Source organism: Lissotriton helveticus, chromosome 6 (genome assembly GCF_964261635.1).
Source record: "Lissotriton helveticus chromosome 6, aLisHel1.1, whole genome shotgun sequence".
NCBI classification, from domain to species: domain Eukaryota; kingdom Metazoa; phylum Chordata; class Amphibia; order Caudata; family Salamandridae; genus Lissotriton; species Lissotriton helveticus.
This window is the reverse complement of record NC_136067.1, coordinates 935,804,357-935,948,535: the sequence shown is the minus strand read 5'-3', so window position 1 is coordinate 935,948,535 and position 144,179 is coordinate 935,804,357.

The window sequence follows — 144,179 nt, the reverse complement described above, 5'->3', positions numbered from 1 at the left end:
AAAAAGCAGAACAGCATGACCTCTGCATACTCACCTCTATTAAAGGAATAAAGTATATCTTATGCTATTGTCTAGAAGAGTATTCTGAATCACATAGTTCAGTGCTATCTCTTCAAAAAGATTGCAACAGTCAGGCGAACAACATATACATAATACATACAACCAAACCATAGTCTTAAATGTTGTCAACTCTTGTCAGATAGGGCTCCATCCATTGCAACAGCTGTTTGCAGAATGAAAGGAGATCTTGCTGGTCTTCTCTTTAGTTGGTGTCATTTGTTTCTATAAACCTCTTAAAAACTGGAGCATCTAATAAACACGTTTTACCTTCCCTCATACTCCCAACTGGATTAGTAAAGAGATGCCGGCGACCAATTTCCTTTCAACAATGTTAGAGCAAATTGTTCATCATTAAATAATGACTGTTTAGTAGTATGCATAAGAGGTATTTGAAACTAAACTGCTGCACACTATAGAAATGTTTTCCTTAGATAGGCCGAACTAGGTCCGACTCTCTTTTGGAAATCAAAACGTGACCATGTTTTTATTGTTACTGTTTCCACACACAGACAAATGTATACTGAAATAGTTTTAAATACAGCATGTTCTCTGATTCTGTTATTTCCTTTGAATGAAATGTTTTTGTTGGTGAGCTCTAGTGGAAGCTTTTCTCTCAAATGTTACTGTTCAAGGTTCTTTCTGCTAGTTGAACAATGAGGCCATTAATGTCTTAAGTCTGTCATTGTTATATGTGTAACTAGATTTGTACAGTCACATCCAATGCCATTAGGGCAAACAAGGACTATTTATTATACATTTAGAGGATGGTGTTAGGTACTGTTGTATTTCATTCTGTATTGTGATTTACTGAACCTATGCATTATTTTGCTCACTTCATGGTGACTGCATGATTTTTGCTGTGTATTTAGCTATAGAAGAGAGCTTATTCTGGAGGTGAGCCAGACTTGCTTTGCCTGTCTCTTGGGACCAGACCAGACTTGATGCTGGAAAATTAATAAACAGATTTCCAAGAAAATGTTTTTATACATTAGCAATATCTCTTCATAACCAACCCTATGTACTACAATAGGAAACTAAAAAGAATTCCTAAAAACTGAACCAATGCATACATATGTATCTCAAAATACATTCTTACTTGCACCTTTCTCTGTGTTTTGAATAACTACCTCAAGTTTTGCCATTATACACACTTTTATGGAAGAGGAGTATAGTTTCTACTTGTATTTCTTTAGAACAGCAAAATAATCAATACCATTCATTTAGTGATGTTCCCTTCTGTTAGGAATGTATGCACAGACTGGAAATGTAATACCTTGTAGACAACATTCATAAATATACATACATGTGAAATTATCCTCTTACAAATCCTTCCTGGTCCTTCACGGTGAGTTTCAGTGGAACGAAGAACTCCAGTCCTAGGAGTTCTGATAATTGTAACCAAGTCTTAGGAGTTCATATAAATATTCAATAAATAGTTACAAATTTTGTTTTCAACTGCATAAGATTTCAAAATACTTCTATGTAGTCCAAAATGTCCTTAGAACAATCCTTTGTAGCATGGCTGCTTAGACACCATGGTCCATGAGCAGTTATCACTGAACTTCCAAAATATCTGCCATCTCGCTAGACAAGCAAAAGATTTTGCCCTGCTGAGTCTCGTAGTTCACTGCCACTGCACCGCCATGCATCATGCGCTTCATACGCAACGTATGTGCAAACAGTGGCCTACAATAGAGGTTAAAGGGCACAGAGGAAGAGCTCATAAAGACAAGGAGACAGCAAGTCTCACATTAGAGTTCCAAAGCATGCAGCACTCAATAGTTCAGAAGGACCAATACCGTGCTCTAGTAGAAAATTATGCTACTGTTACTTTGAGTATGTAGCACTGCCTTTATGATTTTGGAAATAAACTGAGTATGCTATTGGTGTGGTATTGGTTAGGAAAGAAGATAACAGACTTAGACCCAGATATCTTAAACTTCTTAGCCATCTCAAACCGTGCAAATCTCAATATGTATGGGTTTGTGACTACTTAATATCTTTCCCTATGTACTAAACACATTTTAGGAGTTTGGTAAAGTTTACCGACTCCTAAAATGAGCGTAGAAATGGATTTGGAATCACAACTTGGAATGGGTATATTGTAGACATCCCTTACAAATTGTGATTCCTATCCATATGCATCAGTGGTTTTCGACTGCAACAGAGGTTGCACACCATTGAAAAGCTTCTGATCCCCCAATTGGGGTGGTAACTGTTTCACAAAATGGAAGGGATCCTCTTTGGATCCCTTCCCTTGTGAAATGCGGTAAACATTTTCAGGGGAGTAGGCAATGGTGCCCCAGACCACTGCCAATAATCAGTAAAACTTAAAAAATATATAAATATATTTTTTAAAGCAGCCCTTAATGAAATCAGGCTACTTTTATACAAAGTTTCCTTTATTTAAAAGCAATCACAGACATCGTGGTCTGCTGATGCTTGCAGGCCACCATTCTTGTGATTGTTACCAATCGTGGTGAGTCTACAATTTGTGACCTACCTAATGAATACCAATTAGACCGGTTAGACTGTGACACACTCCATTTTCTTACTAATTGTTTTGAAAACTGACCTACTAGTACATGAGTCGGTTCACAAAATAAGTTTCTGGTTGTATATTGCCGCTGTGTTTTGCAGACAGATAATGTGTTCATCAGTTCCTAACTGGGTAGAATAGATTAGAGATGGACCCATGAGTGAGAAAGAAATTCCATTGCATATAGTTTTGCTGAAGGTTTCCAATCTATTAACACAACTAGATTGACAGCTAAGGGTGATTTGAAATGCTTTATAGAGAAACTCTGTTAACTCAATTAATCTCAATGGTGGAGTCTCATTGAAACTAGAACTGACAGAGGAGGAAGTGACAACTGCTGAGGGGTGCTCCAATAGAGGAATGTTTAAGGACAAATCTATGTATGGGCAGGATAGTCCTACTCCATAAAGCAGGGCAACTTCAGGATGACTGCGCTTCAAACAGGTCCGTGTCTGTACTAAATATTGAAAATAAATATTCACTGAGACTCTGGTTAATCTGTTGTATTCGATAATTAATCAACTGGTTCAACAGGACCGGTCTGGGTGTATGCACACCAGACCATCAAACCTGAATCTTAGACACTTGCATTCCTGCAGGAATTATACAAGAAATATAAGAGTACCTTCAGCAATATTAATTTGATACTTTTGATGGTCATTTATGCTGCCAAGTTAAAGTGGAGCGGAAGAGGGGATATGATTTATCCAGCACACTTCCTCCATAATGTAGTAATGTAAGTATACTTTGTGTGCAGTTCCCAAGCAGTAGTTCAAACTTTCAATTAAGATGAGTGGAATATATGCAGGGTAACCACGGCATTAATGTTGTTGAGCACAAGCCCTCACCAACCAATTGGTGACATGCTTCATTACTGGACTGTGCTCCTCATTGGACTGGGACTGGACTGCCCAACAGACCCCTCAAGAGGGCTCTTTGCCAGAGATCTCTTTCAAAATCAGGCTTTGAGTCTGAAATTTAAGACATGATGTGTATGCAGAGTAGATTGGCCAAAGAGGTAAGTGAAGGGGAATATAAAGCTAATTAGAACATTAGAATGTTGAGAGCTCAGTTGAAGACAATGGAGTAGCTCCAGGCTTATATTGGTTGGTATAAGCCCGAGCTCCAACATTCCAATCTTTTTCTTCATATTTCTCCCTTTTTAAATAAGAACATTCTACCCTTGGTGGGTGGAATACTCTAGTAGCCTTATAGCCTTTCTGCCTCTGGCTATACGGTTGTTAATGGTCCTCTCCCTTGTTGTAGGCCCTCTCGCGCTCGGGGTCTTTAACAACCGGTAGAGCCCTTGGCAGTGGGCTAAAAGGCTATATTACAGGATCCCTTGAATACTTTTTTAATCATGGAAGGTCTTTATTAAGGATAACAACACTGGAGACCTTGAGGAAATAATGCTCCATGAGATCTAATCTGGGCCGATATGTTTTTTGCGCCTAGTATTGTCCGTAATTGGATCAGTGGCAATTTGTCAGGACCAACATACTAATGCCTAATCTACATGTTTGGCTTTACCTATGTCAGGAAATATTGGAAGGCCGTGTTGTGTGTGTTTAAAAGTCTCAATTTAAGCCAATTTGAGTGAACTTGTGTAGCCCTGTATAGGACCTAAAATAGAAAGATAGGCATGACATACATAAATCATAAATATAATGTTTTGATGTTTTGTTAAAACACTGAGCTTCTTGCTGGTGTTGTCATGCAAGCACTCCATTATTCTGTTTATTTGTTTGATCATAAAGAGTATTGGCCTTATCCCCACACATGGAAATTGTGTACACACAAGAACATGCCATATGCAAAGTTGTACCTCGTCCATTGCTGTGTCTATCTCCTTCAAATGGTAATAGTAATGGAAGTCTTTCCCCTAAGCTTTAAGTTGATCTTGTTCCTTGGGTACTCACGGAGAGAAGACTTCAAGTGGAATATTTGTGCGAAAGAGCATTGGCCTTCAGAAGGCTCACTGAACGTGAAATGCAGCCCAAATCAGAGACAAAGTGTAAAGCACATACCTGTTTCTATGGAAGCCCCTGCATTGTGCCTACCCATCTCCGTTGTCCTGGAAATAATACCCTCGGAGCTCGTAGGAACTCTTAAATCGCTGATGCTCATGTTGGGGAGGCCGTACCTTGAAGCACAGTGCTGAAGTCACAGCGTCCAAGCGTGCTGATGTCACTATGTTTGTAAAGCATATAAGATCGTCCAAACTTTGGCGGGCACCATCTTAGAGAGGCAACTTAAATGTTGTTGAAGGGAACACTTTGCTTAATAAGATGAAATCGCTCCCTAAACCATGGAAAAGAATACCGTTATAACAACAATAGGTAATAATTTCTGTTTGTTGCTATCTCTCCTCACAGTTGTGTTATAATGAGGAGTGCTATATCTAATTGTGTATTAAAATATTTCTAAGAACTATATTGAAAAAAGTGGGGAAAGGTAAAGTAAGGAGGAGCTCCTTAGAACAAGTGCTTTCATTTCTGAAAGAGAGATCTGTCCCATGAAGGATAACAAAGATGATATTCTTAAAGGATCCTTAGAAAAAGTGCTCTTAACTTAGAAAGTGAGATCAGGATATTTAGAGATCTACTAATGAGGGCTCCTTGATTGGACCACAGGGTGGGCGACCGAATATCTTTATAACCGTATAAGCTAACAGCCTGCTTCTCTGCACAGAAAACCTGGAAATGTCTATTGCCAGGCCATACATCTTTAAGGCGTGTGAACAATACTTAGAAAAACTTGTTCAAATCAACCCAATTACCTCACTGACTCGTCCTCCACCTCTAGCTTTGACTGCCCTCTCCAAACTTCCAGGCAATACTTCCCATACCTAGGTATATATGAAAGCAGAGACAAGGATGGTTTCCTTAGACATAAACTATTGGCAGCCCTGGGTCATTTTAGTGAGAACTGGACATATTGCAGATGCTCACTCTGTCTTTGATGTGAAGGGCTGCAATGTATAAGAAAGTAACTGTTGTAATCTCACTCATTTCCATTTTCCCTGTTTCCCCCTCCCCTTGCTGCCCACTTGGTATGGTCCGCCCTCCCTTCGGGAGTGCGGGTTAGAATGTTGGGAGAGAGACTTTGCCGCCAAGCCGGGAGCACCTGTTGGTATTAAACTGAATAAAAGTACTTTCGTGGAACCCTCATTTGAGTAGTGATTTATTACTACATTTTGGCGACGAGGACCGGGAGCTGAGCCGGGGTCAGTGAGGTGCCTTCCCCCCCCCGGGATGAACTTGATGCTTGTGCGGAGATAACAGTTCATGAGAACAGCGGATATTCCGGCTCCAGACTGTACCTATCGAGGAGCTTCCCCGCGGTACGAGAGGCATCCGCTTCCGGAACGTAGAAGGAAGTCGTAGCCTTGGAGACGGTGAGCTGGTGCCGGGTGGAGGAGAGGAATCTTGTCTCCTCGTTTGAAGTCACAGACGTTGGTGGAGCTGGTGATTACTGTCCCGTTGGTGTGACCTTTGGTGAGGAACACGACATATGAGGAAGCAGCTGCATGCTGAGCTGGGACAGTCAGGCACAACGCGTGATTTTGTGAGTGGTCCTGAAGCGGTGCACGGATCTGTCATGAAGTGAGCGAAGTCGCTGAGGTGCAGCGCGTGTGGAGGAAAGATTGCTGCTGGTGTTAAGGTGGAATTTAGTTCTACTGTCGGGGCAGTGCTGCTCGGCACCGTCTTTCTTCGGCGCCCGTTAAGTAGAAGACAGGACCTGCTAGCAACAGCGTTCTACAAATCTACCGTTTGGTGACAAATTTTGGCCAGTTTTCCACCAGACTGGGTGCTGATAAGCAGCAGGAGCTGTTGTAAGGAGCTGTCAAAGCTATCCTAGTAGTAAATCTAACCGCTGGATAATTTATCTCGGAAGTATTTGATGTATTACCTCGTGAAGTCTGTATAGGGGAAATCTGAGTGAGTTATTTATAAACCCCTTTGAACTGAAATATTACATGATCATTCCTATATTATACTGCATAACGTTGAAGGAACTCGATTTTGAAATCCTATATTATACTGCATAAAGTTGATGGAACTTGAATTTGAAAACAAGGGATAAAAGTGTCACCCAAGTGGAAGTATAGTGATACTGTAGTGAATTCTGAGGTGCGCACTTAAAATGAATGTGAGGAGGAGCTGATTGAGGCAAAGGATATTTTCTCACAAAACGTCATTCTCAGTCTATATATTTTTTTGTAGAATCATCCACTTCCTCAGCACATGATGTAAGCAGGCGACCTAATTTACTGTCTTCTGTTGAGCTATTTTCTAATTCACCCTCTTTTCCAGTAATGTTCGGAGAATAAGGGATTAGATAATTTTGACTAGTTAAAGGCGAGGAGTGGTACTTAAAGTGATAGGACCATTTTTCAGCGCACTAGTTCATTTTTGAGAGCATGCTTCGTTCCGTAATTTCAGATGACGGAAAGTGTCAATATCGTTAGTTAAGGGAGACAGTTTTCATATAACTGCGCCATTTGGAACGTTCCCTCGAGACGAAAGTTTGATGGTTAAAGCCTACCCAGCATAACCAACGCAGCAAAAATCATACTTCAGAGAGGTAGCGGGATGAGGTTTAGAGCAGGATTCTTTTAAAGCGTACTCCATAAGTATTTTTCATCCTCTCTTCCTCCGTGGTCTTTATCCAGACTCTCTCACACCAGCAAACCTGTTTTGGCTAGTTTTTTTTTTTGTTTAGCCTATGCACAAAACAAGTTCCAGTCAGAGCGGAACAGCCTGAAAAAAGGATACGGAGAGTCCAGGTTGCCGGTAGTGCTTCTAAACACTGTTCAATTACAGTTCATTTACGCCCTGCTACCAGAACGAGCGAACACCATGTCAGAGAATCTTCGACCATCCTGTGTGGAGACCTGACGGTAAGCGCGCTGCTACGCGCCAAAGTTCACTCAGCTTGCTGAGGGTTACCCTAGTATTTATTCTAGAAGTTTCGTCTATATTTTTTTTTCTATCTACAATAAGTAGTAACTATCCTTGAGGCGTACAGTTAGCGCTAGAATTTTTTTTTTAGGTGGGTGCGCTGTCTTTCAGGGGGAGGTTTCATCTTCGTGTGTAATTCTTGAATACTATAGCACACTTAACATGGAGTGGGGCCGAATGTATAATGTCCCGCCACCTGTGCCGTTCATGGAGGAGGATGAAATAAACATTGCAGAATGGAGAGAGTGGAAAATGTATTTTGAAAACTATCTGTCCGTTTTTGAAGAAGAGGAAGTACCTTTTGTACCTGAAGTAAAGGCGGAAATATTACTTCACAGTTTAGGAACTGGGGTGAAGGACTGAGCTATTTAAGACCCAGCGGTGCCAGGGAACAACACCTATAACCTTCGTGGGATACCTGTTCCGGCGCACAAGTGACAGAGACACGGGAGGCTTCCTTCGGCGTCAAAGATCAGAGTTTATTACTGCAGGGAGGCAAAAGTCACTAGAAGTACAACAGCGTGTAGGTTCTACGAGTCTGCTTCAACTTGCATATGTGAGTCGCTCTCTTTTATACAGGATATTGCCATTGCACAACATGTGAACAAAAGGTTACAACCCAGTTCCCACAATAAACTTCAATAAGGGTCGCTTTCATGCTTTCAGAACTCCGGAACATGATCACAGTACATTACCAGTCCCCAACTGTAAAAGCACATCTTCCCATCGTTAGGCACATTCCACTTGAGTTGTAAATGAGCAGAAGAAAAGGGACAAGAACAGCTGCTAGGAAGTCAGGCACACCTAAAGAAAAGAGTGTGGGGGTAATAGTGAAAACATGATCATAGGATCAAAGAGCTTGATCCCAGCGCATGCACGGCTGAAACAATAGGCCGGTACGAAGTGATTACCCTCAAGCTGAGCCATTTGCCTTTGCAGTGTCATTCCTCCGGTCATAAAGAAGCATGAAAGGAATATGCGTCTTCCGTATGTCTTGGGAACTAAAAGTTCATGGTGCGGACACTTGCCTGTTCGCTGACTACGTGAGGGCAAGGGACAAAATGGATGCCGTATCTAAAATGGAACCCACGGGTTCAGATGTAGAGACACGTAAATAAGGCGAACCAAGCCAGGTAGTGTAGTGAAAACGCGTACACTTACCGAGCTTGCCATTTACGGTTCATAGACACCACATTCGTCCATATTCGGCAATGCCCAAAACACCGTAACGATTTTCACGGAACCTCAGACGCTCCTTTTGCCCTCATGTAGGCAAGCACTAGTCGAAATCAGGATCGATCTCGATATTCATCAGATCGTTCAGGTGTTGCTGGAACATTATTCTATCCATCAATGCCTCTCTGGAAACAGTCGGCCTTCTTATACACGTTGTAGCACAAAGGCCACATAAGGCAGGACCACACTGTACACAAAGACAACACGTGAACAGGAACGTCACAACAACCCCTATAATCATCAGAATCTTCCAACCCCAGGTCGACATCAGGCCCCAAAACCATCCTAGAAGCGTCCAATCTCCCTCGTCCACGTGTATGGACTCCGAGATTTTGTGCAACTTGGAGATGGCTTGATAAACCGTTGGAGCGTTATCAGGTATGAATATGCAGCAGCTCGAATGGATGACCCTACACACACCTCCTCTATCTGCTAGAACAATGTCGAGAACCATACGGTTCTGTAACGTCATAAGCCTATCCGCTTGAAGCTCTGCTGTCAAATTACCAAGGGCACTTGCGGTTATGTTAGCAGTTGACTCTACTACACGGGTTAACTGTCTCAGATTTCTGCTATTAACCATAGGGCCCCAGAACGGTAGGAAACCCTTAAAGAAGTCTCCTGTTTCTTGACCGGCAGTATCTTCTTTGCTAATAACACCTCTCTCAACTCTGGCTCTGTGATAATCTGAGGCAACAGTGAAGGTCGGAGGCAAGAGATTTGCAATATAGCAGATACCCGAGAAATCAAGAGGTAACCACGTATATGCTCGATCATAACATACAAAATAGGTACCCTTGGCAGTTAAGAAGACAGGGGAAGAGAGCATCGGTAGAACGTAAGTATCCACACAAGCGCTCTTCCCAAGCTGGGCTCTTGGATTTCGGCCACGACCTTGCAGACACAAGTGGCCTAGGTGAGGTACAATCCAGATTGGAGATGAGCTTTTAAGCTGCCTATCACCCACGGATATACTATACTCAGCCTCACTAAGGTACTTATAGGCCTGCACTTCCTCCTCTGGGATAAGTGAGGTATCGAAAATGTCTCTATCTAGATCAGCAATCGCCGTCGCCAGGGACTTATGGTATGGACCAGGACCAGAGCTTGCTGAGCGTGGCTCTCGGTGGGGGTAGGAATCTAGTGCACTATGGAACATGATTTGGAATGCCCGAGCTGACCCTTGGGGACTGTACGGAAGCACAAAATACGGGATACCCCTGTCCATGGTGTGTGGCATTAGTCCACACACCCAACAATTTGTAGTATTTACCACCATCTGATGCTGGTGCAGAAGTTGTACAAAAGAATTGTTTCGAAATTCCGCACGTCTGACTTGCTCATGTTGGGGCAGTATGTGGAAAGAATGTGGAGAAACAGTAGAGACGAACTTTAGATCATTAGAAGGAGAGGTAGGCAAAGCAGAAGGCAGTAATGTTTGAAAACCATAATATACTCCACTCACCAGCAGCATAGAAACAGTTAGGAACAACATAAAAACCTGTAGCAAGAAACATTTTGTACGCAATACCCTATCTAATGCAGATCTTTGCGCCAGCATTTTCTCTCTTTCCGACAGCTTAGAAAATTCCATCCTCTAACGACCGTCCGCGACGTTCTTGACGCACTTCGTTCTGTGTAGCGATCATCAATTCCCAGGAGTTCCCAGGAATTGACAAAAGAAACCGACCTAGTGTCGATAACTGCTAACCAGAAGAAAGTACCCGCACGGCCCTACGGCCAACCCGGATGATAGGTTCTAGATAAATTGAACATTCAATTTATTATAAGGTCCTTGGCTGCACGAAAAAGGAAAAAGGTACACCATATAAAATGTCCACAATGTTCAGAGTTACTGCGTGATCCAAAAACAAAAAATTATTTTATTAGTCTTTTGTGCGTGGGCGAAAAAAGTATCGGCTGCTCCCAGGGCGTGTCTGATCTTCAAACAGTGAGTTGGATGGCAAATGAGTGTTCGATTGTTCAGACAATTGTTCAGCACTTGAAGTTTTCAAGGTAGAGGGAAAGGAAATTGTTTGAGGGGAATCAACAAGGGTGTCAGATATGGGCTGAGCTTCGCTGAACGGGACAAAGCGTTGTGGGGCATCGGTCTCGGACGAGGAAAAACCCTTTATTATCCAAGTATCCGCCGGCAAAGGAAGCGGGACTTTCTTGGTGTGGGTGGCATGCACCCAATGCTTCCGTCCCTCCAGCCGAACCGCCGTCCTCGTTGCCAGTAGCACCTGGAAGGGTCCCACAAACCTCGGGTCAAGGTTTCGTTTTCGTCCGAAGTTACGGGTGAGGACCCAGTCCCCTGGTTGCAGCCGATGACCAGGACCCTCTGTCTGTGACGGCAGAGCCTCAAAGACCTGTTGATGAATCAAACTCAATTTAGCAGTCAGATCATGAAGATAATCAATCAACATTGGATATTCGATTCTATCAAACTCTTTAGGCCTTGGGACTCCCCATATATTTAGCAGGACGACCGAACACAATCTCATATGGGCTAAGCCCTACTCGAGAGTGTACAGTTGCCCTGGTCGATAGGAGGGCTAGAGGCAAAGCATCTGGCCATGATAAACCAGTTGTTGCCTGAATTTTTGCAAGTTTCAGTTTCAGGGTGCCATTGTATCCTTCCACCAAACCCGCTGATTGAGGATGATTAGCACTATGAAATTTCTGCACTATACCTAAGCCACGACACACACTCTTCCTCACACTTCCCACAAACTCACTTCCGTTGTCCGACCATACAATCCGAGGCATGCCGTATCTGGGGAAATACTCTTTGAGCAGAATTTTTGCTGTGGATAGGGCAGTATTATCCTTAAGGGGGTAAGCCTCAATCCATCTGGAGAAGGCACATACTACAACCAAAACATATTTCAAATTGTTGCATCTCTCCATATGGATGACGTCCAACTGGATAACTTCGAAAGGGCATGTAGGAGGGGCAAAATGACCAGGTGGAGTGGGAGTGCCCTTACCGGGATTATACATCAAACACACCATACAATTCTTAACCACTCTCTCTGCACATTTAGTGATACCATCATTCTTCCATACAGGAGACAACAACTTGCATATGCCCTTTGTGCTTATGTGTGCTGGACCATGAGCCATTGTAACAACAGCGAGCACATATGCATCCGGTAACATCCATCTCTGCTTTTCTGACAAATCAACCCAACATCCATTTTCATCTAACTTCCCCGTGCTCTCTTTCCATTTAGTCTTTTCCGTCTCAGTGGCCTCATTCTGTATTCCCTTCACACTTTCAACTGTGTCTTCACACATACTAGTCTCCGTTGGCCATCTCACTGAACTCGTAACATACATTCGATTTGTCAGATCTTTAGCTGTCTCCTTAGCAATCTCGTCTGCAGACGCATTACCACGACCAACATCATCCGTCACTTTCCGATGCGCACTACATTTGATTATTGCCACCTGTTTAGGCAATGTAAGTGCATCTAGAAGGTCGTTCACAAGCTGACCATGCTGAATCTTCGTGCCATGCGATGTTAAGAATCCTCTTTCTCTCCACAATCGCCCAAAACTGTGCGCCACACCAAAAGCATACTGGCTGTCGGTAAACACATTCACCCGTTTTCCTCTGGACAACACACACGCTCTTGTCAAGGCGATCAGCTCAGCAGCCTGAGCCGAATTCTGACTCAATCTTGCAGTTTCTACAACCGTACTCAATGTCACTACAGCATACGCAGTCGTCACATCACCATTCGGCAACTTAAAACAGGAACCATCCACATACAAAGTGCCATCGGGATCTACCAATGGAGTATCTTTCAGGTCAATACGACCCTTTGTTTCCTCCTCAGTTCTCAGATAACAGTCATGTGGTGCTTCACCACTTGACTCCATGTTGATCGGCAACAATGTTGCTGGGTTCAACACATTACATCGTTTGATGCGTATGTGACTAGCCAGTAACGTCAACTCATACCCAGACAACCTTGCGCTCGTCAAATGTTGAGTTTTCGTTCGATTCAAGAGAGTGTCGACTGCATGCGGGACCATCACCGTGAGCATATTATCCATGACCAGACCTGCGGACTGTCGAATGGACGCCGCGGCTGCCGCTGTTGCTCTTAAGCAACTCGGCAAAGCTCTAGCTACTGGGTCTAAGGTCGAAGAAAAATATGCGCATGGGCGCTGTTTGTCACCAAATTGTTGCGCCAGAACACTCAACGCACAACCATCCCTCTCGTGAACGTACAGTGTAAACGGCTTACTGTAATCAGGAGTACCTAACACAGGAGCCGAACACAACGCATCACGTAATTCAGAGAAACTTTTCTGACACTCTTCAGTCCATGGCAAAGGAGTCGGAACATCCTTGCACGTGAGGGCTAACAATGGTTTCGCCAATAGTGAAAAATTTGGGATCCATTGTCTGCAGTATGACGTAATACCTAGAAAGGCACGTACATCTCTCTGAGTTTTAGGCACAGTCATTCGAGAAATCGCTGCAATTCTCTCTGGGGTCAACCTTCTCCCTTCTTTTGATAATAAGTGACCTAAGTAGGTTACCTCTTGGCAACAATATTGCAGCTTGGAAGGTGACACCTTGTGATGTAAGTCATGTAGGTAGCGCAATAGTGATACTGTAGCCGTTTTGCAAATAGCCTCCGTATCAGCTGCCACTAATAGGTCGTCAACGTATTGAATCAAAGCCGCACCCATCGGTAACACAAATGCATCCAGTTGGCTTTTGAGTGCCTGGCTATAGATCGACGGACTTTCACAATAGCCTTGTGGTGCGCGTTTTAGTCTGAAACTGCGACCACCTAATGAGAATCCGAATAGGTCTCTGCTTTCCTCAGCGATCGGGATACTAAAAAAAGCATTCTTTAGGTCGATCACCGTGAACCAGGAGGCAGAAGCTGGAATCAGGGTCAACAAAGCCGTGATATCAGGGACCACGGGGAATTGTGGAATCACGATTTTATTCACCTCTCTCAAATCGATTATGAAACGATACACAGGAGGTTTAGATGGATCAGTGCGTTTTAAAATTGGTAGTACAGGACTATTACACAGATTTCCTCGAGTTTCTTCAATGACATCCTTTTTGATCAGATCGTGTACAATCGCTAATAGCGCTCGTTCTCCCTCAATGGAGATACGATACTGTGGTATACGTGGCAGTCGCACATTTGGTTTCAGCTTGATCATATAAGGTGGGATGTCCAAGAGACCCACGTCATTGGGACCTGTGGCCCATAGAGACGCAGGAAGGGAGCTCAATTCCGGTGGGAGTTTATCGATCGACAAGTACATAGGAGAGATTACTTTCCGACCTAATGTAAGCTCCACTCCTTCAGGGGAGCAATACAAAGTCGCATATAACCGTTTTAACAAATCCAAGCCCAAAAGATTCTCACCACAACCAGTAGATAGAATCAATGGAGCCTCCAGCTCACGAGGGCCAATCGTAAGTGGCAAAGGGCTGGAAACAGGATTGCTAACAGGGGCGCCAGAGAATCCAACGGAAATATTTGTTAAGCCAGACAAAGGTGCGCCAGGGAGTTTCGAATGCATGATGGAACTTTTCGTCGCACCAGTGTCTAACAGAAAAGGCTCAACTACGCCAGAAGTAGCTACTGCGACGTAAGGCCCACTCTGATCAACTGGAACTGATACTACTCCCTCTCTTCGTCGGTGGCTGTCCTAGTAATGATCGTTTGCAACAGTCTCATGTTCAACGTAGTAATCGTCCACATGATATTGTGTAGATCTAACTGACCCCGCATTTCGCTGGTCAAAACAATTATTCGTATCTGGTGAATTCTGGAGTCGCTCAATTTGATTTTGGGGGGCACCGCGACCTCTACCTCGTGATGCCTGTTGAGGACCACCACCACGGTTTCCTCGTGTTGACACACCATTTAGACGGTCACGTAAAGCAGGACAATCATATTTTATGTGTCCCTCTCTTCTACAATATGCGCACTGATTATACCCAAGTGAAGACCTATAGTCAGAGTTGTCAGAACGCGGCTGCATCCTATCGGGCTGTGCTCGCGGTCGATACTGCTGTTGTGAATCATTTTGGTTTGATCGTGGAGGATACGCTTGTTGCAACAAAACCTTCGTTTTGAGCTCCTTCGTTTTCTTATCTACACGATCACTTTCTTCCTTTTCCCTATTCTCATAGTATTGAGCCGTTGCTAATATCTGTGCAGTGGTTGAAACAGCCCATGCACTTTCTGAATTTTTCAATTTGTTGCATAGTTCTGGCAACAAATTTTATACGAATTTATCGACAAATAAACGTTGGCCTCCTTCAGTGCCCATATCCTGACCGCTATGATCGACAAATGCCTCTTCAAACCTTGTGAAGAAATCCGAGACACTCTCGTCTTTCTTTTGCTTACAAGCTGATAACTTATCCCAGTTCACCTTCATCGCTGGCATGAGAGTTTTCATGAGCGTAATGATTTTCTGAGGTAAATCCAAGATCAACTGCTCAGGCTTAGCCCCACCGACTTGCAATGCATCAGCCGCTATCAGTGCAGCCCAATCACCACCTAACTCATTTGCGTGGTTTGCTTGACGAATTTTCGCCCAAACTGGTTGTGGTACAACATTACCAAACAACATGTCGATGTCGGCAAGGTTCATAACAGAAGCTTCCACCAATTGGGATAGCTCCTTATAATAACCAGCCGGATTCTTACGCGGATCAGGCAAGGATTGCTTCACTTGCAAAACTTCCGATCGTTTATATGGGAGGTGTATCCACACTCTTCGAAAATGCGGTAAAACCGGAGGGTTAGCTTGCGGATCACCAGGCACCCAAAGTGGCGGAACCTCTCTCATAGGATACTGACCAGGAGCCGCTTTCCAATTCTCAGTGGCATCATCAAATGACACTCGAGAATGCACTGTGGATCTGAACGCTAACAAACGTTCCAAGGCACGTCGTACATCACCCCCTACAATCATACCGTTCGAAAAGTGACTCTGGAGTTCAGTTATATCGGGCGGTACGTTATCTAGATCATCGTTATACCATTCTTCCCTCAAAAAGTTACACATTTCTTCGAACACGAATCTCTGCGTAGGCTCATTAAACTGAGAAAACGTGTCGAAGACCACACGTGGAGTGTAGTTAGCAGGGTGTCTTATCCATCTATGTGCCATAGTCACTAATGTCTCTTTTTCCCTTCCACTAGGGATCTGGCTCCGTCTCTGGGGAGTTTTGAAAAGATCAGACGGGAATAACTGACCAGAAAGCGGTGAATAAAGGGTAGCAACAGTGTTAGGGATACGATTACGAACAGAAGGAGAAGAAGAAAGAAGAGCAGGAGCAACAACATTAGAAGCGAAGGAAGGCATAGTAGAAACAGACAAGGTAGTCGGGGTAACAGGAATAACAGATTGAGGAGGTACAGGTACAGGGGCAGTAGGGACAGGGACAAGTGGTGGGACAACCGTAGAATTAACGACGGGCGGACCCGCAGCCACTGGAACAACGGGAGGAACAACAGGAGGAACTACAGGAGGAGCTACAGGAGGAGCTACAGGAGCCGTAGCACCCTGTGCATAAGGAGGTGGCGATTTCATCAAATACGCTAACAAGGAATCCTCCTTCGAATCTTCTTCTTTTTTATCTAGACCAGTTGGTAAAACCGGATAACATTTATCTACACTCATATGATGTAGTCTAGTGGAAACTTCCATTTCTTTTTCTTCTTTTTCTCGCTTACATTGTTGTACAACTTGCATTATCGGAACAAACCCTTCTCTTCGATCCTTTTTAAGCTGTTTGATTTCTTTCTGCTTGGCCTCTTTACGCCATAACCGAAAAGAATCAAACATAGCTGGCCTAGCTTTCTTTTTAAATAATTTAGCTTCAAGATTATCTAAAATCGCAAGTTCAAAACTTCCATGCGGTGGCCAACTAAGGACACCATCTTTTTTCGTGTAACGGACCCAGTACTCATTATATATAATAGGGCCCACACCATGTCGACTGTAGAGCTCATATATCGGAGTTCCAACTGGAGGTATCGGACACGAGTCCTCCAACCGGGAATCCATTGCGCAACATTTGAAGATACCAAACAAACCACTATGGCTAGGCATCGTGCACACTAACCTAGTATCAAACTTCAAGGGTTACCGAAGTGCTAAATCTTCGTGTAAGACAAAACCCTCGGTTTTTGGCAATTGCAACTGTCAAATAAATACTAAGAACCACGACTAAGAACCACAAATGCAATCGAACCATGCAATACAACAAAGCCTAAAAAGGCTACCACAAAGCTTCAATGAGCTACAACAACAAAGCTTCAATAAGCTACAACAAAGCTTCAAGAAGCTAGAACAACCACTAAGGACTGGGAGCGACCCACAAATACTTAACTCAGAACTTCAATGGCGTCACCAGGAAGGCCCGTCTATCGTCTCACTTGTACGGAAGGTCTACGCCGGGCGTCGAAAACAGGACGACAGTCAGGGCATCGGTCCGTCGCAGCCGTCAGGAGGCGGGAATCTTCGCGGGAAAAATCTTCGGACCACTTATTTCGACAACAGGATCGATGAAGCGGGGTGCACCTTTTCCTCAGAGATTTCACACGAAGTTCCTCACAATCGTCAGGCTTTGGACCGGTACCGCCGATGTCGCCCCATGTTGGGCGCCAACTGAAGGACTGAGCTATTTAAGACCCAGCGGTGCCAGGGAACAACACCTATAACCTTCGTGGGATACCTGTTCCGGCGCACAAGTGACAGAGACACGGGAGGCTTCCTTCGGCGTCAAAGATCAGAGTTTATTACTGCAGGGAGGCAAAAGTCACTAGAAGTACAACAGCGTGTAGGTTCTACGAGTCTGCTTCAACTTGCATATGTGAGTCGCTCTCTTTTATACAGGATATTGCCATTGCACAACATGTGAACAAAAGGTTACAACCCAGTTCCCACAATAAACTTCAATAAGGGTCGCTTTCATGCTTTCAGAACTCCGGAACATGATCACAGTACATTACCAGTCCCCAACTGTAAAAGCACATCTTCCCATCGTTAGGCACATTCCACTTGAGTTGTAAATGAGCAGAAGAAAAGGGACAAGAACAGCTGCTAGGAAGTCAGGCACACCTAAAGAAAAGAGTGTGGGGGTAATAGTGAAAACATGATCATAGGATCAAAGAGCTTGATCCCAGCGCATGCACGGCTGAAACAATAGGCCGGTACGAAGTGATTACCCTCAAGCTGAGCCATTTGCCTTTGCAGTGTCATTCCTCCGGTCATAAAGGAGCATGAAAGGAATATGCGTCTTCCGTATGTCTTGGGAACTAAAAGTTCATGGTGCGGACACTTGCCTGTTCGCTGACTACGTGAGGGCAAGGGACAAAATGGATGCCGTATCTAAAATGGAACCCACGGGTTCAGATGTAGAGACACGTAAATAAGGCGAACCAAGCCAGGTAGTGTAGTGAAAACGCGTACACTTACCGAGCTTGCCATTTACGGTTCATAGACACCACATTCGTCCATATTCGGCAATGCCCAAAACACCGTAACGATTTTCACGGAACCTCAGGGGGAAGGAGAATGTATCACAAAATGGATAAGGTATTCATGAAAGGAACTGACAGAAATATTTATGAGAACATCTTGAATGTGTTGGATGAACATTATATACAAGCCGCATGTGGAAAGGTGCAAAGGGATGAAGTGCTCAAGGAAAGAATGGATGGTAAAGAGGTAGTTAAAGCTAGTAAAATAAACCAGAGGTGTACCATCTTTATAGGCGGAATAGAGACAGAAATAATCACAGACTCTGGATCACGCTATAGTGTGGTAAGCAAGAATGATTGGAACAGAAAATTTGTAAAAAAATATGGTAATGAATTGAAAGAGGCCAACATATCCCTAAAAACGTATGCAGGGGAGGACATAAAGGCCATTGGTTACAAAGTTATGAATCTAGTTTATAAGGAAAGCAATACAAGGAGTACTATATATATAACGGAAGGTGGTCTCACCATGCTTGGGTGGAAGGATCAAAAGAAGTTGAGAATTTCACTGTGTGGAAAAAGAGAAGAACACAGGAATGAGTGGGCACGGGTTCAAAACATACAAGTTACTAGGTGTGAAACATTGAATGTTCGAACGCCGCCATCTAAGGGTTTGACAGAATTTGAAAGAGCTGCAAGTAATAAAGAATGGGGAAAAGAAGCTATTAGGGACAAACATAACAGGAAACAAAACACTTATCAAAGTCAGGTGGAGGAAAGAGAAATACGTAAGAAACAAGAGAGAAAAGACAGTAGGAAACAAAAAATTGCTATAAATGGAGAATTTGAAAGGGAGTTTGAGTGTTTAAATGCCACAGCCAAAGAGCGGGAAGGGGAAATGTGTGAGAGTGACCAGTCCAATTGCAATGAGAAGCGGCAAAGAAATACGTTGGCCGAGTTCACGACCAAGATGCTAGAGGAGTATGTGGACAATTATGAACTGGAAAGAGAGAGGGGTTTAAGTTATATTGAGTCGAAGGGAGAGAATAAAGGAATATACTTTCAAAGGTTCGATTGTGGTAAGATGGAGAGTGAGAGTAAGAAAACGAAGAAATTACTCAAAGATTCTCCATTTAAAGTCATGTCAGGGAAGAAGGGTCCATTCTATGATCATAGGAGGAAGCAGAAGTGTAGTGGTCCAGAAAACACAACTAAGATCCTTTATGGCAAGCTCAAGATGGAACAGGAGGACATACTTATGGCTGATGAGGCTTGTGCAAATGATCTGGGGCTGTTGGAAATGAAATTCGATAAAGGTTGTGATACTGGTTATGGCCAAGGAAATGAGGGCAGAAGAAGGCCTGGTCCAGTCACTGATAAGGACACGGAAAGAGAGGCTTATTGTGTCAGAGGAAGTCTTCGGGGAGTGCCTGGCCCAAGTTACTGCCTAAGGAAAAGAACGTTACTGCCAGTATCAATCTTCCGGAGGGGGATGGTAATACTAGCATGAGGAGTTCGGAATTCAAAGGAGAAATAGACTGTGTGGCATGTTCAGACAAAGGGGAGCCAAGGGTGAAAAGGATGTGAAACACAAACCGGTTTTTCAACCCATGTCAGGAAGCCTTAAACACATACTAGTGCATCCATTGAATTTTACTGCCCATAACTCAACTGGGTCCGTCCATGTTGCACTAGACCGCTACTGTTTGTTTTGCGTTGGTAGATTTAATCTTACAACTTTACATGTTTCATTCTGCATTTTCAAGAGCATTATCCGGTTCCTTGCAGATAAATATTTGGACATTGGCAACTCATGAAATCCTATCAGGAAATGCTAAGGGATCAAAGAAATATATCACTAGACACTTCAATTAAAACCTAACTGTTCATACCTTTAGTACTACAGTTAACCTTGAATTCTTACCTGTTCTTCTATTTAGACTTTGGTATGGGGTCCCCTGTCCCCAACATCATTGCCATGTTGCTGTTTTACTCTCTCTCTCTCTCTCTCTCTCTCTCTCTCTCTCTCTCTCTCTCTCTCTCTCTCTCTCTCTTTCTCCTGCACCCTCTTGCTGGGAGCCCCTTTGCCTCTCCTTCCCCTATCTTCCTTAGGGGGGAAGGTGTGTTGTAATCTCACTCATTTCCATTTTCCCTGTTTCCCCCTCCCCTTGCTGCCCACTTGGTATGGTCCGCGGGTTAGAATGTTGGGAGAGAGACTTTGCCGCCAAGCCGGGAGCACCTGTTGGTATTAAACTGAATAAAAGTACTTTCGTGGAACCCTCATTTGAGTAGTGATTTATTACTACAGTAACCCTACTGTATTTCCTACACATTTTGCCAAAAACAATGTACAAGGCCTTGGAGCCTTCTTCTGTTAACTAGAAGAAGTGCTTCACACTTTACTATTGGTCTGAACACCTAGAATTTCTTTATCAATGCTATGCAAGTGTTAGAGCTTTTTCTAAAAGTGCAATTTGGAGTGACAATACATTTTTGACTACTGATCATTTTGTTTCGTTTCAAAAGCTTTATTCAGTTTGTCGATAACAACCATATAGCATCTTGTTAAAATACAAAAACTATTATTATTAACAGCCCACTTTAAACTCACAAATATTTGCTAAACAGCATGGTAGTTTATATTTGTGCAAAATTGCAAAGAAAAAAAAAGTGCCAAGTGCTATCAATTTTACATTATGTGCAAATTTCGCAGTAGAATACCATATACAATCAATTTACATTTCGTGCAAATTTTGCGAAAAGTGCAATGTGCCACTGATACTGGAGTAAATATACAACTAGTACATGACGACCAAAGTTAATCACATAAATTGTTGTATATGAGACACATGTTCAGAACCTGTCTCCAGAAATTTCATAAAGTGCTTACTTGCTATCTTAATTGTTTAAATCATATAAGTATACATGCTCAAAAATTAATAGATTTCCTAGCAGCTATACATTTTAAAATATAGGATGCAACATAAAAGCATATGTCTGGGCCTTCCAAAGAAAACATTAACTTCATAGCATTTTTTGTGGATCTTACATTATATTTTAAAAAGATAGGTTTCAGATAAAACTTCCTTAAAAAAGAATAACATTTACAAAACATTAAAAAGTGACAACACCAAGTCGGCAGGGAGAAGTTTGACAGGACCCACTAGTGTGGCAGTCAGGATATGGCACGACGCCACTAATTCTTTGGGATGGAGAGGCCGCCTTACGCTGGCCACTCCGCTGTTTGACTCGGAAAAACTTGCCAAGCTTTAGAACACGAAAGGTTTTGATAAGTGGGATTTGATAGGGATTGCTAGGATTGGTGATATCTGGGTCAAGGACAGGATCAAAACATTTGCTGAATTACAGGCCGAGTTTGAGTTAAATGGTACGGAGTATTTCCGCTATGCGCAGGTCAGACATGCATTGTGCTCGGCGGTACCTGTGGAGGAGGACATACCTGAGGCCTCGCCATTGGAGGACAGAATATTGGGCGGGCATTTGCCTGAGAAAACTATTTCCCTCATTTATAAGAAGTTGAGCAATCATAGAGCAGATCTCCTGTCTGGCTTAAGAGATAAATGGATGAGGGACGGTATTGAACTAGATGACGAGGACTGGCAGTCGGCTGTGTCCTCCACGAAGGAGGTTGCGATCCCAGCTCGATTGCGGCTAGTCCAGTTGAAAATATTACATAGGGTATATGTCACAGGTCCATGCTTGGTCCGGATGGGGCTATCTGACAAGGGTTTGTGTAGGCGAGGGTGTGGGCAGGTGGGCACATTTCTTCATATCCTCTGGGAGTGTCACTATATGGTGGATTATTGGAGTTCAATACATGATGTTATACAAGATGTACTGGGGGTCATGGTGTCGCCGGAGGCGAGGAGATGCCTCCTTAATATTTGGGAACCTACAGACCTGAACACAGCGCAGACTAGGTGGGCCACTCTGGGGGCAATGATAGCAAAACGAAATATAGCACAACAGTGGGGAGCCAAACAACCGCCCACGCTTGAGGACTGGAAGGAAAGTATGGACTGGTGTATGTTCCGGGAGAAGACCGTTTATCTTGCCAGGGGCCGACCCCGGAAATGGATGACTGTTTGGGGTTCGTGGAATCGAGATAGGGGGAGATCTGTGTGCCTCCAGTTGACTCACTGCCAGATATACTTGTGTCTCTGTGACCCTTGAATGTAAAATATTGTGACCCCCCCTCCTCTCTTCTCATATTTTCCGGAACATTATTGATATGTTGTAGTGATATGTGGGAAAGTTTAATCTCTGAACTGTACACTTATTGAAATGCCTTGTGTTAATAAAAAGAAATAATAAAATGTTTTAAAAAAGTGACAACTTTGGTTAGATATATTATCACATGAACATGCAGAAGTAGAGCTTTTTTTCATAGTCGGAAAAGCCACAAGATGGTGAACAATCTCTAACCTTAGGCATGTCAGTAGAAAACAGTGGGAGGTTCTAGTCACTTCGGTCAAATATGCCTGAAAACCAATTCCAAGGTTTAGTTGCTGATAAAATACAAGAGTGAGTTGTTCCCCAATTGTTCTCCCGCGGACTTCCCTTTTATAAGCTAGGAAGGTTGTTTTTAACTCTGCAACTGATCATTTTTATGATGAATGTAGTTGTAACCGATAAACTTGTTATATTTATATGTTATCTGGTTCATCTATTTGTCCGATTTGCAAGTTTGGTGCTGTATTTGAACCAAGACTAGGAAAGTACAAGAATTATCAACATGTGATTAAGTTAAAGGAAAATTCTATCCCGGTAAAGCACATTGCCAGAAGAGTTCCCATTGCAGCTAGAGCTAAGGTAAAAGATATAATACAACAAATGTTGGATGACAAGGTGATTGAGCCTGTGGAAGCGGTGGAATGGCTAAGTCCGGTTGTGATAACGAGCAAACAGGACGGCTCTCTCAGATTCTGTGTGGATTTGAGGAGTTTGAATGAGTGTGTGATACCGGATGGGTGTCCGTTACCAAACATTAATGAGTTAATATTAATGCTAGATGGTGCTAAAGTTTTTAGTAAATTAGATATGCGGAGTGCTTATCATCAGGTGGAACTCAGTCCTAGCTCTAAAACACTCACTCCGTTCATCACAGGGGAGGGTACATTCCAGTTTTGTAGACTGCACTTTGGGTTGTGTTCCGCTGCGAGTGTGTTTCAGCGCTTGATGAACTCAGTGTTATCCGGCATTAATAAGGCTGTTGTTTTTCAAGACGATATTTTAGTGTTTGGTAAGGATGAGAGGGAACATAATCTTGCACTCTCAGAAGTGCTGGAAAGGTTTGCAAAGGCTGGTTTGACGTTGAAGCGTGAAAAATGTAGGTTCAAGACACAAGAGGTGGAGTATTTGGGTCATTTGGTCACTAAAGATGGTATAAGGCCGAAGGAAAATTTGGTTAGTGCCATTGCTAATGCAAGGGTGCCACATGATAGGGATTCATTGAGGTCCTCCATGGGCTTAGTGGAATACTACTCAAAATTTGTGATTAATTTTTCGCAGAAAACGGAGTGTTTGAGGGAACTTTTAAGGAAAGGGAAGAAGTTTTCGTGGGATAAGATGCCACAATCTGCTTTTGATTTGATCAGGAAGGAGATTGTTCATGCGGGTGTTTTGACTCCCTTTCAGAGTGGTATGGAGAATATACTTACTGTGGATGCTAGTGGGGTAGGTATTGGAGCAGTCCTGGCACAAGTGCGTGGTGGAGTGGAAAGGACTGTTGCGTTTGCATCATGCTAGTTGTCAGAGTCTGAGCGTAACTACTCAGTCATAGAGAGGGAGGCTTTGGCTGCAGCGTGGGCAACGTGTCATTTTAGAGTGTTTTTGTGGGGAAGTCGATTTAGGTTACGAACTGATCACAAACCATTGTTGAAGGTGTTAGGGCCAGGAGGGATTAGCAATTGTTCGGGTAGGTTGGCTAGGCTGGCTGTTAAATTGCAAGATTGTGATTGTAGAGTAGAGTATGTTCCAGGTTAGCAGAACAAGGTTGCTGATTGCTTGTCAAGACTGCCGGACAAAGAAGCCATTGTTTCTGATTTTTCAACAGAGGAGGTGGTGGCGAGTGTTGACGATGCCTTAGAGAATTTGGGTGGTGCTATTCAAAGGAAAGAATGGATTAGAGAAATGGAGGGGGATGCAACACTCATGGGTGTTTGTAGAATGGTGATGGGTGACATTAGAAGGGAAAGCTCAGTCCCACTTGGTGTGCGTCCATTTCTAAAGATCGTGGATCAGTTGTCTGTGACCGAGGATGGTGTCGTCATGCGTGAAGATAAATTTGTGCCGCCACAAGGTTTGAGGGATAAGCTGGTGAGACTTGCGAATGAGGGTCATATGGGACAAACGATGACTATAAGGAGGTTGAGAGAGTTTTATTGGTAGCCCTCCATGGATCAGCAGGTGAAGGTTTGGGTGGAAAGGTGTACGACTTGTAAGGAATCAGAAAAAAGGTTAAGGGTAGGTATTGGGTCGTCTGGTGAGCAACAGCATGTTTCGTTGGCTGATAGGGTTTGGGAAAAGGTTTGCTTGGATTTTATTGGCCCATTTTCATTTTTGAAGGACAATGAGAGGTATGCAGTTGTCTTGGTTGATGCTAAATCTAAATGGGTAGAGGTTGCTTTCATGAATAGCATCACGACAAAAGCCACCATTGCTGTTTTGAGTGAGATTTTCAAGAGGGAAGGTTTTCCAGATATCTTGCTAACTGATAATGGCACACAACTCACATCATTGGAGATGAAGGAATTTTTAGATTCAGTTGGTGTTAAACATACGTGTTGTGCGTTGTGCAACCCGCAAAGAAATGGACTTGTGGAACGCATCCACCGTATGGTTAAGGGCACAATGCAGTTAGCTCATGGATCTGGTTTGTCTGTTATTGAGTCTGTGAGTGACATGCTTTGGGCCTATCACACAACTGTCAACAATGATCTAGGGAAAAGTCCTTTTGTTATGATGCGTGGGAGAAAGGCTGGCACACAATTGCTTCCATCGTGGATGCGTGGGCAAACAATAAGGGGTGAGTCACAGCGTGAGAAACAGTCTGTGAAGGAAAACCTTTTTTACCAAGTTGGAGATTGGGTGAAAGTAAAACCTGGAGGATTTTCAAATTTGGTAAACAAGTTTAGAGGACCGTTTAAAATAAAGGCTGTTGGAGGAAATTGGGTTAGATTGACCAATAGGCAAGTGTGGAATTTAAGGAGGGTGACATTGTACCAGAGGGGTGGAAACAAGCAGATTGAGGAATTGGAGGGTGGACATGATAATGGACAATGTTCGCCATGGATGCTGATGAGTGATGGGTAATTTAAGAATCATCAAGGTGGTGAGTCTTTATCCTATGGTGAGGCATCTGCAACTGATGGAGTTCCCATGCCTGTGAGGGAGGGAGATGGGTCTGGTGCTTCACGTACTTTGAGAGAAGCCAGTGAGAGAAGGTTACCTGCTTATTTGAACGATTATGTTTCGTAGTTTTTTTTGTTTTGTTTTAGTCTAATTTTATAGTTGTTTTTTTTTGTGTATTGATAAAGGGAGTAGATGTGTTATATTTATATGTTATCTGGTTCATCTATTTGTCTGATTTGCATGTCTCTCTGATTAGAATGTTGCATCCCTATGATGCTTGACATGGTTCCATGATGATGTCAGGTCTGAGCTTCAGTGAGCAGTTGGTCCAGCTGTGCCTGGCATGAAGAGTTCAGGTCTTTCTTTGAGGAATAAATCTACATGAATAATACCATTGGATTGCATCTTCTCTTTATATCACAACAGAACTGTTACTGTTACACTTGAAACAATTTTATTTAGAGGTTTAGAAGTGTGTTATTAAATGTAGTTTAGTTATGGCACATATGCATAGAGACACCATTTTTTTTTAAAAAAAAGATGTTGCTTTATTATTCAGTTTATTGTGCTCTTCCTCATTGCCCCTCCCAATCAAAGTCCCCTTGCGGGTTTTCTTACCTCACAAGTTTTGCAGAGCACAAAACACTGTGATGCAACTGGCTATTTTCCTTAGAGAGCATGTATTGTGAATTAACTTTCTTCACATTGCTAATGTAACTTTCTGAAGGACACTTCTGCGGAAAGTTTGATGCAGGCTTGCTCGAACAGTGATGTATGAGTCTTTGGGCCAGGTGTACGACCATTTTTTGCGGCTGCAAACGGGAGATCCTCCTGTTTGCGACCGCAAAAAGGGGTAATGGCATGCACAAATGCTATTTTGCGAGTCACTGACCATGAAAATAGCATTTGCGACTCTTGCTGTTAGTCACCATGCCATGTACTATTGTTTTGTGACAGCATTTGCGTCCACAAAACACTTGCAGTTTACCACCTGCTTCAGGTAGGTGGTAAACCACTTGCAAACCAGAAGGGGTCCTCAGGGGACCTCTTCCCCTTTGTGAGTATGTGAGAAAATATTTTTTAAGAGCAGGAAGTGGTCCCAGGGACCACTGCCTGCCCTTAAAAAATGAAACAAAAGTTTTATTTTAATTTTTTATTTCAAAATGTTTTTATTGGTTTTAGTTTTTAAAACGAATACAAGACAAACAATGGTGGGAGGCACCAGCATAGCTTACAGATCAAGATATACAGGAAACTCAAATTACATATTAATTTTGTGTACTAGGTCTCCAGCTGAGTTTTCAGCATCCTTTATGTTCCCAGCTGGTTGATTTTAGGGTTGACAAATATTTATTTGATATTTATTAATTTATATAGCGCTGAATCACCCATGAGGGTATCTCGGCGCTGGGGACGGAGGAACATCAGCACAGGAGGGAAGACATTTAGAAAAGGTGGGTTTTTAGCATCTTTATAAATTGTGTCAAATTTTGTCCTGAGCGTAACTGAGGAGGCAGGCTATTCCAGAATCGGGGGGCAAGAGAAGAAAATGCCTTGCCACCGCTACGAGCCTTTTTGATTTTGGGAAGGGTGAGCAAGTGTTCGGTGCTAGACCTGAGAGTTCTTGACGGGATATAGGAGGAGAGCTTGTTGGTGAGATACATGGGGCCCTTGCCATTACGGGCTTTGTAAATAATACAGCCTATTTTAAATTTTACCATTTTCCTTATAGGGAGCCAGAGAAGTTAGTTGAGTATGGGTCCAGAAGGTGTTCTAGATGGAGCATTGTTGGTGAGTGGGGCCGCTGTATTCTGCACTACCTGGAGTTTATTAATGGCACTTTCGACAGCCGAAAACAGGAGGGCATTACAATAGTCAAGCCTACTCAATATTAGGGCATGCATGAGGGTTTTTTTAGTGGTGGAGGGTAGGAGAGGAAAAATCCTACGCAGGAGGCCAAGAAAATAGTAGCAGGAACTTGCGATGGTGTTGGCATGTGTGTTATGTGTGAGTTTATGATCAATCCTGACACCTAGGTTCTTAACCACTTCTTTGGGAGTGGGGGCGGTTCCCAGCTCTTCAGGCCACCAAGTAGGTGGCCAGAGAGTGGTAGCTCCTCCAAACAACATGATCTCTGATTTGCCCCCATTGAGTTGTAAAAGGTTGTTACGCATCCAGGCAGCGATGGATTTCATGCCTTCGCAAAACAACAGATCAATGTTGGGTGTATTTTTATCAAAAGTTAGAAGGAGCTGGGTGTCATCTGCGTATGAGATTGGGGTGAACCCCAAAGATTTAATGAGTCTGGCCAGGGGGGGGGTGACATATATATTAAAAAGGATAGGGCTTAGGCAGGATCCCTGTGGGACCCCCTTGCTCACTTTGGTAGTGGCAGATGTAAAAGATCCCATGATAACTGTTTGAGTTCTGTCTGTAAGAAAGTTGGTGATCCATCTCAGTGCTTGCCCCTGAATGCCTATGTCTTGAAGCCTTTCCAGAAGGATGTGGTGTGAAATGGTATCAAATGCTGCTGACAGGTCAAGCAGCACCAAAAGCGCTGCTTGACCGTTGTCAGCAGCCATACGTATATTATCGGTAACCTCAATAAGGGCAGACTCGGTACTATGTTTAGCCAGAAACCCTGATTGAGAAATATCCAGTAGTTGGTGAGTTTCCAGATAATTAGACAGGTGTCTATTAATATGATTTTCAATGAGTTTAGACTGTAAGGGTAGAAGAGATATGGGTCAATAATTATTGACTTCGGTGGTTGGGACCTTGAGGTCTTTACGTATGGGTTTGATTTGCGCATCTTTCCAGGCCGATGGAAGGCGGCCCTCCTTAAGGGAACAATTCAGAATAGAGCATATCGGGAGAGCTAGTTGTTCTGCAAATTAAGCAGAAATCCTGGCCTGAATGATGTCCAAGGGTGAGCCAGATTTCATAGTTTCTATAAGGGATATAACTGTGAGGTGAGAAATACCACATCATTATTTACTCCCATTGTGGGTCATCATGTTATTTGACACTTGCGTCTCCCACCCACACCCACTCTTCCCACGTAACTCAAAAACAAAACTAAACAAACAATAGCATCACAGGAGCAGAAATTCACGGTTGATCATAAGTGAAGACGGACTAATGTGAGCAGGGCCCGAGGCGATCCCCTCAAGCCTCTCAGCCCATGAGTCAGAGTCATCCAGAAGGTCATTTAGCACCTTAAAGGCCGAGATTACAGGCTTCAACGGGGTACCGGCAGGCATATTAACCTGCTTCTATCGTGCAGAGCGACGTGTGCTAGCTCTTCCTAATATGCCCGCCGGTACCCCGTACCGCCAGTACCCCGTTGAAGCCCGTAATCTTGGTCATTAGGGTACTAAATGACCTTCTTTGAAACAAGTGAACTATAGTATGGTTCTCTAGGGCTGTTGTCATTATACACAGCCACCACTACTTTTCTGAGGTCCTGAGGAAAGCACCACCGACCCGATAGGGCGATCCCATAGGGCTGCAACATGTCGACCTATTTTTGGACATTTTTAGTGCATTAGACTAATAACCCGTCTTTCTACGCACAACACTGTTTTTCCTCACCTCGATTCCAGACTCATTAAAAGTATAGTCCAGGACATACGAGGATCTTAAAATTTCCAAATTTTAATTCACTTCACTAGATCACTTGACACTCACTTCTCCTTAATCACTACTGTAATAACCAGTGGTTCTCCTCCTGGCGGAGGAATGCATACGAAAATTAAGCCCAATGATGATGCTGTCACGTTTTTAACTTGGTGGAGAACCAAGATATACCGCCACATGGCTTGTTTACGTGAATGAGGGTTTTTAAAGTACGATAACCAACATGTTGCAAACCCTGGTTATTCAGATCAAGTGATCCATTCCCTCTTGATATTTATTATCACTAGTCATGCCATGCTGAATCGGCAGATTTTGCTTTTTAACTATACGGTAAATGTGTATAAAAACCCTTGGTTCTGGGGGGAGCGAGATAACTTTCTCTTTCCTCCTAGGAATACTTTCTGTTCTTCTTGGGATTTTTGTTGCTCATTGGGACTTAATAATTCTGATTTTTCACTATGTACTCTGTATCTGAGCCTTCATGGTGTACATTTTGTATTTCTCTGTAATGCCAATTTTGAGATTTGTAATAAAACCCTTTAACTTTTCATCAATCTAGATCTCAGTTATTGAGTGGTCCCAGTAATTATTTTTATATTACTCTGCTAAGTTGATTCTGTGAGTCTAATGCCGAGGAGGGTGGTGATTCTAGATCAAAGGTGCTAGAACTGAGCTGTTGAAGGTAAATTTGATCAAATTATATGGGTACAGAAAATATTGGGTTTCGGCTCCCACGAAAATGGTAACAGAGTAAGATTGCATAACAGCACCTATTTTTTGGAAGGGGTTCCCGACTAAAATTTCGTTTTTAAATCCCAGTCAGATTGAGATTTTAGAACTCTGCCAAAAGTATGGTGCCAGAGTATGGTGCCAGAGACTCTCAAGAAGTGATTTGCTGATTTGCTGAGCATTCCTGATAAATTTGGAGTGTAAATTTGAATAGGGTGAACTGATTTGTATGATGTATTTTAGAATACGTGTTTGAGAAATGGATTTCTGATTTTGTTGTGAGTTGTGTGGATATGCAATGTTTATTCTGGGTTCAATTGATAAATTGATTACTGTTGAAAAGATGTAGTGTTCATCTTTGTAAACACATTCGAAGGTCATTTGAAGTTCTGTTGGTTGATTTGATTATGAGATTAGGCGAAATCCAAGATCTCAAGATATATTAGTTTTACTTTACTGTAATTATGGTGTGCAGAGAAAGGCACTCCTTATGCATTGATAGGAATTCTGTACTAACAAGTTTTCTTTTCTAGGTTGTGTGTTTAATTTAGGTTGGTGATTCTTGCTCTTGAGTGAATGGGAGCAGGTGTATTGACTAGGGTGGATGACGTGAATCATTCTACTTTGAGAATAGTTTTCTGTTGTTTTTGTTTCTAAATTCTTATGGTTTTAATGGAATTGTCTTACTTGATATTATTGACGTTTTCTCACTTTCTAAGGTAAACAGACAAGGTATTATTTAGTTTAAGTTTTAAAAGAGGTTTTGCAATAGTTTTCCTGTTCATGGATAAGTCGTGCTATAACTAGATAGTCAGCCAGGGAACTATGCTGAAATTGGAGATAGGTTTTCACAAACCAGTGCTCTGATTAATTGGTGGCTGACAAAGTCATTATATGATAGGTTGACCTTCAATAGAGCTGCACTATGATTGTTTCTCGTGATTCTGAGTTGATTTTTAAGTTCCAATTTAAGTGACAATAATGGGAAGTTTGGTAGCAAAGGCTACAGTTACTGCAGTACCTATGGAGGGTCCGAAAGTACCAGCAGAAGAAACAACATCCTACGAGATTATGAAAGAGATTGGGTACTATTTCAGATGGAAATAAATATACTGCACATGATGACGTTTTACAATTTCCATTGGAGGGTACCTTTAATTTTTTGGGGAGGCACTTGTATATAGCGTGTACTCAAATTAAAGGTATTGGAACCCTTTACATGAGCACCAGTTACATTATACAAAGCGACATTCATTTTTTGTAGGCACGGGGAGATTAAGTGATTTGCCCAGAAAGGTGTGGGGCGGCAGCCAGGGCAGCTGACTTCGGAGCATGGGTTCACGGTTCAATCCCCGGCTCTGGCGGCAACTTAGCACCATGTGACTCTGAGCAATAGCTCACTTAATTTCCACGACAGCCCCCAGCGCCTTGAGACCCGTAAGGGTGAGTAGTTTGTGCTTTACAAATAAAGATTAACATTTTTTTTTACAGGATATTGAGCTAACGCCAAGACTCAACCCTAGTTGTCGAGTTGCAAAGTTAGCAGCTCTGGTCATTATGCCACATCTACTCCCTTACTAGGAAGCTAGACTTCTTGAGACACACCATGTATGAGACAAAGTCTAGCAATACGCAGTTTGAGGCACTTAATACATGGGATCCCATAGCGACAGAGAAAGAGAGAAAGAAAGTGACAAAGCAGGTGAAGAGTTCAATTAGACATTGGCTTGAGAAAAATGGATTGGCAGGAAAAGAACTGAAGAGAGTATATGATTGGATGTGTCAAAACATTTCCTGCTATAATTAATGAAACTTATGACAAAGACAAGACAAATAAGACAGAAGCAATCCGATGATTCTGATGAGGAGGATACATTTATAAATGAGCTTTTGAATTCTAGACCTCTGCAATACATGTGAGATCAGCAGGGACAAGTGAGACTAGCTCAGTACCTGATATGGGTGCTACGGAAGATGGTGATATGATTATACAGACTTCTACTACTACTGTAGTGGTACCAAGTGCACCTACAGAGATAGGAATGGCTGTGCCAAGCACACGTGGATATGCACATTTGGGAGTACAGACTCAAGTTGTCACAACTGTAAGAACAATTGTAGTTGAAGAAATCCCTAAGCAAATTATTTTGGCATTTTGAAGATTGAATTTGGTGGAATACTGTAGTGAAATGTTGATTCAAATAGACTGTTGACTTACAGTGCTGATGACATGAGATATTTGATTACGAAAGCAGCCAGATGTGCAAATTATAAATTAGAAGAATTGGCTGATGAATTAGAGATTAACATCAGCAAGACGAAGAATGTAAAATGAAATTAAAAAATGGATTTGAAACATGATTAAATTAAAGAGAAGTGTTTGATTACATTGGAGCCCATATTGAAGATTTAATTGAGAAAACAAGGGACTGGAGTATATTAAGGAAATATCGAGAAAGATTGCAAAAGGGACAGCAAATAAAATGAGAATGAAAGAGAATAAAGGACCGGACAGAGGTGTCACAAGTGATTCAGATGTAGTGGGACAGGAGCCATTTTGAAATTTCCTTTGAGAGAAGTTCATGGAGCGAATTTAATGCATGTACCATGGACTAATGCTGATTTGTATGCTTTTACTAATAATTCTCCGAAAGTGATAGAGGATCCAGGAAAATGGTATGAAGAGATGCATACATTAACGCATATTTTGCAGACACTGTGGGCGGATTTCAATAAACTATTTGAGATTGTGATTCCTAGTGATTAGTGGGTTCTTGTGTAAGGCTGTCGTTGAATGGCCTACACAAGAACCAGCAAGGAGTACATCTAGTGGTGTTCCTTCTAAAAGGGTAGCTACCAAACACAAGACTGTGATTAAATATTTGAAAAAGCAAGTTCCTGAGAAGGATATAAACTGGAATAAAATGTTAAGGACTTCACAACTGCCGAAAGGGTCAGTAAATGCCATTTATGAGAGGCTTATGAAGATTTTAAAGAAACATTGTGGAGCCGAAAACCCTGGGGCCAGAGGTTTTTGTCTGCTTTTGTGAATGGTTTGAGGCCAGACATTACTAATCACATTCAACAAAGAGAATTGAGTTGGCAGACAAAAATATAGATGACATTTTGAAATTGGCAAAATACAGAAGTGACTATATTGATAGGAAGCAGAAAAGGATTAAAGAGAAACTGGTGGTTGCCCAAATGAGGCAATTAGAAAACGGATCTCAGAATCAAACATGAATTTTGATCAGTCTGGTATGAATAGAATGAATCAGAGGCATATGCAAAGTGGTGGTAGAGGTGATGGTGTGGATGTGTGCGTTGAAATGATGAAAAAGAATCCAGCTTGTCACTTCTATGGGAATATCAGGCCCTGGAAGAGGGAATACGAACAGAATCCTAAAAGGGTTCGAGGGAATATAGAACAAATTTCGCAAATGAAGAGAAATAATGTGATTGTCCCAAATGAGCAAAATCTTGAACAGGATGTGCAAAGTCGGAAATCATTTCAAATGCCAAACCCTACATCCTCAGCAATGCAGCAAAACATGAGGAACAATATACCCTATAGTGCAGAGTACCAACGGAATCTATTGAGTCTGAGTGATGAGTTATTTTGGAGGAGTTCACATGATGGTGCATGGGGGAAGGAGGATTACTTACTTGGAGCAGTCATAAAGGTAGACCAAAGTGGCCTATACGTTGACAAAGAAGTCAATGGCCACCCCGTTTCATTTTTGATTGATATGAGGGCGATCCGTTTCAGTTTGTTCTGTGGATGTACCAAGCCTACCCCTCTCAGCAAATAAAGTCCAAGTTGTAGGGATAAGAAATAAAAAAACTGTTAATCAGGGACTTGCTCTGCAAAATTAATTGTGTGGTTTATTGAACACTGGATGGTGTTCCAACTAAAACACAACATGAGTATTCTATGCTCCCAAAAAATTCAGCAGATTTGAGAGTTTTATTATTTCCAGTTCTAAACAAAGAAGATCTGCCTCTGGATGTAAGACATGTCAAATGTCAAATGTCAAAAGCTTTTATATAGCGCAACAAATCACCAAAAAGGTCTCAGGGCGCTTAAAGATGAGTTAGGGGATTTTTCTGAAAAAGACATTGGATTGCTTAAAATATCAAAGCTAGTCAAAATGAAGATTAAACCTGATACAGTATTTCCTAGAAAGAGACAATGCAGGCTTACAAACGAGTCAGAAGCAGGATAGAAGCCAGTGAATGAAAACATAATTGAGCAGGGAATCCTCCAGGAGGTATACTTGGGAGTCCATGTAATTCTCCTGTGATGAGAATTATAACTTATAACACTGAATGGCAAGTGGGGAATCCTACAGGAGCATTGCAAAATTAATAAAATTGTTGTTCCACGTTGTCCAGTGGACCCAAATCCAGCAGTGATTTTGTTTCAAATTCCATCAGAGGCAGAATGTTATACAATCATTGAGTTATTCCAAGCATTCATCCCAATTCCTTTACATGAGGAATTTCATTTTTTTCTTCAATTTTTAAACAAAACTTGAAAAAAGAGCTAGAGAATCCGAAGCTGCTATGCAATTCAGTCTTTGTGCAATATATTGATGATCTACTGGTGACATCTAAAACAAAAGAGGACTATAAACTCAATACAGTTGTCTTGTTGAATCATCTAGCTGATAATAGACATAATGTTACTCCAACTAAAATGCAGTATTGCAAAAAGGAAGTCATCTGTTTAAGACACCGGATCGAAAAAGGTAAGAGTAGAATCTCTAAAAAAAAGGTGTATCTTCAATTCTGAAATTAATTCAGCCAACCACCAAGAAGGAGGATTCGATGTTTCTTTGAATTGTTGGGTACTGTTGTCAGTGGGTTCCAAACTTTTCCTTTATTGCAAAGCCTTTAATGAAATTGACACGAAGTGATGTCCAAGATCCAGTATCATTTGATGATAAATGTGTCGATGCATTTAAAAAACTGAAAGACAGTTTGTGTCATGCACCCGCACTTGGGATGCCTTAATACAATTCAACACTTTTCTTGTTCTGTAATGAGAAAAAAAGGATGTGCACTTTCGATTCCTACAAAGAAACATTAAGATCTAAAGTTCAAGTTTCGTGCAGGATCTCCTGAACTTGGCGGGAAGGGTCATGGAGACTGAGACGTGGCTGGGCGAGGCAGAAGATTCGGTGCTTGATCTCCACAAGAATATGCAGGAACTCCAAGCATCCCATAAGGAGCTGTTATGGAGGGTTGATGACGCGGAAAACAGAGCCCGACGGAACAACCTGCGCTTTGTGGGTTTTAAAGAAGGAATTGAAGGGACCAATATGCCGGAGTTCCTCCATGCCTGGCTGCGAGACACCTTCCCAGCGGACAAATTGTCCTCCTGCTTTGTCATAGAAAGGGCCCACTGGGCGCTGCTGGCCAGACCATTGGAGAGCACTCAGCCAAGGCCCGTCATACGGTGCTTCCTCAACTTCTTGGACAGGGACATGACACTCAGGGAGGCTCGGAAGCTAGGGGAGATACGGCATGAGAACACCAGCATCATGATTTTTCCGGACTACAGTAGCGAGGTGCAAAAGCTGAGGCGTACCTTTGACTTGGAGAAAGCTAAATTGAGAAAACGCAAGATACAATACATGCTGCTCTTTCCTGCGAAATTGAAGGTCCTGTTTATGGGAAAATCACACTTTTTTCAGACACCGGAGGATGCTTGGCAGTGGCTGGAGGAGCGCCCCCCCCCCTGAGACGCCCCGAGACGCAGGTGGGCAACAGGGCGCCCGCCGGTGCTGCAGGAGGACGAACCATAGACTCGCAGCGGAGGCTCCATACCCGACAGTTGAGAAGAGGCCGCGCTTTGGAAATCTTATCTTCCTCGCTTCTTCTACCTATCTAGATTCTTTTCTTATCCCTCCCTATTTGTGTCTTCTTGGCACTATAGTCTTTTTTCTACTAATTGGTGAACTCTGTTTTTGATGGTGCTGGGGAACCCGCAGGAGTTTGTATCTGTGGAGTAAGTTGCCCTGGGGAGGGCGACAGACCTCCGCTTACCCTAAAAGTTAACTTCCAGTCCGGATGTCCAGGAGAACCCCAGGGGGAGGTGGAGGTGGGGTGGGGGGAGAGGGGGGAATTGCGATTGTTTTTTTGGCTGGGGATGTTCTGGTTCCTATGTTGTTCTTTAGTTGGCACACAGCTCACGGGGCGAAGCAAGGAGGTGCACCCACCGCCCAACCCCCGCAGGCGGCACATTTGCACTACACACCTACATGGCTTCCCTGACTGACCACAACCCTAGGGACAGGACTCTAACTACTGCCCCCTATAAGGTTCTCACATGGAATGTGAATGGACTAGGGGATAAGGTTATGAGAGGACTAGCGCAGACATATATGAAAAGGGTACACCCTGACATAGTCCTCCTCCAGGAAACCTACTTGCAGGGTACAAAATGTGGTTTTCTGGCAAGAGGACACTATAAGGTCCTGGCACATGCGGGGTACACAACGGGCTCCCGGGGGTAGCCATCTTGATCAGGAAATATCCTCCTTTTGTGACGAAGCGGACCCGGGAGGACCCTCAGGGGACGTATGTGGCAGTATCAGGAACATGGGGGCACCGGAGGTTCACGGTAGTCTCAATATACACGCCCCCAAAGCACCAGGCTAGGATCCTCTCCGTACTGGCTGAGGTCCTGTTAGACACATCAGACACAACACACATTGTAGGTGGAGACTTTAACGACGTCATGTCCATCCCCTTGGACCGTTCAAGAAGCCGGGCAGACTGCCCCCGACTACACCATTGCCTAGGGTCATAGAGACGCTGGGTTAGACTGACGTTTGGCAATGGCGGCATCCTGGCACCAGAGGCTACTCATATTACTCAGGGGCGCATAAGGTACACTCGAGACTTGACTATATCTTCCTCCCACGACATGCGCTTGGGGTAGATGTGGAAGCTGAATATCTTGCACGGGGAATCTCGGACCACTCGCCCCTCTCGGTCACGATAGGCGGGTCTGTTGGGGCCAAGAGGGGAGGATGGAGACTGGCGGCTTGATGAAAAAGGGTTCAGGCAGATCAGGTCGTTTTACCCCCTTTGTAGGTTTGCCCGGCGTTAGCCGCTTCTCACCCAACTCACGATTACCAAATAAAGAGGCAGGCGCTGGAGACTGGAAGGCAGGAAACAGGAGTTTATTTCCGACGGAACAGAACACGTCAAATCAGACAACAGGGTATCTTCTCGAGGTGCTCTCACAACATCTCTGAGGCCTGGCCTCTTATACACAGTTTTATGGCTTTATTGCATACATTACGTCCGTAACATTTCTTTGAAGTACAGGAAGACATCCTCGGAATCCCCGGCTCAGGCCCGTTCCCACACACATCTACAGTAGGAGTTCCTACCCCTAATCTCGGCATGATAGCTACCGTGCAGCTGGACATTCCGCTGGGAACAGAAATGCGGACGATTGGTCGGATCTAGGGGTGTGAGGGCATTGATTAATCCCCGCTCCTTTGATGTGAGGTGAGGTGCTACTGTAGGGCAATAAACTGCATCTGCCGGGTGAAGTGATGGCCTGGGATCGGGCCGAACAATCGGGCAAGGAGGAAGAGGTTATCAAAGGGCCTGTTTTATGAATGAGATGAAAGGGTGTGGGGGTTCAGCACGGGATGCGGCTCGGAGGCAGGGTTGCGCTGGAGGTGTGTTTAGGGCTCAAGCAGGAGGGATCGGGGGCTGTCAGAGCTCGGGGAGGCTTGCGAGGCCGGAGAGTGAGGGGGAGAGAGACGCGCTGGCTATCAGCAGTGGGCAGAGAGGCCATGGCATTCAAAATGGCTGCTGTTTACGTGCCCGTACGAGTCTGGAAAAGGGACAAGATGGCGCCGATTATGTTTATGTCACAGCCTAGATTTCAACAGTCCTCCCTTTTCAACATATCTAGCCAGCTTGTCAATTTACGTCAATCCCCATTATATTACGTATTTCGATATCATACAAAGCTTTCATACGTTCAGCTTCGAAATTCGGAGTCTTAGGGCACATGCAGTCAGTAATGAGTGCACACAAAGGGGGCAAGCATTGAATACCTAGGCAACACCCACACAGTACCACGACCGGTATCAATATAAAGGTAAACAACCTCCATCCCCAGTCCTTCAAAGTACCCCAGAACCAGCTCCCAAGCGACCATCCTTCCTGCTCCTGGTGAACCTCCGAGGAAAGTCTGTGGAGGTGTTCGATTGCTTTGTAGACTGAGGGTGAGTTATCTGGCACGTAGGTGCAACAGCTAGACCCGATGATGCGGCATGCTCCTCCACGGTCGGCTAGAACCACGTCTAGAACAAGGCGGTTCTGAAGAGCCACCAGGCGGACTGCCTGAAGCTCGGCCGTATTGTTAGTGAGGATGCCAGCCGTGATGTTCATGGTCGTTTCTACTGCCTGGGTCAAGTGTCGGATGGCGCGGCTGTTTGTCATTGGGCCCCACAGAGGAACAAGTCCTTTTATTGCATCCAGGAACTGTGCTCCGGTGGAGTCGGCTTGTTCAATGTCTTTTGCGCGTTTCTGCCGGTGATGGTTTGCTGGGGCCACGTACGTTGGAGGGAGAACGAAGGCGATGTAGCAAGTACCCCCCCAACTTTTTGGAAGCCAAGTGTAAGCTTTGGTGCCACAAACAAAGTACATATTCGGAGAAGCAACAAAGGAGGGGGGATCAATTGAGTCCAATGTTCTGGTGATGTGGCAGGAACTGTGGCCCACCAGCTGTGTTCCCAGGCCTTCGAGGCACACAAGGCCCGTGACATTGATAACAGACAGAGCCACAGTCAGAGTGGCAGCAGTTCGTTTCCGTAGGTAGGAGAAGGTGGGTCTGACTGGATTATGGACCACCTGCATTTCAACTCGTTCCTTGGCAGTGATGTCCATCTGGAAGGAGGGACCAGAGGTCAAAGGACAAAAGGGAGCAGATGTTTTTCCGGTTTTGTTCAGCCAGAACCCATGGTAGAAGTGTGACACTGTTTGACCTGAAGTGGCGTTGTCCTTGTAGCTCTCTTGCAAGAGAATCAACCAGGCAAGGCAGGAGCCGTGAACTGAGAAAGGGGAAGGGATGAAAGGGATGGAGTGTCCGGTGGCATGCGGGAGCAACCCGCAGATCCAGCAGTTGGTGGCGTTGGCGGCAAGGTTGTGTTGGTGCAGCAGTTGTACGAAGGAATTGTTCCAGAATTCCTTACGCCTTTCTCGGAGCTGAGGCGAAAGGGAGATCAGGTGATGCTCTTTCATAGTGGTTGGCTGTGCAGTGGTCAGCAATATCTGATGAGCGGGTGCGCTCTCTTCCACGATCCAGAAGGAAGTCATGAGGAGGAGGCAAAAGAGGAGGACAATGAAAAGAGCAATTGTCTTCGATTTGTGTATACTGTCAGTCTTTGGGTTTCGATAACGGGTATTTCCTGTTGCTTCCGTCGTCTTCTTATCTGGCGCTTCCATCATCTTCTTATCTGGCGCTTCCATCATCTTCAAGGTGCTCGGTAGTGGGCAGAACCGCTGACTTCGTTTAGCCTCTCTTCGGGTAACCCTTGGTTGTGTTTAGGCTACCGTTCTCAGATTCAACTTAGTCTGTGGTCTACTTAGCCGAAGCTCCCTCCTTTCGATGCAGGAAATACCCTTCCCTGGATGGCACAGTGGAATCAGAGAATTTTGCAAGTTCGAGTGCCTCGGTGTCAGGATAACAGTTCAATGATGGCCGGTCTTTGTTCAGCAGTTCTTCTTGGGTGCTGACGTTTTCTGTCGTGGTCAGGGTTGAGGAGACCTTCTTGCAGTGGTGTGCGTGCAGCCAGTGTCGCTTCCCCTCCACTCGAAGAGCCGTTCGGGTGGTAATCAGTACTTGCCAGGGGCCCGTCCACCGGGGTTCCAGACTCTTCGTCCGTTGGAAATTCCGGATCAGCACATAATCTCCCGGTTGGATATCGTGACCCGGACCCCTGGAAGCATCGGGGATGGCCTGCTGCACCTGCTGATGAATGACAGACAACGTTTTAGTCAATTTGCACAAGTAATCAGACAGTAGGACGTCCGGGACGTCGTGAATGGAGGTCGGTTTAGGGGCAGTCCAGAGGTTCATCGGTCGCCCAAATACAACCTCGTAGGGGGTCAAATGGTGCTTAGTGGGAGTGGAGCGCATCGATAGCAATGCCAGTGGGAGGGCATCTGGCCATTTAAGTCCTGTGGTGGCCACTATCTTTGACAGTTTTAATTTCAGTGTGGCGTTGTGTCGCTCAACTAAGCCAGCAGATTGGGGGTGAAAAACTGCATGAAACCTCTGTTTTACACCCAACCCTTTCAAGATTAGTTGGATAACTTCAGCTATGAAGTGGGGGCCGTTGTCGCTCCATAGAATTCGACAAAGACCGTAGCGAGGGAAAAAGTCTTTCAGCAGTACCTTGGCAGTGGTCATGGCAGTGTTATCACGGGTTGGATAGGCTTCTACCCATTTGCTGAAAGCACACACAATGACTAATACATACTTCAGGCTTTGGCATCTTTCTAGTTGGATGTAGTCCATCTGGAGGACCTCAAAAGGATGGTCGGGGACCCCAAACCCCCCCGGGGTACCACAGTTCCTTTCCCAGGGTTGTGTTGCAAACAGATAAGGCATTGCTGGACCAGGCGTTTGGCTGAGTCGGGGATTTTGTCGTTGTGCCAGACCTTGGAGATAAGTTCGATCATGGGGGGCTGATCCTATGTGCGCAGGGGAGTGAGCCATAGTCAGTAAGGGGATCAGGTATGAATTGGGTAGCAACCATTTGTTTGTGTCTTTTGTCCGCCAGCAGCCTTCCTCGTCTTTCAATCCCACCCGTGCCCATTCAGTCAATTCGTGTGGTGAGCTGGCCATCTGGATGTCCCTAATCGTTTCCCTAGCGTCAGTCCATTTTTCTGCCTGTGACCTGGTCACATACATGGGGGTCGTCGTCCTATTCTCAGCTGTGGTTCGGGCAGTGATGTCGGCCAGCGCGTTTCCCTGACCGACTAAGTCTGTCACCTTCTTGTGTGCCTGGCATTTGATTACCGCTAATCGTTTGGGAAGGAGAACTGCTTCAATCAGGGCGGAGACTAAATCTCCGTGGAGGATGGGCGTGCCGTGGGACGTCAAGAATCCCCTTTCCCTCCATAAGAGTCCGAAATGGTGAACCACTCCGAAGGCGTACTGGCTGTCTGTGTAAATGTTTGCAGTAGTCCCTGTCGCTATAATACATGCTCGTGTGAGGGCAATCAGTTCTGCCGCCTGTGCGGATCGTTGCGTGATGCGGGCGGTTTCAACTATAGCTCGGGCTGTGGTAACTGCATAGGCAGCTGAGGTGGTGCCGTCGGGGAGTTTTATGCAAGAGCCGTCTACCCATAGCTCTCCGTCGGGGTCTGTGAAGGCGGTGTCTCGGAGGTCAACCCTACTCCTAGTCTGTTCGTCTGTGAGGGTCACACAGTCATGTATAGGGGGGACGTTCGGGTCGTTTTCGGGCAGGGGCAACAAGGTGGCTGGGTTCAGTGTGGTGCATCTTTTCAGCGTAATGTGGGGTGCAAGCAGGGTTAGTTCGTACCCGGTCAGTCGTGCGCTGGTCAGGTGTTGCGTCTTAGTCTGGTTTAGGAGGGTGTCAACAGCATGGGGCACTAATACCGTGAGGGAATTCGAGAGTACGATCCCCTCACTTTGTCGGATAGAGACAGCAGCGGCAGCTACGGCTCGAAGGCAGGCAGGCAAGGCTCTCGCTACGGGGTCGAGGGTGGCAGAGAAATAGGCACATGGTCGTTGCTTGGGGCCAATAGTTTGCGTCAGGACAGACAAGGCGCACCCCTCCCTTTCGTGAGTGTAGAGAGAGAAGGGTTTGGTGTAATCAGGGGTTCCTAGGACTGGCGCAGAACAAAGGGCGTCTCGAAGCTCTTTGAAGGAGGATTGGCATTCGGGGGTCCAAGGGAGTGGGAAGGGGACATCTTTGGCTAGTAGGGAAAGTAGTGGCTTTACAATGAGGCTGAAATTTGGCAACCACTGCCGGCAGAAGGAGGTGAGGCCTACCAGGGAGCGGACTTGTTTCTGGGTCTTTGGGACGGGGGTTTCTAGAATGGCCTGAATTCGATCGGGTGTAAGCTTTCTCCCGTCTTTAGACAAGAGGTGGCCTAGGTAGGTGACATGGGGTTGGCAGAATTGCAACTTCTTTTTGGAGACCTTGTGGCCATTTTCCGCGAGGAAGTGCAGGAGTTGGATGGTAGCTGTGACTGCAAGTGGAGTGGTGTCGGCCGCCAAAAGGATGTCATCGACGTACTGTATCAACACCACTCCCTCCGGTAGCTGAACGGCGTCCAGCTGTCTCTTGAGGGCCTGGCTATAGATGCTGGGACTTTCTGTGTAGCCTTGGGGAGCTCTACAAAATCTATATGAGCGGGATTTTAACGTGAAGCCGAAAAGGTAGCGGCTGTCCGGGTGGATGGGGATGGAGAAGAAAGCGTTTTTGAGGTCTATTACAGTGAAGGTGGTGGCTGTGGAAGGAATCAGGGTCAGAATGGTGGCGATATCTGAGACAATGTGAAGGTAAACACCCAGGCTAACTGTTGAACACACACCAGCTATGTGTACCACTGAAAATTTCCCAAAGTTGAAAACTTAAACCATAACATAAACAGACATATTGATATCAAAAATAGTATTTAATAAAAACAAAGATAGATCGGTACAATATAAATATACAATTATAATAACTTATTGGTGCAAAAATGATAAGTTTCCTAATTGTAGGAAACATAAATTTAAAACAAATTTGGATAGACACTGATACATATCCTTTATACAGTTATTGTGGCTGTCGGGTTTGAGTCAACGCGTTTCGACACGACGTGGTGTCTTCCTCAGGACAGTTTATACGTTCAGCCAATATGTCTACAAAGAACAAAATACTATTAGTTCTTCTATATTTGTTTAAAAATATAATGTCATGGTATGCAGTTTCATACAAGAATATACAAAAAACATATTTTTTTATTTTAAACAAAAAAACTGATAGCATGATGTTTAAAAAGTCATTATCCAATTACTTATGTCGAACTTGATTATTTTCAACTTAACATGGGAATATTGATTGCATTCAATGTTTAGCTTTCAGTGTGTATTAATACACGTCATGGCATGGTACATTTCGATAGATATTCTCATACATTGAGGGTAACGTTAGGAGAAACGGCCTAGACATTTGCACGATATTGGTTGTTTTGTCTAAGATTTACAAACATTTTATTATTAATGTTCATTCGAGAGCTGATTTCCATTTTGATTTGATGACAATCTTTTTCTAATATTTCCCCTTCTATTCAAGGTCGGTAAATGGAGGTCACATTCAAGTTTAGGAAAAGAATAGATAAGTGAAAGAATAGATAAGCAAGAGAAACCTATAAAAACAGCAAAAAATCTTTTATTTCTTATGAGGGTTTCAGTGTTAATTAGGGCCATTTCTAAAGGCTGGAGTCCTAGCCTCTCTACGTTTCTGCATCTAGTACAGCATCCTTATCTGCGACAGTACCTTTCTATGTCTAAACTTCTCGTAAGTGGGTACCTATTCTCTTTTCCCAGAATAACAGTTGTTCTATAATTTTTACCTGACTGTGGTATTTCTTCAGGATTTGTCAGCCAAGACTATCATTTAAAACCAGAATGATTGAGGCACCGTTATTTTCGTTTTCATAAAATTCGGCATGTGTAACCTGTAAAATAGATAATTACGTATTTTTAAGAAAACCTTCTATTTATTATTTTTGTGTCTATAACACCCTAAACGGTCAAATAAGCTTTTTATGGGATATTTTATCTACCTTATTTTTAAGGGTTCACTGCTCCCATCTCAATCAGACTGTGTTCCTATAGCATTATGTGGTTATCTTCTTAAAAACGGGTTCCTTCCAAGCTAAAATAAAACCAACCCGTTATTATTATTAATTATCGAGGTTTTATAGTGATACAAAGTCTAACACTCACATCGATCCTCACCTTAGTCGTGGAAAGAAGGCATTATAAATGAAGTTAAAAAACCATCTCGCAGTTGTTTGGTGATTATCAGCCCAAAACGAACATGCATTCAGGAGCTTCGCGCTTCCAGTGTAGAGTGGCAACTATTTAAAGTAGATGAAAAAACCACACTCGGTTGTAAAAAGATGCAAATATTTTCTATAGCTCCCGCTTAAAAAGAGAAACTGTTCGGGTCATAGACCATGGCCTCTCTTAATCCCTTCATACCTTAAGGGACTCCTGTTTCCTGTATACGGACCGATAGAGGTTGCTGCTTACAAGATAACGCTGCATATAAGACGAGTTAAATTGTTTGTTTCCTTCCCAAGGTGAATCCAGCCTCCAGCGCAAAGCGGCAACTGTGTGGAAATAATAAAGTATCGCGCATATACCAGTGTTAGGAAAGATATTATCATTCCCCGCTTTCGAAAGAAAAATGGGGGGAGGGGGGTTTCTCATTGGATGCGAAAGACGGCATGACAACATACCTTTAAAATGTCATCTTTTCTTCCCGCGGGCTGCTAGAGATTTCCGCTGTTAAGAATCTCGCAGTTTCGGCGGCGGATTACCTCGTCCGGTGTCTTTACAATGCGGGGACTAATTCGCAGTGCAAGAGCGCATTTAATTGTAGATGGACTCTATCCTTTAAGTAGAGTATCTATAAGATTGAAAATTAAACTCCCATTAGTTTTGTGGGTTATTTACTCAACAGTTAGCCTGGGTGTTTACCTTCACATTGTTTATTTTCCCTGACCCAGGATTTTTATCCTAACCAGGGGGCCCTTGTTACTTTACAAAAGGCGATATCTGAGACTACAGGGTACTGAGGTACAACTACCTTGTTGACCTCTCGAAGGTCGATGATGAAGCTGTACGCTTTCTCATCTCCCTCGCCCTGCTTCTTCACAATGGGTAGGATAGGGCTGTTGCAAATATTGCTGACTACTTCCTCTACCACTCCTGCCTCTACCAGGGACTGGATATTCATTACCAATGCCTTCTCACCTTCGGGCGATATCCGATATTGTGGGAGTTTTGGGAGTATCGCATCTTGGCGGACAGTTATGCGCACGGGGTCGATCATCATTCGTCCTACATCAGCGTCAGTTTTAGCCCATAGATACAGAGGTAGAGAGTCAAGTAAGGATGCGTCAGCGTCAGAGATGGAGAACATGTGTCGTGCGTGATGAGGTCTGAGCAGAGTCGGGTTATCGTAAAGAATGACTCGAACTCCGTCCTGTGAACACCTGATAGTAGCTCGGAAATGCTTTAGTAAATCAAGTCCCATAATGGCATCGGGGGTATTGGAGGAAAGCAGAAACGTCGTGTCAGTGGGGTTACTGTCCAAGTCGAAGGAAACCGGTGAGGATAAAGGGTTAGTGGAGGGCGTTCCATCAAAGCCTATTGATGTTATGTGTGAGCCAGACAAGGGTGCCCTTGGAATCAGTCGTTTAGATAACGCACTACGTGTCGCGCCAGTGTCTACCAGAAATGGAGACTTTGTACCTAGGACCTTAGCGGTGACGTAAGGACCTTGCTGGTCAACATAGAGCTCGACTGGATCCCTCCCTTGCCCTTGGCAGTCCTATGCAAAGTCGTGAGGGTTGTCGCAGTCAGACTGTTGGCACTGATTCTGTCGGGGGCGGTCAAATGTGTTCGGTCTGCCAGGTCTGTCATTGTTGGTGTCGTGGGTGTGCCCTCGTCCCTGCCCTCTAGTCTTGGGGCCATTTGCCATGTCCCTTGTCTCTTTATTTTTAATCATTTCCAGGAGGACCGGGCATTGAGACTTCCAATGGCCAAATCCTTTGCAAAACGCACACTGGTTCTCATCGAGGTCTGTTCGTGGAGCGCCGGGTGTAGGTGTGCGGTCTCTAGGGGGTGCATTTGGTTGGTAGTTTCCTCTATACCGTTCCCTTCCTGTCGTCCCTCCCTGCAATTGAGCAATCATCACTCGTTCTTTCAAGTCCTTTTTCTTTTTCTCAGTCGCCCTCTCGTTCTCGTTCTTTTGGTGTTCGTAATACTGAGCCATCTGAAGGATAGCTGCAGGTTTGGAGGCCCCCCAACTACTCTCGCTCGTCTGTAACTTTTGGGAGACCTCTTGCGATAGACCCTTTACGTAGTTTTGCACGAATAGGTGTTGTCCGGTTGCAGTGGTTATGTCTTGGCCACTGTAGTCGGAGAACACCGTCTCAAATCGGGAGAAGTATTCTGATACGTCTTCCTGGGGTTTCTGACGGCAAGCCGTGACTACCGACCAGTCTACCTTCTTCTCTAGGATCAATGTCTTTAGCTTCTGAACTATTTTGTCCGGGAGTTCCAGTATGTCTTTTACAGGTTTCTTTCCGGGCTCCCGTTGCCTATCTAGTTCACTGAGTTGATTCCAGGTATGTCCGAACAGATCTGTGTGGTCGGTTTTCCGGATTTGCTTCCACACGTCAGCCGGCAGACATAACCCGAAAAACAAGTCAATGTCCGCTAGAGTCATTATGGTTGAGCCCAAGGCTGTACCTAGTTCGGTATAAAATACTGTCGGGTTCTTTCTTAAATCGGGCAGGGTTTGCCTAAAAGTTAAAATATCTTGCCGATCCCATGGTTGATAAACCCAGTTGTACACAACCCTCCCCTTTGCATCTGCATGGTTGATATCGTCGTTCGTTCCCTGACCTCGTGGGGGAACCCAGTAGGGGGCGGCTTCTCTGATAGGCATCATAGTGTTGCCTACTTCTGATGAGGAACCAGTCGTCTCGGGAACTGTACTCTTAACTTCTGGTTTCTGTTCCGTGAGGTGGCGGAAAACCTCAAGCGTTTGCATGAAGAGGTCTGCCGCGTCACGCTCGGCCTCGTCTCCAATATCGACTTTTCTATATAACGCTGTCAGTTTAGCAGGACCCCGATTCTGATACCTATCCTCATATGCGTTCAGAGTGTGGTAACTAAACCGTAAAATGAAATGCCGTCTGTGGCTACCGGCATGTGAATTGTGCATATCCATCGTGTATTCTTCGCTCTCCTTCCGGTCTACCAGTGCCTTTACTATCTTGTCAATTCCCTCCCGTTCATCTTTGCTCAATCTATTCGGTCTAGCCGGTGGCTGCTTGTTAGTCTCGGGTTCATCTGATGTTGTTACTAATGCGGCCGGAGTGGAGGCCGTGAGGGCTGGGGCACTAGCTTCAAGGTTATTCTCATTTGCACTCGGAGCTGGCAAGTGCTGTACTAGGGGTTGGGAGGGGGCATATAGATGATCGGAGGACCTAGCAGCAGCTCATCGTTCGCCCGTTGTTTGGAGGTCAGCTCAGGGTAGAGCGTAGAGGGGGTCCTAACAGGACACTGGCCTGTCGACTCAGATTCCTGTTTTTGTCTGGCTTCCTCCCTTTCTTTTATCTCTTCTTCTAGTTTCTTAGCGGCCAGGTGGGCTGCCTTTCGTAACTCTTTTCCTATTCTCGCTTCTTCTCTTTTCTTTCGTTGCTCTGCTTCTTTGCCCCACATGCCGAAACTATCAAGCATAGTGGGCGTGGTTTTATTGTTACAAAGGGCTGTTTCCAGCACGCTTATTTTTGTGTCATCGAAGGATCCTATCAGTGGCCACTGACTTTCCTGATCCTTTTTAGTATATTTATTCCATAACTTACTATAATCTACGGCGACTAGTCCATATTTTAAAAACATATCCTTATTAGGGGTGCCTTCCAGAGGAGCCGGATGATCCACCTCTAATAAGCGGTCCGGGCTGAACCAACTACTGACCAATGGGGAGAAGATAGGCATGACGGGTTACAACGGGGACAAAAGTCTGCACTACCTATCCTTCACTACTTTGTGAAGACTGGACAGAATATTTCTATTCTGCAGTATTCGCAAATAGGGAATACCCAAAGAGAGAACCAATATCGAACAATTAATGTCCGTTCAATCAAACAATCAATGGCGAGAAAGAAATAGGCACGACGGGTTACAATGGGGGCAAAAGCCTGCGTTACCTATTCTTCACTATCTGCAAAGGAGGACAGAATACTTTTATCCTTCCCCGTTTGTAGACAGAGAATTCTCGAGAAAACAATCCTCGAACAAACAATGTTCGGGCAAACAATCAATCAGTGGGGGAGAAAGATAGGCACGACGGATTACAACGGGGGCAAAAGCCTGCGTTACCTACCCTTCACTACCTGCAAAGGAAGAGAGAATACTTCTATCCCTCTCAGTTTGCAGACAGAGAATCTCCAAGAGAACCAACAATTCGGAGAGTAATACTAGTATTTTCCAATCAAACAATCAAATATTTCCCAGTTTGTCGTGTTAGACGACCTTACCCGGACCGTATGGACAGTTTCTCGTCTTCCGCTTCCAGCGCCCGATCGTCCTCTATTCTCCGTAATTGCTGTGGCACTCTTGATGGTTCCCAGTCAGGACCGTAGATCACTCAAGAGAGGTCTGCTCGGAACCAGTGAAGTTCGGATGATCGGCTGCCAGACGAGGGTCTATCGGGCAGGTGCACTTCCCGATCGTTGCAGTCGTTCACTCCGTCGTCTGGACCTCTCCCACTGGATCCACGTGTCGCTGATGGGCCCCACGTTTGGGACGCCAATTGATGAAAAAGGGTTCAGGCAGATCAGGTCGTTTACCCCCTTTCTAGGTTTGCCCGGCGTTAGCCGCTTCTCACCCAACTCACGATTACCAAATAAAGAGGCAGGCGCTGGAGACTGGAAGGCAGGAAACAGGAGTTTATTTCCGACGGAACAGAACACGTCAAATCAGACAACAGGGTATCTTCTCGAGGTGCTCTCACAACATCTCTGAGGCCTGGCCTCTTATACACAGTTTTATGGCTTTATTGCATACATTACGTCCGTAACATTTCTTTGAAGTACAGGAAGACATCCTCGGAATCCCCGGCTCAGGCCCGTTCCCACACACATCTACAGTAGGAGTTCCTACCCCTAATCTCGGCATGATAGCTACCGCGCAGCTGGACATTCCGCTGGGAACAGAAATGCGGGCGATTGGTCGGATCTAGGGGTGTGAGGGCATTGATTAATCCCCGCTCCTTTGATGTGAGGTGAGGTCCTACTGTAGGGCAATAAACTGCATCTGCCGGATGAAGTGATGGCCTGGGATCGGGCCGAACAATCGGGCAAGGAGGAAGAGGTTATCAAAGGGCCTGTTTTATGAATGAGATGAAAGGGTGTGGGGGTTCAGCACGGGATGCGGCTCGGAGGCAGGGTTGCGCTGGAGGTGTGTTTAGGGCTCAAGCAGGAGGGATCGGGGGCTGTCAGAGCGCGGGGGATGCTTGCGAGGCCGGAGAGTGAGGGGGAGAGAGACGCGCTGGCTATCAGCAGTGGGCAGAGAGGCCATGGCATTCAAAATGGCTGCTGTTTACGTGCCCGTACGAGTCTGGAAAAGGGACAAGATGGCGCCGATTATGTTTATGTCACAGCCTAGATTTCAACAGGCTTGGGACATAGAGAACACAGAGCTCATGCGGGGTCTCAGAGCGGACACGAAAGTATACTTTGCTGAAAATGTGGGTTCAGTACAATCAGGTGTGGTAGTATGGGAGGTATATAAAACTGTGCTTCGAGATAGGGCCCAAAATCGCATCGCCTGGGAGAAGCGGAAATTGCGGGCGGCACTTACCTTCTTTAGAATCCCAAATATTAGCGCTGGAATGGCGGTACTTGCCTGACAGAGACCCACAGGTGCTACAGCAACTAGTTCATGTACAGCAACAATATAAAAGCCTGGTGACAGATGAGGCAAAAACACAGGCACCAGCGACCCTACACAGACTGTAGGACGTGGGGGATAAGTCCGGGAAGCTCCTGGCTTGGCTGAGCCGTAAAGAAGAGGACGCCAAGTGGATAGAGGGTGTGGTGGATAAGCAGGGACAGCTGCAGAAGGGGGCGCCCAGATTGTGCGGGCCTTCGCTGCATACTTTGGTGACTTCTATAAGGCCAGGGAACTGGTGAGTCGGCAGAGATCGAGGACTACCTGACGGCTGTTTCCACCTCGACCCTATCGGACGAGGATAGAAAGGCCCTAGAGGAGGATATCTCTGCCACCGAAATCAGGGAGGCCATAGCCAGACTGAGGCCGGGAAAGTCCCCGGGCCCCAACAGGCTACCGGCGGAATTCTTTAAAAAAGGTGTTGATTTATTGACGCTCCACCTCTTAGCACTGTTCCAAGACACAGCCCAGGAGGGTATTCTTCCACTAGATCTGCGGCTGGCAACGATTGTACCCATATACAAGCAAGTCAAGCCCCGGAGGACTGTGCGTCCTATCGCCCGATCTCTCTCCTGAACTTGGAGGTGAAGCTCTTGGCGACAATCTTGGCTCTCCGTTTGTGTCAGGTGATTTCAGGCCTGGTACACCAGGACCGGACTGGATTCTTACCGGACAGAGCGACTAGGCAAAATCTGAGGCTGACTCATGATTAACTTATGGAGGTAGAGGGGCGGGATACTCCACACATGTTCCTCTCCCTGCATGCTGAAAAAGCGTTTGACGTGGTCCATTGGCTCTTCCTAGAGGCAGCTTTGATCAAGTTTGGCTTTGGCCCTAACTTTCGTAAGTGGGTGGGACTCTTGTATGCCGATCCTAGGGCCTGAGTTAAGGTGAACAGAATCCTCTCAGGGGACTTTCCCATCAGGAGGGGGACACGTCAGGGATGCCCACTGTCCCCACTGCTTTTCGCCCTCACCATTGAAATAGTGGCTTGTGCGGTTAGGCAGGAGGCAGAGGTAAGGGGATTTCGGATAACCCCGACGGACGCTCAGGAAGAGAAAATCTCGCTATACGCGGATGATATACTGCTTTATATTACCCAGCCAGACACTACAGTCCCCGCTCTGTTTAGACTCTTGGATCGGTATGGCTCCTTCTCGGGGTATAAAATAAACTGCCATAAATCAATCTTGTATAGTTCGCGAAATGAGGTAACATGGCCCCCCCTGCCTAGGGCCCTCCAGGTCACTCAGGCAGGGTTTACGTACCTGGGTATATACTTGACAACGGACAGAGCCACGTCCTATCAAAAGAACATCTTGCGAGTGTTGACCAACTTTGCGGAGGATGCTCGTAGATAGAAAACTCTCCCTCTCACGATACTAGGCAGAGCCGCAATGTACAAAATGATCACGCTGCCTCGCTTCCTGTATGCCCTACAAAATGAATATTTCCCGCTCCCTCAACCGACATTCACAATAATACATTCAGAATTGCGCTCCCTGCTGTGGCTGGGAAAACAACCCAGAATAGCTCTGGCCACGCTCCACAGGAACCAGTATAATGGGGGAATCTCTCTACTTAATTTGGAGGCCTACTACTGGGCTGAGCATTTAGCGCTGATCAATGACTGGCTGCATGCTTCGGCAGACCACCCTACATACCGTTTGGAGCGAGACACCATGGCCAGACGTACTAGTTTGCACTACCTGTATGGGGGAACTGTCAGGAGACGATTACTCCCGGCCACACAAATAACCATAGAGGTCTGGGACAGGGCGACAAGGATGATGGGATGGGTGTACAAACCTACAAAACAGACACTGATATGGTCCTGCTCTTGGCTCACAGAGCTCCTCAAACTCAGAGGGTTTAAAGGGTGGGATGACATTGGAATTTCCACGCTGGTGGACCTGGTGGCGCGAGGGGACCTTAAATCCTACCAAACCCTGAAGATGGAATTTGGCCTCCGTCCCACGCAGTTCCTTAAATACGCACAGCTACGCCATGCTTGGAGGGCTGAACCGGCGCTCTCCTCCCCCTTGCCGGAATATGCCCCGCTAGAGGGGCGTTTGTTGCAGGAACAGGTCCCTAACAAGCTGGTATCCCTGACGTACAAGACACTGAAGGGAAACATCCTTTACAACGCGGTGTTTACATCGCGTGTCCTTTACGACGCTGCCATTACAACGCAAGTCATTACTACGACTTGCGCTGGATGAGGCTCTTGCTTAAGGAATAGTTTGATTTTCTATTCCAACACCTTCCCTACTGTTACGTGGGCTGGAGTAGGAATAGAAAATTAAATTATTCCACAATCCAGCGCCCTCCGACTTGCGTTGTGAAAACTACGTTGTCAAGTAGTTGACACGGCCGCTTGCTGCTTCGGCATCTTGCGTGGGCTCCGTCCTGTGCTAAAGTTCTTCGATGCCCCCACTCGGCAACTCATGATCCAAGCTACCGTCATCTCCAGGCTGGATTATGCTAGTTCTTTGCTGGCCGGGTTGAACGTAGCTGAGATCGGGCGCCTGCAACGGATCCAGAATGCAGCAGCGAGAGCGGTGGTAGGCCTTCCAAGATTCTGCCCTACCTCCAGCACCATACGAGCGCTGCATTGGCTCCCGGTGGCGCAGCGGATTCAGTTTAAGGTCCTCTGCGTCGCCTATAAGATCTTGAAGGGGTCCCCGGCAACGATCCTTACGACCCTCATGGCTAACTACATCCCAGCACGACCCTTAAGATCGGCAGACCTCGAATTGGCCGTGGTACCGCGCTTTAAGCGAGGCAGGGCCGGTGGACGCTCTTTTCGAGTGCGGGCCGCTGCTTTGTGGAACTCTTTACCCCCGGCAATTCGCGCCATGAGCGATCTGCTTTCTTTTCGTCGCGCCGTGAAAACATTTTTATTCCCTTAGTTATTTTGTTTGTGCTGTTTTATTTAGTTGTGTTGTGTAGCTGCCTTGTCGGGCGCCAGGACGCTCCTTAGCTGGAGCATCTGTGCGCCTAATAAAAACCACATAACATAACATAACATAACATAACAAGTACCGCGATCAAAATGATTGTGTTGTACTGACATACATCTGACACTAAATAATAACACACCGGATGGGCTAGGAAAACTGAGGGTAGCCTGGGAACAAGATGTGGGTGAGATGGATACGGTGGACTGGGAAGCTGCCCTAATGCACCACAGGGAGGTGGCAATAAAGTCACGGCTATGACTCATTCAATACAAGATACTACACAGGGCTTACTACGACAGAGTCAGGCTACATCGCATGGGGCGGGCCAGTCATTGTTGCTGTCTTCGATGTAGACACCCACTGGGGGATTTTTATCACATCCTATGGGACTGCCCTGCTATTCGCATTTATTGGACAAGGATACTAGGAGAGTTGGGCGAGGTGCTGGAGACTGAGCTTGCCATGGACCCTAAGTTTGTTCTGCTAGGAATCACTAAAGATGTGGACTTGAGCCGCCCACACCTGATCTTCGCTATGCTGGCCCTGGTGGTGGCGAAGAGAGACGTAGCGAGGGGTTGAGGAGCGCTGTCGCCACCCCAGGTGGAGGAATGGAGATGGGGTATAGATCTGTATATGGCAGTGGAGAGGGTCACCTATAAGGCGAGGGGCAGTCCTAGAAAATTCCGACGAGTGTGGGTGTTGTAATCTTCCACCTTTTCCCACTATCTCTGTTCCCCCCTCCTATCTTCACCCAATTGGTACATCCTCAGAACGTTCACTTGAAGGCTGCCTTAGAATGTTGGCTGTGGCACTCAGCCTTACCCGGTGCCTGCAGCTGGGGGTGCGCTTTATCACTTATTAAAATAAATTAAACTTGTGACTTACCAGCTGTACTGTCAAGTTACTACACCCTTTTGTGGCGACGAGGACGGGATGCTGCGACAGGGACAGCGGCGCATCTCTCCCAATGATATGTTGTCTGCAGGCAGCTCGAGGTAGAAGTGGGTCGCTTCAGTGCTCACGACCCTGTGAGGCACAGGACCCTATGGATAAAGGAGGTAAAGTCTCTCCACTCAGCGAGAAGTACATCTTCGGGTGAGCAGCAAGTACACAGACGTGTCTTCCTGTGTCTGATTAACCGTCTGGTGAAGCTTCCTTGTGACGGTGAGTCCCCCGATCTTGAGAATAGCTGGTGGACGGCGCTATAAAGCCTGATTTTGGGACTGGACGAGTGTGCGCTGCCTGGGTGTTATCGACGCCGACCCCTGCCTCAGAAGAAATAAAACGTTTCTCAGCAGTGGAGATTTCACTGATGGTTCCTCCGGTGTGATAGTGGAGATGGAATGCGGTGTTAGCTGTTCTGGCATCTGACAAAGGTCACTTTGGGAACACCGTGTCGGATGTTCATGAGGAGACTGATTGTCATGGTGAGCAGCGTCTTGAGAGAGCGGAGGATTGCTGGGCAAGTTTTCCCTCACACGGGCTTAAAAGTGAGGTGGCATCCTGAGCACTTTCTTTAGCGCCGCGAGCCAGAGGTGCGGGGGGGAAAAAGTAAGCTGTGAGGCGTCCTTCACGGAATACTGTTCGGCTGTTGTTGTGGAGGAGCGCACCAGAAGCTTTGGCGCTAGGTGGATATTTGCTGCGTTGTCCCAGGACCTGTGCTGCGCTCTGGGTTTCAAAGAGGTTCAGCGTTATTTATTAGCAGCGCAAATCAAGCTCAATCGGTCGGAACAGGAAACACGACAGAAGAGTTTCCGTGTTGCTCCCACCACAGAGAAGTTCCCGCCTCTATTCTCCAGAGAGGCGGGCCATGCAGCGTTTTGACAGCAATTGAGAAAGGACTCCGATTCTTCACACAATCTATTTGGGAAATAATAAACTTACTATTGTGTGGGAATTTTAAAGAACTTTTCTATGATAAAAGTGTAACGGCGCTGTTTGGCTCTTTTTAAGAGCTTACCTCAAGTTACCAGCAGTATTTCCAGAGTCTAAAGCATAATTTACTTGTTTAATGGGTGTGCCATCTTAATGAAACTGATGAAATCCTGTATTTAATTATTTATGTATGTAGATTCTGCCATTACATAAGAGGTGCTTGTTGTGTGCAGTTTTCTAGTGTTTGTCACTCTTGAAATGCCATCCCCCATTTCCTTAATTTCCCCTTACCTGTTTTCACATGGCGTGTTCAGGGATGAACCAGCCTCCTCCTTTCCTAAATGAATTGGGGGAACCTGACATACCGTTGAAAAGGTGGGAGGGTATATTTAAATTGTATTTGGTTGCGATAGGGGGAAGAAACTATTCTAGCATAAGAAAGCAACACATCTTACTGCACAATTTGGGGATTCAGGGCAGAAAGGTCTTTGAGGACATCACAGGAAGATTAATAGAGGATGAGCCTTTAGAAGAAGAACAGGCGGGAGATGTAAATGAATACACGTTAAAGAAACTGGAGGAACGCTTTAAGGTGAAGGTCAATGTGGTCTTAGAAAGACATACATTTTTTAAAAGAATTCAAAAGAGCGAGGAGAAAGTTTCTTCTTACATTGCTGTGCTAAGAGGTATGTCAGCTACCTGCGAATTTGGGCCATTAACAGATTATTTGATCCGTGATCAACTAGTCAGATGTACCAATGATCAAAAGGTCCAGGAGGAGTTACTTACACGTAATCCTGATCTTGAGGAAGCCATTAGCATAGCAAAGGGTCTTGAACACACCGCTCATTGTATGAGAGAAATGAGAGGGACAGAAACTTTTAAGGAAAAGAATGAACCGAAAACCTTTAGTAGTGAAGAGGCTGTTTGCAAAATAGGAAATAAAGGTAGAGAGGAAGTTAAGAAGAAATTAGAGGGATTGCAATGCTATAGGTGTGGCAGTGCCAACCATTTGGCAAACAATTGGAAGTGTCCAGCTAGGAATATGACCTGCAGAAAATGTAGCAGAAAAGGGCACTTTGCTAAGTTTTGCAATGTTTTTGGACCCAAAGTGCATTTGGTTGAAAATCCAGAGGAAGAGAGGGAGGAAGTAAAAACCTTTATCTTTCAAATTAAAGATTCTGAATCAGAGGAAGAAATACAATATCCCAGCTGTGAGATAGGTTTGGATGGCCAGAAATTCAGGGTATATGCTGATTTCTGTTCTCCGTTCACGTTGATAGACAAAGAAAATCTTGAGGAGAAATTTGGGGACGGGATGATAGAATTGGAGAAGGCTGACATCTGTCCTAAAGGTTACAACAAAGGACCTATACCTTTAGAAGGTATTGCTAGAATGAGGATATCATTTAGAGACAGGCACACGGTAGGCAAGGTGTACATAACTAAACAGGGTTCGAGTTTGTTGGCATGGAGGCATCAGAGGGAATTGGAGATCAAACTAGATCCAACAATCACAAACAGGTTTTGTTGATAGAGCCTCCAGCAATTGGAGCAGATTTGGTAGAGGAATTCTCTGATGTTTTCAATGATAAGTTGGGTTTATTAAAAAACTACATGCACAAAATAGTACTGAAGGAAGGTTCTATCCCGGTGGTACACAAAACTCGCTCCATCCCTTTGATGACGAGAGATCCACTAAAAGTTGAGATTGAAAATGTGTTAAGTCAGGGTGTTATACAAGAAGTTGAGAGCTCAACCTGGTCGGCGCCCATTGTTATCACAACCAAGGATGGGGGCGGAGCTTAAGACTTTGTGTGGATTTAAGGTCTTTAAATGCTAATATTCAAGTTGACAGACACCCTTTACCGAGAATAAATGAAATGTTGAGTACAATTCATGGGGCCAAGCTCTTCAGTGTCCTGGACTTACCCTCAGCATATTATCAAATAAGGTTACATCCTGATTTCCAGCTCTTGACTGCCTTTACCACCCCATTCGGCAACTTCAAGTTCTTGAGAATGTCGTTTGGTTTGGCTTCGGCAGCCTCTGCTTTTCAAAGAGCTATGCAGCATGTGTTGAAAGATTGCCCTAAAACGTTGTGTTTTCAGGACGATGTATTAATCTATGGATCATGTGAGGAAGAACATGACCGCAATGGACACACAGTGCTAGAAGAGCTGAGAAAAGTGGGGTTCACTACTAAGAAAACAAATGCAAAATCGGGGTGTCATCAGTGGACTATCTAGGACATACAATATCAGAAGAGGGCATAAAACCTAAGATCGATCTGGTGGATGCAGTAAGGAGAGCTCCGATTCCGGTAAACAAAGATGAAATTTGGCTTTTTTGGGTTTGACAGAGTACATGTCGAAATACATAAGGAACTTTGCAATGATCTCACAACCTCTCAGAGACCTGGTAAAGAAGGATGCGGAATTTATATGGGGTACAGAACAGAGCACAGCATTAGAGAAAATTAAGAAAGCAATTATATCTGCACCATTCATAGGAAAGTTCAATGTGGAAAAAGACACTGTAATCTTCACTGACGCAAGTACTAAAGGAATTGGAGCCACCTTAGCTCAAAGACTTGACTCAAAGTTAAATATGGTGTCTTTTGCATCTAGAACTCTCACGATGTCAGAGCAAAATTACTCAACTGTGGAAAAAGAGGCACTGGCAGTGTATTGGGCAGTGGAACACTTCAGCTTCTTTGTGTGGGGAATATCTTTTGAAATGCATACAGACCACAAACCTCTATTGTCTTTGTTCAGCAAAAAAGAAATAGAAAGCATGACCCCAAGGATTGCTAAATGGTGTATTGGTCTACAAGGGTATAATTTCAGGATGGTACATGTTCCAGGTCCTCAAAATTAGGTTGCAGATTATTTATCCAGGGCACCAGTTAAGGGGGATTCGGAGGAGGCCATGGAAAAGGACTTGGTTTTGGAAATTAGACAATCAGCCATCACAAAGGATCTGTGGAATTTAAACATGGAAAAGGATGATGTAGTACAAAATGTAAAAAAACTGGTAGTTAAAGGGTGGCCTAGTAAATGTAAAGATTTGCCATTTGACATGCAACCGTTTTTGAATGTGAAAGATGACTTATCTATTGTTGGGAATAACTTGTACAAATCAGGAAAGATTGTTCCCCTGGTGGGTTTGTTGAATCATATTGTGGACCTCACACATGAAGGACACTTTGGCAGAAGCCTATGCAAGGCTAAATTAAGATCCGAGTATTGGTTCCCTAAAATGGATCAATTAATGGAAGAAAAAGTCAAAGAGTGTTATGCGTGTGGGCTCTGTGATAAGACTAGAACAATAAGGCGGGCTCCCCTCATTCCGGTACAAGTTCCTGAAACACCCTGGGACAAGCTGGGACTGGATATCACGGGGCCCCTACAAGTAAAGGGTTCACATGATTGGTATCTACTGGTACTTATTGACTACTACTCAAGTTGGATCACACACAAATTTGTTCACAACATTGACACTAAAGCTGTTATTTCGTTTTTAAGTGACACATTCTCTAGAGAAGGCACCCCCTCCACTTTGGTCACAGATAACGGAGTACAGTTGGTGTCGGAGGAGATGAAAGTCTTTCTTAGTGATATGTCTGGGAACCATGTACGCACTCCCCTTTACTGTCCCAAGGCAAATGGTAAAGTAGAAAAAGCCAATAGGTTGCTGAAAGATTGCATACAACTAGCAGGAAGGTCGGGCAGATCAGTAGAGCAGGCCATAAAAGATATGTTATGGTCGTATCACACGACACCCAGCCTCAGCACAGGTTACTCTCCGTTTTAATTGTTGAGAGGAAGGAAAGCGGGCTCTAAGTTGTCACCCAACTGGTTGTTTCCTAAAGAACCAGTTAATGTGAACAAGGAAGACTTTAGAAGGGATGTAGAGTCACGCCAAGGCAAGTACAAAAGGTGGTACGACAAGAAATGGGGTACAAGAGAAAAGTTTCTAAGACACGGTCAGTTGGTGCACATAAGGAAACCGGAAGGGTTGGGCAGGAAAGGGGACAAGTACTTTGCCCCAGAAAGAATAAAGGATGTGCACAAAAATATGGTCACTTTGGAGAATGGAAAGAAATGGAGTATGGACAGAGTAGCCCCTGGGAAAATTGGCGCAGGACCTAGTGTGAGCGACAGTGCTGAGGCGAGAGAAGATATGGGAGGGGAGCCTCCGGTAAGAAGGGGTACTAGGCTTCGTAATGCACCGGGGTGGCATCAGGACTTTCATTGGGATTAAATGTTTGTTGCTGACCCAGTTTATCAATGTACCTTAGGTCTACTGTCTTAGACCTATTATGTTCTGTTTGCCGTTCTCTCCTTGATCTCTCTTCCGGCTCTAAATCCATCTCTCTCTCTTGCTTGTTCTGCCCTTCCTGCTACCTCCTTCCTTCCTATTCTAATCTACTTCTGCTTTTCTGCTCTTCTTCCCTTTTGAAGGAAGAGGTGTTGTAATCTTCCACCTTTTCCCACTATCTCTGTTCCCCCCTCCTACCTTCACCCAATTGGTACATCCTCAGAACGTTCACTTGAAGGATGCCTTAGAATGTTGGCTGTGGCACTCAGCCTTACCCGGTGCCTGCAGCTGGGGGTGCGCTTTATCACTTATTAAAATAAATGAAACTTGTGACTTACCAGCTGGTGTACTGTCAAGTTACTACAGTGGGGAAAGTGGAGGAGTTATCATGGCCTTGATGGGGGCCCGGGCCCTGATTGATGTACTGAGGGTCCTGCCGGCGTGGGCTGGGTTTGGGAGTGTGGAGGACGACCAGAGCCCTGGACCTGCAGGGGGTCGATGACTGTTTCTGGACCATAGGAACAGATGTGCGGTGGGTGGGTAATGGGTCCTGAGAGGCCGTTGACTATGGTATTGTTCTTGTGGTGGGTGGGTGGGGGGAAGGAGGAGCGCATAGGGATATGGTTATTCATCGGTGACGTGCCAAACATGTTTAGGTTGGTTCAAAATGCAAATAAAAATAGTAAAAAAAAAAAAGTCAGAATTCTTTGAGAGTAGAGAAACAAAGATTGTTGCTGAGAGAGAAACTGCTGAGGAAAATATCCAGAGTAAGAGAACCTGCAAAAGAAAACACAGTGAACCGGTGTCCTTTTCTATCTCATCTCCCTCCATTAACTTATGCTTTTACTTTGATCTCAGCTCCCTCCTTGATTCATTTCTACTGTTGGTCTGAATCTCAACATGTAGCCAATTTTTGATCTCATTTACCTTTATTCGGACTTTTTGTCTCTGTTCCCAGTCAACCTTTATCTTACAACAAATTATTTTTTGTGCTCCATCCATTCCTTTGTTTCTCACCCTGTCCCACTCTTACAATGCCTGTTCACCCTCTATTTTAACTTGAATTTCTAATACTGTAGTTCTTTTGGCTTTTACATGTCACCGCCTTTCAAGCCTTTTACACTCTTTTTCGTCTCTGTTTTCCCTTTATGACACAGAGCCTGGTCTATGATTTGATTCTATGAAGACTATCCCACCAGGATTCTTGGAGAAACAAAGGGCCAGATGTACAAAATTTGGGGATAGCGATTTCCAAATTGCGATTTTAAGTAAATCACAATTAGGAAATTGCTATTCCTAATGTATGAAACTTGTTGAGTTTTGATTAACAATTCCTAGTGAGGTAACTTACCTCGTGAATAAAAATGAGGTAGGTTGCAGTTTGAGACTCATAAGGAATCACATCAATCACAGAGATAGTGGCCTGCTGGGATGAGCAGACCAACTTTCTTTGAAATGCGATGCGTTTCAAAAGAAAAATGAAACTTTTAGGTTTTATTTTTTTAAGAGTAGGCAGTTGTCTGTGGGACTACAGCCTACTCCTAAAAATATTTTGTTTAACCTTCTCAAAGGGAAGGGGTCCCAGTTACCGATTCACAATTTAGCTTTTCTACATTAAAAAATACATTTTTGTGGCTGATAACGCCCCGATTCTGCGAATCACGCCATTTGCGATCTTAAAAAAAGATTTATACATGAGGCTTCCAATATTGAAATGTTACAAATGTCTTTGTTCACCTGCTTTCAATGGTGTTATGACTAACCACTACTCTCAAAGTGGCACATAACAAAGGAACACTCACGTCATTTGTAGACACGAGTTAAACTATGCCAGTGATCAAACATTTTCGCTACAGCCTGGAGCAGGAAGAATTAGCTTCCCAGCTGCAGGGTAGGATGGGTAGGGTTTTAACTGTGGCACATTTCCAGCTGCAGTGGTTGGAAGGAGACTGATATCTACAAAATGATCTAAGATGCCTGTTGACCCTAAGATACCTACGTGAAAAGGGACTGTGGATGCTGACATGGCTGAGATGAATATACGATTCTCTGGTGAGGGTCTCCAGGCAAAGGTTCCTCCACAGGTGATGCCAATAGGCGGCTTTTGGAAGGGGTAGCAAGAGGGTAGTATTCCTACCATCAGCAGATCAGACCCCAGCAACCTAGCTCCCTGGAAGATTAGAAGACCCCGGTATCCAAAAAAGAGTACAAAATGCACAGAAGGACCTATTCCAGGCTCTCTTCACAGATTCCTGAAGGGGAAAGGCTCATAGATAAACAGTGTAACTTGGTGTGCTTGGATAGAGGCTTCTCCTTCGGACTCAGTAAATCGAGAATCTTCAGGTGTGGGTGACTTGCGCATAAGCAAATTCATAACATATAAACTAACTCCTACATCAACATATTTACAGCCTCTGAACGGACATGATGTTTAAGTGAAGAGAGATGAAGCATGTTTGGATGTTCTACTGATGGTTTCTGCTGGAGCCAGGGCCAGTTTTGATATCAACTGTACGAAAACACCCTCACTATCCAAGCAAGCAGACCTATAAATGGAAAATGATTTTCCAGCACTGTATCATCGACACCCGTTTGGTAGCCTGGTTTGATCAGCATGCTTCCCATCCACTCTTTTATAATAAGCAGAAGATAATTTATAACTAACTAGATGCATTAAATTATGGGTGCTATTAATTCACATAGCCAGTTAGCTTGATGGGAGCAGCATGGTGAAGAAAAGCATGCTTGTTTTCTACTCCCTCTCTATCTTACCTCTAAACTTCACAGGAACTCTCATCTTCTCTTCCCACCTTTTGCAGTATCCTGGAAAGTAAGTATGTGGACTCATCCTTCAAGGTCCATCTCATTTTACTGAACTATAGTAATCCACCTCCATTGCACACACACAGACAGACACACATGAACACACACACACACACCCACGAGCACATATGCACATTTTTCATATTACTGGTTGTTTGCTGTGTACTTTCCCTCTGCTTGCAACCAGATATTCTGCTTATTTATCTATATCACTCCATCCTTCTGGACAATACCACTGTACTGTTACTCTGCTGTAATTGTACTGTTTTTGAGATCCTGATTGATTTAAAACCACAATAAAATTTTCCAAAAAACGACAAACAAATCACTCCAACCTTTTCTAACTACCCCAAAATGTAAATGCTACCACTCCGCCATACCTCTCATCATTATCAAAATAGTTACAACAGTACATACACTTTCTCAGGCATAGAGAGGGCAGAACATCTCCTCTATTTCCGTTTCATATGCTAACTCTCAGAATATATGGGAAATTGTATATTGTCCTTGAGCATTCTGTTAATCTGTTAAACTATTCAATTGTCTCTTAAACTGTTGGAAACCATGTGCCTTTGAAATATACCACTCTTCTGCAAAAATCCTTCATTTCCCTGGAAGAAAGCTGAACATCCTTGTCTGTAACAATCTCCAGCGACTCCTCCTTGTGTCTCTAAAGATCCTCTATGACACTCTGTGCTTTCGCTTCACGCATAAACTCCATCAGTGTTCAGCAACAGTGATAATCAATCACAAGCACTACTTTTCTCAAGAAGGTGCCACTGGCCAGATTTATTCACTCCTATTTGACTCAACAGTTTATGTGGAGTTACTATGGGATTAAAGAGCAGCACCTCTGTAGTGTGTTTCTTGATACTCCTTCCACATGGTTAACATTTCTTCATAACAGCCTCTACCTCATGACCATCTATGACCATGAAATCTTTTCTATGACCTCCTTTTTGTGGCTTTGAGACCCAAATGTCCCTCATGAGCCAATATGATTAATCTGAGATTCAGCCCACCAACCTCTCAGGAGCAACATCTCACCTCTCACTAATCCCATCTGTTTTCCCTCAATTCTTTTGACAATGCCTTATGCTCACATAAACCTTTCTCTGACTTATTCCATCCATCTCTAAAATACTGTTTAATTATTTTCAATTTGTGTTCTATTATACACTTCCTTGTCCTGTCCTCCATACTCAGACCTTGCCGCTCCATGGAATATACAATTGTAAGAGTGTTTGTAACACTTGTCACCATTTAAAGAAAGCTCCACACTCATGAGCTATTGCAATCCTTGGCAAACACTGAAGTACAGTCTTACAACCTCCCTGCAGCACCTCAGACACAGAAGGCCCCAGATAGAATCCAAAGGCCAGCTGAAAATGACTTATGTAGAACAGCTTCAGCATTCATGCTCACTTTCAACAGCAGGAATACATATCCTAGTTTCCAACAGAGGTCTGAATGGGAAGGACACAAAAGCTTTTAAGAATCTCTTACTCAATTTAGCCTGCTAACCATTTCCTCAAGTTGTCGAAGAGACTAGATTACAATTATGGAAGAGTACTTTGGTAGAACCTCCGGAAAAGCTGTGAAAATGGTAGCTAAAATCTGGGTAACAGCTATGAACCGTCATGTCAGATTTTAAATTGTGTGACATGTCTAGTGTTACATTGAGACAACAAAGAACCCATACATTTTATTAGGAAAAATTATCTCTTTTCAAGACTAAAATATTTTTTATTTCCCTATGGAAGTAATTTAAAATATTTCTCTACTCATGCATAAAGCTGGACCCATGTGGACGATTAGCTCTAGGTATTCACGCTGACTTGCACAAATCCTGATATCACTTTTAAAAATGTATTTTTACCTGATTATTATGCCTGTGCTTTATTAACCTGCACAAGGTTGCACAGTTGGGGCGTCTTGAAAACGGGAAGTCAAAGGGGGTGGGAGCAGCTAAACTCTTACAAAATCGGAGAAGTCAGCCATTTCTCCCTCTCTGAGACAGCTAGAGGTGCCATTTTTGGGCAGTGTGCACTCTAGCTGTCAAGGAGATCCACGCGTATAAAGCTGGGGCCGCTGCACGGATGATTACCTCTAGGTATACACGATAATTTGCACAATTCCTGATATTGCGTTTAAAATTCTATTTTGACCTGAGAGGCCTGTGTTTTACTATCTTGCACAATTTTGACAGTTAAGGCTTCTTGAAGGAAGTTGATAAAGCTGGGGCATGCCAAAGGCAAGGTTGTCTGTGCACATCAGTGTCCCAACAGCCCCTGGATCATTAGGAGGTATCCCGCGCATCTACTATTCAAAGCACCTACTGTTTAGAGCAGCCTCCACACAAAAGTGTACCTCACAAGTTCCACGGCTTACACTCAAAGATGGCCACTGCTACATTAAACGTGGCTGTCAAACAATTCTTCCGCCTTATTGCAAGGACACTGTCCTCCCTCAACGGGTCAGTCAAAATAGCGCACGGTTCTCAGCCTCTTTGATTAATGTCCGCGCTTTGCAAAAACATGCCACCAATATCTTTAATTTTCTCTGTGAGGAACGGCCAGATGTGCTATTCATGACAGAAACCTGACTGCCAGAGGTCTCAAATCCCACAATTGCAACAGCCATCCCCAAGAGATACAAAATACTTAGGGACCTATTTAAAAGTCCCTGGCACTGCTGGTGCATCACTCTTAATACAAGAAAAAGTGATGCACTGGATGGTGCAAGGGGATTGTAAATAAGCCCCTTAATCTTGATCGCCCTAGTGGGAGGGGAGGAGGGATATCTGTAGTCTACAGGGGAGACAACAACTGTCCAATGATCCCTATGGGTGATCTAGATGGGGCGGAGGCACTGGGCTTCTGCCTCACTTTGGCCCCTCACTAATCCATATTACATTTTATAGCGCTGGGAGATCTTAATTTGTACATGGATCGAAAAGAAGATAAAGAGGTGAATACAGTTTTAGACACCATGGAATCGCTTGAGCTGCCCTAACATGTCTTCAAATCCACACATCAGGCACGCCATGTGTTGGTCCAAGTCTTCTCCAATGTTAAACTGCAGACTGATGAATCCATCCCACAAGTCTGGACCGATCATTTCCTGATTACGTTCGGATAGCCTGTCCTATTAAAAATGCAAGTCCTTCCTGCCCGAACTCCTTATGAGTGTTCCACAAGGTCCAGCAAACTGAATTGAAACTCTCTGGAAGAGAGCGTTCCCACTCTTTTAGGCTTAGTTGAGGAAGACGCCAGTTTGGTCGAGAGATGGATTCGGAGTATGACTGATAAGCTGCCACCGGTCTCACAAAATAAACCCTGTAGAAGAAAACGGTCTGGTCCCTGTTTTGCAGACAGTCTCAGGGTAGAGAAGAACACTGCAAGAATTTGGAAAGCCTGTGGAGAAAATATTATAAGGCTGATGACAAAATCTTATACCAGTCAGCATTAAGAAAGTATTATGCCACTGTCAAAAGAGCAAAGAAGCTCTATTTTGAAGAAAATATAGGGGTAGCAGAGAATAAATTGAAGGAAATGTTCAAGGTGCCAAAAAACTTTATGTCATCTGAGGCATGTGCTAGAGTTCAACAATGCCATATGGTCGAAACAGCTGGCCTCCCATTTTCAAAACAAAATCTTTAATATTTAAGCAATCCTTACCTCTGGTATACCAGAAGATGTGGGTTTGATGGCTACAGTATTTGAGTACGGTCACCATAGTGAAGTCCTCAGCACCAACTTTTGACCATATCCCCTTGGAGGGGACACTGGCGCCTATTTGCAGCCTTAAATAAGGGTCACATATGGATTCTTTCCCTACCAATCTGTTAACGCTTGGAACACTGTCATCAACCCTTTAGTCAATAAGGTGTTGTTAAATGTTTCTCTGTGTACGGCAACAGTACCACATACCTGAATAAATGAAAAAATTCTCACCCTGTTCAAAAAACCGGTAGCAGACCCCAAAGAACAGTCCAACTATAGACCGATATCTTTGCTGCCAGCTCTGTCCAAAGTTCTGGAAAAGATTGTAAACCAGCTACTCTCCCAGTATCTGGAGGACATTAACCTGTTACACCCTAGCCAGTCTGGCTTCAGGCCAGGTTTAAGCACTGAGACAGCATTGATGGAGGGTACTGAGTACATCAGAGGCACCCTGGATGCAGGGGGGGAGGCAGTGCTAATGTTAGATCTGCCAGCGGCCTATGGCACAGTCCCCCACTCCAGGCTCTTGGCGCATCTCCAATTAATCAGAGTGAAGGGTCAGGCCCTGAACTGGCTTGTATCCTTCTTGAGTGGCAGAGGACAGGAGGTATGGGACCCTCTTTCCTCTTCAGAATTCCTGGAACTAACAGTGTAGTGCCTCAGGGCTCCACCCTGAGCCCCACGCTGTCCAACATTTTTTTTACGCCTCTAGCACAGCTGGCAGAAGTCTTGGGGACAAAAGTGATCTCCAATGCCAACCACATACAGCTGCTTTTCTCCTGCAAGAAGGGAGAAGAGATTGCAGGAGAATCAATTAAATCTTGTCTAATGGCTGTATTTTACTGGATGACCATCAATCAATTGAAGTGTAACGCAGACAAAACCGAATTCTGTTTTCAGTCAAAATTCCCTGGCAACTTGGCAGATCTTTTGGCCGAACAATGCCCCCCCCCAATAGGCCCCTAGGAGGGAGTAGTCAAACATCTTGTGTCACGTTTGACAGCCATCTTGCTTTTCAACCTCAAATTTTTTCCATGGTAGGCTCCTGCTTTGGTCTGCTTCGCAGTCTGAAGACATTTCTGCACTTTCATTTTCTGCCAGAAAATCTGTTGTTCAGGCACTTAGCACATCTAGGCTGGACTATGCAAACGCTTTGCATCTGGGACCAGTGGCGTTGTGAACTCACCGCTTTCACAGCTGAAGCAGGGTGATGTTGACACCTATTATTAATTATGAATTTGTTCTGTCTGAAGAAAAACGCTCATAAAAAAAGAAAGGGAGAACTATAACAGAGGCCAGGGATGGGAAGCCAATAACAGTAAACAAGGTTTAAAAGAAGAAATGATGAGAGAAACAGAATGAAAGATCGTGCAGGGAGTAGCTTCAATTGGTGCTGCAGGAGCAGTGGCACCACTACCTAGAGGCTTAAGTGGTGCACTGAACTCTGTTTATTGCAGTGATTTAGCAAACCAAATAGTAGCCAACCTCAACATCATCTCCTACGCCGACGACACCCAGCTGATCCTCTCCCTGACCAAAGACCCAGTCACCGCCAAATCCAACTTCCAAGAAGGAATGAGGGCCGTCGCTGAATGGATGAAGATCAGCCGCCTGAAACTGAACACAGACAAGACGGAGGTCCTCATCCTTGGATCATCCCTCTCCGCCTGGAACGACTCCTGGTGGCCTGCCGCCCTGGGCACAGCACCGACCCCCACCGACCACGCACGCAACCTTGGGTTCGTCCTGGACTCATCGCTCACTATGACCAAGCAAGTCAACGCCATCTCCTCCTCCTTCTTCAAGACCCTCCGCATGCTATCAAAGATCTTCAAATGGATCCCCACGGAAACAAGAAGGACTGTCACCCAAGCCCTCGTCACAAACCGGCTCGACTATGGCAACGCACTCTATGCAGGGACAACGGCCAAGCTACAGAAAAGACTTCAACGCATACAGAATGCCTCCGCACGCCTCATCCTGGACATCCCCCGCCACAGCCACATCACCACCCACCTGAGAGACCTGCACTGGCTTCCCGTCAACAAGAGGATCACGTTCAAGCTCCTCACCCACGCACACAAAGGGCTCCACAACGCCGGACCCGAATACCTCAACAAACGCCTCTCCTTCTGCACCCCGACTCGCCAACTCCGCTCAGCCAGACTCGCCTTCGCCACCGTACCACGCACCAGAAGAACAACAACAGGCGGCAGATCTTTCTCCTACCTCGCCACCAAGACCTGGAACTCCCTCCCCACCCACCTCCGACTGACCCAAGACCTTCTCACCTTCAGGAGACACCTCAAGACCTGGCTGTTCGAGCAGTAGCAGCAACCCCCCTCACCCCCCCTACTCTCAGCGCCGTGAAACCCTCACGGGTGAGAAGTGCGCTCTATAAATGTACTGATTGATTGATTGATTGATTTACTTCCTTACAGTGCGGCCAACAACACACTGGCTACAGTACTGAGCGCGTGAGAGAGAAGGCTAGAAAGAAAAATTAAATAAATAACATATGAAAAGAAGAAAGAAACTGTGACAAGTAGGAAGGGCAAAAAGCATGAAAACATGGATGCAAGGATTGATGGATGAAATGTAAAACAACATTGCATTGGTGGGTGAAAGAAAGAATGGCTGGAATGATGAAAGGCTGGATGAATGGGTTGGTGGATGAATGGAAGTTTGGATGGATGGATAGATGAATTGATAAATAGAGAGTGAAATGATGGATGGATGAAAAAGAAGGGATGTATGGATGGGAAAATGATAAATAAATGCCTGGAAGTGTGAGTGGAAGGATTAAAGGATGGGTGGAAGAGTGATGATGAAAGGGTGGGCAGTCCGAATGATCAACGAAGGGAGGAAACATGATAGATGGACGGAAGGTGGGATGAAGGAACCAAATATGGTGTCTGGCTTACTCGCTTCTCCCTCTCCTGGGCCTTAGAGATACAGATAGAGTGGGGGGTATTTTAATGTTTCGGGCTACTCCCCTGTTTGGGACTACCCGACTAATAGACTCCAGGTGGTCCAGAATACGGCAGCCCACATTCTCCAAAACCGACCGTTAAGAAGACATGTCCCCCTCATCTTTGCGCCCTTCGCTGGCTCCCAATGAGGAAGAGGAGCCTGTTTAATGCAATGGTTTCAGTCCACAAAGTGCCTCATCACAGAGGAACAGCTTACCAAGTGCCAGAATCAGCTTCTACCTCCCCACCAGGATCATGCGATCCACAAACAGCCTACGGACAAGGATTCCCAAGATTCGCAATGCTAGAGAAGGAGGGCAGGCGTTTTCCTATTGGGGCTGTCAGCATGGAATAAGCTCCCTCTTGATCTCCACTGTTTGGAATCAATTACAATGTTCAAGACTGAAGACATGGCTGTTAGTAGAAGAATAGAGGTCTTGTCAAAACTTGTGATTCTACCTATGAGCTGACCGCCGGGACGCTCCTAGAAGTAGCTGTGCACTAAATACGGCCTGTTATATTCTTTCATTCATGCAAATAGCCCTAGGCTATGCAACACAATTCCCATGGTATGAGCTCCTTCACCAGCCAATTGAAAAAACACAACTAGTTGGCAAATATTTGTTACCTTTCACAATGTATGTTTCATTAGCCGCATATGTGTGCAAAACAGTCATGCACAGTATATCATTCTTAATACTTTACAAACATTTTTGCCTTCTATAATCCCGCACTTTGGCCCCTCTCTTTGTAACTATTTCTTTGAAGAGGGTTCTGCGTCTCTTGGTAATCCTTCCATATGCCTAGCTTAATATTCACTCAAACTTTGAAATGAGAACAGCAGTTCTCAGTCTTGTGAATGTGGTGTTTTCTCTTGTGACAACATGCCCAAAATATAGCAATTCCAATTATGAGGCCTTCTATGACAAGGATGAAGATAGGCAGGTTGATGTGCAGAAAAAGAGGTTTGATCTCTTTGTCAAACTCTATGAACATTTCTTCATGTCCTTCCAAACTTGTTTGAATATATTTCAAATTCTAAATCTGTGCTTTACATACAAATGAGACTAAGGGGCAGATGTATCAAGTGTTTTTCTTGTCGCAAACGCTGCGAATCGCAAAATAGCAGCATTTGCGATAAGAAAAACGGGAAATGGGATGTATGAAGAAAATCGCATCGCAAACTAAGAAATCGCAATATTTGCGATTTCTTAATTTGCGAGAACTGGTTTTCTGAGAATTTATTTGCGATTCCTTATTTTGCATGTTTCTAGTTTTGCGAAAATCGCAAACAAGAAATCGCAGCATAAGAAATCGCACCAAGATGTATGAAAAATTTGCAATTAGCGAATTTCTGAAAATCGCAAATTAAGAAATTGCAGTTAACACCAACTACATGTGGTGGTAACTTGAAAAAAATATAAAAAGGCACCCACAATGCACTGAGTTGAATTCCAAAATGACTGGACTATACCTGATAGCCAGGAGGCTGCGTATCCAAACAGTTGCACAGAGGAGACAGAGACAGGAGAGAATCTTCAGATTACGCATCATGCTGTTCCAGCAGACTGAAGAGGAAATATATGACAAATACAGACTGCATCCACACACCATTTTGGATCTCATTGATGAATTTACACCTTTTTTGGAGCATCCAACACGCAGGACACAAGCAATTCCAATACATGTGCAGGTATTGTGCTCACTGCACCTTTTGGCTTCAGGATCTTTTCAAAGAGTCATTGCAGAGGTTGGCGGGGTGTCACAAAGTGCCCTTTCACGCTTTTTTCATGTGTTCCTGGATGCAATGCTGAACAGGCTTCAACATCACATCTACTTCTCAAACACCCAACAAGCCATACAAGAAACCAAGTTGGATTTCTATCAAATTGCACGCTTTCCACATGTGATTGGATGCATTGACGGAACCCATATTGCCATCACTCCACCTGCAGCCACAGAATATGTTTTTCGAAATAGGAAAAGCTACCACTCCCTCAACAACCAGATTGTGTGCAATGCAAAATATATCATCAATGATATAGTTTCAAAGTACCCAGGCAGCACACATGACTCCTTTATCTTCAGACATAGCGGAATTCATAGACGTCTGAGTGCTGGACAGTTTGGAGAGGGATACCTGCTAGGTAAATCACACTCATACAAACATCCATCCATCCATCATTCTTTTGACAATGGAACATACATTTACAATTTTTTTTCTTCCATGCAGGTGATAGTGCCTATGCAGTGCGTGACTTCATTCTCACGCCATACTTGAATCCTGCAAATGCAAGTGCGAGACGATACAAAAGGGCACACCGGTCAACACATGGGGTCATTGAACGCACATTTGGCATATTAAAAAGCCGTTTCCGCTGCATACACAAAAGTGGAGGAGCCTTGCAATACAGTCCTGAAACCTGTTGTAAAATTGTAACTAGCTGTGCAATGCTGCATAACATGGCTATGCGCAAAGGCACAGACATTGAACTGAGTGAGTCTGACACATCTGATGATGATGACATACCGCCACCTAGAAGGGCTGCAGCAGGAGTAGGAGCAGCGGCTGGCCGTCAAAGACGGTCTGGGATTACACGGAATTACTTTTAGGTAAGACAAGCAATATGACAGATTAACTTATTTTTGCAAGTGTTTTTATTCACAACACACAAACCATAGTACAGTTTTCAAACTGAAAATGTTGGCTCACAGGATATGTAAAGTAACTCAAATCTAACAGAAAGCCATGTTCCACAATGCAGTAATGCCAATAGTAAAGCACTGTAAACTGTCACTTCTTGCGCTGGCGGCTTGACGCAGGGCGTTCTTCAGATTGCTTGCTTTTATGATCAGGTGCTGTGCCAGCACGCCTTCCACTTCTGTGCTGGGTCAAGTGAGGAGTTGGTGTGGGGTTCCTACTACTCCTGCTGGAGGTGTCCTCGCTTTCAGCTGAAGCAATGAGAGCGCTTGCGCCAGAGTTAGAAGTAAGTATGGGTGAAATTTGCAAATTCGCGGTCCGTAAAATCGCACGAAAGAGAATGTGTGATCCGCAGAATTCGCGAATTTGTGCGAATTTGCGGATTTCTTTTTTGCGTGTTCACGGGGTTTTTTGCTTATTCGCGGACCGCTTGCAGCGCACCGACCGCGAGGTTGCCCATGCGATCGTACATGGGCGCGGCCATCTTGTGCGCGTTGCGTATTTCCGTTTCCGGGCGCTATTGGCAATGTCACGTTGTGTACGGTGCGCTATTACGAGTTTGCGCGTGTTTTTGCGTACTCGCGGGGAAAATATCGCGCAAACTTACCCTCGCGGTCCTCAATGGGCGATGCCATCTTGTTTTTCATTCATTGCTATGGTTCTGCGCATGCTTTCTAATCCTCCTTCCATCTGTGCAATCCTTTGTTTCTTTGGACTTTTTTTATCGTTTCTACTCTAAATCTATCCCTCCTTTTTTCTTGGAGATCCCTGGCCTTGGTGAGTAGCTATTTAATAACTACTTTGTTTTCTTCTGCTCTGTGTTATAGTGCTAATATATGTTTTTCCCGAAGAGCAAGAATGCTGCCTATTCGATTACATTGCAGGTAAATTAACGTTTAAATAGCTTCTGTGATTGCAGGTGCTTGCCTGCTCAGTGGCGTTGCTACTATGCTTACTTGTTTGCAACTTTGTGCTCATTTGGCCTGAATATGTATGAGTGTAGTACTTTACAGAACTGCGTAATGCTAGAGAGACTAGAGACTCAAGTCTAGTCCTTCCTTTGTACTCCTGCTGCCACTAAGAAGAGATAGTGATGGATTGATAGGTTCAGGTTGAGTATATTATGACCTGTTATTAGTAGTAGTAGTGGGACATTTATTAGTGCTCTGCAATCATGACGACAGACTGTGTCTGTCACGTCGCGTGCTGCTGAGTGATGGCAGTCGTAGTAGAACCTTTTTGTTGTTGGTTTAGTTAGTGATTTACATAACTTTCCAAAAAGGCGGTCTGCGAATCCAGCAATTCTGTACTAGTATCCTCCTAGTTGACCAGATCAGATAGGTCAATACATGTAGTGCAATTCTTGCTAATTTGTTTCCCCGAGATAATTTAGGATTGTGGTCAAAGAAATCAAATATTTCCAAAAAACAATCATCCATGTTTGTGTTTATTTCATGATCATCAGCACCTCCCAGGAGCAAGAGGACAACACCACCCCAGACTCCGGCGGAACAGAGTGGGCAGGAGGAACGGTCCACTGCAGGCTCTTCTGCTGGCCCCAGTAAGTAGTTCTGTTGTTAATATAATTATACTTCCCTAACTCTATTTTTTACAAAATAGTCTTTGATCTCCTTGTACACTGTTTCTACATTCTTATCCTGCCTCTCTACCATCACTCTCTGTGCTACTACTATTTACTATTATCTATGAGTCGGTCTGTGTAGGTAGCTAAGCTTGCCTAGTCGGCAAACAGTGTTAAACAAAACTCTGATCCAGCAATAGCTCTAGGGGCACTCAGTGCAGTCCTCTGGGTTGCCCTTGCTGTCTATTCCAGTCTTCTTAATGTTAGTGGTTTGACAATTTCCAACAACAAAATGTCAATGTCCACCAAGAAGAAGCTAGTAGTTGTCTTTTTGATTTGATAGTAGCACATACCATACCGCTAGTGTTTCAGGGACTATTCTGCACATACAGAAGTATGGACAAGCGAAATAGGACATTGTTGATGATAGGTGCAGTTCGACTTTCCACATACCTCAGTCAGAAGTAACTGTGCGGGACTCGGGAGCCCTCACCTTGTTGGAACTTCAAGTCCTCCTGGTGGTGATGAGGAGTAGTTGGTTATTTCTGTAATTATAAAAATGTTGCACGTTAAAGAGCAAGCATTCATCAGTTGTGCCAAAAAGAGTTGCATGTTATGGCTAAGCATATAAGTTAACACCCTGCCCAAAACCGTGACTTCTTTTCACTCCCAATAATTAAAATTGTTTAACATTTTCTCTTCCATTACGAGACGAAGTAGGGGGTGGTGTATGGCATCTAAAATATGACATGTTTTTTCTAGGCGTCACAACATCGGATGCAGCACTTGCCACCACCTGTGCCGGGGCCAGCAGCGCGGAGGGGTCCACTCAAGCGGCGGCACCACCAGGAGGAGCTGAGGGGGATGGCTCAGCAGCGGCGGACGGTGGTAAGTTATTATTATACTCCTTACTTATTGACATTTTAGAGTAGGCTCGCAAAGGAGTGTATGATGTACTGTACAGTAGAAAGTACACTACTACAAGTACACTGTACTGTTAAGAACAGTTACTGATTTAGAATTACATTTTTTTTTAGCCAATCACGGAGAAGACAGTCACCCTTGACTTAGCAATAGCATTAGCGGTGGTAGTTCTCGAGTAAGCAATGCCCCCCTCTATTTGACCTCAAATCAGCTGGGAAACTTTTATCGTGAAGCCAAGTCATATCAGATGAACTTGAGGGATGTGATGAACGAAAAGGGAAAGAACTTAGGGTCAATGGAAGGACGAGCGAGTCGTTACATTTATGACTAAAGAATGATACTGTTTTTGAATGCAGGCAGATGTGGCTGATATGAAGGAATCAGATGCATGGCTGCTTGAAGCAAGGATGGTTGGAGGAGAAAGAAAAAATGACTGCCTATGTGGGTCAATCAGAAAATTCATGTGTGGTGTCCATTGCAATATATCATTTGGGTGAAACTCAAATGCAAGTCAAGAAGACGGTGGTTTACCAAATAAAATGAAAAGGGTGTTATTTGGTTGTTGAGAAAAAGTAAAGTTGTTACAGTTGAGACATTAAGAAGAATGATAGACGTTTACTTTGGAAGCCTGGATGGTATCTTCTTCCTCATACATAGCAGAGGTGTATGTAGAGCAGACGCTCAGTGCATGAAGAGTGATACTTTGTTCGCACAGCATGTCCGTGCCAGAGTAGCAAAGCAGAGGAAATCCAAATACTACATGTTGTGGTTGTTCTGAAACTCTCCCTTGCCTAAAGTAACAGTGATGAAGCAAAGCTTCGCATATTTTGCGGCTTGCCGAAGTCAAGAACCTCGTTTATGTGTAATACGGTAACAAGTGTATGTTTTACTAACATTTATGTTTAGTTTGGATAAGGATCGTGAAGCTTGCACATGTGTTTTACTAAAATAATTTACTCGAGTCACCTAAAATGGCCGCTGCTTGTATTTTAGTTACTGCGCATGCGTCAGCCACACTCACGTGTCCTGACGCGTCTGCAGAAGTGGAGGGAAATTTATGCGCATGCGTAATTCATAGCTGTGCTTATCATGTGGTACTGCTCGTGCCACTGCTCTTGTGCCTGTATCAATGTAGCTAACATTTAAACGCATAAGTTTATTTCTTGATGATGAGTTAAAAGTACAAACCCTGTGATGTGTTTTCATAATGACATTATTATGTATTAATTTGTTTTCGCTTACTTTTCATGTACCGCGGGGAATGGGGTTCTGTATGTACCGAGAACCATCTTGGAGGTCCCTTCTGCGCCTGCGCGACTTGCCGAGGCACAGCAGACCTTGACTGATGGAACACAGCCAGTTGGCAGTGATGAGCAAGATGCTCCTGAGAAACTACCTGAAAACTCGGCTGAACCAATCACATGTTCTCGCAGTGCAACATTGTTAAAATTGCCATTGTATTTCTGCACAACTTCTCATGGGAACCCCAATCTAGTTAGGCGGTACCCTACTATGCAAATGAAGGCTTAAATTACTATGTTGTGATTGGTGTGCTACCCAAATCCTACCTTAGGACCAATCCAAATTGAGGGATTCTGACACTTTGCAACATTGGGGGGTGGTACACTGTCCCCAAACTGTATATCTACCCTGGGTTCACCTAGGGAGCCGTCCGACTTGTCTGGTTTAGCTGACCTGTCACTGACCCAAGGCACTCAATAGGTGACTGAAGATACAGAGAGCTGCGGAGCACTCTGTCCGAATTTGACCATAGTCTAAGGTTCTACTGAACCTTAAAGTGCTGGCGAAGCACTTAACTGGGAGTTCGCTGACCCAATCGGGGTCTTGATCGATAGCTGCAGAGCGGGTGGAGCGCAGGCGTTGCTTCCGAACTGTGGGTTCCGGTCCTGTCCTGAGCGGTCCTGTCTTGAGGGTTTGCTGTCCTGTCCTGAGGGTCCTGTCCTGATTCCTATTCCGAGGGTATCCTGTCCTGTCCTGGGTGTCCATTCTGCACCTGCTGTCCTTTGAGGGGTATCCTTCCTTGAGGGTTTCCTGTCCTTAACTGACCCGTGGCCAGGGTTTGGTTTCCACACCATTCTAGGTAAATATTGCTCTGAAATTCTTAAAATCTTGCACCTTCTGAATTTCTAACTTTTGCTTTAATAAAGTTCATCATTGCATATGTTATATTTTCCATGCCTTTCCGCAACTATTGAAAGTCAATTACATATTTTCATAAGTTTGTTCTTATGTCTTCTTACTTGTTAGAGATTATATTTTGCATTGCAGTTTGTAATTTTCTGATATGGTCTAGAACTTCATTACCTAGACTGTTCAAAGGCCCCTTTACTTTAAGTGAAGCGTGTTACTCATTATAGGCCCTCCTATAGTTACCCATACATAGTCTGCCCATGCTTAGATATTACTGAATTGCATAGTATTTTTCTCTTGCATTTTATATCAGTATTTCAATGATTACCTTATCATTATTTTTATATAGCTACATAATTTACATTATCTTGGTCATTGATTGTCTCATTCTTGTATACTTGATGCATGAAGAGAACGAACTTTAGATAAACATTTTAAAACTTCCAGTTGTCCGTGGTCATTTAAACAGTATTTGAACATTATTGGTTGGGTTTGTATTTTGCTGCCTTTCTTTTCAGCTAGCTCCCTGATTCATTGTGGTCATTAGGTACCCGTGTTAGTGGATGGTAAGTCGGGTACGCTGAAAACAAATAGTAGGGAACACACACAAATTGGTAGAGCTCGTGAAGTCACCTGGTCAATGTGTATGGTGATTTGAAAGTATATGGGCCCTGAAGCCGGAAAACGGCGAAAACTATTGGTCGGGTGGCCTCGCGCGCTCTATCAGTTTTTCTGGTAGCTAGAGGATGGTTAGGGACTAGTTGAGAGTAAGGCAGGGATTAGTTGAACTAGTTGAGTCGGAAGCTGCTAGTATATTGATGCTGCTAGAAGAGCGGCTGTTCTAAGAGACCTGATCATTCTCTTGTGAATACGCTGCTGAAACTCATGAATTTTTGTATTGTTATTATTCTTGTTCTTATATTGTTATATGTACTAATCCATGCATTTGTAAACCGTATTGTTTCATGTTGTCCGAACTCCCCAGGGAATTGAAAGGGCAAGTGGTGAATAGAATCCATTGTCCTGAGGTCACAGGCTCGAGGAAAGTTAGGTGCAGGTTAGGATAACCGGGAAGCACTAACTAGGGGTTTCTGAATACATGTGTGAATAAATGACAGTAACGGGGCTCATTGCCAAAATTCCCATAGTGGCGTAACCTAGTAAGGGTCACATCGGAAGAGTAGCAGGTTCCTCGGAGCTAGCGTGAAAGCAAAGGGGTCCGCTGGGAAACCTTAAACTCGGAACATATCCCGGAAAGAAGTGGATGAGTTTAGGGGAATAACAGGTTCACCGATGCTAGAGTGAAGGGTAGGCGGAAGAGATCTACCCGCAGCGAGTGAAAAGTAAATGGAAGTAGTTTACTTGCAGTAAAATAATTCTTTCTCTGTCTAGACACTTGAGCACTGTGGCGAATGTGTATTTGTTGTAAAATAACCAAGCACTGAGCACTTTAAAAGAAAGAAAGTTTCCGTTACCTTGTGAAGGGAGGGAGTCAGTCGCGAAGCGCCTCTGACGTCACTCTGTGCTGCGCTGGGATTGGTAGAAGCAGCGGGCGGGTAGCGGAGCTGGTATTGTAAAGGAGGGGTGAGAGCCAGAGCGTGGGAACTGTCTCACGAAGGGGCCGCGCACCCATTGGCGGAGATTATTCAGAGTCGCGCACCCATTGGTCGCACGGATTTCTGAAGCGCGTTCTGATTGGAGGTAGTTTGTAAACAAAGTTTAGCGTAGAAGTCGTATGTGGCACTCGCAGACTACAGGAACTCGACCTGATCCAAGGCACCTAGGGTTCGAAAGGGATCAGTGGAAAACTAATAGATACGATATTATGTACGGAACAAAGAGAAAATTGTCCCTTGTAAGTAAGGTGAAAAATTATTTTAAAACGGACAAACCAATTAAATCTAGGGAAGGTGTTCTTGTCCCACCACCTAATACTCCTGCCTCATTTATGATGTTTGAATGAGGGTACAATACCTGTGTATGGTTGGAGAATTGGGTGAAGTACACAAAAGATGATGGAGTATTGGCATTTCCATTAGATGGGACTTTCAATGGTAGGATCCTATTTAATTTAAGGACTCGGATGAACGAATTGCATCCCAGACCGAGACTAACGCAGTATGAGGCATTAGAGGAATGGGAAATTGAGGCTTTTGAAAGAGAAAGACCCCGAATGGACAAGGGTTTGACCAAGTGGTACCCCAGGCTGAAACAGGAGTCCAGGGATAAAAGGATGAAACAGTGGAGGCAGAGCATGATTGTTGAGGGTTTGTTTCCCATGATGCCGGCATGTCATAACCCTGCAGCGGGTGAGAAAAGTACCGAAAAGTGTAAGCATTGGGGGGCCCCGGGGGAGTCAGATGATGAACTGATAGATGACATCTGTACCAGAAGTCCGCCACCTTATAACGAGGGAACCCGACCTTCCAGTGTAGGAGATGCTCCCCGACGCCACTTCCTCAAGGAAGAAGACAGATTCCTAGGACTAGGAGGGGGTGGTCAAGTATTGCCCTATTCTGAGAAACCCGAGCCTGCGGAAACAAGGGATATATATCCCAAAGTGCCCGCAAGCCAGGAAAAAAAATATTCACGTACGAAAGTTTTGTTTCCCAGACCCTTGTATGAAAGCGAAGAGAAACCATCGAATTCAGGACTGCCTTTTATTCAACCTCCATATGGGGAAGAGCGCAGGTCCTTTAACACTGGAACTTTATTTCCGAAACCAAATTATGGTGGGGGACCAAGTGAAACGCATCCTACTGCCCCGAGTTTTACTCCTCCTTTGACCCCACAGATATTACATGACACGACTTTAAGAAGGATACTAGTGGAAAAGGAGCAAGAGGCTCTAGCTAGACAAAGGACAGAAATAATTCAGAAAATCTCCCAGTTAAATACCAGCCCTGAGGCATTGACTATTCCAGTAACTATTGGACCAGTGGTCCCGTTATACGGAAATGGTCAGGGAAATCCGATTACTCCAGTTATGACCCCAGTCATGGCACCCCCGAGACAGGAACCGATAATCATAGATGATCAGTCCAGTGAGTGCGAGTCTGAAGTTGCGTTCTTGGACTTGCCAAACAAACCGACCGGAAAGGGAATGCAGCAGAGACATAACCCTTTTAATGCGAAAGAGATTAAATTAGAATCCGCAACAGGCACTAGGAATGTCTCTCTGGTAACTCCAGATGACATTGAGAGTTAGAGTCGTGAATTAGAGAAACAGACTCCGCAAACGAAACCTTTAGACCTCTACAAGCTGAGGGTAGAAATAGAAGAATTAATGGCAGGAAATGTGGGGTTGGATCGATTGAATACCTACTCTGAAGAAGAATTGTCGTTTATATGTAAAAGCTTTACAAGGAACACCAGAGTGCTCCACGAAAAACTGACCGAAACAGCAGTTAGTATGGGGGTAGATATCTCAAAATCCAAGCCCTTACAGAAACCGTACAGAGCAGACTTCTCAGACAAAGATATAGAGCACTTGAATGTGGCAGGGAAAAGGCTGCAGATTAAAGAATTATTGGGAGTACTACAGAAATGGGGAGATGTGGAAAGATGGAGAAGCAGGTGGGCGAAAAAGAGGGAAGAGGCTCGCTCCCGACAAGTGACTCCTGAATTTGCTTTAAGGGAGGTGGAGAAACCTGAACAGTTATGCCCCATGCGCGAAGTACCTGGAGGGAAATATGTGCATGTCCCCTGGTCTAGACAGGATATTGTGTCCTTTACGAACGATTTTCCAAAATTACGAGAGAAACCAGTAGACTGGTACAGGCAGGTGGAAAGGTTCGTGAAGGTACAGAAGTGTCTGTGGAAAGACCTGGATGGGTTTTTCGACATTGTGGTTCCGGTAGATTTATGGACCCAGTGTAAAATAGCCATAGACTGGCCCAGTGAGGAATACCCAAGAAATAAGGAAACAGGGGAGCCATCAAAGGATGTCATGCGAAAATATGAGCAGGTAATTCAGCATTTGAAAGAAAAGGTGCCCGCAAAAGAAACTGATTGGACAAAAATAGATAGAACAACGCAGGAAAGGGACGAGACAGTGCACTCCTTCTATGAGAGGTTATTGCAGGTATTTAAAACATACAGTGGTATTGATAACATCGATTTGAAGGACATGACGCATTTTATTTACAGGTTTGTAAATGGTTTAAGACCTGAAATTTGTCAGTGGATAAAAGATAATAAAATCTGCTGGCATACAAAGAAAATGGATGAGGTCCTGCGGTACGCTAAGTACTGCGAGGACGAGATGGCGGAAAAGAAAAAGGCCCTTAAGGAAAAGGTGATGTGGGCTCAGGTGAAGCTCGCAGAACAGCAGGAAAAACAATTGAGTAACATGGTTAAAAATGCTGAGAACAAAAGTCCTGGGGGAGGGGGTGGAGGAAAGCCCCGGCCAAAATTTAGCAGGGAAGAGGCTATGAAGAAATTTCCCTGCCATCAGTGCGGCGAAATTGGACACTGGCGAAACGAGTGTCCTCAATTACTAGATGATAATGCAAAAACTCCTGATTTAACTCCACAGACGCAGAAAGAAAAACCAAGAAAGACTCAACCCCAGGTAAAAACAGTTCAGGTGCCTCGAGCACCCAAGCAGGTATACAGGGGAAGGCAAGCAGAGGGTGAGGAGATAGAAGTTTGGGAAAGCGGTGAGAACAGAAATGCAGCAACTTCGCAGTATCTGCTAAATGATACCTTCCTTTGTAATGATCAGGACTGACGGGGCCTGAGAGGGGAGGACGAGGAGTGCGTACTTGGCGCTTCCTTGCCGGTAGACCAGACTGGACCATACATTGAAGGAAAAGTTGACGGAAATGATGTCACCTTTCTGTTGGACACTGGCGCTACCCGTTCTACTGTAAGAACAGTGGACGTTCCAAACCTACCCCTCTCGGGAGAAAATATCCAAGTAGTGGGTGTATCTAATCAATTGATTAGTACTCCTGTTTCCGAACCAATGGAGATTTCAATTGGAAATTTTAAACAAATGCATAGGTTTGTTGTCTGTGACACCAGTCCAGTGAATCTACTGGGTCGTGATTTGCTGTGCAAAATGAACTGTACCATCTTTTGCACACCAAAAGGTGTTGAAATACAGACCCCGGATGAAGATGGCATTTATAAATTATTGTTACTTAGACCTGACTCAGAAATTAAAAGATTGACCCTGCAGGATTTGCCCCAAGAACTCCAGGAAGCGGTAAAGCCAGAGGTGTGGGATTTCACTGGAAAAGATGTGGGATTAATGAAAGATGTGGACCCCATACAGATAGCCATCAAGGACAATGCAGTATATCCTAACACTAAGCCCTACCGCATGAATGCTGAAGTGAAAGCAGGTGTCACTCTGGAAATACAAAAATTATTAGAAGGAGACATCATACAGGAAGTGATGAGCAGCCCATGCAACTCACCGATTATGGGCATCAAGAAGCCTAGTGGCAAGTATAGGGTAGTGCAAGACCTGAGAAAGGTAAACAAAATTGTAGTTCCTTGCTGCCCTATTGTCCCGAACCCTGCAGTGATTCTGTACCAGATTCCTTGGGATGCTGAGTGGTTCACTGTGATTGATTTATGTCATGCATTCTTTTCGATACCCCTGCACCCCGACAGCAAATTTCTTTTCTCATTTGCCTTCGAAGGTCACGTGTATTGCTGGAACAGGGTCCCTCAGGGGTATACAGAGAGCCCCTCTATCTTTAATCAGATCTTGAAGAAATGTCTAGAGACTTTGACCTTACCTGGGAATTCGGTCTTAGTGCAGTACATAGACGACCTTCTACTGGCGTCTAAAAGTCATAGGGACTGTGTAGTTGACACCATTGCCCTCCTAAATCATCTGTGTGAGAAAGGGCATAAAGTGGCCCCTGACAAACTACAGTTCTGTGCAAAAACAGTGAAATATCTAGGACACCAGATAGAAAAGGGTGTCAGAAAAGTCACATCAGAAAGAGTGAGAATAATTCAAAAGATGCAGTTGCCCCGTACTCAAAAAGACGTCAGAATGTTCCTGGGAGTACTAGGATACTGCAGGCAGTGGATTCTGGGATTTGCAGTCTTAGCCAGGCCTTTGATAAAAATGACCACGAGAGGAATGCCAGACATTGTAGAATGGGACGATGAAAGCCTAATGGCCTTCACAAGACTGAAAAACTGTCTGTGTACAGCCCCTGCGCTGGGAATGCCAGATTATTCCAAAGAGTTTGCCCTATTCTGTGACACTCGCGATAATTGCGCATTGTCAGTCCTGACTCAAGAACATGGCACGACCAGAAGGCCTGTGGCCTATTTCTCTGCCACCTTGGACCCAGTAGCTGCTGGGTTGCCAGGCTGTCTAAAAGCAGTAGCTGCTACCTGTGCAAGTTTGGAACAAAGTGAGTCCATAATCATGGGACATCCTGTGACTGTGTATGTTTCACATGGAGTGGTCATTCTATTGACCAGAACTAAAACGCAGTATCTCACCCCTAGTCGGCTGACTAAATACGAGAGGATTCTTGTGGGTGCAGCAAATGTAAGCATTGTTAGGTGCGGTATTCTGAACCCTGCCACTTTACTCCCCGACTCCCTGGAAATGGAAGGGGGGGATGATGATGAACATGACTGCATTGATCTGACAGAGTTCAGTACCAAACCACGCCCAGATATAAAGGAAACGCCATTGCCTGTGCATGACATGGAATTATTTGTGGATGGTTCCTGTCTAAGACATGAACTAGGAGGCCTGAGTGCTGCCTATGCTGTAGTCTCCTTAACCAAAATTGAAGAAGCAGGTTATCTATATAACATAAAGTCTGCACAAGTAGCCGAATTGATTGCTATGATAAAAGCTTGCAAAATTGGGAAAAATATACGCATAACAGTGTATACTGACAGTCAGTACTGTTATGGAGTTGTGCATGACTTTGGCCAATTGTGGCTACAGAGGGAATTCCTGACTTCCTCAGGTACTCCCATTCGGAATGCAAAGGTTGTGCATGACCTTTTAGAGGCCATCCATTTACCCAAGGAACTGGCAGTGGTAAAATGTGGTGCTCATAAGAAGAGCATGGACAAAGTATCACTGGGAAACGATTATGCTGACCGAGTGGCCCAATGGTGCGCCAAAGATCGGTATATCGTAAATCCAAAACGAGGGGGGCCAGGAACCAGCTGCCAACTTCAGGTGTTTGAGGAAGTGCCTACTTGGGATGAAGTGAGAGAGTGGCAGGAGTCGGCTCCTTGGCAAGAAAGAGAGAAATGGAAGGAGGATGGGTGTAGACCGAGACGTGTGGATGGTGTCATCTTGGGCCCAACTGGTATGCCTGTATCACCCCGACACTTGCTTGGCACAATGGCAAGATTAATACATGAAGGATCACACATTGGTAGGGATGCCATGATTCTGGTATTTCAACAGACTTGGTATAGTAAGAAGTTCAGGAAAGTAGCAGAGTCCCTCTGCCAGAGGTGCCTGTCATGTCAACAGATGAACCCAGGCAAGAGGACAATGGTTGAACTGAGCAAAATTGGGAGATCAGGGGGTCCCTTTGTAAGGATACAGATTGATTTCATCACCATGCCCCGTTGTGAAGGGAAGCGATATGTCCTTGTCATTGTTTGCGTATTTTCAAAATGGGTAGAAGCTTACCCTACTCCCCAAAGTGACGCACTGACAGTAGCGAAGTGTTTACTAAAAGAACTGATACCTAGATTCGGGGTGCCATTCATTATTGAATCAGATAAGGGTGGACATTTCCAGAATGAAATACTGGCTGAACTCTGTAAGGCCTTTGGAATAAGGCAAAAACTCCATTGTGCATACCACCCAGAGGCTTCTGGAATAGTGGAACAAGTAAATGGAACTATCAAAAACAGACTAGCAAAGCTGACAGATGCTACTGGCATGACCTGGGTGAAGGCCCTGCCCCTGGTCCTGATGGGACTGAGAAGTGTTCCTGACCGCAAGACAGGCCTAAGTCCCCATGAAATCATTATGGGAAGAGTGATGAGACAAGCATGGGTGCCAGGAAGCAAACTGTTGAGTATTACTGATGATTTGGTGCTTGAATACTGCAGAAGATTGGGTGACCAAGTGCGTTCTATCTCTCGCCAGATTGGAGACGACGGCATCCTCAATCCAACGACTCCTCTCCACAGCTTGGTTCCAGGAGACTGGGTCAAAATAAAGAAGCACACTCGATCAAACTGTCTGGCACCAAGGTGGGGAAAGAAACGCCAAGTAATCCTGGTAACAACCACTGCAGTAAAGGTCGCAGGTGTTCCCCAGTGGATCCACGCTGGCCACACCCAGAAGGTATTACCAGACAAAGAATTTGCAGAAGAAGGGCAACCAGCAGAGGACTCTGCAGGAGACAGACCAGAAGTAGCTGACAACGAGCAGCCCAGCACCAGTCAGGCTGCAGGAACAGCAGACGTTGGCCCAGGAGTAGTTGACTACGAACTGCCAAGAATCCAGCCTGCTGAAGAGGTCCAGGAAGCTGAGCCAGGAGTAGCTGATGACGAGCTGCCAAGCATATGGCCAGAAGAATGGATACCGATGATTGATCTGACTGAAGATCCTATCAGAACAAGAGAGCGACTTAGTGAAGGTAGAGAGTGGACTAGTCAGGAAAAGCAAGGCACAGGCGAAGAACCTCAGCCGCCTGAGATTCACATCAAAACTGAGGAAGGAGAAGGTCAGACAGGGACAGAACAGGTGTTCGATACACCTCCACTAACTCCTGATGAGGATAAGGGACAGCTTAGACATAGAGTGATAGTTCGAGCAGAAGAAAATCAAGAGATCGAAGTGCTTGAACAGGATCAGATAGGGTTAGAAGAACGGGTTCAGGAAACAGAAACAGAAACAGAAACAGAAACAGAGACAATCGAAAGCCAAAAACAAAATATTCCTGAACTAGGCCAGATTAGTAACCAGGCAGAAGAAATTGATGATAGCCCTGGAACTAGCGAGATAAGGGAAGAAGAAGAAGAAAGTGAAGCAGAATTGCCACAAGCTAAAGAGAATAAGAGGATAAGAGAAGAAAGTGAAGTCCAAGTACCAACTAAGAGACTAAAGAAAAGAAACAACCTTGAGCCTAGGTTCATAAAGAGACTAAGGCTAAGGATAAAGACGGTGGAAGAGAAACGTGCAGAAGCAAGGAGAAGTGCACGGATAGCAGAGCAAGAAGAAAACTCTTCCAAAAGAAGGAGTGAACGATTAAAAAGACAAAACAAGAAATACAAGTCTCCTGAATGGACACTCGTTTTGGAAGAACTTGAAGATCTTGATATAACTGACGTAAGCGACGGAGAGCCCGTCCCTGAGTACTCTGCTGAAGAAGAAGACGAACCACCGTGAATTTGCACAAAGTAAGCTAGCTGTGTAAAGACACAAAGAGGGATCAAGAAACTTCTTCTGAGCCAAAATGTCTGATTCAACTGTGAATGGTAGACCTAGTTGCAGTCGTTTCAAGACGTGCTGCAAGGTGTGTATATGTAGTATAGTAGTATTGATAGTAATTTGGATAGGACTAACAATCTTTATACCCTTCACTGTAAGTAAAGATACTAACATTGTCCCTACTGAAGTTGTAAATACTGACAGTGAGGAGTTGACAACACAGAGTGTAGCAAGACATGAGAGAGCACTGAGACAAACAAAACGAGACTTAGAAGCATCAGATGAGGGAGGACTACATTATCATGGAGTTAAGAACAAGACACACTTAAATGTTTTCGCAAACTTGTTAATACACTATGTAGAGACTATGGAAATTGAAGATTGCTATGTCTGCATGAAGCTACCTACTTCTGTGGCTGAAGGCGTGACATACCATCACTTGCCATTAACATATGGAATCTCCTGTAGCATTTTAGCTAGTTTATTTTACAAAAGAGGACCGTTACAGTACTATTACTCTAATAATGACGTAATCTTTTCTGAACTTCCTATACGTGGGAACTTGAATCCTGTACATACCAAAAGCGACACCATAAGATATATGGGAGACTACTTCTTGACCATAGGTAACATTGACATAGCAGATGCACACAGAGATAACTTGACTTGTTCTTTGCGTGAACAGGAAAAAATGTTCCTGAACATGGCAGAGAAAAGAAGAATTAAAATACAAAAGAAGGCTAATGACGAAAGTCAGAAAAAGCCAAAGTGGGCAGAGAACATGGAAGGCACCTCAAATGGTGGGGCGGGACCTGCTCTGTTGCTGGATTTTGAAAAAAAAGGCAAGCTATGTCTTCACCGCGAGAAGACTAGCTATTATAATAATGTTTTCATTGGTTCCAGTGAATGCGAACATAATTACAAGGTAATTGGAGGTTGGGGTTTCAAAAATGGGTCAGAGCCTGTGTTTCCTGGAATTTATTATATTTGTGGGGACAAGGCTTATTTCAAATTGCCGGATCACTGGTATGGAAGCTGCTATTTTGGCATTGTTTTCCCGAAAATATACCATGTGAATGGAAAAGCTGGAAGCAATGAAGATACTAATGGCTTAGTGCGTAGTAAAAGAGAAAGTATAGGTGAAATTATGGGTAGTATTTTCAGTGCACTGATACCTGGAGTGGGAGTGGTTCTGAACACTCACAGAATTTGCAAATTGTCTACTATAGTAGATGTGCTGTCTACTGAAACAGCTCATGGATTTCTGCTGGTCAATACCGAAATGGTTGCGATCAGATCAATGGTTTTACAGAATCGACTTGCTCTTGACACCTTATTAGCGAAAGAGGGCGGAGTCTGCCGGATGTTGAAGGCGCAACATTGTTGCACTTATATTCCGGATAAAAGTGTACAGATCAAAAGATTTGTGAAAAACATTACTAATTTGACAAAGGAACTCAAACCACTCGAGGTTGATAGTGCCTGGAAGAGACTGGTAGATGGTCTCTCAAATATAGGTCATTGGCTTGCTAGTGTAGGTAAAAGCTTGTTGTTCAAGATACTGATGCCAATTGGTATTATAGGTCTTATTATATTTCTCATTTTTATCTGTTGTAAATGCCGCAAGCGCACCAAGAAGCACGAGGTAAATGCAAGAGGGTTGAAACGGAGTGTGGATGAAATTGAGTTGGAGGAAGTGAATGATCAGATATACAAAAAGGTGAAGACTTCTCACCCTACTAAAACTGAGAGAGAAAAGTTAGAACGATTGCTGGAAGAGATAGAGCTATATAAAGTATGAAAGAAAGTTGGCATCTGGTTCCATTTTTGTGATGATAGTAAATATCATCAAAGAGGGGATTGATGAAGCAAAGCTTCGCATATTTTGCGGCTTGCCGAAGTCAAGAACCTCGTTTATGTGTAATACGGTAACAAGTGTATGTTTTACTAACATTTATGTTTAGTTTGGATAAGGATCGTGAAGCTTGCACATGTGTTTTACTAAAATAATTTACTCGAGTCACCTAAAATGGCCGCTGCTTGTATTTTAGTTACTGCGCATGCGTCAGCCACACTCACGTGTCCTGACGCGTCTGCAGAAGTGGAGGGAAATTTATGCGCATGCGTAATTCATAGCTGTGCTTATCATGTGGTACTGCTCGTGCCACTGCTCTTGTGCCTGTATCAATGTAGCTAACATTTAAACGCATAAGTTTATTTCTTGATGATGAGTTAAAAGTACAAACCCTGTGATGTGTTTTCATAATGACATTATTATGTATTAATTTGTTTTCGCTTACTTTTCATGTACCGCGGGGAATGGGGTTCTGTATGTACCGAGAACCATCTTGGAGGTCCCTTCTGCGCCTGCGCGACTTGCCGAGGCACAGCAGACCTTGACTGATGGAACACAGCCAGTTGGCAGTGATGAGCAAGATGCTCCTGAGAAACGACCTGAAAACTCGGCTGAACCAATCACATGTTCTCGCAGTGCAACATTGTTAAAATTGCCATTGTATTTCTGCACAACTTCTCATGGGAACCCCAATCTAGTTAGGCGGTACCCTACTATGCAAATGAAGGCTTAAATTACTATGTTGTGATTGGTGTGCTACCCAAATCCTACCTTAGGACCAATCCAAATTGAGGGATTCTGACACTTTGCAACATTGGGGGGTGGTACACTGTCCCCAAACTGTATATCTACCCTGGGTTCACCTAGGGAGCCGTCCGACTTGTCTGGTTTAGCTGACCTGTCACTGACCCAACGCACTCAATAGGTGACTGAAGATACAGAGAGCTGCGGAGCACTCTGTCCGAATTTGACCATAGTCTAAGGTTCTACTGAACCTTAAAGTGCTGGCGAAGCACTTAACTGGGAGTTCGCTGACCCAATCGGGGTCTTGATCGATAGCTGCAGAGCGGGTGGAGCGCAGGCGTTGCTTCCGAACTGTGGGTTCCGGTCCTGTCCTGAGCGGTCCTGTCTTGAGGGTTTGCTGTCCTGTCCTGAGGGTCCTGTCCTGATTCCTATTCCGAGGGTATCCTGTCCTGTCCTGGGTGTCCATTCTGCACCTGCTGTCCTTTGAGGGGTATCCTTCCTTGAGGGTTTCCTGTCCTTAACTGACCCGTGGCCAGGGTTTGGTTTCCACACCATTCTAGGTAAATATTGCTCTGAAATTCTTAAAATCTTGCACCTTCTGAATTTCTAACTTTTGCTTTAATAAAGTTCATCATTGCATATGTTATATTTTCCATGCCTTTCCGCAACTATTGAAAGTCAATTACATATTTTCATAAGTTTGTTCTTATGTCTTCTTACTTGTTAGAGATTATATTTTGCATTGCAGTTTGTAATTTTCTGATATGGTCTAGAACTTCATTACCTAGACTGTTCAAAGGCCCCTTTACTTTAAGTGAAGCGTGTTACTCATTATAGGCCCTCCTATAGTTACCCATACATAGTCTGCCCATGCTTAGATATTACTGAATTGCATAGTATTTTTCTCTTGCATTTTATATCAGTATTTCAATGATTACCTTATCATTATTTTTATATAGCTACATAATTTACATTATCTTGGTCATTGATTGTCTCATTCTTGTATACTTGATGCATGAAGAGAACGAACTTTAGATAAACATTTTAAAACTTCCAGTTGTCCGTGGTCATTTAAACAGTATTTGAACATTATTGGTTGGGTTTGTATTTTGCTGCCTTTCTTTTCAGCTAGCTCCCTGATTCATTGTGGTCATTAGGTACCCGTGTTAGTGGATGGTAAGTCGGGTACGCTGAAAACAAATAGTAGGGAACACACACAAATTGGTAGAGCTCGTGAAGTCACCTGGTCAATGTGTATGGTGATTTGAAAGTATATGGGCCCTGAAGCCGGAAAACGGCGAAAACTATTGGTCGGGTGGCCTCGCGCGCTCTATCAGTTTTTCTGGTAGCTAGAGGATGGTTAGGGACTAGTTGAGAGTAAGGCAGGGATTAGTTGAACTAGTTGAGTCGGAAGCTGCTAGTATATTGATGCTGCTAGAAGAGCGGCTGTTCTAAGAGACCTGATCATTCTCTTGTGAATACGCTGCTGAAACTCATGAATTTTTGTATTGTTATTATTCTTGTTCTTATATTGTTATATGTACTAATCCATGCATTTGTAAACCGTATTGTTTCATGTTGTCCGAACTCCCCGGGGAATTGAAAGGGCAAGTGGTGAATAGAATCCATTGTCCTGAGGTCACAGGCTCGAGGAAAGTTAGGTGCAGGTTAGGATAACCGGGAAGCACTAACTAGGGGTTTCTGAATACATGTGTGAATAAATGACAGTAACGGGGCTCATTGGCAAAATTCCCATAGTGGCGTAACCTAGTAAGGGTCACATCGGAAGAGTAGCAGGTTCCTCGGAGCTAGCGTGAAAGCAAAGGGGTCCGCTGGGAAACCTTAAACTCGGAACATATCCCGGAAAGAAGTGGATGAGTTTAGGGGAATAACAGGTTCACCGATGCTAGAGTGAAGGGTAGGCGGAAGAGATCTACCCGCAGCGAGTGAAAAGTAAATGGAAGTAGTTTACTTGCAGTAAAATAATTCTTTCTCTGTCTAGACACTTGAGCACTGTGGCGAATGTGTATTTGTTGTAAAATAACCAAGCACTGAGCACTTTAAAAGAAAGAAAGTTTCCGTTACCTTGTGAAGGGAGGGAGTCAGTCGCGAAGCGCCTCTGACGTCACTCTGTGCCGCGCTGGGATTGGTAGAAGCAGCGGGCGGGTAGCGGAGCTGGTATTGTAAAGGAGGGGTGAGAGCCAGAGCGTGGGAACTGTCTCACGAAGGGGCCGCGCACCCATTGGCGGAGATTATTCAGAGTCGCGCACCCATTGGTCGCACGGATTTCTGAAGCGCGTTCTGATTGGAGGTAGTTTGTAAACAAAGTTTAGCGTAGAAGTCGTATGTGGCACTCGCAGACTACAGGAACTCGACCTGATCCAAGGCACCTAGGGTTCGAAAGGGATCAGTGGAAAACTAATAGATACGATATTATGTACGGAACAAAGAGAAAATTGTCCCTTGTAAGTAAGGTGAAAAATTATTTTAAAACGGACAAACCAATTAAATCTAGGGAAGGTGTTCTTGTCCCACCACCTAATACTCCTGCCTCATTTATGATGTTTGACCGAGGGTACAATACCTGTGTATGGTTGGAGAATTGGGTGAAGTACACAAAAGATGATGGAGTATTGGCATTTCCATTAGATGGGACTTTCAATGGTAGGATCCTATTTAATTTAAGGACTCGGATGAACGAATTGCATCCCAGACCGAGACTAACGCAGTATGAGGCATTAGAGGAATGGGAAATTGAGGCTTTTGAAAGAGAAAGACCCCGAATGGACAAGGGTTTGACCAAGTGGTACCCCAGGCTGAAACAGGAGTCCAGGGATAAAAGGATGAAACAGTGGAGGCAGAGCATGATTGTTGAGGGTTTGTTTCCCATGATGCCGGCATGTCATAACCCTGCAGCGGGTGAGAAAAGTACCGAAAAGTGTAAGCATTGGGGGGCCCCGGGGGAGTCAGATGATGAACTAATAGATGACATCTGTACCAGAAGTCCGCCACCTTATAACGAGGGAACCCGACCTTCCAGTGTAGGAGATGCTCCCCGACGCCACTTCCTCAAGGAAGAAGACAGATTCCTAGGACTGGGAGGGGGTGGTCAAGTATTGCCCTATTCTGAGAAACCCGAGCCTGCGGAAACAAGGGATATATATCCCAAAGTGCCCGCAAGCCAGGAAAAAAAATATTCACGTACGAAAGTTTTGTTTCCCAGACCCTTGTATGAAAGCGAAGAGAAACCATCGAATTCAGGACTGCCTTTTATTCAACCTCCATATGGGGAAGAGCGCAGGTCCTTTAACACTGGAACTTTATTTCCGAAACCAAATTATGGTGGGGGACCAAGTGAAACGCATCCTACTGCCCCGAGTTTTACTCCTCCTTTGACCCCACAGATATTACATGACACGACTTTAAGAAGGATACTAGTGGAAAAGGAGCAAGAGGCTCTAGCTAGACAAAGGACAGAAATAATTCAGAAAATCTCCCAGTTAAATACCAGCCCTGAGGCATTGACTATTCCAGTAACTATTGGACCAGTGGTCCCGTTATACGGAAATGGTCAGGGAAATCCGATTACTCCAGTTATGACCCCAGTCATGGCACCCCCGAGACAGGAACCGATAATCATAGATGATCAGTCCAGTGAGTGCGAGTCTGAAGTTGCGTTCTTGGACTTGCCAAACAAACCGACCGGAAAGGGAATGCAGCAGAGACATAACCCTTTTAATGCGAAAGAGATTAAATTAGAATCCGCAACAGGCACTAGGAATGTCTCTCTGGTAACTCCAGATGACATTGAGAGTTGGAGTCGTGAATTAGAGAAACAGACTCCGCAAACGAAACCTTTAGACCTCTACAAGCTGAGGGTAGAAATAGAAGAATTAATGGCAGGAAATGTGGGGTTGGATCGATTGAATACCTACTCTGAAGAAGAATTGTCGTTTATATGTAAAAGCTTTACAAGGAACACCAGAGTGCTCCACGAAAAACTGACCGAAACAGCAGTTAGTATGGGGGTAGATATCTCAAAATCCAAGCCCTTACAGAAACCGTACAGAGCAGACTTCTCAGACAAAGATATAGAGCACTTGAATGTGGCAGGGAAAAGGCTGCAGATTAAAGAATTATTGGGAGTACTACAGAAATGGGGAGATGTGGAAAGATGGAGAAGCAGGTGGGCGAAAAAGAGGGAAGAGGCTCGCTCCCGACAAGTGACTCCTGAATTTGCTTTAAGGGAGGTGGAGAAACCTGAACAGTTATGCCCCATGCGCGAAGTACCTGGAGGGAAATATGTGCATGTCCCCTGGTCTAGACAGGATATTGTGTCCTTTACGAACGATTTTCCAAAATTACGAGAGAAACCAGTAGACTGGTACAGGCAGGTGGAAAGGTTCGTGAAGGTACAGAAGTGTCTGTGGAAAGACCTGGATGGGTTTTTCGACATTGTGGTTCCGGTAGATTTATGGACCCAGTGTAAAATAGCCATAGACTGGCCCAGTGAGGAATACCCAAGAAATAAGGAAACAGGGGAGCCATCAAAGGATGTCATGCGAAAATATGAGCAGGTAATTCAGCATTTGAAAGAAAAGGTGCCCGCAAAAGAAACTGATTGGACAAAAATAGATAGAACAACGCAGGAAAGGGACGAGACAGTGCACTCCTTCTATGAGAGGTTATTGCAGGTATTTAAAACATACAGTGGTATTGATAACATCGATTTGAAGGACATGACGCATTTTATTTACAGGTTTGTAAATGGTTTAAGACCTGAAATTTGTCAGTGGATAAAAGATAATAAAATCTGCTGGCATACAAAGAAAATGGATGAGGTCCTGCGGTACGCTAAGTACTGCGAGGACGAGATGGCGGAAAAGAAAAAGGCCCTTAAGGAAAAGGTGATGTGGGCTCAGGTGAAGCTCGCAGAACAGCAGGAAAAACAATTGAGTAACATGGTTAAAAATGCTGAGAACAAAAGTCCTGGGGGAGGGGGTGGAGGAAAGCCCCGGCCAAAATTTAGCAGGGAAGAGGCTATGAAGAAATTTCCCTGCCATCAGTGCGGCGAAATTGGACACTGGCGAAACGAGTGTCCTCAATTACTAGATGATAATGCAAAAACTCCTGATTTAACTCCACAGACGCAGAAAGAAAAACCAAGAAAGACTCAACCCCAGGTAAAAACAGTTCAGGTGCCTCGAGCACCCAAGCAGGTATACAGGGGAAGGCAAGCAGAGGGTGAGGAGATAGAAGTTTGGGAAAGCGGTGAGAACAGAAATGCAGCAACTTCGCAGTATCTGCTAAATGATACCTTCCTTTGTAATGATCAGGACTGACGGGGCCTGAGAGGGGAGGACGAGGAGTGCGTACTTGGCGCTTCCTTGCCGGTAGACCAGACTGGACCATACATTGAAGGAAAAGTTGACGGAAATGATGTCACCTTTCTGTTGGACACTGGCGCTACCCGTTCTACTGTAAGAACAGTGGACGTTCCAAACCTACCCCTCTCGGGAGAAAATATCCAAGTAGTGGGTGTATCTAATCAATTGATTAGTACTCCTGTTTCGGAACCAATGGAGATTTCAATTGGAAATTTTAAACAAATGCATAGGTTTGTTGTCTGTGACACCAGTCCAGTGAATCTACTGGGTCGTGATTTGCTGTGCAAAATGAACTGTACCATCTTTTGCACACCAAAAGGTGTTGAAATACAGACCCCGGATGAAGATGGCATTTATAAATTATTGTTACTTAGACCTGACTCAGAAATAAAAAAAAAATAAATAAAAAAAAAAAAAAGTCCGACTTGTCTGGTTTAGCTGACCTGTCACTGACCCAACGCACTCAATAGGTGACTGAAGATACAGAGAGCTGCGGAGCACTCTGTCCGAATTTGACCATAGTCTAAGGTTCTACTGAACCTTAAAGTGCTGGCGAAGCACTTAACTGGGAGTTCGCTGACCCAATCGGGGTCTTGATCGATAGCTGCAGAGCGGGTGGAGCGCAGGCGTTGCTTCCGAACTGTGGGTTCCGGTCCTGTCCTGAGCGGTCCTGTCTTGAGGGTTTGCTGTCCTGTCCTGAGGGTCCTGTCCTGATTCCTATTCCGAGGGTATCCTGTCCTGTCCTGGGTGTCCATTATGCACCTGCTGTCCTTTTAGGGGTATCCTTCCTTGAGGGTTTTTTTTCTTTATATATTTTTTTATTATTTTATATATTATTTTATATTATATTTTATATTTTTATTCATTTTTATAATATATATATATAACAAAAAATTAAAAAAAAATATTTAATATATATATAAAAAAATACATGATAGAGCGCGCGAGGCCACCCGACCAATAGTTTTCGCCGTTTTCCGGCTTCAGGGCCCATATACTTTCAAACACCCAAAAAAAAATTAAAAAAAAAATATATTATATTTTATATTATATTATATATAATAATAAAAACAACAATCTGCTCCATCAACAGTACAGTAGTTTACTTTGCAAGCATAGCATATATTGTGTATGTATTGTACAGTTGACAATTATATCAAGTCAAGTCCCTTCCTCCGGCAATTATGGTTACCACACTCACTCCCTATGTTCATAATTTTCTTTCTGCTGTGTTAATCATGGGTGGACTATCGCTTTTGTCCACTCAATCAATCAGAATAAAGCACCTAAAGTCATGCATCACATAAGCAAAGAGATCATGTGATCGGCTTGAGACATGATCAGAAATGAATAATCTTCATTTTCCTTTTGTAGTACTGAAGGCCCGGGGGGGGGGGGCAGTGCGAAATATAAACTACATTGACCAGTAGCCCTTGATGTAACCGAGTATGGCCAGTGCCACCCCTATACAAAAGTAAGAGCTTCCCTATCCTCACCTGCATATACTGCTTAAAGTAATGCATGCAAGTCTGCGTCATCATGGCTTGTTTTTTTTTTTGGGTGCAAGCTGACTGAGCTGGCATTATGCCGGCTAGCACAAGTTCACGTACAAGTAATTTCTTTCGCAAAAGTAGAGAAAAAAAGACGAATACTGGTGTACTCTCTGACTATGTATTGAATCCATAGTGCTGCCTGGTAGTAGAATTCCTGAAACTCCCACTGTTACAGGCCTACAAAGACGGCGGAAAGATACATGCCAAAATGTTATACTGTGCTTGCAAATTGCTAGTGTTACTGTGAGACAACTTTCTGTTGAATTATTTTGTGTTAATGTTAAAGAGTATTGGTTACAGTATTTTTCTTTCTTTCTTCATATAGATGCTCCCAAAAAGCTCACCAGAGGGGAGATGGCTGTCCGGGCCAGGGCCCAGAAGATGGAGGCCATTTGAGTTGAATATTGCCGGCTGTGGGCTCGGGAAAACGAGGAGGGAACGTCAATAACCTCCTCCAGCACTGCCACCGTGTCCACCAGCCAGCAGCCTCCATCCCAGCGCCGTGCTCGGACAGCCCCCCGCCGCCGCTCAGCTGCAAGACCATCAGCAGCTGGCCCCCTCAGAGCCTGGAAGGCACGCATGCGCCGCCTAAGCCTAAGAGTGGACTACCTGGAGCGCAAGGTGGACGACCTTGAAAAGCAGCTCCGGAACCTCCGCAAGGACCGCCTGCCCAAACACCGCCGGAAGTGACTGTGTCCCTTGCCACTTTTTTAAAGACTGTTGGGGGGGTGGGAATCGGGAGTTGGGGATTATTTATTTTTGGACTAGTTGAAATGGACAATTGTTTGGGTTAGGGAGGGGTGGGACTAGTTTATTTTTGTTAGGGGAAATACATTATTCATTTTACATACTTCAACATAGTGTACGCTTTGATCTTATTTTGTGGGGTGGTGTAGGCCAGTTACGGCACGTTTGGTTTCCCTCAAACTTACCAGCATGAATTATCTAAAACGTCCAAAAATGTTCAAATGTGCCACTAACAGAGTTAGTGAATTCAATTGGCCTACTAGTACTTTACTTGTACTACTATCAGTCTCTCCTCCGCATCCTAGCCCATCTTTCTACCTCCCCAAAATGCTTATCTTACCTGTGATTCGTGTTTGAGAATAGAGCTAGGCACAGCGCTGGCTGCATGGCAAATGGCGATTACACCATCCCGGACCGAAATTCCTTTGTTGTGGTGTTAGTAGCAGGAGTGGTACCACACTAGCAGTAGCAGCATATGAAAAACAAAATAAAAAAATGAGACATTGAGTGGCCTGAGAGGAGTATTAGAAGGAACAGTAGCCTAAGCAATGCTGGAGATAAGTATGGGGAAAAAAGAATTGCATGGATGATTACGGCTACAACAAGAACAGTGACACAGCAGTGTAACACAACAAGTCTTCTTGAAATGTAGGAGGATGATGTTGACGATGGATCCAATCGATGGTGGGCATGAAATTCAGAATTTATTTTAAAATACTCATTGTTGTTTTTTTACCCAGAATTACAATATCCTAGGATTCATCTAGCTGCCTTAAAATTGAGTTGAGGAGGTTGCTTGCACCTTATCCTCCCCAGCAAGTGTGTGGAATTATTGTTGTAATTTACTCACACCTCAATGAAAACCACACAGCCCGGGGGAAGAGGGTTAGGGTTTGAAACTTGGATGGGAATGGGGTTTGTGGGTAAAGTTTTGTGGAGAGAAAAAAAAAACTTCAGCATGGCAAACAACAAATGAAGATAAACAAATCTTTGGTTACGAAGCTATTCATAAATCTTTTAAGGGACATAAAGGAAGTGCATGCACTACTGCATGCATGAAGTTGTTTGCTAAATGGATAGGTTTTTGTAAAGTAAGTAGTACTTTCTACAATGTACTATGAAGAAACAACAATGTGACAGTACAGGGCTGCAGTAATTACGCAATTTCACTTGCCTATCTGCCCTCAGAGAGAAGAACCACTTCGTACATTAAATTAGTTTAAAAAATAGCAAAGAAAAAAGTATACAATGGCTGGAGGGATGAATTGAAGCAGAGAGCAAACAAATGCACAGTGTCACACTCACAGTAGTTCACAGCAATAGCTACTTAAAAGATAAGTCAAAATGAAGATGGATACTGTAACTGTATGTTGTTGTAGTTGTCCTGTTGAATTTGGGAAGTTGCATGCATCCAGCCATTCCTCTTTCACAGTACTCCTCCATTCCATCTGACGCTCCGCCGATCAATGTTGGGGACCAGAAGACACCTTGTCCACTGCCTGCCTGGCGGATGCTGAATTGCGGGTCGCTAAGCCTGAGGTCATCCTTTTTGTCATTGCACAGGGTAAAAGGCGGCCTGTAATTGTTGATGGGAAAACAGGAAGTGATATTAAAACACCACGGAGAAAAAAATATAAGGTACGCTGTGTAGTGCAAAAATAACACTTTCAGTTTCAGAGTCGACAGTATTACAAAACATACAAGCATCATTTCGAAAGTGCGTACTCTGAGTCTCCTTTTCAAGGATAAATAAGTGTGGGCGAAATTTGCAGATCTTTCCCCTCAAGCCATGTGTAAAGTGTAAACAGCGATTTCAGAACCCTAACCCTAACCCTAACCCTTACTCTAACTCTAGGCCCTGACCCCCTTTTTCACCATGGATTTAGTCCAAACCACTTGATTCCGATATTAGACCTTCCCAGCAATGCCCCAAGACCCGCCAACCCACCCGCAAAAAAGCAGAACCCCCCAAACAGGCAAAAAGCAAAAATTCAAAAACGGGGACTTAGAAAAATGTAGGTCTAATACCCAAATCACTCCATGCACGCTCTGCAGCTAGGCCCTAACTCCCCTTTTCCACCATGGATTTTCGCGAAACCACTTGCAACCAAAATTAGGCAAGGCCAGTATTGCTCCAAGACCCCCCAACTCCCCCCCAAACGACAGGAACCCCCCCCCACAGCCCCCCGAAAACAGGCAAGTGAGCAAAAACGGAAAAACTTTTTCACCATGGATTTTGTCCAAACTACTTGATTCCGATATTAGACCTTCCCAGCAATGCCCCAAGACCCGCCAACCCACCCGCAAAAAAGTAGAAGACCCCCAAACAGGCAAAAAGCAAAAATACAAAAACAGGGACTTAGACAAATTTAGGCCTAGTTCCAAAGTCACTCCATGAGCGCTCTACAACTAGGCCCTAACTCCCCTTTTCCACCATGGATTTTCGCGAAACTACTTGCAACCAAAATTAGGCATAGCCAGCATTGCTCCAAGACCCCCCAACCCCCCCCAAACAGCCCCCTGAAAACAGGCAAGTGAGCAAAAACGGAAAAACTTTTTCATCATGGATTTTGTCCAAACCACTTGATTCCGATATTAGACCTTCCCAGCAATGCCCCAAGACCCGCCAACCCACCCGCAAAAAAGTAGAAGACCCCAAAACAGGCAAAAAGCAAAAATACAAAAACGGGGACTAAGACAAATTTAGGCCTAGTTCCAAAATCGTCCGTGCGCGCTGTGCAGCTAGGCCCTAACTCCCCTTTTCCACCATGGATTTTCGTGAAACCACTTGCAACCAAAATTAGGCATAGCCAGCATTGCTCCAAGACCCCCCAAGCCCCCCTAACACCAGGAACCCCCCCCCCCCAAACAGCCCCCCGAAAACAGGCAAGTGAGCAAAAACGGAAAATCTTTTTCACCATGGATTTTGTCCAAACCACTTGATTCCGATATTAGACCTTCCCAGCAATGCCCCAAGACCCGCCAACCCACCCGCAAAAAAGTAGAAGACCCCAAAACAGGCAAAAAGCAAAAATACAAAAACGGGGACTTAGACAACTTTAGGCCTACCGTATTTTCTGGCGTATAAGACGACTTTTTAACCCTTGAACATCTTTTCAAAAGTTGGGGGTCGTCTTATACGCCTGTGTCATTTAATAAGCAAGTGAATATAGCCCAAACTCTATATTTTAAAAGGAAAAGTAGGGGGGTCGTCTTATACGCCCAGTCGTCTTATACGCCAGAAAATACGGTAGTTCCAAAATCACTCCATGCGCGCTCTGCAGCTAGGCCCTAACTCCCCTTTTCCACCATGGATTTTCACGAAACCACTTGCAACCAAAATTAGGCATGCCCAGCATTGCTCAAAGACCCCCCAACCCCGCCCAAACACCGGGAATCCCCCCCAAACAGCCCCCCGAAAACAGGCAAGTGAGCAAAAACGGAAAAACTTTTTCACCATGGATTTTGTCCAAACCACTTGATTCCGATATTAGACCTTCCCAGCAATGCCCCAAAACCCACTAACCCACCCGCAAAAAAGTAGAATACCCCCAAACAGGCAAAAAGCAAAAATACAAAAACGGGGACTAAGACAAATTTAGGCCTAGTTCCAAAATCACTCCATGCGCGCTCTGCAGCTAGGCCCTAACTCCCCTTTTCCACCATGGATTTTCACGAAACCACTTGCAACCAAAATTAGGCATGCCCAGCATTGCTCAAAGACCCCCCAACCCTCCCCCAAACACCAGGAACTCCCCCAAACAGCCCTCCGAAAACAGGCAAGTGAGCAAAAACAAAAAAACTTTTTCACCATGGATTTTGCCCAAACCACTTGATTCCGATATTAGACCTTCCCAGCAATGCCCCAAGACCCGCCAACCCAACCGCAAAAAAGCAGAACCCCCCAAACAGGCAAAAAGCAAAAATTCAAAAACGGGGACTTGGAAAAATTTAGGCCTAGTTCCCAAATCACTCCATGCGCGCCCTGCAGCTAGGCCCTAACTCCCCTTTTCCACCATGGATTTTCGCGAAACCACTTGCAACCAAAATAAGGCATGGCCAGCATTGCTCCAAGACCCCCCAAACCCCCCCAAACACCAGGAACTCCCCCAAACAGCCCCCCGAAAACAGGCAAGTGAGCAAAAACTGAAAAACTTTTTCACCATGGATTTTGTCCAAACACTTGATTCCGATATTAGACCTTCCCAGCAATGCCCCAAGACCCGCCAACCCGTTACCCGCAAAAAAGAAGAAGACCCCCAAACAGGCAAAAAGCAAAAATACAAAAACGGGGACTTAGACAAATTTAGGCCTATTTCCAAAATCACTCCATGCGCGCTCTGCAGCTAGGCCCTAACTCCCCTTTTCCACCATGGATTTTCGCGAAACTACTTGCAACCAAAATTAGGCATGACCATCATTGCTCAAAGACCCCCTAACCTACCCCAAACACCAGGAACCCCCAAACAGCCCCCCGAAAGCAGGCAAGTGAGTAAAAACGGAAACACTTTTTCACCATGGATTTTGCCCAAACCACTTGATTCCGATATTAGACCTTCCCAGCAATGCCCCAAGACCCGCCAACCCACCCGCAAAAAAGTAGAAGACCCCCAAACAGGCAAAAAGCAAAAATACAAAAACGGGGACTTAGACAACTTTAGGCCTAGTTCCAAAATCACTCCATGCGCGCTCTGCAGCTAGGCCCTAATTCCCCTTTTCCACCATGGATTTTCGCGAAACCACTTGCAATCAAAATTAGGCATGCCCAGCATTGCTCAAAGACCCCCCAACCCCCCCAAACACCAGGAACCCCCCCAAATAGCCCCCTAAAACAGGCAAGTGAGCAAAAACGGAAAAACTTTTTCACCATGGATTTTGTCCAAACCATTTGATTCCGATATTAGACCTTCCCAGCAATGCCCCAAAACCCGACAACCCACCCGCAAAAAAGCAGTACTCCCCCAAACAGGCAAAAAGCAAAAATTCAAAAACGGGGACTAAGACAAATTTAGGCCTAGTTCCAAAATCAATCCATGCGCGCTCCGCAGCTAGGCCCTAACTCCCCTTTTCCACCATGGATTTTCGCAAAACCACTTGCAACCAAAATTAGGCATGCCCAGCATTGCTCAAAGACCCCCCAACCCCCCCCAAACACCAGGAACTCCCCCAAACAGCCCCCCGAAAACAGGCAAGTGAGCAAAAACGGAAAAACTTTTTCACCATGGATTTTGTCCAAACCACTTGATTCCGATATTAGACCTTCCCAGCAATGCCCCAAGACCCGCCCACCCGTTACCCGCAAAAAAGAAGAAGACCCCCAAACAGGCAAAAAGCAAAAATACAAAAAGGGGGACTTAGACAAGTTTAGGCCTATTTCCAAAATCACTCCATGCGAGCTCTGCAGCTAGGCCCTAACTCCCCTTTTCCACCATGGATTTTCGCGAAACTACTTGCAACCAAAATTAGGCATGACCATGATTGCTCAAAGACCCCCCAACCCACCCCAAACACCAGGAACCCCCAAACAGCCCCCCGAAAACAGGCAAGTGAGTAAAAACGGAAACACTTTTTCACCATGGATTTTGCCCAAACCACTTGATTCCGATATTAGACCTTCCCAGCAATGCCCCAAGACCCGCCAACCCACCCGCAAAAAAGTAGAAGACCCCCAAACAGGCAAAAAGCAAAAATACAAAAACGGGGACTTAGACAACTTTAGGCCTAGTTCCAAAATCACTCCATGCGGGCTCTGCAGCTAGGCCCTAACTCCCCTTTTCCACCATGGATTTTCGCGAAACCACTTGCAATCAAAATTAGGCATTTCCAGCATTGCTCAAAGACCCCCCAACCCCCCAAACACCAGGAAACCCCCAAACAGCTCCCCAAAAACAGGCAAGTGAGCAAAAACAAGAAAACTTTTTCACCATGGATTTTGTCCAAACCACTTGATTCCGATATTAGACCTTCCCAGCAATGCCCCGAAACCCGCCAACCCACCCGCAAAAAAGTAGAATACCCCCAAACAGGCAAAAAGCAAAAATACAAAAACGGGGACTGAGACAAATTTAGGCCTAGTTCCAAAATCAATCCATGCGCGCTCCGCAGCTAGGCCCTAACTCCCCTTTTCCACCATGGATTTTCGCAAAACCACTTGCAACCAAAATTAGGCATGCCCAGCATTGCTCAAAGACCCCCCACCCCCCCCCAAACACCAGGACCCCCCCCCAAACAGCCCCCCGAAAACAGTCAAGTGAGCAAAAACGGAACAACTTTTTCACCATGGATTTTGCCCAAACCACTTGATTCCGATATTAGACCTTCCCAGCAATGCCCCAAGACCCGCCAACCCACCCGCAAAAAAGCAGAACCCCCCAAACAGGCAAAAAGCAAAAATTCAAAAACGGGGACTTAGACAACTTTAGGCCTAGTTCCAAAATCACTCCATGCGCGCTCTGCAGCTAGGCCCTAACTCCTCTTTTCCACCATGGATTTTCGCGAAACCACTTGCAATCAAAATTAGGCATGCCCAGCATTGCTCAAAGACCCCCCAACCCCCCCAAACGCCAGGAACCCCCCCCAAACAGCCCCCCAAAAACAGGCAAGTGAGCAAAAATGGAAAAAGTTTTTCACCATGGATTTTGTCCAAACCACTTGATTCCGATATTAGACCTTCCCAGCAATGCCCCAAAACCTGCCAACCCACCCGCAAAAAAGTAGAATACCCCCACACAGGCAAAAAGCAAAAATACAACAATGGGGACTAAGACAAATTTAGGCCTAGTTCCAAAATCAATCCATGCGCGCTCCGCAGCTAGGCCCTAACTCCCCTTTTCCACCATGGATTTTCGCAGAACCACTTGCAACCAAAATTAGGCATGCCCAGCATTGCTCAAAGACCCCCCAACCCCCCCCAAACACCAGGAACCCCCCCAAACAGCCCCCCGATAACAGGCAAGTGAGCAAAAACGGAACAACATTTTCACCATGGATTTTGCCCAAACCACTTGATTCGGATATTAGACCTTCCCAGCAATGCCCCAAGACCCGCCAACCCAACCGCAAAAAAGCAGAACCCCCCCAAACAGGCAAAAAGCAAAAATTCAAAAACGGGGACTTAGAAAATGTAGGCCTAATTCCCAAATTACTCCATGCGCGCCCTGCAGCTAGGCCCTAACTCCCCTTTTCCACCATGTATTTTTGCGAAACCACTTGCAACCAAAATTAGGCATGGCAAGCATTGCTCCAAGCCCCCCAACCCCCCCAAACACCAGGAACTCCCCCAAACAGCCCCCCGAAAACAGGCAAGTGAGCAAAAACGGAAAAACTTTTTTACCATGGATTTTGTCCAAACCACTTGATTCCGATATTAGACCTTCCCAGCAATGCCCCAAGACCCGCCAACCCAACCGCAAAAAAACAGAACCCCCCAAACAGGCAAAAAGCAAAAATTCAAAAACGAGGACTTGTAGGCCTAATTCCCAAATTACTCCATGCGCGCCCTGCAGCTAGGCCCTAACTCCCCTTTTTCACCATGGATTTTTGCGAAACCACTTGCAACCAAAATTAGGCATGGCCAGCATTGCTCCAAGCCCCCCAACCCCCCCAAACACCAGGAACTCCCCCAAACAGCCCCCGAAAACAGGCAAGTGAGCAAAAACGGAAAAACTTTTTCACCATGGATTTTGTCCAAACCACTTGATTCGGATATTAGACCTTCCCAGCAATGCCCCAAGACCCGCCAACCCACCCGCAAAAAAGTAGAAGACCCGCAAAAAGCAAAAATACAAAAACGGGGACTTAGACAAATTTAGGCCTATTTCCAAAATCACTCCATGCGCGCTCTGCAGCTAGGCCCTAACTCCCCTTTTCCACCGTGGATTTTCGCGAAACTACTTGCAACCAAAATTAGGCATGCCCATCATTGCTCAAAGACCCCCCAACCCACCCCAAACACCAGGAACCCCCCCAAACAGCCCCCCGAAAACAGGCAAGTGAGTAAAAACGGAAAAACTTTTTCACCATGGATTTTACCCAAACCACTTGATTCCGATATTAGACCTTCCCAGCAATGCCCCAAGACCCGCCAACCCACCGGCAAAAAAGTAGAAGACCCCCAAACAGGCAAAAAGCAAAAATACAAAAACGGGGACTTAGACAAATTAAGGCCTAGTTCCAAAATCACTCCATGCGCGCCCTGCAGCTAGGCCCTAACTCCCCTTTTCCACCATGGATTTTCGCGAAACCACTTGCAACCTAAATAAGGCATGGCCAGCATTGCTCCAAGACCCCCCAAACCCCCCCAAACACCAGGAACTCCCCCAAACAGCCCCCCGAAAACAGGCAAGTGAGCAAAAACTGAAAAACTTTTTCACCATGGATTTTGTCCAAACACTTGAGTCCGATATTAGACCTTCCCAGCAATGCCCCAAGACCCGCCAACCCGTTACCCGCAAAAAAGAAGAAGACCCCCAAACAGGCAAAAAGCAAACATACAAAAACGGGGACTTAGACAAGTTTAGGCCTATTTCCAAAATCACTCCATGCGCGCTCTGCAGCTAGGCCCTAACTCCCCTTTTCCACCATGGATTTTCGCGAAACTACTTGCAACCAAAATTAGGCATGACCATCATTGCTCAAAGACCCCCCAACCCACCCCAAACACCAGGAACCACCAAACAGCCCCCCGAAAACAGGCAAGTGAGTAAAAACGGAAACACTTTTCCACCATGGATTTTCGCGAAACCACTTGCAATCAAAATTAGGCATGCCCAGCATTGCTCAAAGACCCCCCAACCCCCCCAAACACCAGGAACCCCCCAAACAGCTCCCCAAAAACAGGCAAGTGAGCAAAAACGAGAAAACTTTTTCACCATGGATTTTGTCCAAACCACTTGATTCCGATATTAGACCTTCCCAGCAATGCCCCAAAACCCGCCAACCCACCCGCAAAAAAGTAGAATACCCCCAAACAGGCAAAAAGCAAAAATACAAAAACGGGGACTGAGACAAATTTAGGCCTAGTTCCAAAATCAATCCATGCGCGCTCCGCAGCTAGGCCCTAACTCCCCTTTTCCACCATGGATTTTCGCAAAACCACTTGCAACCAAAATTAGGCATGCCCAGCATTGCTCAAAGACCCCCCAACCCCCCCCAAACACCAGGACCCCCCCCCAAACAGCCCCCCGAAAACAGGCAAGTGAGCAAAAACGGAACAACTTTTTCACCATGGATTTTGCCCAAACCACTTGATTCCGATATTAGACCTTCCCAGCAATGCCCCAAGACCCGCCAACCCACCCGCAAAAAAGCAGAACCCCCCCAAACAGGCAAAAAGCAAAAATTCAAAAACGGGGACTTAGACAACTTTAGGCCTAGTTCCAAAATCACTCCATGCGCGCTCTGCAGCTAGGCCCTAACTCCTCTTTTCCACCATGGATTTTCGCGAAACCACTTGCAATCAAAATTAGGCATGCCCAGCATTGCTCAAAGACCCCCCAACCCCCCCAAACGCCAGGAACCCCCCCCAAACAGCCCCCAAAAAACAGGCAAGTGAGCAAAAATGGAAAAACTTTTTCACCATGGATTTTGTCCAAACCACTTGATTCCGATATTAGACCTTCCCAGCAATGCCCCAAAACCTGCGAACCCACCCGCAAAAAAGTAGAATACCCCCACACAGGCAAAAAGCAAAAATACAACAATGGGGACTAAGACAAATTTAGGCCTAGTTCCAAAATCAATCCATGCGCGCTCCGCAGCTAGGTCCTAACTCCCCTTTTCCACCATGGATTTTCGCAAAACCACTTGCAACCAAAATTAGGCATGCCCAGCATTGCTCAAAGACCCCCCACCCCCCCTTCCAAACACCAGGAACCCCCCCCCAAACAGCCCCCCGAAAACAGGCAAGTGAGCAAAAACTGAACAACTTTTTCACCATGGATTTTGCCCAAACCACTTGATTCCGATATTAGACCTTCCCAGCAATTCCCCAAGACCCGCCAACCCACCCGCAAAAAAGCAGAACCCCCCCAAACAGGCAAAAAGCAAAAATTCAAAAACGGGGACTTAGACAACTTTAGGCCTAGTTCCAAAATCACTCCATGCGTGCTCTGCAGCTAGGCCCTAACTCCTCTTTTCCACCATGGATTTTCGCGAAACCACTTGCAATCAAAATTAGGCATGCCCAGCATTGCTCAAAGACCCCCCAACCCCCCCAAACGCCAGGAGCCCCCCCCAAACAGCCCCCCAAAACCAGGCAAGTGAGCAAAAATGGAAAAACTTTTTCACCATGGATTTTGTCCAAACCACTTGATTCCGATATTAGACCTTCCCAGCAATGCCCCAAGACCCGCCAACCCACCCGCAAAAAAGTAGAAGACCTGCAAAAAGCAAAAATACAAAAACGGGGACTTAGACAAATTTAGGCCTATTTCCAAAATCACTCCATGCGCGCTCTGCAGCTAGGCCCTAACTCCCCTTTTCCACCGTGGATTTTCGCGAAACTACTTGCAACCAAAATTAGGCATGCCCATCATTGCTCAAAGACCCCCCAACCCACCCCAAACACCAGGAACCCCCCCAAACAGCCCCCCGAAAACAGGCAAGTGAGTAAAAACGGAAAAACTTTTTCACCATGGATTTTACCCAAACCACTTGATTCCGATATTAGACCTTCCCAGCAATGCCCCAAGACCCGCCAACCCACTGGCAAAAAAGTAGAAGACCCCCAAACAGGCAAAAAGCAAAAATACAAAAACGGGGACTTAGACAAATTAAGGCCTAGTTCCAAAATCACTCCATGCGCGCCCTGCAGCTAGGCCCTAACTCCCCTTTTCCACCATGGATTTTCGCGAAACCACTTGCAACCTAAATAAGGCATGGCCAGCATTGCTCCAAGACCCCCCAAACCCCCCCAAACAACAGGAACTCCCCCAAACAGCCCCCCGAAAACAGGCAAGTGAGCAAAAACTGAAAAACATTTTCACCATGGATTTGGTCCAAACACTTGAGTCCGATATTAGACCTTCCCAGCAATGCCCCAAGACCCGCCAACCCGTTACCCGCAAAAAAGAAGAAGACCCCCAAACAGGCAAAAAGCAAACATACAAAAACGGGGACTTAGACAAGTTTAGGCCTATTTCCAAAATCACTCCATGCGCGCTCTGCAGCTAGGCCCTAACTCCCCTTTTCCACCATGGATTTTCGCGAAACTACTTGCAACCAAAATTAGGCATGCCCATCATTGCTCAAAGACCCCCCAACCCACCCCAAACACCAGGAACCCCCAAACAGCCCCCCGAAAACAGGCAAGTGAGTAAAAACGGAAACACTTTTCCACCATGGATTTTCGCGAAACCACTTGCAATCAAAATTAGGCATGCCCAGCATTGCTCAAAGACCCCCCAACCCCCCCAAACACCAGGAAACCCCCAAACAGCTCCCTAAAAACAGGCAAGTGAGCAAAAACGAGAAAACTTTTTCACCATGGATTTTGTCCAAACCACTTGATTCCGATATTAGACCTTCCCAGCAATGCCCCAAGACTCGCCAACCCACCCGCAAAAAAGTAGAAGACCCCCAAACAGGCAAAAAGCAAAAATACAAAAACGGGGACTTAGACAACTTTAGGCCTAGTTCCAAAATCACTCCATGCGGGCTCTGCAGCTAGGCCCTAACTCCCCTTTTCCACCATGGATTTTCGCGAAACCACTTGCAATCAAAATTAGGCATGCCCAGCATTGCTCAAAGACCCCCCAACCCCCCCAAACACCAGGAAACCCCCAAACAGCTCCCCAAAAACAGGCAAGTGAGCAAAAACAAGAAAACTTTTTCACCATGGATTTTGTCCAAACCACTTGATTCCGATATTAGACCTTCCCAGCAATGCCCCAAAACCCGCCAACCCACCCGCAAAAAAGTAGAATACCCCCAAACAGGCAAAAAGCAAAAATACAAAAACGGGGACTGAGACAAATTTAGGCCTAGTTCCAAAATCAATCCATGCGCGCTCCGCAGCTAGGCCCTAACTCCCCTTTTCCACCATGGATTTTCGCAAAACCACTTGCAACCAAAATTAGGCATGCCCAGCATTGCTCAAAGACCCCCAACCCCCCCCAAACACCAGGAACCCCCCCCCAAACAGCCTCCCGAAAACAGGCAAGTGAGCATAAACGGAACAACTTTTTCACCATGGATTTTGCCCAAACCACTTGATTCCGATATTAGACCTTCCCAGCAATGCCCCAAGACCCGCCAACCCACCCGCAAAAAAGCAGAACCCCCCCAAACAGGCAAAAAGCAAAAATTCAAAAACGGGGACTTAGACAACTTTAGGCCTAGTTCCAAAATCACTCCATGCGCGCTCTGCAGCTAGGCCCTAACTCCTCTTTTCCACCATGGATTTTCGCGAAACCACTTGCAATCAAAATTAGGCATGCCCAGCATTGCTCAAAGACCCCCCAACCCCCCCAAACGCCAGGAACCCCCCCCAAACAGCCCCCCAAAAACAGGCAAGTGAGCAAAAATGGAAAAACTTTTTCACCATGGATTTTGTCCAAACCACTTGATTCCGATATTAGACCTTCCCAGCAATGCCCCAAAACCTGCCAACCCACCCGCAAAAAAGTAGAATACCCCCACACAGGCAAAAAGCAAAAATACAACAATGGGGACTAAGACAAATTTAGGCCTAGTTCCAAAATCAATCCATGCGCGCTCCGCAGCTAGGCCCTAACTCCCCTTTTCCACCATGGATTTTCGCAGAACCACTTGCAACCAAAATTAGGCATGCCCAGCATTGCTCAAAGACCCCCCAACCCCCCCCAAACACCAGGAACCCCCCCAAACAGCCCCCCGATAACAGGCAAGTGAGCAAAAACGGGACAACTTTTTCACCATGGATTTTGCCCAAACCACTTGATTCGGATATTAGACCTTCCCAGCAATGCCCCAAGACCCGCCAACCCAACCGCAAAAAAGCAGAACCCCCCCAAACAGGCAAAAAGCAAAAATTCAAAAACGGGGACTTAGAAAAATGTAGGCCTAATTCCCAAATTACTCCATGCGCGCCCTGCAGCTAGGCCCTAACTCCCCTTTTCCACCATGTATTTTTGCGAAACCACTTGCAACCAAAATTAGGCATGGCAAGCATTGCTCCAAGCCCCCCAACCCCCCCAAACACCAGGAACTCCCCCAAACAGCCCCCCGAAAACAGGCAAGTGAGCAAAAACGGAATAACTTTTTCACCATGGATTTTGTCCAAACCACTTGATTCCGATATTAGACCTTCCCAGCAATGCCCCAAGACCCGCCAACCCAACCGCAAAAAAACAGAACCCCCCAAACAGGCAAAAAGCAAAAATTCAAAAACGAGGACTTGTAGGCCTAATTCCCAAATTACTCCATGCGCGCCCTGCAGCTAGGCCCTAACTCCCCTTTTCCACCATGGATTTTTGCGAAACCACTTGCAACCAAAATTAGGCATGGCCAGCATTGCTCCAAGCCCCCCAACCCCCCCAAACACCAGGAACTCCCCCAAACAGCCCCCGAAAACAGGTAAGTGAGCAAAAACGGAAAAACTTTTTCACCATGGATTTTGTCCAAACCACTTGATTCGGATATTAGACCTTCCCAGCAATGCCCCAAGACCCGCCAACCCACCCGCAAAAAAGTAGAAGACCCGCAAAAAGCAAAAATACAAAAACGGGGACTTAGACAAATTTAGGCCTATTTCCAAAATCACTCCATGCGCGCTCTTCAGCTAGGCATTAACTCCCCTTTTCCCCCATGGATTTTCGCGAAACTACTTGCAACCAAAATTAGGCATGCCCATCATTGCTCAAAGACCCCCCAACCCACCCCAAACACCAGGAACCCCCCCAAACAGCCCCCCGAAAACAGGCAAGTGAGTAAAAACGGAAAAACTTTTTCACCATGGATTTTACCCAAACCACTTGATTCCGATATTAGACCTTCCCAGCAATGCCCCAAGACCCGCCAACCCACCGGCAAAAAAGTAGAAGACCCCCAAACAGGCAAAAAGCAAAAATACAAAAACGGGGACTTAGACAAATTAAGGCCTAGTTCCAAAATCACTCCATGCGCGCCCTGCAGCTAGGCCCTAACTCCCCTTTTCCACCATGGATTTTCGCGAAACCACTTGCAACCTAAATAAGGCATGGCCAGCATTGCTCCAAGACCCCCCAAACCCCCCCCAAACACCAGGAACTCCCCCAAACAGCCCCCCGAAAGCAGGCAAGTGAGTTAAAACGGAAACACTTTTTCACCATGGATTTTGCCCAAACCACTTGATCCCGATATTAGACCTTCCCAGCAATGCCCCAAGACCCGCCAACCCACCCGCAAAAAAGTAGAAGACCCCCAAACAGGCAAAAAGCAAAAATACAAAAACGGGGACTTAGACAACTTTAGGCCTAGTTCCAAAATCACTCCATGCGCGCTCTGCAGCTAGGCCCTAATTCCCCTTTTCCACCATGGATTTTCGCGAAACCACTTGCAATCAAAATTAGGCATGCCCAGCATTGCTCAAAGACCCCCCAACCCCCCCAAACACCAGGAACCCCCCCAAACAGCCCCCTAAAACAGGCAAGTGAGCAAAAACGGAAAAACTTTTTCACCATGGATTTTGTCCAAACCACTTGATTCCGATATTAGACCTTCCCAGCAATGCCCCAAAACCCGACAACCCACCCGCAAAAAAGCAGTACTCCCCCAAACAGGCAAAAAGCAAAAATTCAAAAACGGGGACTAAGACAAATTTAGGCCTAGTTCCAAAATCAATCCATGCGCGCTCCGCAGCTAGGCCCTAACTCCCCTTTTCCACCATGGATTTTCGCAAAACCACTTGCAACCAAAATTAGGCATGCCCAGCATTGCTCAAAGACACCCCAACCCCCCCCAAACACCAGGAACTCCCCCAAACAGCCCCCCGAAAACAGGCAAGTGAGCAAAAACGGAAAAACTTTTTCGCCATGGATTTTGTCCAAACCACTTGATTCCGATATTAGACCTTCCCAGCAATGCCCCAAGACCCGCCAACCCGTTACCCGCAAAAAAGAAGAAGACCCCCAAACAGGCAAAAAGCAAAAATACAAAAAGGGGGACTTAGACAAATTTAGGCCTATTTCCAAAATCACTCCATGCGCGCTCTGCAGCTAGGCCCTAACTCCCCTTTTCCACCATGGATTTTCGCGAAACTACTTGCAACCAAAATTAGGCATGACCATGATTGCTCAAAGACCCCCCAACCCACCCCAAACACCAGGAACCCCCAAACAGCCCCCCGAAAACAGGCAAGTGAGTAAAAACGGAAACACTTTTTCACCATGGATTTTGCCCAAACCAATTGATTCCGATATTAGACCTTCCCAGCAATGCCCCAAGACCCGCCAACCCACCCGCAAAAAAGTAGAAGACCCCCAAACAGGCAAAAAGCAAAAATACAAAAACGGGGACTTAGACAACTTTAGGCCTAGTTCCAAAATCACTCCATGCGGGCTCTGCAGCTAGGCCCTAACTCCCCTTTTCCACCATGGATTTTCGCGAAACCACTTGCAATCAAAATTAGGCATGCCCAGCATTGCTCAAAGACCCCCCAACCCCCCCAAACACCAGGAAACCCCCAAACAGCTCCCCAAAAACAGGCAAGTGAGCAAAAACGAGAAAACTTTTTCACCATGGATTTTGTCCAAACCACTTGATTCCGATATTAGACCTTCCCAGCAATGCCCCAAAACCCGCCAACCCACCCGCAAAAAAGTAGAATACCCCCAAACAGGCAAAAAGCAAAAATACAAAAACGGGGACTGAGACAAATTTAGGCCTAGTTCCAAAATCAATCCATGCGCGCTCCGCAGCTAGGCCCTAACTCCCCTTTTCCACCATGGATTTTCGCAAAACCACTTGCAACCAAAATTAGGCATGCCCAGCATTGCTCAAAGACCACCCACCCCCCCCCCCAAACACCAGGACCCCCCCCCAAACAGCCCCCCGAAAACAGTCAAGTGAGCAAAAACGGAACAACTTTTTCACCATGGATTTTGCCCAAACCACTTGATTCCGATATTAGACCTTCCCAGCAATGCCCCAAGACCCGCCAACCCACCCGCAAAAAAGCAGAACCCCCCAAACAGGCAAAAAGCAAAAATTCAAAAACGGGGACTTAGACAACTTTAGGCCTAGTTCCAAAATCATTCCATGCGCGCTCTGCAGCTAGGCCCTAACTCCTCTTTTCCACCATGGATTTTCGCGAAACCACTTGCAATCAAAATTAGGCATGCCCAGCATTGCTCAAAGACCCCCCAACCCCCCCAAACGCCAGGAACCCCCCCCAAACAGCCCCCCAAAAACAGGCAAGTGAGCAAAAATGGAAAAACTTTTTCACCATGGATTTTGTCCAAACCACTTGATTCCGATATTAGACCTTCCCAGCAATGCCCCAAAACCTGCCAACCCACCCGCAAAAAAGTAGAATACCCCCACACAGGCAAAAAGCAAAAATACAACAATGGGGACTAAGACAAATTTAGGCCTAGTTCCAAAATCAATCCATGCGCGCTCCGCAGCTAGGCCCTAACTCCCCTTTTCCACCATGGATTTTCGCAGAACCACTTGCAACCAAAATTAGGCATGCCCAGCATTGCTCAAAGACCCCCCAACCCCCCCCAAACACCAGGAACCCCCCCAAACAGCCCCCCGATAACAGGCAAGTGAGCAAAAACGGGACAACTTTTTCACCATGGATTTTGCCCAAACCACTTGATTCGGATATTAGACCTTCCCAGCAATGCCCCAAGACCCGCCAACCCAACCGCAAAAAAGCAGAACCCCCCCAAACAGGCAAAAAGCAAAAATTCAAAAACGGGGACTTAGAAAAATGTAGGCCTAATTCCCAAATTACTCCATGCGCGCCCTGCAGCTAGGCCCTAACTCCCCTTTTCCACCATGTATTTTTGCGAAACCACTTGCCACCAAAATTAGGCATGGCAAGCATTGCTCCAAGCCCCCCAACCCCCCCAAACACCAGGAACTCCCCCAAACAGCCCCCCGAAAACAGGCAAGTGAGCAAAAACGGAATAACTTTTTCACCATGGATTTTGTCCAAACCACTTGATTCCGATATTAGACCTTCCCAGCAATGCCCCAAGACCCGCCAACCCAACCGCAAAAAAACAGAACCCCCCAAACAGGCAAAAAGCAAAAATTCAAAAACGAGGACTTGTAGGCCTAATTCCCAAATTACTCCATGCGCGCCCTGCAGCTAGGCCCTAACTCCCCTTTTCCACCATGGATTTTTGCGAAACCACTTGCAACCAAAATTAGGCATGGCCAGCATTGCTCCAAGCCCCCCAACCCCCCCAAACACCAGGAACTCCCCCAAACAGCCCCCGAAAACAGGTAAGTGAGCAAAAACGGAAAAACTTTTTCACCATGGATTTTGTCCAAACCACTTGATTCGGATATTAGACCTTCCCAGCAATGCCCCAAGACCCGCCAACCCACCCGCAAAAAAGTAGAAGACCCGCAAAAAGCAAAAATACAAAAACGGGGACTTAGACAAATTTAGGCCTATTTCCAAAATCACTCCATGCGCGCTCTGCAGCTAGGCCCTAACTCCCCTTTTCCACCGTGGATTTTCGCGAAACTACTTGCAACCAAAATTAGGCATGCCCATCATTGCTCAAAGACCCCCCAACCCACCCCAAACACCAGGAACCCCCCCAAACAGCCCCCCGAAAACAGGCAAGTGAGTAAAAACGGAAAAACTTTTTCACCATGGATTTTACCCAAACCACTTGATTCCGATATTAGACCTTCCCAGCAATGCCCCAAGACCCGCCAACCCACCGGCAAAAAAGTAGAAGACCCCCAAACAGGCAAAAAGCAAAAATACAAAAACGGGGACTTAGACAAATTAAGGCCTAGTTCCAAAATCACTCCATGCGCGCCCTGCAGCTAGGCCCTAACTCCCCTTTTCCACCATGGATTTTCGCGAAACCACTTGCAACCTAAATAAGGCATGGCCAGCATTGCTCCAAGACCCCCCAAACCCCCCCAAACACCAGGAACTCCCCCAAACAGCCCCCCGAAAACAGGCAAGTGAGCAAAAACTGAAAAACTTTTTCACCATGGATTTTGTCCAAACACTTGAGTCCGATATTAGACCTTCCCAGCAATGCCCCAAGACCCGCCAACCCGTTACCCGCAAAAAAGAAGAAGACCTCCAAACAGGCAAAAAGCAAACATACAAAAACGGGGACTTAGACAAGTTTAGGCCTATTTCCAAAATCACTCCATGCGCGCTCTGCAGCTAGGCCCTAACTCCCCTTTTCCACCATGGATTTTCGCGAAACTACTTGCAACCAAAATTAGGCATGACCATCATTGCTCAAAGACCCCCTAACCTACCCCAAACACCAGGAACCCCCAAACAGCCCCCCGAAAGCAGGCAAGTGAGTTAAAACGGAAACACTTTTTCACCATGGATTTTGCCCAAACCACTTGATCCCGATATTAGACCTTCCCAGCAATGCCCCAAGACCCGCCAACCCACCCGCAAAAAAGTAGAAGACCCCCAAACAGGCAAAAAGCAAAAATACAAAAACGGGGACTTAGACAACTTTAGGCCTAGTTCCAAAATCACTCCATGCGCGCTCTGCAGCTAGGCCCTAATTCCCCTTTTCCACCATGGATTTTCGCGAAACCACTTGCAATCAAAATTAGGCATGCCCAGCATTGCTCAAAGACCCCCCAACCCCCCCAAACACCAGGAACCCCCCCAAACAGCCCCCTAAAACAGGCAAGTGAGCAAAAACGGAAAAACTTTTTCACCATGGATTTTGTCCAAACCACTTGATTCCGATATTAGACCTTCCCAGCAATGCCCCAAAACCCGACAACCCACCCGCAAAAAAGCAGTACTCCCCCAAACAGGCAAAAAGCAAAAATTCAAAAACGGGGACTAAGACAAATTTAGGCCTAGTTCCAAAATCAATCCATGCGCGCTCCGCAGCTAGGCCCTAACTCCCCTTTTCCACCATGGATTTTCGCAAAACCACTTGCAACCAAAATTAGGCATGCCCAGCATTGCTCAAAGACACCCCAACCCCCCCCAAACACCAGGAACTCCCCCAAACAGCCCCCCGAAAACAGGCAAGTGAGCAAAAACGGAAAAACTTTTTCACCATGGATTTTGTCCAAACCACTTGATTCCGATATTAGACCTTCCCAGCAATGCCCCAAGACCCGCCAACCCGTTACCCGCAAAAAAGAAGAAGACCCCCAAACAGGCAAAAAGCAAAAATACAAAAAGGGGGACTTAGACAAATTTAGGCCTATTTCCAAAATCACTCCATGCGCGCTCTGCAGCTAGGCCCTAACTCCCCTTTTCCACCATGGATTTTCGCGAAACTACTTGCAACCAAAATTAGGCATGACCATGATTGCTCAAAGACCCCCCAACCCACCCCAAACACCAGGAACCCCCAAACAGCCCCCCGAAAACAGGCAAGTGAGTAAAAACGGAAACACTTTTTCACCATGGATTTTGCCCAAACCACTTGATTCCGATATTAGACCTTCCCAGCAATGCCCCAAGACCCGCCAACCCACCCGCAAAAAAGTAGAAGACCCCCAAACAGGCAAAAAGCAAAAATACAAAAACGGGGACTTAGACAACTTTAGGCCTAGTTCCAAAATCACTCCATGCGGGCTCTGCAGCTAGGCCCTAACTCCCCTTTTCCACCATGGATTTTCGCGAAACCACTTGCAATCAAAATTAGGCATGCCCAGCATTGCTCAAAGACCCCCCAACCCCCCCAAACACCAGGAAACCCCCAAACAGCTCCCCAAAAACAGGCAAGTGAGCAAAAACGAGAAAACTTTTTCACCATGGATTTTGTCCAAACCACTTGATTCCGATATTAGACCTTCCCAGCAATGCCCCAAAACCCGCCAACCCACCCGCAAAAAAGTAGAATACCCCCAAACAGGCAAAAAGCAAAAATACAAAAACGGGGACTGAGACAAATTTAGGCCTAGTTCCAAAATCAATCCATGCGCGCTCCGCAGCTAGGCCCTAACTCCCCTTTTCCACCATGGATTTTCGCAAAACCACTTGCAACCAAAATTAGGCATGCCCAGCATTGCTCAAAGACCACCCACCCCCCCCCCAAACACCAGGACCCCCCCCCAAACAGCCCCCCGAAAACAGTCAAGTGAGCAAAAACGGAACAACTTTTTCACCATGGATTTTGCCCAAACCACTTGATTCCGATATTAGACCTTCCCAGCAATGCCCCAAGACCCGCCAACCCACCCGCAAAAAAGCAGAACCCCCCAAACAGGCAAAAAGCAAAAATTCAAAAACGGGGACTTAGACAACTTTAGGCCTAGTTCCAAAATCACTCCATGCGCGCTCTGCAGCTAGGCCCTAACTCCTCTTTTCCACCATGGATTTTCGCGAAACCACTTGCAATCAAAATTAGGCATGCCCAGCATTGCTCAAAGACCCCCCAACCCCCCCAAACGCCAGGAACCCCCCCCAAACAGCCCCCCAAAAACAGGCAAGTGAGCAAAAATGGAAAAAGTTTTTCACCATGGATTTTGTCCAAACCACTTGATTCCGATATTAGACCTTCCCAGCAATGCCCCAAAACCTGCCAACCCACCCGCAAAAAAGTAGAATACCCCCACACAGGCAAAAAGCAAAAATACAACAATGGGGACTAAGACAAATTTAGGCCTAGTTCCAAAATCAATCCATGCGCGCTCCGCAGCTAGGCCCTAACTCCCCTTTTCCACCATGGATTTTCGCAGAACCACTTGCAACCAAAATTAGGCATGCCCAGCATTGCTCAAAGACCCCCCAACCCCCCCCAAACACCAGGAACCCCCCCAAACAGCCCCCCGATAACAGGCAAGTGAGCAAAAACGGAACAACTTTTTCACCATGGATTTTGCCCAAACCACTTGATTCGGATATTAGACCTTCCCAGCAATGCCCCAAGACCCGCCAACCCAACCGCAAAAAAGCAGAACCCCCCCAAACAGGCAAAAAGCAAAAATTCAAAAACGGGGACTTAGAAAAATGTAGGCCTAATTCCCAAATTACTCCATGCGCGCCCTGCAGCTAGGCCCTAACTCCCCTTTTCCACCATGTATTTTTGCGAAACCACTTGCAACCAAAATTAGGCATGGCAAGCATTGCTCCAAGCCCCCCAACCCCCCCAAACACCAGGAACTCCCCCAAACAGCCCCCCGAAAACAGGCAAGTGAGCAAAAACGGAATAACTTTTTCACCATGGATTTTGTCCAAACCACTTGATTCCGATATTAGACCTTCCCAGCAATGCCCCAAGACCCGCCAACCCAACCGCAAAAAAACAGAACCCCCCAAACAGGCAAAAAGCAAAAATTCAAAAACGAGGACTTGTAGGCCTAATTCCCAAATTACTCCATGCGCGCCCTGCAGCTAGGCCCTAACTCCCCTTTTCCACCATGGATTTTTGCGAAACCACTTGCAACCAAAATTAGGCATGGCCAGCATTGCTCCAAGCCCCCCAACCCCTCCAAACACCAGGAACTCCCCCAAACAGCCCCCGAAAACAGGCAAGTGAGCAAAAACGGAAAAACTTTTTCACCATGGATTTTGTCCAAACCACTTGATTCGGATATTAGACCTTCCCAGCAATGCCCCAAGACCCGCCAACCCACCCGCAAAAAAGTAGAAGACCCGCAAAAAGCAAAAATACAAAAACGGGGACTTAGACAAATTTAGGCCTATTTCCAAAATCACTCCATGCGCGCTCTGCAGCTTGGCCCTAACTCCCCTTTTCCACCGTGGATTTTCGCAAAACTACTTGCAACCAAAATTAGGCATGCCCATCATTGCTCAAAGACCCCCCAACCCACCCCAAACACCAGGAACCCCCCCAAACAGCCCCCCGAAAACAGGCAAGTGAGTAAAAACGGAAAAACTTTTTCACCATGGATTTTACCCAAACCACTTGATTCCGATATTAGACCTTCCCAGCAATGCCCCAAGACCCGCCAACCCACCGGCAAAAAAGTAGAAGACCCCCAAACAGGCAAAAAGCAAAAATACAAAAACGGGGACTTAGACAAATTAAGGCCTAGTTCCAAAATCACTCCATGCGCGCCCTGCAGCTAGGCCCTAACTCCCCTTTTCCACCATGGATTTTCGCGAAACCACTTGCAACCTAAATAAGGCATGGCCAGCATTGCTCCAAGACCCCCCAAACCCCCCCAAACACCAGGAACTCCCCCAAACAGCCCCCCGAAAACAGGCAAGTGAGCAAAAACTGAAAAACTTTTTCACCATGGATTTTGTCCAAACACTTGAGTCCGATATTAGACCTTCCCAGCAATGCCCCAAGACCCGCCAACCCGTTACCCGCAAAAAAGAAGAAGACCCCCAAACAGGCAAAAAGCAAACATACAAAAACGGGGACTTAGACAAGTTTAGGCCTATTTCCAAAATCACTCCATGCGCGCTCTGCAGCTAGGCCCTAACTCCCCTTTTCCACCATGGATTTTCGCGAAACTACTTGCAACCAAAATTAGGCATGACCATCATTGCTCAAAGACCCCCCAACCCACCCCAAACACCAGGAACCCCCAAACAGCCCCCCGAAAACAGGCAAGTGAGTAAAAACGGAAACACTTTTCCACCATGGATTTTCGCGAAACCACTTGCAATCAAAATTAGGCATGCCCAGCATTGCTCAAAGACCCCCCAACCCCCCCAAACACCAGGAACCCCCCAAACAGCTCCCCAAAAACAGGCAAGTGAGCAAAAACGGGAAAACTTTTTCACCATGGATTTTGTCCAAACCACTTGATTCCGATATTAGACCTTCCCAGCAATGCCCCAAAACCCGCCAACCCACCCGCAAAAAAGTAGAATACCCCCAAACAGGCAAAAAGCAAAAATACAAAAACGGGGACTGAGACAAATTTAGGCCTAGTTCCAAAATCAATCCATGCGCGCTCCGCAGCTAGGCCCTAACTCCCCTTTTCCACCATGGATTTTCGCAAAACCACTTGCAACCAAAATTAGGCATGCCCAGCATTGCTCAAAGACCCCCCAACCCCCCCCAAACACCAGGACCCCCCCCAAACAGCCCCCCGAAAACAGGCAAGTGAGCAAAAACGGAACAACTTTTTCACCATGGATTTTGCCCAAACCACTTGATTCCGATATTAGACCTTCCCAGCAATGCCCCAAGACCCGCCAACCCACCCGCAAAAAAGCAGAACCCCCCCAAACAAGCAAAAAGCAAAAATTCAAAAACGGGGACTTAGACAACTTTAGGCCTAGTTCCAAAATCACTCCATGCGCGCTCTGCAGCTAGGCCCTAACTCCTCTTTTCCACCATGGATTTTCGCGAAACCACTTGCAATCAAAATTAGGCATGCCCAGCATTGCTCAAAGACCCCCCAACCCCCCCAAACGCCAGGAACCCCCCCCCAAACAGCCCCCAAAAAACAGGCAAGTGAGCAAAAATGGAAAAACTTTTTCACCATGGATTTTGTCCAAACCACTTGATTCCGATATTAGACCTTCCCAGCAATGCCCCAAAACCTGCGAACCCACCCGCAAAAAAGTAGAATACCCCCACACAGGCAAAAAGCAAAAATACAACAATGGGGACTAAGACAAATTTAGGCCTAGTTCCAAAATCAATCCATGCGCGCTCCGCAGCTAGGCCCTAACTCCCCTTTTCCACCATGGATTTTCGCAGAACCACTTGCAACCAAAATTAGGCATGCCCAGCATTGCTCAAAGACCCCCCAACCCCCCCAAACACCAGGAACCCCCCCAAACAGCCCCCCGATAACAGGCAAGTGAGCAAAAACGGAACAACTTTTTCACCATGGATTTTGCCCAAACCACTTGATTCGGATATTAGACCTTCCCAGCAATGCCCCAAGACCCGCCAACCCAACCGCAAAAAAGCAGAACCCCCCCAAACAGGCAAAAAGCAAAAATTCAAAAACGGGGACATGTAGGCCTAATTCCCAAATTACTCCATGCGCGCCCTGCAGCTAGGCCCTAACTCCCCTTTTCCACCATGTATTTTTGCGAAACCACTTGCAACCAAAATTAGGCATGGCAAGCATTGCTCCAAGCCCCCCAACCCCCCCAAACACCAGGAACTCCCCCAAACAGCCCCCCGAAAACAGGCAAGTGAGCAAAAACGGAATAACTTTTTCACCATGGATTTTGTCCAAACCACTTGATTCCGATATTAGACCTTCCCAGCAATGCCCCAAGACCCGCCAACCCAACCGCAAAAAAACAGAACCCCCCAAACAGGCAAAAAGCAAAAATTCAAAAACGAGGACTTGTAGGCCTAATTCCCAAATTACTCCATGCGCGCCCTGCAGCTAGGCCCTAACTCCCCTTTTCCACCATGAATTTTTGCGAAACCACTTGCAACCAAAATTAGGCATGGCCAGCATTGCTCCAAGCCCCCCAACCCCCCCAAACACCAGGAACTCCCCCAAACAGCCCCCGAAAACAGGCAAGTGAGCAAAAACGGAAAAACTTTTTCACCATGGATTTTGTCCAAACCACTTGATTCGGATATTAGACCTTCCCAGCAATGCCCCAAGACCCGCCAACCCACCCGCAAAAAAGTAGAAGACCCGCAAAAAGCAAAAATACAAAAACGGGGACTTAGACAAATTTAGGCCTATTTCCAAAATCACTCCATGCGCGCTCTGCAGCTAGGCCCTAACTCCCCTTTTCCACCGTGGATTTTCGCGAAACTACTTGCAACCAAAATTAGGCATGCCCATCATTGCTCAAAGACCCCCCAACCCACCCCAAACACCAGGAACCCCCCCAAACAGCCCCCCGAAAACAGGCAAGTGAGTAAAAACGGAAAAACTTTTTCACCATGGATTTTACCCAAACCACTTGATTCCGATATTAGACCTTCCCAGCAATGCCCCAAGACCCGCCAACCCACCGGCAAAAAAGTAGAAGACCCCCAAACAGGCAAAAAGCAAAAATACAAAAACGGGGACTTAGACAAATTAAGGCCTAGTTCCAAAATCACTCCATGCGCGCCCTGCAGCTAGGCCCTAACTCCCCTTTTCCACCATGGATTTTCGCGAAACCACTTGCAACCTAAATAAGGCATGGCCAGCATTGCTCCAAGACCCCCCAAACCCCCCCAAACACCAGGAACTCCCCCAAACAGCCCCCCGAAAACAGGCAAGTGAGCAAAAACTGAAAAACTTTTTCACCATGGATTTTGTCCAAACACTTGAGTCCGATATTAGACCTTCCCAGCAATGCCCCAAGACCCGCCAACCCGTTACCCGCAAAAAAGAAGAAGACCCCCAAACAGGCAAAAAGCAAACATACAAAAACGGGGACTTAGACAAGTTTAGGCCTATTTCCAAAATCACTCCATGCGCGCTCTGCAGCTAGGCCCTAACTCCCCTTTTCCACCATGGATTTTCGCGAAACTACTTGCAACCAAAATTAGGCATGACCATCATTGCTCAAAGACCCCCCAACCCACCCCAAACACCAGGAACCCCCAAACAGCCCCCCGAAAACAGGCAAGTGAGTAAAAACGGAAACACTTTTCCACCATGGATTTTCGCGAAACCACTTGCAATCAAAATTAGGCATGCCCAGCATTGCTCAAAGACCCCCCAACCCCCCCAAACACCAGGAACCCCCCAAACAGCTCCCCAAAAACAGGCAAGTGAGCAAAAACGGGAAAACTTTTTCACCATGGATTTTGTCCAAACCACTTGATTCCGATATTAGACCTTCCCAGCAATGCCCCAAAACCCGCCAACCCACCCGCAAAAAAGTAGAATACCCCCAAACAGGCAAAAAGCAAAAATACAAAAACGGGGACTGAGACAAATTTAGGCCTAGTTCCAAAATCAATCCATGCGCGCTCCGCAGCTAGGCCCTAACTCCCCTTTTCCACCATGGATTTTCGCAAAACCACTTGCAACCAAAATTAGGCATGCCCAGCATTGCTCAAAGACCCCCCAACCCCCCCCAAACACCAGGACCCCCCCCCAAACAGCCCCCCGAAAACAGGCAAGTGAGCAAAAACGGAACAACTTTTTCACCATGGATTTTGCCCAAACCACTTGATTCCGATATTAGACCTTCCCAGCAATGCCCCAAGACCCGCCAACCCACCCGCAAAAAAGCAGAACCCCCCCAAACAGGCAAAAAGCAAAAATTCAAAAACGGGGACTTAGACAACTTTAGGCCTAGTTCCAAAATCACTCCATGCGCGCTCTGCAGCTAGGCCCTAACTCCTCTTTTCCACCATGGATTTTCGCGAAACCACTTGCAATCAAAATTAGGCATGCCCAGCATTGCTCAAAGACCCCCCAACCCCCCCAAACGCCAGGAACCCCCCCCAAACAGCCCCCAAAAAACAGGCAAGTGAGCAAAAATGGAAAAACTTTTTCACCATGGATTTTGTCCAAACCACTTGATTCCGATATTAGACCTTCCCAGCAATGCCCCAAAACCTGCGAAGCCACCCGCAAAAAAGTAGAATACCCCCACACAGGCAAAAAGCAAAAATACAACAATGGGGACTAAGACAAATTTAGGCCTAGTTCCAAAATCAATCCATGCGCGCTCCGCAGCTAGGTCCTAACTCCCCTTTTCCACCATGGATTTTCGCAAAACCACTTGCAACCAAAATTAGGCATGCCCAGCATTGCTCAATGACCCCCCACCCCCCCCCAAACACCAGGAACCCCCCCCCCAAACAGCCCCCCGAAAACAGGCAAGTGAGCAAAAACGGAACAACTTTTTCACCATGGATTTTGCCCAAACCACTTGATTCCGATATTAGACCTTCCCAGCAATTCCCCAAGACCCGCCAACCCACCCGCAAAAAAGCAGAACCCCCCCAAACAGGCAAAAAGCAAAAATTCAAAAACGGGGACTTAGACAACTTTAGGCCTAGTTCCAAAATCACTCCATGCGTGCTCTGCAGCTAGGCCCTAACTCCTCTTTTCCACCATGGATTTTCGCGAAACCACTTGCAATCAAAATTAGGCATGCCCAGCATTGCTCAAAGACCCCCCAACCCCCCCAAACGCCAGGAACCCCCCCCAAACAGCCCCCCAAAAACAGGCAAGTGAGCAAAAATGGAAAAACTTTTTCACCATGGATTTTGTCCAAACCACTTGATTCCGATATTAGACCTTCCCAGCAATGCCCCAAGACCCGCCAACCCACCCGCAAAAAAGTAGAAGACCTGCAAAAAGCAAAAATACAAAAACGGGGACTTAGACAAATTTAGGCCTATTTCCAAAATCACTCCATGCGCGCTCTGCAGCTAGGCCCTAACTCCCCTTTTCCACCGTGGATTTTCGCGAAACTACTTGCAACCAAAATTAGGCATGCCCATCATTGCTCAAAGACCCCCCAACCCACCCCAAACACCAGGAACCCCCCCAAACAGCCCCCCGAAAACAGGCAAGTGAGTAAAAACGGAAAAACTTTTTCACCATGGATTTTACCCAAACCACTTGATTCCGATATTAGACCTTCCCAGCAATGCCCCAAAACCCGCCAACCCACTGGCAAAAAAGTAGAAGACCCCCAAACAGGCAAAAAGCAAAAATACAAAAACGGGGACTTAGACAACTTTAGGCCTAGTTCCAAAATCACTCCATGCGGGCTCTGCAGCTAGGCCCTAACTCCCCTTTTCCACCATGGATTTTCGCGAAACCACTTGCAATCAAAATTAGGCATGCCCAGCATTGCTCAAAGACCCCCCAACCCCCCCAAACACCAGGAAACCCCCAAACAGCTCCCCAAAAACAGGCAAGTGAGCAAAAACGAGAAAACTTTTTCACCATGGATTTTGTCCAAACCACTTGATTCCGATATTAGACCTTCCCAGCAATGCCCCAAAACCCGCCAACCCACCCGCAAAAAAGTAGAATACCCCCAAACAGGCAAAAAGCAAAAATACAAAAACGGGGACTGAGACAAATTTAGGCCTAGTTCCAAAATCAATCCATGCGCGCTCCGCAGCTAGGCCCTAACTCCCCTTTTCCACCATGGATTTTCGCAAAACCACTTGCAACCAAAATTAGGCATGCCCAGCATTGCTCAAAGACCCCCCAACCCCCCCCAAACACCAGGAACCCCCCCAAACAGCCCCCCGATAACAGGCAAGTGAGCAAAAACGGAACAACTTTTTCACCATGGATTTTGCCCAAACCACTTGATTCGGATATTAGACCTTCCCAGCAATGCCCCAAGACCCGCCAACCCAACCCCAAAAAAGCAGAACCCCCCCAAACAGGCAAAAAGCAAAAATTCAAAAACGGGGACTTAGAAAAATGTAGGCCTAATTCCCAAATTACTCCATGCGCGCCCTGCAGCTAGGCCCTAACTCCCCTTTTCCACCATGTATTTTTGCGAAACCACTTGCAACCAAAATTAGGCATGGCAAGCATTGCTCCAAGCCCCCCAACCCCCCCAAACACCAGGAACTCCCCCAAACAGCCCCCCGAAAACAGGCAAGTGAGCAAAAACGGAATAACTTTTTCACCATGGATTTTGTCCAAACCACTTGATTCCGATATTAGACCTTCCCAGCAATGCCCCAAGACCCGCCAACCCAACCGCAAAAAAACAGAACCCCCCAAACAGGCAAAAAGCAAAAATTCAAAAACGAGGACTTGTAGGCCTAATTCCCAAATTACTCCATGCGCGCCCTGCAGCTAGGCCCTAACTCCCCTTTTCCACCATGGATTTTTGCGAAACCACTTGCAACCAAAATTAGGCATGGCCAGCATTGCTCCAAGCCCCCCAACCCCCCCAAACACCAGGAACTCCCCCAAACAGCCCCCTAAAACAGGCAAGTGAGCAAAAACGGAATAACTTTTTCACCATGGATTTTGTCCAAACCACTTGATTCCGATATTAGACCTTCCCAGCAATGCCCCAAGACCCGCCAACCCAACCGCAAAAAAACAGAACCCCCCAAACAGGCAAAAAGCAAAAATTCAAAAACGAGGACTTGTAGGCCTAATTCCCAAATTACTCCATGCGCGCCCTGCAGCTAGGCCCTAACTCCCCTTTTCCACCATGGATTTTTGCGAAACCACTTGCAACCAAAATTAGGCATGGCCAGCATTGCTCCAAGCCCCCCAACCCCCCCAAACACCAGGAACTCCCCCAAACAGCCCCCTAAAACAGGCAAGTGAGCAAAAACGGAAAAACTTTTTCACCATGGATTTTGTCCAAACCACTTGATTCCGATATTAGACCTTCCCAGCAATTCCCCAAGACCCGCCAACCCACCCGCAAAAAAGCAGAACCCCCCCAAACAGGCAAAAAGCAAAAATTCAAAAACGGGGACTTAGACAACTTTAGGCCTAGTTCCAAAATCACTCCATGCGTGCTCTGCAGCTAGGCCCTAACTCCTCTTTTCCACCATGGATTTTCGCGAAACCACTTGCAATCAAAATTAGGCATGCCCAGCATTGCTCAAAGACCCCCCAACCCCCCCAAACGCCAGGAACCCCCCCCAAACAGCCCCCCAAAAACAGGCAAGTGAGCAAAAATGGAAAAACTTTTTCACCATGGATTTTGTCCAAACCACTTGATTCCGATATTAGACCTTCCCAGCAATGCCCCAAGACCCGCCAACCCACCCGCAAAAAAGTAGAAGACCTGCAAAAAGCAAAAATACAAAAACGGGGACTTAGACAAATTTAGGCCTATTTCCAAAATCACTCCATGCGCGCTCTGCAGCTAGGCCCTAACTCCCCTTTTCCACCGTGGATTTTCGCGAAACTACTTGCAACCAAAATTAGGCATGCCCATCATTGCTCAAAGACCCCCCAACCCACCCCAAACACCAGGAACCCCCCCAAACAGCCCCCCGAAAACAGGCAAGTGAGTAAAAACGGAAAAACTTTTTCACCATGGATTTTACCCAAACCACTTGATTCCGATATTAGACCTTCCCAGCAATGCCCCAAAACCCGCCAACCCACTGGCAAAAAAGTAGAAGACCCCCAAACAGGCAAAAAGCAAAAATACAAAAACGGGGACTTAGACAACTTTAGGCCTAGTTCCAAAATCACTCCATGCGGGCTCTGCAGCTAGGCCCTAACTCCCCTTTTCCACCATGGATTTTCGCGAAACCACTTGCAATCAAAATTAGGCATGCCCAGCATTGCTCAAAGACCCCCCAACCCCCCCAAACACCAGGAAACCCCCAAACAGCTCCCCAAAAACAGGCAAGTGAGCAAAAACGAGAAAACTTTTTCACCATGGATTTTGTCCAAACCACTTGATTCCGATATTAGACCTTCCCAGCAATGCCCCAAAACCCGCCAACCCACCCGCAAAAAAGTAGAATACCCCCAAACAGGCAAAAAGCAAAAATACAAAAACGGGGACTGAGACAAATTTAGGCCTAGTTCCAAAATCAATCCATGCGCGCTCCGCAGCTAGGCCCTAACTCCCCTTTTCCACCATGGATTTTCGCAAAACCACTTGCAACCAAAATTAGGCATGCCCAGCATTGCTCAAAGACCCCCCAACCCCCCCCAAACACCAGGAACCCCCCCAAACAGCCCCCCGATAACAGGCAAGTGAGCAAAAACGGAACAACTTTTTCACCATGGATTTTGCCCAAACCACTTGATTCGGATATTAGACCTTCCCAGCAATGCCCCAAGACCCGCCAACCCAACCCCAAAAAAGCAGAACCCCCCCAAACAGGCAAAAAGCAAAAATTCAAAAACGGGGACTTAGAAAAATGTAGGCCTAATTCCCAAATTACTCCATGCGCGCCCTGCAGCTAGGCCCTAACTCCCCTTTTCCACCATGTATTTTTGCGAAACCACTTGCAACCAAAATTAGGCATGGCAAGCATTGCTCCAAGCCCCCCAACCCCCCCAAACACCAGGAACTCCCCCAAACAGCCCCCCGAAAACAGGCAAGTGAGCAAAAACGGAATAACTTTTTCACCATGGATTTTGTCCAAACCACTTGATTCCGATATTAGACCTTCCCAGCAATGCCCCAAGACCCGCCAACCCAACCGCAAAAAAACAGAACCCCCCAAACAGGCAAAAAGCAAAAATTCAAAAACGAGGACTTGTAGGCCTAATTCCCAAATTACTCCATGCGCGCCCTGCAGCTAGGCCCTAACTCCCCTTTTCCACCATGGATTTTTGCGAAACCACTTGCAACCAAAATTAGGCATGGCCAGCATTGCTCCAAGCCCCCCAACCCCCCCAAACACCAGGAACTCCCCCAAACAGCCCCCTAAAACAGGCAAGTGAGCAAAAACGGAAAAACTTTTTCACCATGGATTTTGTCCAAACCACTTGATTCGGATATTAGACCTTCCCAGCAATGCCCCAAGACCCGCCAACCCACCCGCAAAAAAGTAGAAGACCCGCAAAAAGCAAAAATACAAAAACGGGGACTTAGACAAATTTAGGCCTATTTCCAAAATCACTCCATGCGCGCTCTGCAGCTAGGCCCTAACTCCCCTTTTCCACCGTGGATTTTCGCGAAACTACTTGCAACCAAAATTAGGCATGCCCATCATTGCTCAAAGACCCCCCAACCCACCCCAAACACCAGGAACCCCCCCAAACAGCCCCCCGAAAACAGGCAAGTGAGTAAAAACGGAAAAACCTTTTCACCATGGATTTTACCCAAACCACTTGATTCCGATATTAGACCTTCCCAGCAATGCCCCAAGACCCGCCAACCCACCGGCAAAAAAGTAGAAGACCCCCAAACAGGCAAAAAGCAAAAATACAAAAACGGGGACTTAGACAAATTAAGGCCTAGTTCCAAAATCACTCCATGCGCGCCCTGCAGCTAGGCCCTAACTCCCCTTTTCCACCATGGATTTTCGCGAAACCACTTGCAACCTAAATAAGGCATGGCCAGCATTGCTCCAAGACCCCCCAAATCCCCCCAAACACCAGGAACTCCCCCAAACAGCCCCCCGAAAACAGGCAAGTGAGCAAAAACTGAAAAACTTTTTCACCATGGATTTTGTCCAAACACTTGAGTCCGATATTAGACCTTCCCAGCAATGCCCCAAGACCCGCCAACCCGTTACCCGCAAAAAAGAAGAAGACCTCCAAACAGGCAAAAAGCAAACATACAAAAACGGGGACTTAGACAAGTTTAGGCCTATTTCCAAAATCACTCCATGCGCGCTCTGCAGCTAGGCCCTAACTCCCCTTTTCCACCATGGATTTTCGCGAAACTACTTGCAACCAAAATTAGGCATGACCATCATTGCTCAAAGACCCCCCAACCCACCCCAAACACCAGGAACCCCCAAACAGCCCCCCGAAAACAGGCAAGTGAGTAAAAACGGAAACACTTTTCCACCATGGATTTTCGCGAAACCACTTGCAATCAAAATTAGGCATGCCCAGCATTGCTCAAAGACCCCCCAACCCCCCCAAACACCAGGAACCCCCCAAACAGCTCCCCAAAAACAGGCAAGTGAGCAAAAACGAGAAAACTTTTTCACCATGGATTTTGTCCAAACCACTTGATTCCGATATTAGACCTTCCCAGCAATGCCCCAAAACCCGCCAACCCACCCGCAAAAAAGTAGAATACCCCCAAACAGGCAAAAAGCAAAAATACAAAAACGGGGACTGAGACAAATTTAGGCCTAGTTCCAAAATCAATCCATGCGCGCTCCGCAGCTAGGCCCTAACTCCCCTTTTCCACCATGGATTTTCGCAAAACCACTTGCAACCAAAATTAGGCATGCCCAGCATTGCTCAAAGACCCCCCAACCCCCCCAAACACCAGGACCCCCCCCCAAACAGCCCCCCGAAAACAGGCAAGTGAGCAAAAACGGAACAACTTTTTCACCATGGATTTTGCCCAAACCACTTGATTCCGATATTAGACCTTCCCAGCAATGCCCCAAGACCCGCCAACCCACCCGCAAAAAAGCAGAACCCCCCCAAACAGGCAAAAAGCAAAAATTCAAAAACGGGGACTTAGACAACTTTAGGCCTAGTTCCAAAATCACTCCATGCGCGCTCTGCAGCTAGGCCCTAACTCCTCTTTTCCACCATGGATTTTCGCGAAACCACTTGCAATCAAAATTAGGCATGCCCAGCATTGCTCAAAGACCCCCCAACCACCCCAAACGCCAGGAACCCCCCCCAAACAGCACCCAAAAAACAGGCAAGTGAGCAAAAATGGAAAAACTTTTTCACCATGGATTTTGTCCAAACCACTTGATTCCGATATTAGACCTTCCCAGCAATGCCCCAAAACCTGCGAACCCACCCGCAAAAAAGTAGAATACCCCCACACAGGCAAAAAGCAAAAATACAACAATGGGGACTAAGACAAATTTAGGCCTAGTTCCAAAATCAATCCATGCGCGCTCCGCAGCTAGGTCCTAACTCCCCTTTTCCACCATGGATTTTCGCAAAACCACTTGCAACCAAAATTAGGCATGCCCAGCATTGCTCAACGACCCCCCACCCCCCCCCAAACACCAGGAACCCCCCCCAAACAGCCCCCCGAAAACAGGCAAGTGAGCAAAAACGGAACAACTTTTTCACCATGGATTTTGCCCAAACCACTTGATTCCGATATTAGACCTTCCCAGCAATGCCCCAAGACCCGCCAACCCACCCGCAAAAAAGCAGAACCCCCCCCAAACAGGCAAAAAGCAAAAATTCAAAAACGGGGACTTAGACAACTTTAGGCCTAGTTCCAAAATCACTCCATGCGCGCTCTGCAGCTAGGCCCTAACTCCTCTTTTCCACCATGGATTTTCGCGAAACCACTTGCAATCAAAATTAGGCATGCCCAGCATTGCTCAAAGACCCCCCAACCCCCCCAAACGCCAGGAACCCCCCCCAAACAGCCCCCCAAAAACAGGCAAGTGAGCAAAAATGGAAAAACTTTTTCACCATGGATTTTGTCCAAACCACTTGATTCCGATATTAGACCTTCCCAGCAATGCCCCAAAACCTGCCAACCCACCCGCAAAAAAGTAGAATACCCCCACACAGGCAAAAAGCAAAAATACAACAATGGGGACTAAGACAAATTTAGGCCTAGTTCCAAAATCAATCCATGCGCGCTCTGCAGCTAGGCCCTAACTCCCCTTTTCCACCATGGATTTTCGCAGAACCACTTGCAACCAAAATTAGGCATGCCCAGCATTGCTCAAAGACCCCCAACCCCCCCAAACACCAGGAACCCCCCCAAACAGCCCCCCGATAACAGGCAAGTGAGCAAAAACGGAACAACTTTTTCACCATGGATTTTGCCCAAACCACTTGATTCGGATATTAGACCTTCCCAGCAATGCCCCAAGACCCGCCAACCCAACCGCAAAAAAGCAGAACCCCCCCAAACAGGCAAAAAGCAAAAATTTAAAAACGGGGACTTAGAAAAATGTAGGCCTAATTCCCAAATTACTCCATGCGCGCCCTGCAGCTAGGCCCTAACTCCCCTTTTCCACCATGTATTTTTGTGAAACCACTTGCAACCAAAATTAGGCATGGCAAGCATTGCTACAAGCCCCCCAACCCCCCCCAAACACCAGGAACTCCCCCAAACAGCCCCCCGAAAACAGGCAAGTGAGCAAAAACGGAATAACTTTTTCACCATGGATTTTGTCCAAACCACTTGATTCCGATATTAGACCTTCCCAGCAATGCCCCAAGACCCGCCAACCCAACCGCAAAAAAACAGAACCCCCCAAACAGGCAAAAAGCAAAAATTCAAAAACGAGGACTTGTAGGCCTAATTCCCAAATTACTCCATGCGCGCCCTGCAGCTAGGCCCTAACTCCCCTTTTCCACCATGGATTTTTGCGAAACCACTTGCAACCAAAATTAGGCATGGCCAGCATTGCTCCAAGCCCCCCAACCCCCCCAAACACCAGGAACTCCCCCAAACAGCCCCCGAAAACAGGCAAGTGAGCAAAAACGGAAAAACTTTTTCACCATGGATTTTGTCCAAACCACTTGATTCGGATATTAGACCTTCCCAGCAATGCCCCAAGACCCGCCAACCCACCCGCAAAAAAGTAGAAGACCCGCAAAAAGCAAAAATACAAAAACGGGGACTTAGACAAATTTAGGCCTATTTCCAAAATCACTCCATGCGCGCTCTGCAGCTAGGCCCTAACTCCCCTTTTCCACCGTGGATTTTCGCGAAACTACTTGCAACCAAAATTAGGCATGCCCATCATTGCTCAAAGACCCCCCAACCCACCCCAAACACCAGGAACCCCCCCAAACAGCCCCCCGAAAACAGGCAAGTGAGTAAAAACGGAAAAACCTTTTCACCATGGATTTTACCCAAACCACTTGATTCCGATATTAGACCTTCCCAGCAATGCCCCAAGACCCGCCAACCCACCGGCAAAAAAGTAGAAGACCCCCAAACAGGCAAAAAGCAAAAATACAAAAACGGGGACTTAGACAAATTAAGGCCTAGTTCCAAAATCACTCCATGCGCGCCCTGCAGCTAGGCCCTAACTCCCCTTTTCCACCATGGATTTTCGCGAAACCACTTGCAACCTAAATAAGGCATGGCCAGCATTGCTCCAAGACCCCCCAAATCCCCCCAAACACCAGGAACTCCCCCAAACAGCCCCCCGAAAACAGGCAAGTGAGCAAAAACTGAAAAACTTTTTCACCATGGATTTTGTCCAAACACTTGAGTCCGATATTAGACCTTCCCAGCAATGCCCCAAGACCCGCCAACCCGTTACCCGCAAAAAAGAAGAAGACCTCCAAACAGGCAAAAAGCAAACATACAAAAACGGGGACTTAGACAAGTTTAGGCCTATTTCCAAAATCACTCCATGCGCGCTCTGCAGCTAGGCCCTAACTCCCCTTTTCCACCATGGATTTTCGCGAAACTACTTGCAACCAAAATTAGGCATGACCATCATTGCTCAAAGACCCCCCAACCCACCCCAAACACCAGGAACCCCCAAACAGCCCCCCGAAAACAGGCAAGTGAGTAAAAACGGAAACACTTTTCCACCATGGATTTTCGCGAAACCACTTGCAATCAAAATTAGGCATGCCCAGCATTGCTCAAAGACCCCCCAACCCCCCCAAACACCAGGAACCCCCCAAACAGCTCCCCAAAAACAGGCAAGTGAGCAAAAACGAGAAAACTTTTTCACCATGGATTTTGTCCAAACCACTTGATTCCGATATTAGACCTTCCCAGCAATGCCCCAAAACCCGCCAACCCACCCGCAAAAAAGTAGAATACCCCCAAACAGGCAAAAAGCAAAAATACAAAAACGGGGACTGAGACAAATTTAGGCCTAGTTCCAAAATCAATCCATGCGCGCTCCGCAGCTAGGCCCTAACTCCCCTTTTCCACCATGGATTTTCGCAAAACCACTTGCAACCAAAATTAGGCATGCCCAGCATTGCTCAAAGACCCCCCAACCCCCCCAAACACCAGGACCCCCCCCCAAACAGCCCCCCGAAAACAGGCAAGTGAGCAAAAACGGAACAACTTTTTCACCATGGATTTTGCCCAAACCACTTGATTCCGATATTAGACCTTCCCAGCAATGCCCCAAGACCCGCCAACCCACCCGCAAAAAAGCAGAACCCCCCCAAACAGGCAAAAAGCAAAAATTCAAAAACGGGGACTTAGACAACTTTAGGCCTAGTTCCAAAATCACTCCATGCGCGCTCTGCAGCTAGGCCCTAACTCCTCTTTTCCACCATGGATTTTCGCGAAACCACTTGCAATCAAAATTAGGCATGCCCAGCATTGCTCAAAGACCCCCCAACCACCCCAAACGCCAGGAACCCCCCCCAAACAGCACCCAAAAAACAGGCAAGTGAGCAAAAATGGAAAAACTTTTTCACCATGGATTTTGTCCAAACCACTTGATTCCGATATTAGACCTTCCCAGCAATGCCCCAAAACCTGCGAACCCACCCGCAAAAAAGTAGAATACCCCCACACAGGCAAAAAGCAAAAATACAACAATGGGGACTAAGACAAATTTAGGCCTAGTTCCAAAATCAATCCATGCGCGCTCCGCAGCTAGGTCCTAACTCCCCTTTTCCACCATGGATTTTCGCAAAACCACTTGCAACCAAAATTAGGCATGCCCAGCATTGCTCAACGACCCCCCACCCCCCCCCAAACACCAGGAACCCCCCCCAAACAGCCCCCCGAAAACAGGCAAGTGAGCAAAAACGGAACAACTTTTTCACCATGGATTTTGCCCAAACCACTTGATTCCGATATTAGACCTTCCCAGCAATGCCCCAAGACCCGCCAACCCACCCGCAAAAAAGCAGAACCCCCCCCAAACAGGCAAAAAGCAAAAATTCAAAAACGGGGACTTAGACAACTTTAGGCCTAGTTCCAAAATCACTCCATGCGCGCTCTGCAGCTAGGCCCTAACTCCTCTTTTCCACCATGGATTTTCGCGAAACCACTTGCAATCAAAATTAGGCATGCCCAGCATTGCTCAAAGACCCCCCAAACCCCCCAAACGCCAGGAACCCCCCCCAAACAGCCCCCCAAAAACAGGCAAGTGAGCAAAAATGGAAAAACTTTTTCACCATGGATTTTGTCCAAACCACTTGATTCCGATATTAGACCTTCCCAGCAATGCCCCAAAACCTGCCAACCCACCCGCAAAAAAGTAGAATACCCCCACACAGGCAAAAAGCAAAAATACAACAATGGGGACTAAGACAAATTTAGGCCTAGTTCCAAAATCAATCCATGCGCGCTCTGCAGCTAGGCCCTAACTCCCCTTTTCCACCATGGATTTTCGCAGAACCACTTGCAACCAAAATTAGGCATGCCCAGCATTGCTCAAAGACCCCCAACCCCCCCAAACACCAGGAACCCCCCCAAACAGCCCCCCGATAACAGGCAAGTGAGCAAAAACGGAACAACTTTTTCACCATGGATTTTGCCCAAACCACTTGATTCGGATATTAGACCTTCCCAGCAATGCCCCAAGACCCGCCAACCCAACCGCAAAAAAGCAGAACCCCCCCAAACAGGCAAAAAGCAAAAATTTAAAAACGGGGACTTAGAAAAATGTAGGCCTAATTCCCAAATTACTCCATGCGCGCCCTGCAGCTAGGCCCTAACTCCCCTTTTCCACCATGTATTTTTGTGAAACCACTTGCAACCAAAATTAGGCATGGCAAGCATTGCTACAAGCCCCCCAACCCCCCCCAAACACCAGGAACTCCCCCAAACAGCCCCCCGAAAACAGGCAAGTGAGCAAAAACGGAATAACTTTTTCACCATGGATTTTGTCCAAACCACTTGATTCCGATATTAGACCTTCCCAGCAATGCCCCAAGACCCGCCAACCCAACCGCAAAAAAACAGAACCCCCCAAACAGGCAAAAAGCAAAAATTCAAAAACGAGGACTTGTAGGCCTAATTCCCAAATTACTCCATGCGCGCCCTGCAGCTAGGCCCTAACTCCCCTTTTCCACCATGGATTTTTGCGAAACCACTTGCAACCAAAATTAGGCATGGCCAGCATTGCTCCAAGCCCCCCAACCCCCCCAAACACCAGGAACTCCCCCAAACAGCCCCCGAAAACAGGCAAGTGAGCAAAAACGGAAAAACTTTTTCACCATGGATTTTGTCCAAACCACTTGATTCGGATATTAGACCTTCCCAGCAATGCCCCAAGACCCGCCAACCCACCCGCAAAAAAGTAGAAGACCCGCAAAAAGCAAAAATACAAAAACGGGGACTTAGACAAATTTAGGCCTATTTCCAAAATCACTCCATGCGCGCTCTGCAGCTAGGCCCTAACTCCCCTTTTCCACCGTGGATTTTCGCGAAACTACTTGCAACCAAAATTAGGCATGCCCATCATTGCTCAAAGACCCCCCAACCCACCCCAAACACCAGGAACCCCCCCAAACAGCCCCCTGAAAACAGGCAAGTGAGTAAAAACGGAAAAACTTTTTCACCATGGATTTTACCCAAACCACTTGATTCCGATATTAGACCTTCCCAGCAATGCCCCAAGACCCGCCAACCCACCGGCAAAAAAGTAGAAGACCCCCAAACAGGCAAAAAGCAAAAATACAAAAACGGGGACTTAGACAAATTAAGGCCTAGTTCCAAAATCACTCCATGCGCGCCCTGCAGCTAGGCCCTAACTCCCCTTTTCCACCATGGATTTTCGCGAAACCACTTGCAACCTAAATAAGGCATGGCCAGCATTGCTCCAAGACCCCCCAAACCCCCCCAAACACCAGGAACTCCCCCAAACAGCCCCCCGAAAACAGGCAAGTGAGCAAAAACTGAAAAACTTTTTCACCATGGATTTTGTCCAAACACTTGAGTCGGATATTAGACCTTCCCAGCAATGCCCCAAGACCCGCCAACCCGTTACCCGCAAAAAAGAAGAAGACCCCCAAACAGGCAAAAAGCAAACATACAAAAACGGGGACTTAGACAAGTTTAGGCCTATTTCCAAAATCACTCCATGCGCGCTCTGCAGCTAGGCCCTAACTCCCCTTTTCCACTATGGATTTTCGCGAAACTACTTGCAACCAAAATTAGGCATGCCCATCATTGCTCAAAGACCCCCCAACCCACCCCAAACACCAGGAACCCCCAAACAGCCCCCCGAAAACAGGCAAGTGAGTAAAAACGGAAACACTTTTCCACCATGGATTTTCGCGAAACCACTTGCAATCAAAATTAGGCATGCCCAGCATTGCTCAAAGACCCCCCAACCCCCCCAAACACCAGGAAACCGCCAAACAGCTCCCCAAAAACAGGCAAGTGAGCAAAAACGAGAAAACTTTTTCACCATGGATTTTGTCCAAACCACTTGATTCCGATATTAGACCTTCCCAGCAATGCCCCAAAACCCGCCAACCCACCCGCAAAAAAGTAGAATACCCCCAAACAGGCAAAAAGCAAAAATTCAAAAACGGGGACTTAGACAACTTTAGGCCTAGTTCCAAAATCACTCCATGCGCGCTCTGCAGCTAGGCCCTAACTCCTCTTTTCCACCATGGATTTTCGCGAAACCACTTGCAATCAAAATTAGGCATGCCCAGCATTGCTCAAAGAACCCCCAACCCCCCCAAACGCCAGGAACCCCCCCCAAACAGCCCCCAAAAAACAGGCAAGTGAGCAAAAATGGAAAAACTTTTTCACCATGGATTTTGTCCAAACCACTTGATTCCGATATTAGACCTTCCCAGCAATGCCCCAAAACCTGCCAACCCACCTGCAAAAAAGTAGAATACCCCCACACAGGCAAAAAGCAAAAATACAACAATGGGGACTAAGACAAATTTAGGCCTAGTTCCAAAATCAATCCATGCGCGCTCCGCAGCTAGGTCCTAACTCCCCTTTTCCACCATGGATTTTCGCAAAACCACTTGCAACCAAAATTAGGCATGCCCAGCATTGCTCAAAGACCCCCCAAGCCCCCCCCCCCCCCCAACACCAGGAACCCCCCCAAACAGCCCCCCGATAACAGGCAAGTGTGCAAAAACTGAACAACTTTTTCACCATGGATTTTGCCCAAACCACTTGATTCGGATATTAGACCTTCCCAGCAATGCCCCAAGACCCGCCAACCCAACCGCAAAAAAGCAGAACCCCCCCAAACAGGCAAAAAGCAAAAATTCAAAAACGGGGACTTAGAAAAATGTAGGCCTAATTCCCAAATTACTCCATGCGCGCCCTGCAGCTAGGCCCTAACTCCCCTTTTCCACCATGTATTTTTGCGAAACCACTTGCAACCAAAATTAGGCATGGCAAGCATTGCTCCAAGCCCCCCAACCCCCCCAAACACCAGGAACTCCCCCAAACAGCCCCCCGAAAACAGGCAAGTGAGCAAAAACGGAATAACTTTTTCACCATGGATTTTGTCCAAACCACTTGATTCCGATATTAGACCTTCCCAGCAATGCCCCAAGACCCGCCAACCCAACCGCAAAAAAACAGAACCCCCCCCAACAGGCAAAAAGAAAAAATTCAAAAACGAGGACTTGTAGGCCTAATTCCCAAATTACTCCATGCGCGCCCTGCAGCTAGGCCCTAACTCCCCTTTTCCACCATGGATTTTTGCGAAACCACTTGCAACCAAAATTAGGCATGGCCAGCATTGCTCCAAGCCCCCCAACCCCCCCAAACACCAGGAACTCCCCCAAACAGCCCCCGAAAACAGGCAAGTGAGCAAAAACGGAAAAACTTTTTCACCATGGATTTTGTCCAAACCACTTGATTCCGATATTAGACCTTCCCAGCAATGCCCCAAGACCCGCCAACCCACCCGCAAAAAAGTAGAAGACCCGCAAAAAGCAAAAATACAAAAACGGGGACTTAGACAAATTTAGGCCTATTTCCAAAATCACTCCATGCGCGCTCTGCAGCTAGGCCAGAACTCCCCTTTTCCACCGTGGATTTTCGCGAAACTACTTGCAACCAAAATTAGGCATGCCCATCATTGCTCAAAGACCCCCCCAACCCACCCCAAACACCAGGAACCCCCCCAAACAGCCCCCCGAAAACAGGCAAGTGAGTAAAAACGGAAAAACTTTTTCACCATGGATTTTACCCAAACCACTTGATTCCGATATTAGACCTTCCCAGCAATGCCTCAAGACCCGCCAACCCACCCGCAAAAAAGTAGAAGACCCCCAAACAGGCAAAAAGCAAAAATACAAAAACGGGGACTTACACAAATTAAGGCCTAGTTCCAAAATCACTCCATGCGCGCCCTGCAGCTAGGCCCTAACTCCCCTTTTCCACCATGGATTTTCGCGAAACCACTTGCAACCAAAATAAGGCATGGCCAGCATTGCTCCAAGACCCCCCAAACCCCTCCAAACACTCCCCCAAACAGCCCCCCGAAAACAGGCAAGTGAGCAAAAACTGAAAAACTTTTTCACCATGGATTTTGTCCAAACACTTGATTCTGATATTAGACCTTCCCAGCAATGCCCCAAAACCCGCCAACCCGTTACCCGCAAAAAAGAAGAAGACCCCCAAACAGGCAAAAAGCAAAAATACAAAAACGGGGACTTAGACAAGTTTAGGCCTATTTCCAAAATCACTCCATGCGCGCTCTGCAGCTAGGCCCTAACTCCCCTTTTCCACCATGGATTTTCGCGAAACTACTTGCAACCAAAATTAGGCATGACCATCATTGCTCAAAGACCCCCCAACCCACCCCAAACACCAGGAACCCCCAAACAGCCCCCCGAAAACAGGCAAGTGAGTAAAAACGGAAAAACTTTTTCACCATGGATTTTGCCCAAACCACTTGATTCCGATATTAGACCTTCCCAGCAATGCCCCAAGACCCGCCAACCCACCCGAAAAAAGCAGTATCCCCCCCAAACAGGCAAAAAGCAAAAATTCAAAAACGGGGACTTAGAAAAATGTAGGCCTAATTCCCAAATTACTCCATGCGCGCCCTGCAGCTAAGCCCTAACTCCCCTTTTCCACCATGGATTTTTGCGAAACCACTTGCAACCAAAAGTAGGCATGGCCAGCATTGCTCCAAGGCCCCCAACCCCCCCAAACACCAGGAACTCCCCCAAACAGCCCCCCGAAAACAGGCAAGTGAGCAAAAACGGAAAAACTTTTTCACCATGGATTTTGTCCAAACCACTTGATTCCGATATTAGACCTTCCCAGCAATGCCCCAAGACCCGCCAACCCGTTACCCGCAAAAAAGAAGAAGACCCCCAAACAGGCAAAAAGCAAAAATACAAAAACGGGGACTTAGACAAATTTAGGCCTATTTCCGAAATCACTCCATGCGCGCTCTGCAGCTAAGCCCTAACTCCCCTTTTCCACCATGGATTTTCGCGAAACTACTTGCAACCAAAATTAGGCATGACCATCATTGCTCAAAGACCCCCCAACCCACCCCAAACACCAGGAACCCCCAAACAGCCCCCCGAAAACAGGCAAGTGAGTAAAAACGGAAACACTTTTTCACCATGGATTTTGCCTAAACCACTTGATTCCGATATTAGACCTTCCCAGCAATGCCCCAAACTCGCCAACCCACCCGCAAAAAAGTAGAAGACCCCCAAACAGGCAAAAAGCAAAAATACAAAAACGGGGACTTAGACAACTTTAGGCCTAGTTCCAAAATCACTCCATGCGCGCTCTGCAGATAGGCCCTAACTCCCCTTTTCCACCATGGATTTTCGCGAAACCACTTGCAATCAAAATTAGGCATGCCCAGCATTGCTCAAAGACCCCCCAACCCCCCAAACACCAGGAAACCCCCAAACAGCTCCCCAAAAACAGGCAAGTGAGCAAAAACGAGAAAACTTTTTCACCATGGATTTTGTCCAAACCACTTGATTCCGATATTAGACCTTCCCAGCAATGCCCCAAGACCCGCCAACCCAACCGCAAAAAAACAGAACCCCCCCCAACAGGCAAAAAGAAAAAATTCAAAAACGAGGACTTGTAGGCCTAATTCCCAAATTACTCCATGCGCGCCCTGCAGCTAGGCCCTAACTCCCCTTTTCCACCATGGATTTTTGCGAAACCACTTGCAACCAAAATTAGGCATGGCCAGCATTGCTCCAAGCCCCCCAACCCCCCCAAACACCAGGAACTCCCCCAAACAGCCCCCGAAAACAGGCAAGTGAGCAAAAACGGAAAAACTTTTTCACCATGGATTTTGTCCAAACCACTTGATTCCGATATTAGACCTTCCCAGCAATGCCCCAAGACCCGCCAACCCACCCGCAAAAAAGTAGAAGACCCGCAAAAAGCAAAAATACAAAAACGGGGACTTAGACAAATTTAGGCCTATTTCCAAAATCACTCCATGCGCGCTCTGCAGCTAGGCCAGAACTCCCCTTTTCCACCGTGGATTTTCGCGAAACTACTTGCAACCAAAATTAGGCATGCCCATCATTGCTCAAAGACCCCCCCAACCCACCCCAAACACCAGGAACCCCCCCAAACAGCCCCCCGAAAACAGGCAAGTGAGTAAAAACGGAAAAACTTTTTCACCATGGATTTTACCCAAACCACTTGATTCCGATATTAGACCTTCCCAGCAATGCCTCAAGACCCGCCAACCCACCCGCAAAAAAGTAGAAGACCCCCAAACAGGCAAAAAGCAAAAATACAAAAACGGGGACTTAGACAAATTAAGGCCTAGTTCCAAAATCACTCCATGCGCGCCCTGCAGCTAGGCCCTAACTCCCCTTTTCCACCATGGATTTTCGCGAAACCACTTGCAACCAAAATAAGGCATGGCCAGCATTGCTCCAAGACCCCCCAAACCCCTCCAAACACTCCCCCAAACAGCCCCCCGAAAACAGGCAAGTGAGCAAAAACTGAAAAACTTTTTCACCATGGATTTTGTCCAAACACTTGATTCTGATATTAGACCTTCCCAGCAATGCCCCAAAACCCGCCAACCCGTTACCCGCAAAAAAGAAGAAGACCCCCAAACAGGCAAAAAGCAAAAATACAAAAACGGGGACTTAGACAAGTTTAGGCCTATTTCCAAAATCACTCCATGCGCGCTCTGCAGCTAGGCCCTAACTCCCCTTTTCCACCATGGATTTTCGCGAAACTACTTGCAACCAAAATTAGGCATGACCATCATTGCTCAAAGACCCCCCAACCCACCCCAAACACCAGGAACCCCCAAACAGCCCCCCGAAAACAGGCAAGTGAGTAAAAACGGAAAAACTTTTTCACCATGGATTTTGCCCAAACCACTTGATTCCGATATTAGACCTTCCCAGCAATGCCCCAAGACCCGCCAACCCACCCGAAAAAAGCAGTATCCCCCCCAAACAGGCAAAAAGCAAAAATTCAAAAACGGGGACTTAGAAAAATGTAGGCCTAATTCCCAAATTACTCCATGCGCGCCCTGCAGCTAAGCCCTAACTCCCCTTTTCCACCATGGATTTTTGCGAAACAACTTGCAACCAAAAGTAGGCATGGCCAGCATTGCTCCAAGGCCCCCAACCCCCCCAAACACCAGGAACTCCCCCAAACAGCCCCCCGAAAACAGGCAAGTGAGCAAAAACGGAAAAACTTTTTCACCATGGATTTTGTCCAAACCACTTGATTCCGATATTAGACCTTCCCAGCAATGCCCCAAGACCCGCCAACCCGTTACCCGCAAAAAAGAAGAAGACCCCCAAACAGGCAAAAAGCAAAAATACAAAAACGGGGACTTAGACAAATTTAGGCCTATTTCCGAAATCACTCCATGCGCGCTCTGCAGCTAAGCCCTAACTCCCCTTTTCCACCATGGATTTTCGCGAAACTACTTGCAACCAAAATTAGGCATGACCATCATTGCTCAAAGACCCCCCAACCCACCCCAAACACCAGGAACCCCCAAACAGCCCCCCGAAAACAGGCAAGTGAGTAAAAACGGAAACACTTTTTCACCATGGATTTTGCCTAAACCACTTGATTCCGATATTAGACCTTCCCAGCAATGCCCCAAACTCGCCAACCCACCCGCAAAAAAGTAGAAGACCCCCAAACAGGCAAAAAGCAAAAATACAAAAACGGGGACTTAGACAACTTTAGGCCTAGTTCCAAAATCACTCCATGCGCGCTCTGCAGATAGGCCCTAACTCCCCTTTTCCACCATGGATTTTCGCGAAACCACTTGCAATCAAAATTAGGCATGCCCAGCATTGCTCAAAGACCCCCCAACCCCCCAAACACCAGGAAACCCCCAAACAGCTCCCCAAAAACAGGCAAGTGAGCAAAAACGAGAAAACTTTTTCACCATGGATTTTGTCCAAACCACTTGATTCCGATATTAGACCTTCCCAGCAATGCCCCAAAACCCGCCAACCCACCCGCAAAAAAGCAGAACCCCCCCAAACAAGCAAAAAGCAAAAATTCAAAAACGGGGACTTAGAAAAATGTAGGCCTAGTTCCCAAATTACTCCATGCGCGCCCTGCAGCTAAGCCCTAACTCCCTTTTTCCACCATGGATTTTTGCGAAACCACTTGCAACCAAAAGTAGGCATGGCCAGCATTGCTCCAAGCCCCCCAACCCCCCCAAACACCAGGAACTCCCCCAAACAGCCCCCCGAAAACAGGCAAGTGAGCAAAAACGGAAAAACTTTTTCACCATGGATTTTGTCAAACCACTTGATTCCGATATTAGACCTTCCCAGCAATGCCCCAAGACCCGCCAACCCGTTACCCGCAAAAAAGAAGAATACCACCAAACAGGCAAAAAGCAAAAATACAAAAACGGGGACTTAGACAAATTTAGGCCTATTTCCAAAATCACTCCATGCGCGCTCTGCAGCTAGGCCCTAACTCCCCTTTTCCACCATGGATTTTCGTGAAACTACTTGCAACCAAAATTAGGCATGACCATCATTGCTCAAAGACCCCCCAACCCACCCCAAACACCAGGAACCCCCAAACAGCCCCCCGAAAACAGGCAAGTGAGTAAAAACGGAAACACTTTTTCACCATGGACTTTGCCCAAACCACTTGGTTCCGATATTAGACCTTCCCAGCAATGCCCCAAGACCCGCCAACCCACCCGCAAAAAAGTAGAAGACCCCCAAACAGGCAAAAAGCAAAAATACAAAAACGGGGACTTAGACAACTTTAGGCCTAGTTCCAAAATCACTCCATGCGCGCTCTGCAGCTAGGCCCTAACTCCTCTTTTCCACCATGGATTTTCGCTAAACCACTTGCAATCAAAATTAGGCATGCCCAGCATTGCTCAAAGACCTCCCAACCCCCCCAAACGCCAGGAACCCCCCCAAATAGCGCCCCAAAAACAGGCAGGTGAGCAAAAATGGAAAAACTTTTTCACCATGGATTTTGTCCAAACCACTTGATTCCGATATTAGACCTTCCCAGCGATGCCCCAAAACCTGCCAACCCACCCGCAAAAAAGTAGAATACCCCCACACAGGCAAAAAGCAAAAATACAAAAATGGGGACTAAACAAATGTAGGCCTAGTTCCAAAATCAATCCATGCGCGCTCCGCAGCTAGACCCTAACTCCCCTTTTCCACCATGGATTTTCGCAAAACCACTTGCAACCAAAATTAGGCATGCCCAGCATTGCTCAAAGACCCCCCAACCCCCCCAAACACCAGGAACCCCCGCAAACAGCCCCCCGATAACAGGCAAGTGAGCAAAAACGGAACAACTTTTTCACTATGGATTTTGCCCAAACCACTTGATTCGGATATTAGACCTTCCCAGCAATGCCCCAAGACCCGCCAACCCAACCGCAAAAAAGCAGAACCCCCCAAAACAGGCAAAAAGCAAAAATTCAAAAACGGGGACTTAGAAAAATGGAGGCCTAATTCCCAAATTACTCCATGCGCGCCCTGCAGCTAGGCCCTAACTCCCCTTTTCCACCATGGATTTTTGCGAAACCACTTGCAACCAAAATTAGGCATGGCCAGCATTGCTCCAAGCCCCCCAACCCCCCCAAACACCAGGAACTCCCCCAAACAGCCCCCCGAAAACAGGCAAGTGAGCAAAAACGGAATTACTTTTTCACCATGGATTTTGTCCAAACCACTTGATTCCGATATTAGACCTTCCCAGCAATGCCCCAAGACCCGCCAACCCAACCGCAAAAAAACAGAACCCCCCCAATCAGGCAAAAAGCAAAAATTCAAAAACGAGGACTTAGAAAAATGTAGGCCTAATTCCCAAATTACTCCATGCGCGCCCTGCAGCTAGGTCCTAACTCCCCTTTTCCACCATGGATTTTTGCGAAACCACTTGCAACCAAAATTAGGCATGGCCAGCATTGCTCCAAGCCCCCCAACCCCCCCAAACACCAGGAACTCCCCCAAACAGCCCCCCGAAAACAGGCAAGTGAGCAAAAACGGAAAAACTTTTTCACCATGGATTTTGTCCAAACCACTTGATTCCGATATTAGACCTTCCCAGCAATGCCCCAAGACCCGCCAACCCACCCGCAAAAAAGTAGAAGACCCGCAAAAAGCAAAAATACAAAACGGGGACTTAGACAAATTTAGGCCTATTTCCAAAATCACTCCATGCGCGCTCTGCAGCTAGGCCCTAACTCCCCTTTTCCACCGTGGATTTTTGCGAAACTACTTGCAACCAAAATTAGGCATGCCCATCATTGCTCAAAGACCCCCAACCCACCCCAAACACCAGGAACCCCCCCAAACAGCCCCCCGAAAACAGGCAAGTGAGTAAAAACGGAAAAACTTTTTCACCATGGATTTTGCCCAAACCACTTGATTCTGATATTAGACCTTCCCAGCAATGCCCCAAGACCCGCCAACCCACCCGCAAAAAAGTAGAAGACCCCCAAACAGGCAAAAAGCAAAAATACAAAAACGGGGACTTAGACAACTTTAGGCCTAGTTCCAAAATCACTCCATGCGCGCTCTGCAGCTAGGCCCTAACTCCCCTTTCCAACCATGGATTTTCTTCAAACCACTTGCAAACATTAGGCATGCCCAGCATTTCTCAAAGACCCCCCAACCCCCCCAAACACCAGGAACCCCCCAAACAGCCCCCCGAAAACAGGCAAGTGAGCAAAAACGGAAAAACTTTTTCACCATGGATTTTGTCCAAACCACTTGATTCCGATA